General features: G+C 37.7%; 4 protein-coding genes across 6 annotated transcripts; 2 read left to right on the forward strand and 2 right to left on the reverse strand.

The window, feature by feature from the left end:
* The first annotated feature begins 6175 nt into the window (after nt 1–6175).
* On the forward strand, nt 6176–21095 carry LOC593790 (gamma-tubulin complex component 4). The gene is made up of 14 exons (XM_003723348.3): nt 6176–6349; nt 11081–11222; nt 11656–11768; nt 12227–12417; nt 12993–13185; nt 13860–14031; nt 14560–14684; nt 15230–15386; nt 16031–16144; nt 16762–16879; nt 17554–17731; nt 18266–18400; nt 19180–19293; nt 20059–21095. Exons 1-14 carry the CDS (start codon nt 6272–6274, stop codon nt 20200–20202), a joined length of 1974 nt encoding a protein of 657 aa, XP_003723396.1. The 5' UTR covers nt 6176–6271; the 3' UTR covers nt 20203–21095.
* A 3774-nt stretch (nt 21096–24869) lies between these two features.
* LOC593800 (TP53-binding protein 1) lies at nt 24870–50369 on the reverse strand. 3 transcript variants are annotated; one of them, XM_030976670.1, is made up of 26 exons: nt 50149–50369; nt 48662–48917; nt 47556–47778; nt 46797–47204; nt 45438–45550; nt 44023–44208; nt 43490–43574; nt 42115–43020; nt 41141–41319; nt 40104–40209; nt 39502–39649; nt 38402–39009; nt 37419–37825; nt 36671–36805; nt 34939–35986; nt 34121–34310; nt 33195–33322; nt 32648–32729; nt 31779–31879; nt 30888–31121; nt 30024–30302; nt 28969–29063; nt 28558–28680; nt 28104–28174; nt 26630–26778; nt 24870–25863 (listed from the first exon to the last, which is right to left on the reverse strand). In XM_030976670.1, exons 2-26 carry the CDS (start codon nt 48875–48877, stop codon nt 25673–25675), a joined length of 6411 nt encoding a protein of 2136 aa, XP_030832530.1. In that variant the 5' UTR covers nt 48878–48917; nt 50149–50369; the 3' UTR covers nt 24870–25672. The 3 variants fall into 3 exon arrangements, with proteins under 3 accessions (XP_030832530.1, XP_030832528.1, XP_030832529.1); XM_030976668.1 differs by having other exon boundaries at nt 34121–34313; XM_030976669.1 differs by lacking the exon at nt 50149–50369 and adding an exon at nt 50035–50123 and having other exon boundaries at nt 34121–34313.
* A 3552-nt stretch (nt 50370–53921) lies between these two features.
* On the reverse strand, nt 53922–83986 carry LOC593810 (MAM and LDL-receptor class A domain-containing protein 1). The gene is made up of 20 exons (XM_793272.5): nt 83726–83986; nt 74695–74877; nt 73986–74254; nt 73625–73712; nt 72484–72630; nt 70964–71229; nt 70316–70406; nt 68652–68816; nt 66459–66727; nt 65596–65686; nt 64779–64973; nt 63863–64137; nt 63223–63313; nt 61772–61975; nt 61011–61270; nt 59962–60023; nt 59024–59184; nt 57921–58198; nt 57225–57315; nt 53922–56102 (listed from the first exon to the last, which is right to left on the reverse strand). The coding sequence occupies exons 1-20, from the start codon at nt 83799–83801 to the stop codon at nt 55822–55824; spliced, it is 3543 nt and encodes a 1180-aa protein (XP_798365.4). The 5' UTR covers nt 83802–83986; the 3' UTR covers nt 53922–55821.
* Nucleotides 83987–89382: 5396 nt separating this feature from the next.
* On the forward strand, nt 89383–92853 carry LOC593817. The gene is made up of 3 exons (XM_795690.5): nt 89383–89555; nt 90502–90856; nt 91808–92853. Exons 2-3 carry the CDS (start codon nt 90556–90558, stop codon nt 91948–91950), a joined length of 444 nt encoding a protein of 147 aa, XP_800783.1. The 5' UTR covers nt 89383–89555; nt 90502–90555; the 3' UTR covers nt 91951–92853.
* Nucleotides 92854–144179: the final 51326 nt, after the last annotated feature.

The following is a 144179-nucleotide window of genomic DNA, read 5'->3' on the forward strand; positions in this document are numbered from 1 at the left end:
AAATCTGTTTGCGATAGCGCCCGCTATAAATCAAAAAGCAAACGTCAGCGCTATCGATATCAAGGAAAAGTAGGACTCGACGCTGAGCTTGTTTTACTTTCAATTTTGAACCTAGCTTTCCACCTTCACCACCCTTCATCATGACACGTAAGTCTGTGGATGGGATTTATTACCGTTTTATTTATCTACATTCATTTGCGGGGTTTAAGTATTTTTCCAAGGCAAAAAAGACATGGTTGCCTTTTCCGTTTCGTCGCACTGCCATCACTCCGCTGCGTCATCAATGCATTGGCATTGCCGTTAACATGATCACTGTTGTGAATTGTGGCTGCTGAGCAGTGCATGTTGAGTGTGTGGTCAATGGTGTGAGATGCTGAGAGAGAGAGTGCTGCATTGGCAAGCCAATGGTATTGCCGTTTCGCATTTCATTGTGTTGCAATTTGTATGCATACTTTTTAAATTGATGACTTGATGTTACGATTTTCACTTTAATTGTTTATCTCATTTTATTTTTTAATTGCGAAATCGCAATTTATTTTGTGACGTAGCAATTAGAAAACCACCATAACAAATTTAATGGGAAACGTTCTACGACTAGACCCCTAGTCTAGATCTACGTAGAAATTTTGGCGCTTGTTCAGAACTTTGACCATACTTTCGACCCGTTACTCCGGCATGGAGATATAACACACCAAAAAATCATCTAAATCTTCCATAATTGTTCAAAACAACGATCATGGACATGGTTATGATGGTTTAAGTTGTTATACTTCTTACCTGTTTTGTGTCAATTTTCTTATCTTTTTTGGAGTATTTTTCCTTAAAACAAAGCCATTATAATTAATGTACACTTCTGCAAACCGCCGCACAATACAAGTGCAGACCAAGTTACCGACGGTGGGTTTCGGGCGCGTGCCGGGTGCGTGCATGCGTGAAGACTGAAGTAAGGGAATGTAATTAGGATCTGAGAAGGAAGATAATAGTTGCCAATTCAAGCATATCGAAAACGTATTTTGGAATGGTCTTGATTACAGAGTGGTGTGATTAGTTATTATTGTGTTGGTTGGGGGGGGGGGATGGGGGTTCTTTTAAATTTTAGTCGGACGTATCATAGTCGAGAAAGAGTAGGGAAATGTAATTGGCATAGCCATGGGGGAAGGGGGGGGGGATGGGATCGCCTAAAACAGGCTCTGCAGTAAATACAGATAAAACTAAACTAAAATAATTTCAATTCCTTTTGCAAAACATTGAATCACATTTGTCACGCTCGGCCCAGGTGTTAAAAGGTACCCACAATATGATATAGTGCTACATTTGTTGCCGCTCGCCCATGAACAGGGTACTCGGAGTGTCAGTAGCGTTACAGCTTGATGAACTTTTGTGCTATTTAAGAAGCCACCATTTAAAAAACCTTTTTTTTTATGATTGTATTTTGTAGGAGGAAACCAGAGAGAGCTGGCCAGAGCCAGGAATGCCAAGAAGCAGGGGGGAAAGAATTCTGCTGACCATGGAGCTAACAAGGGCAAGTCACTAGATGATAGGAAACAAAGGTACATCAAATTATTATTGTTAATTTTTTAATACTACCAAGTTGGAGTTTGCAGTTGTGGAATAATTAAGGGTTCATGAAAAGTTAGCTTTAGTTTCATAGAATTATATTTTTGTCAATGACCTTGTCAAATACATGTATAATGAGTTAGTGTATTCATGTATTTTATTTATATCTGTTTATTTCAAGTGAAAATAAATGTGCATAAACATGAACTGTATTGAAGATGCATTTAATTGCTGAGAAAAATTATTAAAAAGTTCTAGATGAAATGATCGTTAGTGTACATACTAACATTGAATATATGTCTTCTCCTTCCTAATTTTCCTTTCTCATTTTCCTTTGTATAATTAAAGACAAAGTATCAATATATTTGTTTCACATTTCATTTTTGTTTGAGAAACATTTACACTTTGTGTAGTATTTCTTATGTCAATTTTGTCATTCACAACACTTAAGTACATTTTTAACATTTTAAAAATCATTGTTTAATCATGATAAAACACTTTTCATCTAATTTCTCTCTCAACCAGAGATGCTGATATAATGAGAATGAAACAGGAAAAGGCAGCAGCAGCAGCAGCAAAGAAGACAGAAGGGGCGGCTGGGTCTTCTAAAAAGTAATGTCAGCGATAGAATTTCAAGCATCTAAACGTTTGGAAGTGCCAGTAATGCTTCAGAACATATTGACCAAGAAGCAAGAGGCAAGAAGCAGAGGCACTAGGTCGGAGTAATATTTTTGTAATTATACATCAATCAACCTGCTCTGCATTATCAAATAAACTCAATGGTTGTGGATGAATAACTGAGCTACATGTGTATAATAGTAGCGTTCATAATGCAGACTCGGCTGTCTCATTATCTTTACTTATATGTAGATTTGTTAAAGGTATTTTAGCCTTCATTTTTTTTTTGTACATAAGACAAAATTTATCGATAGAACTTCCTTTGAGACCTAAAAATTGGGAGTGTTACTTTTGGATTCGATTTTGCCAAATCTCGTTTCCATTGATTACAGGAATTCTACTAACAATCTTTAGTCCGTAGAGGGTTGTAGAAGTCGTGTAACAGTGCTGTTAATTTCAGTTAAGTTCTGGTCATGCAGTCACATTGTGAAAGGAACTGTCTCCAAGAAATGGGAAAGGTTGATTATCTGGAAATAAGAAAGTCTCATTAAATACTCCACACAGAAATGGGTATATGGCACTACAGAAACATTTTGCATGAATTTTTGGTCCAAACACGCCCAACACTTCATCTAGTTCTCGTGATATATTTCAATTTGATGGCACTTGAAGAGGAATCCTTTTTTGATAGGAGACTTTTCTACTATGATATTCCTCCAAAATGATGTAAATAGCAGTAAAAGGCTCACAAATTATGTTTGCCCCTTAACCAGAACTCACCCTTCTCTTTAATGTTTCATTACTTGAGAAAAGTAGGAACCTTTTCCCATTTGTACAGCTTGTATCTTGCATATTATTATTCTAAGTTTACATGTAGATTCAATGAATCCTTAGTCCTTAGAATATTTCATTTGGCACTGAAAGTGAAACAGTGATCACAACACTTTCAAATTGTAGATAGTATAGAAAAATGAACCATAGTGAAATCAGTTCTTGTTGCATTAGGACAGTGTTACAGGCATTTTGGTATGTACATTAAAATGCTTATCATGATCTCTTGTAATAAGATTTGAAACATTTTGTATGTCCATTTTCCATTTTTTGGGGTGATTTAGCCTTTCGGTTGTACTTTTTATTTGGAGCATGTTGGATTTATTCTATTAAAAAAAGAGGCATTGTCGATGCTGGTTCTGAGGCATTAACAGGCAGTAAAAGCTTGTAAGGTATTCATCCCATTACTGTACCATGTAATGATGGGACATTTGAAAAGTCATAAGGCGAAACATCATATTGAATGTCTTTTAAGTAAAATTTGAAATCAGGAAAGTTTAGATGAAGATAGTAAATTTCTAGAATGAAAGAAAACATGCTTTATTCTGTTTTATTTCTTTCAAAAGAATATTCTACATACTACATATTGAATCACATTTACCCTTATGAAATGGATGGATTGCATGAATGTAGCAGGCAAAATATGTTCTTGATCAGTTATTATATACCTTGTACATATGGATAACCAGGCGCGTACACAGGGGGGGGGGGGGTTTGGGGGGTTAAACCCCCCCCCCCTTTGGTATTTTTTTGTGTGTAAACACCCCCTAAATTTCCCTAAAACCCCCCCTTTTGTTTTTGTTTTTTTTTATTTAAAAAAAAAAAAAAAAAAAAATTCCCATGGCTGACCTAAAAAAGATGACCTTACCCCCCCCCCCCAGCGGAGCAAAATGTCAAATTTTCAAATTTCGATACCAAAAAAAAAAAGTGTCCTCTTACCCCCCCCCCCCCCCCCCCCCCCCCCCGCTTATTCAGCGGTCGGCTGAGTCGTTGCGATTTTTTTTTGGGACCCCCCCCCAAAAAAAGTGACCTCTTCCCCCCCCCCCCCCGTTTATTCAGCGGCTGGCTGGGTCGTTGCGAAATTTTCGGCCCGATTTATAAATGTTAAAACCCCCCCCCCCCTTGAAAAAATCCTGCGTACGCGCCTGTGGATAACATATTCATTTATGCCCAGTAGCAGTTCTTACAGAGAAGATACTGTTCAAACTCTACTAGTCTACATAGGTTTGGAAATCATCTGAATTATAGAGTATCTAAGAGGAATACAAGTATTGACCCATCTACACCTGTTGTTATAAATGCACCTAAATTGTACCAAGGTTGGGCCATAAAATCCATAATCATTTTGCATTCTCTTACATGTTTTTATTCACATATGCTTTGATCACTGAATTATGTAAATTTCTATTGCTTTATTTTTTGCATTGTTAATACCAAGCTTATTCAACAATGCTTTCGCTTTTGTGTATGTTCAACCAATTCCACATATTTATGTTTTTTGCTACCATGTGGTAGTTGCATAATTCATTTGCAGACATGCAGCCATTATTGAGTTTATTCTGTAAAGATATTTTTTCAAAGCTTACCCTGTTTTTGAAAAAGTTATTCAGGTAATATTAAAAATCACCTAATAGTCTTTGGTAGCATATTGTACTTATCCATGAAATTTGTAGAAATACTATTAATAAGTTTATTCTGCAAATATGTTTTAACACAAATGATGTTTTTAGATTATTCTGGTGATATAATTACATGATCTTATTGATTTAGTATTACATTTTGCTGCCCTGTAAACTGTCTTATGATTCCCTCATAACCCTTGAAAGGTTGGCTATGATTAGTCTAGGCATACAACATCTATTGGTTCAAGATCGTGTCATGCATTTTGCTGGGGTATTAAAACTATTAATGTAATACATGTATGTTCATACAGTCATAAGATGATACCATCAGCATCATTTACATAGTTGGTTAATTCTCGCTACCCCAAATAGCGATTCTGCCGAGATCCGGGGAAAATCCTGAAAACGCGCATTGCATTATGGGATAGCTTTTCGACATTACAGCTTCCTGTGCAGGCGTTCGTGATCACAACCCTCTCTTTCACGGTAGAGTTTAACGGCCTTTTGTGCTAAAGTCACTAATTCTGCCCGAAGCTTTCCATTGCATATTATAATCTGTACAAATTACACTGATTGGCATCGATTTTAGCGTGCGTGAAAACTCTGCACAGCGAACACAGGCTAGCGCCAGTGGGATGGGACTCTATACCGGAAGTTGTAGTGACGACCCGAGAGAGTGAAAATTACCTCGTCTCGCGAATTTCGAGATATTCGTACCTATTTAGGGTAGCGAGAATTGAATTTTACTGAAAGTATCAATAATAAAATGTCATTTTCAAATAAATATTTTACATGATGTACAGCAATCTTCATCGTTTTATTTATTTTGTTAATTTTTCTTTATATTTGTGGAGGAGGGGGGGGGGGAGAATTCATTTACCTCTGTAACCTCTTTTCACAAACTGCAACATTCTACAAAGGGTATGTAACAAGCAAAACCACATAACCTAATGTATGGAGTTAAAATAGGGTGACTTTTATTTTACTGTCACTATGCATGTCATGATTTGAAAATAATAGGATGTCCAATCATGTCCTAATTAACAGAGAGAGAGAGAGAGAGAGAGAGAGAGAGTGGGAGAGGGAGGGAGGGAGAGAGATACAGACAGGGTCAGAGCGGGGAGAAAGGGAGGGAGAGAGACAGGGAAAGTTTGGAGAAATTGGAAATAAAGAAGGCAAAGAAAGGAAATGGAATAAGAGGAAGAGAACAAAATAAAAGGTTCAAGAGATAGGAAGATAAGAAGGAAGAGGGAAGAAAAGGAGGAGAGAGATATAAAGAGAAAGAGAAAATGAAAAGTGTATAATTAATTAATTCACTGTGTATGAGAGACTTCATAAGTGAATTATATTTTGGTTATCAAAATGGCAAAGCCATTACAGGAGGTGTACTTTCGATAGCTTTGAATTTCTACAATATTGCGTAAACAACTTAAATATAAGTTGATCGTTTTCCACGTTAGATTTAATTTTTGGCATCGAATGTCGATATCCTCCGTCCTCATACTTTTTTCTTTCAAGGTGTGTGTTTTCTAGAGTACCATAGACAAGAGAAATAAGCGCGACAGTTCAAAGAATCAAAACACTCTTCAAAAATATATCTCCGTGATTTTTCCTATGATATTGTTGTTCAGAATACAACCAAGATGTTGCATGAGTTACTGATGGCACTCAATGGATTTCCTGGAAGCATTTTCGTGGAACATGAACAAAACAGCATACGGGTAAACTAATTACGGTCCCATCCGTTCCGATTGACGTAGTGTACAGTACTCAGCTCAGTAGCTTAAAATTCAAGGATCCAATTGTCAATTCCCACTCCAGCAAAGCATAGAGAGTCAATGCTAATGCGTATTGACCTCTAGCACTGCATGCTTGCTGTGAGGCAGGTATTATTATACCCGTACACAAATACACACACCACACAATTTAGACTGCATAGGCCTACAGTCATGCCGATGCGGCTGTTTGACAGTCGGTAGATCTAGACTAGACCGAAAGCTTCAGTCTCTCTAATCGTTTGTTGTTCCACTGAGACTACGTCTGGCTCCACTAGACCTCCGATTATAGAGACTGAAGTCTGGGGACCTCTTTCTGTGAGGCACTGTACGGAACAAATGGTTCGGTTCGACCGGACCGCGATGAATGAGATATGCAACGAGATTTTCACTTTTTACATCCTCATAACTGCTGCAATTATAACACAAATTAAAAATAACATTTATATAGCTTATTTGACTTACGATAGCTTGCTCATTTAGATCCTAAATTAATGATTAATCCGAGAAAGTCTCGTCGTCAACATTATCCGTCTTGGTGTTAGTTGATGAATATTCATTTTTTCTTTTCGAACGTCCAATAGCTACCGTAGCTACGTACGAGTAAGCCCAGCTTGACCAACGAACTCCCACGAAACGAGTGCTCTGATTGGCCATTTGGCTATGTTTTGGTAGGTTGACCTGGAAATATTTTGGCCGCCGGGTCATATAGCCCTATGTTCCGAGTGCATGAACGTTCGGAGATACAAATTGGATAATTCATATAAGTAAGTCCGTAAATTATCCATTTAATATTGAGTTATCAAATTTTGATAACTGTAATTAGGACAAATGACATACCGACCTAATTTACATCTGATTTAGAAATCAGGAAATTAGATCTAAATAAAGAAAATCGGGGAGAAAATGTCGTGGACGAAAATATGTACATAGCCACCCCCACGGTACGAGATCTCTGGGTTGCCATCTGTATTGGGGAATGACAACAAATGTCAGTTTTATTAAAGAAATGACCCAAATCAGATGGTTATTGCTGTCTAGATCTAGACTTACAATTTGAATTTTTAAATTATTCTTTTTAACATCTGTAAGTTGAAAAAAAAGTATTTTACTGCTATTTAGGTGTCATCAATTGTCACTAAAGTACCGATTTTAAGTGAAATCAGTTGAGTTTTTGGTGTTTGAAATGTTGAGAATCAAAAGCACAGCTTTTACTACACAGGCAGGATAGTCATGCTCCTATGTGTGGGCAATTCCCACTTCCCAGGCGCTCGCGCGCGCCAAGTGCCATGCCAACAAGTGACCTCTATGATAATGTCACTCAAGTTTGTTGTGGTGTAGATCTATTGTTCATTTTGATTGAAATGGTCAGGTGGTTGATTTTGAATTTTCTTCTTTCCTTTTCTTCTTGCCAATGCAATCCTGCTTCCTTAGCTTTGACTTGCTTTTAGTTTTAGTCTTAGTTTTAAAATTGAAATTTGGTCTTTCAAAATTCAAATATTAAAATAATGTCCTTTTTTTCCTTCACTCAGGCTTTCTGCAATTTCTTATTTTTTCCCTTCAAAATCGATTAACGGAAAGTTCATACATTTAGTCGTAGAGTCTAGACTATCTATTCAGAGACGTCAAGTTCAAAGATCGGCAATGCGTGACATTTTCATGATTCGGCGCGTGATTGTGCGCTTGCGAGGGTATAACTCACGTATAAGGTATAGCGTTTTTACGAAATCTAGCGGTCGCGTTGTGTGTGAGAGCGTTTCCAGACCCTCGAAATGCGTGACACTTGGTAGCTCTGTCCATTCTTGGCATTGTATTCAACATTAGCAATATACACTGATCAGGTTCAGAGATATTTTTCACTTGTAGAGAATTTTTGAGAGAAATCTAATGTCAATGAACAAGACAAAGAAAACTAAGTCTAAATGCCAAATAGGACACAGACAGTTTTTTAGTTTACAACATCCATATCAGGGCTTGCCCTTAACTTTTTTTTGAGGTGGCCAGCAGGGCCACTTGGGTAGGAGATCTGGGTGGCCAAATGGATTTTCAGGTGGCCCCACTTTTATGCGTTATTAAATAATGCAAATGTTTAATAAAAAAATGCATAAATTATACGTGTTAAAAGCAGCATGAGCTGCATTTAATAATGAAAGGTGAGTGACTCTTTAGACTCTCATTCCAAATCCTCTCTCTTTCAGCGTGTTTCCACAGAAAACATCGACACGGTATTTTCCGTGTCATACCGTGTCATACCGTGTCATACCGGGTCAGTTTTCCTGTGGAAACACAAGCGTGTCGGGTCGAGTCGACCGAGATGCGGATTATCAGATCCACCTCTGGGAGGTGGATCTTGACGTGTCGACCCCCACGAACTCCCTGTAAAATCTCTGTGGAAACACACAGCGACAAACCGTGTCTGGCGGAGCATCACCACTGCAGCGTGATTGGTTGAAAAATACTCTGAAATACGCGTATACAATAATATGTTTATATACGCGCTGTACGTAACAATGGCAAATGTACGTCACAATAGAATAGCGTGGAATCCTGTGTAGATCTGAATCCACGATCGAGGTCAAAGGTTGAATCTTGACTTCCGATTGACACGGCATTTTCCTGACTTGGAACACGGAATCGGGGCGAATCGGAATGCTGCGCTCTGTGGAAACAGATTAGTTTAATACCGTGTCGCCGCGACACGGTATTTCAATCCGGAAAAGATAATCCGGGTTCCACTTTTTTTTCTGTGGAAACACGCTGTTTGTTTCTATACGTTCTGTCTCAACTTCACTTCAATGTTTTTACGCGTCAGTGGACAGGGATACCTCGCATACATACATGTTATGAACAGGACACAAGATCAGATTTTAGCAAATTATTTGCCATTTGTTTTCCATCAAAATTCATGGCCCAAGCCTTAGATTAAGCAGCCAGGAGCAAGGGGCAATTTATTTTTAAAAGTTGCCCCTTGCCCGCGGGGATTTACCAGAGCAAGGGGCAATTTCTTAAGAACCAGGGGCAATTTTCCAAAAACAGATGACAACTAATTGCACAACTTAAATAAGTGCAAAGTAGTTAATTTCATAATGTGAATAGGGTCTACGATCAATTTAATAACTTTTTAATCTTAACAAGATCAACAGGAAAGATTGATTAAGAACATCAACTTGCACATTAAACAGTAACTCCAGGAGTTAATTAAACAGTAGATCTAGATCTAGACTAAATCTATTTTAAACTGATGAGCAAATGAATAGACACACAAACCTTCCGCCACACTCTCGGCAGTAGGAGCAAATTTGAAGAAATTATCTTTTTAATTGTTGTATAACCAAAGAAATAAGAAGAAAACTGACCAAATATTTGTACTAAAAAGTTGCGTAACGTGTGTTCTCGTAACCAAAATCGTACCTCGCACACACACTCTCACCATACCACGAATGGTCCGTCGCCCGATCCTAGCGGGCTAGAGTTTGTCAACAAGACCAACGCAGCTTCGGAGAGTCGAAGCGCGCGCAATTTTACCGGGACTCGTGGGAAGCTGGCCGGCTAGCTTTCTGCCACAACAACGCTAGGTCAGCTGCTGGCAAAATGAGAGTAACTATGATCGAGAACATCGTAGGTGTTCTTAACTTATCAATAAGAGAATTATTAATTCTATTTGAGATGAAATAATAAACTAGATCTACAAACAAACCTCGACAGATCTCTAATGACTATTTGAATGCTTGTTTATTTCTCAATTTGACGATTTGTTTTCTTGATCCTTCGATACATTTGTACGTACACTGTGCGTGCGCCATCGCCACAGCATTTTAGCGATCGCATGATCTGAACGTACGTACCTAGTCTAGTGCGCTAGCCTATATAAGGGCGCATTTTCACGAAACACTTGCGCCTTATCAAGCACTAAATACGAAGCTAGTAGAGAGCTCGTGCGCGGAAAACTGTTCGCGATCCCGAATCACGAACAGTTTGCCGCGCGAGCTCTCTACTAGCTTCGTATTTAGTGATTTTATAAGGCGCAAGTGTTTCCGTGAAAATGCGCCCTTTACGAATCATTCGTGTATTTTGTCTGTTCTAATAATTTATGGGCGCATTTGCGCCTTGCCGTCTAGTTTTAGATGATTATGGGCGCAATTGGTGGTTTTATGAGCGCAAATTTGCGCCCTGCGCCCGCTTAATCGAAGGCTTGTCTAAAGGTTAAACAAGTTGTTGATAAATAATTTATATATTAATGTCCAAATATTTGGGTGGCCAGCCGGGCCATCTAGTCGGTGATTTCAGGTGGCCCGACAGCGTTTCAGGTGGCCATTGGCACCGGGCCACCGCTAAATTCAAGCCCTGCATATACATGTACAATGTAGAGACTAGAGTTGATGATCAGCTCTTACCCAAATCTTTTGAGAGCTGATGTTCAAAGTGCTACTGCTAGATCTAGTAAACAAAATGTCAGTACTTTTATTTAGTTTTAAATACCTATGAATATAATAACTTTGTATGCACAGTTGCAAAAAGAAAAGAAAAGAAAAGAAGAAGCCAAACTAACTGCCAAAGCTTTCATGTATTTTGTGATGAAAATAACTGGATGCATGAGACAAATGAAGTACTGTATCCTCAAAAGTGACACATCTACTGTCTAGATAATTTGTACTCTTTTGTCTTGTCTGTACTCAGGTTGTTCCAGATCTTCCCTTCATACATGTAAGTGAAGTTGGCGTGCTCAACAGAGTTTGTCGTCTTGGGGCCATCTATAAGACTCTACAAACATTCATCAGTAGATACAGTGGCAGTCCTCACTTGGGAGGTTACACAAAAGGTAGTGTAGTTATTAAAATAGGAAACTAAAGTAACAATCTTTGCACTGCCCATTAACAAAATATAACCAATAACAATTCAGTGATGAACACTTGCTACATGGAATAAAGGAACTTTTTTCTGATAAGTCAATCTTTCAGAAGAAGGTGGAGTAATGAATTCTCTGTACTATTGTCCTTGAGGTTTTAGACCTCTAGAGCAACAAGCAAACAAAAATAGCAAAACAACAACAACAACAATCAAACAGCAAACTGTAGAAAACCATTTGAATAAAAACGGTTACATTTGGTTAATAAATGTTTGTCATTAGGTTGTTTTGTTTAAAATAATGTTTTAACGTGGTAGTCTAGTCAAGTAAATTGTAAGATTAGCCTCGTGTAGCAGATGAATTTTTTAATACTTTGCCCTGTTTGTGTTAACCTCTTCCTCCCTAGAAACTAAGCCAGTGGATAGACTGTCTGATGGACTGTACCTCAGGACATTCTGTTCAGGTCTAGGCAAGGTCCTGGAACCCTACAGAAAAGCTTTATTAGACCTGGAACAAGATGTGAGTATTATACACCCTACATACTTATAACACCCTGTTATGCATTATCTCTGTTCCATCTCATATACCAGTACATGTTTGTAATTATTTTTTACATTTTTAATACTCTCTATTATTATTGAATAATCATTCATCTCTCTCTCTCTTTCTTTCTCTCTCCCTCCCTATGTATTAATATAGTTTGCATTTATAGGTGTTAATGTTTTTATTTTATCTGACCTCTACAAAACATGTGCTTTTTGACAAGTAGACAAGCCATGGGAGCCAGGGGACCCACACACCTTTGGTGTTAAGTCCTACCTGAGGAACATGGTAGTTGGGGATTCATGCCTTATCAAATGGCACAAGTGCATTGACTATTCAGAACTTGTGATCTCCTGAGCCATTGTGACTCATATTTTCCTTCAATGAATTAAAGTATGTACAAGTTTTGTGATTTGTTTTTTTTGTTACTTCAGATTTTATCAGATCCCAACCTGACCGTAGGCCATGTACAGCACACCTTGGAACCATTCCAGTCCCTCTTCCCAGCCCTTGTATCACTAGCCCAACAGATCCAGACCCAGGCTTACCATGGAGGCCAGATCCTGGATCTTCTTCAGAGGCACTGTGACTGTGGCCAGCCTGTCATTCAGCAAGCATTACAGAAGTAAGTCTTGACCTTAGTTTCAAAGTCATCATATTTGCTAGCATTTAGCTAACCACAATTTGTCCAGAGACAGAGTAGAAGAGAGAATGTTTACATATGAATATGTTATGTACATGTATATATGCCAGATGTCAGATTAGTAGATACAGTGGAGCCTTGTTTTAGAGATGTCTCCAGTAATGAAATTGTGTCATGACAAGGCAATTTTAATGGTCCTAATTCTTGCAGTTTATGATATAACAATCTTTCAACACAACAAGGTCATTTTCTTGGTCCAAAATTAGTTTGTTATTGTAGGGTTTCACTGTAGATGTAGTTTGGGTTGTATAATAAAATTTAATCATGCATAACAATGATCGTCATTTTAAAGTAATGAAAAGACTTTCATTTTTGAGGTGCTTTTTAAATTACATACCAGGTAGTCGTGAATAAATTGAATCATAAATTCCTTCATAGCAAAGATAATGCTGGCATGTAATCTTACTTTTTACTTTTGTTTGATGAATTACCATACTTATATTTTTAGAGTAATTGAATTGCAATCTTTTGTCTCTCAATCTTTCCTACCCACCCAGAATCCTGTTTGCTTGCCACTGTGTAATGTACCGTCAGGTAACAGCCTGGCTCCTCCATGGAATGTTGCTTGACCGTCATGCTGAGTTCTTCATCCACCAGACCACGGAGCCAGGCCAACTCTTGACCCCCAGTCCTGATGACGATGATCTTGGTCTAGGCGGGGTCACCAGTACACAACTTCAAGATATCATGGTAAGAAGAGATATCAATCCTAATGACTCGTGGATACAGTGTCAGCCATTTAAAAAAAAAAAAACTGAGAAATATCGGCCCAAAGAGGGAGAAAAAGAAGGAAAAAAAAGAAAATGAAAAAGAAAAAGATTCCGACCTTCCCATGTTTTGGCACCTAAAGGACAATACAATACAACATTTTGAATTTTTGTTAGGCCTTATGGCAGGACATGGATTGATTGGTGAGTTGGTTAACAGTGCCTTGCAAACAGAAGAAATGTATGATGACACATGCCTTTAAAGTGACCTACACTGCTCGGAAGAGTAACAAAATGCTTATATTCTTCAATATCATCTAATTCTGATGAACTCAAAAGGGAACATAAACACAATCAATGGGAATGCTTTATCATGTGGTAGCAGATTTGGGGCTGAATTTTGAAGTCTAATTAATAAACAAAAACAAGTAGGTGTCCAAGTTAGTGTGGATTGTTTAGATATTTTAGTTGCTTTACTCTTAATAAAAAATACACCTAATAATGATAAACTGCATGAAACATAACAGTTTGATTAGCATTTGGAAACAAAGTAGAATGGGAATACTATCGTGATAAGACGTGCACAAAAGTAATTCTTACTGCAGAAATTGAAGAAAAAAAATGCATTTATGTTTTACTGTGATTGTATTGTCATAGCAACTCTCTGAAGATGGAAGATCGTCAGAGACAGAACACAGTCACTTTGCCATCCATCCTGCCATGTTACCTAGCTACATCCCTGCGAGGGCAGCAGAGAAGATTCTCTTTGTCGGAGAGTCTGTTCAGATGTTTGAAAGCAAGAAACAAAGCACAGCCATGAAATACACAGGTAGGGCTACTTTTTGTACAGTTATACATTATCTTATTTATCTTGGCACCGAATCCACTTAAAACAAAATGCTCAAAGCATACTTGTGCAAAAGTTGAAATCCCCTAAATGTAACAGGATATTTTTTGGGGGTATATAAATTGTATGCATCAATATATAGTCACCAATTTGATATGAATTGTGCAAGCAGACTGCTTCAGCATTTTAAGAAACCAAAGCCAACTAGCCCACTCCTCAAAGCAAGCATGCAATACACTCTATAACCATCTACTAATGTACTGTATCTATATTTGATAAACATCAAAAGCCATAAAATGTTCAAGTTTCAAAGTCTTCTTTTATTTAAAGACTTTGGTATTGCATCACCCTGGAAATTTACTTTCAACATGGATGCTTAGAGAGCCTGACAAAAAAAAAATTAACTTCCATGGAAGCCTTTTCCTGTTATACCATGTATTTGTAGTTTTGACAAATCATGTGTGCCAAGGAACAAATTAACTCTGGACGTTTTTTTAAATGTACTTTTAGACTCTGTACTAGGTGAGAATGAAGCTGAGTTTGCAAGCAGACTTCATGATCTTCAGGAGAAGCCTATCTTCTCAGTCCAAGACTTTGAGGATGCTGTAGATGAGATCAGAGTCTGTGTGGCTGAGGTGAGATCAAGACCTTGGTCTAACATACTCAAACTTCCCCACTCTGGAACAACTTGTAGTCTTTTAGATTTTCTTGGTTTCTTCTTCTTCTTTTTCTTTATATTTTTCTTGGTCCTCTCTTTATGATATCATAAATGAGCCATTTGTCTTTTAGTTTCAACTGTTTATCTCTCTCTTGTTTGAAGGCCTTTTATTTTCGCCATAGCACCAAATTTGTATCTTTATCTCAAGAATATTTGTTGTCACAACTTATCCATTTTCACTAGAACTTTCACATTGTTTATTACTCACATTAATGTTCAGCATTCACAAATTTACAAATTAAAGATGATTCTAATATGCAATGTTAAAGAAGTCATGTAATGCATATTTTAGAATTTGATTAAAAAAAACTTGTGATCGATTTTGTAATTTGTTTAATGTAATTATATGCAAGTCTGAAAAGCTGCAGTTAATGATAAACTGTAAGAAGTAGAAGTGAAAGATATTTTAGAATTATTTTTCAATCTTAATTTGGATTTTGATTTTTCTCTCCTTCCAAACAGCATCTATGGAAACTAGTAGTAGAGGAGTTCAACCTAGTAGGCAAGCTGAACATGTTCAAAGATTTCTTTCTTCTTGGGAGGGGTGAGCTATTCCTTGCATTCATTGACCAGGCTCAGACTCTACTCAAGAACCCAGCTACAACCACTACAGAACACGGTAAAAATAATTCTTTTAGTTTTTAACTTATAATACTATCTGTTCCAATTTTATTTGAGAAATTGGTTACTTTTTTCTTCAGATTCTAGCAAACATCCTGGTCTACAGCAGGTTGCAGAATTACATATTTTTTAGAATAATTATGCTAGGAGGTCATGTAATATTTTATGATGAATGGTAGGGGGGAAACTTGAAGATCTTGTAGCTTAGGGTGATCAATGACAATGTATTAAATCTACAATAGAAATATGGTCTATTGAAAAGAGTGCTTTTCATGGAAATCATTTTCAATATCAATTCTGATTTTTATTTTTCATTAATAATGTTATACATGGTTACATGAAAGAGTAGCTACTGGTAGTTGATATAACATGTTATGCTAACTATTAGCAGTGAACTTGTATTACATATCAATGCTTCTTACCTGGAAAAAAAGGTAACCTTGTAAATAAAAATCGCAAGAAATGCCATCTTGAGAAGCAGGTAGCTATTCTGTACAGGATCCTTTACTTTAGCTTTCAATGAGAATCACTGTACAAGAGAAACAAAGAAAAATGTGGTCTTTATATACAGGTGGCCTTTCTGTACAGGTGGTTGCTAAAGCAGGTTTCACTGAATAATCAATCTTTTTTATATCTTGTCAGATGTAAATGTGGCCTTCCAGCAAGCGGCTCATAAGATCCTCTCCGACGATGACACCTCCCTCTCTAGGTTCAGAATAACCATCTCAGGAAAGATCAGTAAACCATCTTCCAAGAGTAAGTACTCAGACTCCTTCTGTGATTGCATATAGACCATTCAAGGGAAACACATCAAGTGTCTTGTAATAATCTTGATTAAAGCTATGGTCACAAAGGTTCGTACGAATCTCCGTTTTTCCATTGTCTTTCCGAATTTCCATTGTCTGAAAATCGTTTGTACGGCGTTCGTAGCAGTTCGTAATGGCATTTGTGACCGAGGCTTTAGATGGCCCTCAATTCAAAATACCGTCTCTAAGCGCTTTACATATATTATAGCCCCAGTCATTGGATTCATTTACGGACAATGTGCACCATCTCCACTCCCTGCTATTCCTACCACAACAAAAGCTTTTGTCATCCTACCAGGTACCCATATCTATCCTGGGTATGGAGTGGCCATTTATACTGTGGCCTAAATTTAAGTCTAACTCCCAGTATAAATGGTGTATTAGTATGAGTGTTCAAATTATGGGGACTCTTGAGAGGTCAATTTTTTCTCGATGCACGAGGTATGACTTAATTCTGAGTCACTCTTTGTTTATTTGTACATCTTTCATCGTACATCACACTGTGGTTATAAGTGTATCCAGCTAAAAAGTATAAATAGAATACCCAACTTGCTCTACCACATTCAGAGAGTGAAGGCATGAGACCAGGACGAGGTAGTGCAGAGAGTGGTTGGTCATGTCTTGGGATGACCTTTGCTGTCCAGTGGCCCCTCCACATTCTATTCACCCAGAGTGTATTAGAAAGGTAAGTTGGACCACGACTGTACTTGATTTTTAGAGTACTTGTATCAATCAATCAATGTGATTCTTTAAAAGACGTTTAGTTACTATATGAAACTCAGGATTATATCCTACGTACCTACATCATTGGAAATGCAGAACACAGAGACAGCAACCACACAAGCTCTCATCTGCCTCACCTTTTCATCTTATAACCCTTAAATGCAAAGAGTTACAGCTCATTGCAGTAACTCGTGGGGATCTCTTGATATGACTCCAGAAAACTCTCACAAGCTTGAGAGGACTCAGCAAAGAAGTATTGTTGTTAACTCGATGCTGGCTCGTAAAACACTCATTTTCAAGAGTTAAGCACGAGTTTGAGCTTGTGTGTAACTCACCAAAACTTGTCACTACAACTTGGCTAAGTGGAGAATTGCTTTAAGTGTCTACCCCTCTTATCTCAATATTCCTACTTTTAATCTTTAAACATTACAACAACAAAAATACATCCTATTTGCTTCATTTCTCATTATTATTGTCAGTAATTTGTCAATAAAAAGAAATTTCTGTTGAGTTTATTTTTCTGTCGCTGTTCATGATTTAATTAAATATTAGAATGATGCATCACTATTATCATTGCTCTGCATATCAAACTACTTGGAGATGTATTGTTTCCTCCCCCCTCCTGTATCCTTACAGGTACAACATGTTGTTCAGGTTCCTTCTCAATGTGAAACGGGTCCAGCTGGAGTTACAGCAGTGCTGGGCCGTTCAGATGCAGCATAAACATCAGAACTTCAAGCGTTGGGATGCAGCCCAATGGAGGCTTCGTTCACACATGGCCTTCCTCATAGACAACCTTCAATACTTCCTTCAGGTATGAAACTGGATTGTATATTCTTTTTAATATATGCTCTTTGTATCTTTTATATCTTTTATTTCTTTATATGCTCCACATGACACCCAAGATAGTAATGAGTAGGTTTTGGGTTAAAAGGACTTGTCATTTTGTGAAATTGGGAAATCCTAAAATGTAACCGTTATTGAAGGGAATCCTTCAAACATCTTTCATTGAGATGTAAAGATTTTATTGATTAAATACAGGTTTCAAAAAAATGTCGGGACAAAGTATTTATAAAGCAAATATACCATTTTTACCTGATTACATGTATATTATTGCCTAATTATAATTGAGAAATTTGTATTGTGATATTCCTGAAAGACTTCTTTTATAAGGATATTGCCACCAGAGAAACTTTGAAAACATTAAGCAGAATGGTTTCATCCATTAAACATGTAATATATTAAATAACACCCACAAAATAGATCACCATTAATCTGGTCTGTGTTTTAATGTACATGACTTTGTATACTAAGAACAGTGTTTTATATAATTCCTTTTGTTTGACAGGTTGATGTCTTAGAAACTCATTTCATCCAGCTCATACAGAAGATTGAAATCAAAAGAGACTTTGAGGCCGTGCGTTTGGCCCATGATCAGTTCCTGGTCTCGCTCATGGCCCAGTGCTTCCTCCTCTCAAAACCGGTAAGAAAATTATTCTCTGCCAAGTTTGTCACCATGCTTCTTTTGCTCTGAACTCTTTTATTTTACTGCCCTCATGACAACACAGCATAACTGACATTTTAGTGTTTCTGAGATATAGGAAGAAATATGCATTTCAATTTGCTATTAAAAATGTTTTATTGTTTGTATTCAGTGTTGACTTATCAAAATAGGTAATTACAGTATGTTTTAAACCCTAAATTTTAGTTTAACATGTGGAACTTGATGTTCTGAGTCACCCACACTAAATAACTGGATTTTGCAAGAAATGTCAGTTATGCCGTTTTGTCATGGAAGAGCAGTATAGTTCCGTTTACTCGTATGTTTACGTTTTATTGTATAATCATTATAAGTGAATCATCTCTTTGGAGTTAATCACCATCATGACCACCCATCTATTTCTTTCTTTCTAATCTATTTATTCTCACTTTGAATGGAATATTGAAACAGGGGGTGGTAGTTTGCGTGGACTTATGGAAGAGAAGACAAACATCTATTTTTTGATTTATTTGTATCGGGATATGGGACTACTGCAGGATGTGGACTGTGCCATATCATAATTGCATGGAGGAAAATAAAAGGATTGACACACTGTTTTTTAATTTTTTAAAATTTATTCCTTTTTATTTAAACAGGGTAACTCTCTCAGTATTAATACTGTTTGGTGTTGGCAGTTCAAATTGAATCAAGCGTACAAGGCTGTTTTTTTCGGTAGTCTCTTGCATGACCTGATATTAAGGACACTCTGCTTTGCATTACAGGTTCATCATTGTTTGACAGAGATCCTTGAGTTATGCTACTCCTTCTGTAGTCTCATGATGCAGACCTCGACTGTTACAGAGAGAGAACTTACACACATGGACAAACTAGCACAGGTAGAGACACCAGATAGTTGCCTTTCGATACGAATAAATAATTTGTATGTGTGTGCCTTTTAAGAAAGAAAAGGGTTTCATGGCGGTTCGTTTGAGTTATTGTAATGTAGTTTCTGCTGTTATATTGGCACATAAAATCGATAGGGACACATCTGGTATGCTACAAAATTTCAAGCATGTTTACTATCTTCATGATTGTGTAGGATAGTTGATAGTTACTTGTATGTACATGTAAATACAAGGTGGAGAGGAGGGAGATTTCATGATCCATTCAACACCTATTACAGCTGGGTTTTACTGTCTGTGTCTAGGACACTATGTTACTGTATATTACAGTACAATTTACAAATATCGACTGCTTTGAGGGGCAAGGTTAAAACTATTGCCCAATGTGAACTCAAAATTCTACTGTGTCCCGAGAAGAAGTCAAGGGGCATAGTGCACTTTCGAGACCACAGAAGAGCTATAGTTTGAAGCGCGACCCCAAAAAATAAGCAGTCGATATACTGCATCCTCAGTGTCAATTCTCAATATGAGACATTTTAACCAAATATACCTGTTAAAGTGTATCAAAGGAAATGTTCTCATCTAAGAGAATTGTGCGTGTCCCACTGAACTAATCCATTCTTAACTTCAAACACAACCACTATGCCCTTGCAATGTAAGCTGAAGTAGAACTATGCCATTTTTTTGCTATACTGGCCAGCAGTCATTAGCAAATTTTGTATTATTTTTATATTGTATTCCTGCATTTTCCCAATATAGGGTTTCAATCGCCAGTCATCGCTTCTCTTCAAGATTTTATCTGGGGTTCGTAACCATCATGCCAGCCCTCATCTTACCCAGCTTCTCCTGAGACTAGACTTCAACAAGTACTACAGCCAGGCAGAGGGTGCATTAGCAAGATAGCCAACAAAGCAGACAATGGGAAACTAGAGACAAGTTGACATGTGTCTTAGCTCCTCAGTGAATGACTTCTAGTATGTTACATTTATGGAGACTGAAATATTTTTCATACCACCTGGGATGTTATCTGTAGTTCAGTAGTCAATGGAAAATGTTCATGTCAAATTGTACATCTTCTAAACTTCAAAGGAAGGAGCATGGCATCAAGAGCCCGACAGAAAGATTTGTTTGTTTAAAGTTGAAATATAAAATGATTATTTATTTTGCAGCTAAGCTGAAATTTTAGTATTCCATACATTGCTTTAATTTGCAGGACTTTTGTGAATATTGTAAATACTCTTTTGAGATCAAAGCAGAGAGCATTTATTTGAGGTACTGTATGGCAAAATAATGAATTTAGAGGGTACTTTCAAATATGATTGCATGACACTTTCTCCGGCAACACTTGTTCAGTGGTTAGTTTGTAACATCTATCAAATTCAACCTTTAACCCATCACTAAACCCAACAAGAAAATGTACTCAATAGTATCTGAAGCTCTATCCCTACATTTTTGACAAACTTAATAGAGCCTGAAGCAAACGTTTGCTGAAGTAAAAATAGATTGTGAACCTTGAGTTTATGTATACCATGGCTCCGTCTTACAAAGACTTGATATCAGATCGCAACTATGTACATAAGAGATAGGAGACTGCAAACTTGCGATTGATTGGAGGACTGGATTGATTCAGATCAATCGTAACTCTTTGTAAGACGGGGCCCATGTCTTGTGTATTTGATAGTAAAGTTTCTCTATGAAATAGAGATGCGATCACTCCCTCATGTATACTTGTATACTTCCTGATCTTGAACAATATCATTCTTGTGATTTTTGTGAATAAAATATTATACTGTTTATATTTTTGATCCAGTATGGTATTTATTTGATAAAATTTTTCTGTTTGAAAAGTTAGTATCTGTAACAGCATGTGAAACTGATGATGTCATAGAATTGTTGTTTCACACATAAATTAATGAAATGAGACTGGCAATTCAAAGATATTTAAAATAAATCATTTTATTCTTTGCATGTAATTTCTTGTAAAATATACAATTAGAAGGAAAGAAATAGTGGAAGGCACTTGATACTAAAGCTTGGCACAAAATTACAGTAAAGAAAAGCTGCAAGTTGCACATATACTTTCGGAGTTGAAAGACATTATGTTAAAACAAAACTATCATTATGCAAACAATGTACAACAAAAATTAGGAATGGAACTACCTTAACATACCGGTAATCATTTTTCAAACTGATTTTAAACATCTTTGCATAATCTAATATATATACAACAAATTCATGAACTGAGTCCTTATATTAATGTATTCAATAATTGAAAGAAGGTGATTGTAAACAAGTTCATTCTTAAATGGGCTACTGATTTTAAAAAGCGTGCATAGACCAGAATGGGGCAGAAGGGGAAATTATTACAATTTCTTTCCTTCTTAGGTCATCAGGGAATTTGTTGAAGTGGTTGTTAATTACATTCATACACAGCACTAGCATATCAAGTTGGACAGGCATTAAAGAGAAGGTTGAGTTCTGGGGAGAGGTGAACAAAGATTTGTGAGCATTATTGTTATTATGCAAGTGTGGAAGAACATCAGAGAAAAAAAATGTTCCCTGAAAAGCATGGTTCTTCAAATGCCTCCATATTCTAAATATTACAAGTAACAGCTTAAAAATGAGGACCAATTTTTATGTACATGGTTGTGCAGTCCCATATACATCTTTCCATGTACAGTGCTTGTTATTTTACCAAGACTGGGCCAAATTTGTTATCGACTCCAGAACCTTGCAGTACACACCAATACTCATATGCTACATGCTCAACTTTTTCTGATCTATTCCACACCGTTTCTTTCACTGTGCGAGGCATTTTTCAGTGCCATAGTGCAGCTAACTATTTGTGACATGAATTCATTCCACTGAAAGATAAATGATTTAAAGGAACACATCCTCTATTCTACAATGGATTCTTCACTTACAATGTATCAACAGAGGATGGCAATCTTTCCCAGTACCACCTCAGGTGCTGTATAAATATACATTTCCTCAACATGTGAATTACGCATTCATAATAATAATATGTCTTGTTTACCCAGGGTAGCCTCATCAGTATTCATACTGTTCTCCCTGAGGGCCCTGCAATCATATTATTACCCCGGTCATCGGATTCAGGCTTACCCGCACACAATGTATGCACATTCTCCACTCCCTGGGGAGCATTCTAGCCAGTGCATAATTTTTACAAGCTCATGCTCATAAACAACCCATACCTCTCGCATCAAAGCTTTTCCTTCTTTTTTTGGTTACATTAATTTCTAATCTAAAAATCAGCTGCATTAGTGCTGCATGCAACCCTTACCAAAAATAGCAATCATTTTATGCACATCATTGAAACTTCTACCATTTTCCACGATTCTTTACAACAGTGAGCACAACCATTACCAGGAACATCAACATGTAAATCTAAGTTAATTACGATGCAGTTGTGTACATGTATTATACTTGAAATAATGAAGTAGATTTAAATAGGAATGTAACTGGATTTTAAAAAAAAATTAAAAAAATATTATTTTAATGAAAATTACTACTTTTTTATAATCTTTCATCAAATTTTGATTTTGAGTTTGATTTGTAAGTGAGGTGTAAACAAAATGCACCATAATTTCAGGTAAATCAGTCAGATATTGCTGCCATGATTTATGATACATCAGTAATTTGTATATGAAGCTGGCTGTCCTCAAACCTACTGGTAATACATTTATATTGTTCATTATTTAATGGCAAGATGATTTGACAAAAGTTAAAATGTTGCATATCCCTGAAAAACCTTTATCACAACTATGCATCTCAATATTTGTCTCCCAAGTTTTAAAAGAACAATAACATACAGAAAATAGAAATATGCACTGTGCACAAGACAATACAGTAGAACAGGCCTTCATCTCAAAGAATCAACTTTCCATGGTATCACAACAAGAAAGTATTATATTTTCATTACCAATTGATAGACACACAAAAACAGAGGCATTATATATTTTCTTCTATGGGAAGACATCTACTGACTTGCAGTGAAGAACTAGATGGAATTTTGACTGCGCGCAGTCGAAAATGATGCCTCCGCCATAGAGCAATTTAAACAAGTTTGGAGTTTAAATCTCCAGTGGTTCTTGAGATATCATGATAACAATCTCAATGTATGGAATTTCATAAGTTGACCTCTGTGACCCTTGACCTTTGACCTACGTGCTCCAAAATCTAATCAGATTGTCTTCCTATGGTGATACACACTATCATTAAGTTTGAAGTTTAAATCTCCAGTGGTTCTTGAGATATCATGATATGGTGATACATACTATAATTAAGTTTGAAGTGAAAATTCTCCAGTGGTTCTTGAGATATCGCGATAACGATCTCAATGTATGGAATTTCATAAGTTGACCTCTGTGACCCTTGACCTTTGACCTACGTGCTCCAAAATCTAATCAGATTGTCTTCCTATGGTGATACACACTATCATTAAGTTTGAAGTTTAAATCTCCAGTGGTTCTTGAGATATTATGATAACAATCTCAATGTATGGAATTTCATAAGTTGACCTCTGTGACCCTTGACCTTTGACCTACGTGCTCCAAAATCTAATCAGATCGTCTTCCTATGGTGATACATACTATCCTTAAGTTTGAAGTTTTTACATCTCCAGTGGTTCTTGAGATATCATGATAACAATCTCAATGTATGGAATTTCATAAGTTGACCTCTATGACCCTTGACCTTTGACCTACGTGCTCCAAAATGTAATCAGATTGTTTTCCTATAGTGATACACCCTATCACTAAGTTTGAAGTTTAAATCTCCAGTGGTTCTTGAGATATCATGATAACAATATCAATGTATGGAATTTCATAAGTTGACCTCTGTGACCCTTGACCTTTGACATACGTGCTCCAAAATCTAATCAGATCGTCTTCCTATGGTGATACATACTATCCTTAAGTTTGAAGTTTAAATCTCAAATGGTTCTTGAGATATCGCGCTAACAAACTCAATACAAGGAATTTCATAAGTTGACCTCTGTGACCTGTGACCTTTGACCTACGTACTCCAAAATCTAATCAGATCGTCTTCCTATGGTGATAAATACTATTCCCGAGTTTTAAGTTTAAATCTTAAATGGTTCTTGAGATATTGTGATAACGGTCAAACGGGACGGACGTACGGACGTACGGACGTACGGACGGACAACCCGAAAACATGATGCCTCCGGCACCACCTTCGGTGGCGGAGGCATAAAAATTGCAACTATATTCAACAATTTGGAGGTACTTTCTTTTGATACCAAAGTCCATTTCACTTCAATTCACAGTATTTTAGTTGTAAGAAAGTATTACATTTTCATTACCAATAGATAGACACACAAAAACAGACTATTTGTATCTGAAGTCACAGCTAGAAGTACTATTTACAATGGAATCCACATGAAACCCATGTATGTAAATAAATCTTCTACCTTAAGTCTTTATGGGGGGAGGGGGAGTAGGGTTCAGGAGCCCTTCTCACTCCCTCCGAGCCCCCTGGTTACCATAGCTGTAGGCCAAGACAATGTGCTAGTGCCTTTTGTTAAAGTATTCATGCTCAATTATCAAGTTTCTTTCTTGGATACAATATAAAGTCATGACTCCATTCACTTCACTGGTTGTTCACCAACAAGCATACATTTGCTCTCTCAGCAATCACGTAAGAATATGTGTACATCATCATCATCCATTTCCTAAAATTCAAACGTCTCGCTCGTGCTTCTTGCATTAGATTTCATCCCCATGATATATTACAGCAGAGTGCCCTTTTTACTCAAGGACAGCCGTATTTACATATACCTTAAACAGTAAAGCTATATAGGTAAGAAGACAAAAATTCCTTCGAAGAGAAGAGAGACATATGATGCTACAGAGGATATTGCAATTATTGGAAACAATGTTCTAAAATCCAATCCATACTTTTCAATTACAATTTTTCACTTTTCATCTGCAGCTCATATACATTTTTGTATCAAAATTTCAAAAGTTGATTTTGTTATATAGTCATAATAGAAACAATCAAATTCAATGTCAATAGTTAGTCCAAAGACTTTGCAATTATACACGATGACAGTCAGGAATTCCTCTTTGTTATTTTGAGAGAATATGGACCTGTATGAAATCATTTGTCATCCTGATTCCATCGCTAGGTTAAAGAGAGTGTAGCCTGACGACACTACATGTCTTTCCCGTGGCCCGACTCAGGCCCGACTACGGACAACGCGACTGCAGCAATCATGTGCGTGCAACATACGTGAAACCGAAGCGTGGGGAGAACTTTGTTTGTCATCCTGATTCCATTGCTAGGTTATAGCTAGACAGGGTTAATAAATATCACTGAAAATGATTGAAAATTACTTCAGTTTCTCTTTGTAATCCCAGATGAACTTATCATGAGAATCATATGGCATCCTGACACCATTGATGAGGGATTGCATCACCCATTCCACCGATACTACCGGTATGTCTAACTGCTGGGCTCGGTGGAGGATGTGACGAGGGCAAGATGGATCAGTCACCATCACGCTACAGTCAAAGGGAATACCTGTGTCCGACGTGGAATAAACAACAAAGGCATGTATTAGATATTTAGATTTTAAAAAAGAGTTACGGAAGGGTAAAGCAAGGCTTTGATAGTTATAAATTGCCCGGTTATTTGACTGGCATGACAAATCTCTATTATTTCATACACATTTCCTTTGGCAAATCCAATTTCTCATTATCAAAAAACAAAGAGTTATCAAGATGAACAGAAACTATCGTGAGAATGTGTATTTTGGTAAAGATATCATTTACAATTGTATAGATGTTCATAATGAAGTAAAAATTACAAAACAACACAAGACAACACAAGACAAGGTGCCAAAGTCTCAGGGCAGTTGTCCTAAACACAGAATTTCAGCTCGACAGAGATTAGACAAAAGACCATTTCATAAATTTATTCATGCAATGCTTGATTCCAATTTAAATCAAAATAATTTCCTACGTTAGGAAGTCACATTGCCTCAGATTCTGAAACAAAATCCTGGATTTAGCTCATGCTGCAATCATAAGATATTTATGATTGGAAATCGAAATCAAATTTTTCGTTTTCCTAACGGGTTTTATAACACTACAGTCCATTGGGGAAAACGAAAACCGGTCACTCAATTTTCTAAAACTTTTTTGAGGCACTTCATGATCATTTTGAAGCGCAATTTTTTAAGGCTTTAATATTACACCATATCACAGACACTGATAACACGTAGGGCCATGCATCTCAGATTTAACATTGTTAAATGATGCCTTTAAAGAATAAATACTTGACCCACCTCCCCTGTTAAGTTCATTGGTAGTTGGGAATCTAGCGACTATATGACAACCAGCCACCATGAGAATAGATCGCCAGGTGTTCTCTACTTGAATATGACTGGAGATGACCATTATCTTCAGACCAGATAGGATACGTCGGTTGGGTTTCCTAGATAAACAAAAAGAGAAAGGATCATCAGGTAAATTGTTCTGCAATATTTGAGGACAAGACTAAGATCATGAGACCAGATAACATGCAGTTAATTGGGTTTCCTGGATAAACAAGAATAATACAAAAGATCACTAGATGGATTCTACACATACTTCAAATAGACCAGTATACATTCAAGTTTTATTCTTACTTAAAAAAAAAAAAAGGTGACAACCTGAAAGCTTGCCCAAATAGCAACAAGTAATGAATGTAGACTGGATTCCAAATATTATAGTTCATTCATTATCCACAGGTTAATGGAATAACTCATCACTAGGTCTAGGTCCCCAGGAAAGAAACATCTATAGATATTAGTAAACCGGTCTATCGTATGGATATGACAGACATTGAGGGACCAGAAAGAAAAACAGCAATGATTTCCTGGAAACAAGAGATTGTGATATAGGCAAAATAAATTTCTCTTCGCCGACATGAGAACAGACTGAACCTGTTAAGAGTAACCTATCATGTCTGTGTATAGTTTCATTCTTTTAATTAAATGGAAGGTTAATTTTTATTGTATAATTGTTTTAAATGGGGGCACGCTCCAAGAGTCCTATCTCGCACCCCGGGGCAACGTGTCTGACACGGTCGGTTGTAGCAACTACTCCAATGATCAAAATACATTAATCTTGATCTAAGGAGACACGAACGAACGAGCATTACTGACTGCTGTATGAGTGGATTGGAGTCACTGTTTTAGATGTAGCTAGTTAATGTTCTTCTTTGCAACCGAATTTTTTTTTCATAACCCTTCCCCATTTTGAAGAGAATCTGAATTTGCAGACGAGGAAGGAGAAATCTACAGGCAGAAGTCTACCTTTCAGCTATACTCAGAACCTATAATTCAATTTGTATAAATCATAAATCAATCTATTGGTTGATGAATTATTTCATTAGGTTGCACTGATCAGTAAAATACAGTGAAAACTTTATATAAAGACTACCTATGGGAGTGAAAAAAGGGAGTCCTTATAGGCAGGTGGTGCTTAGAACAGGTTCTGTGAATACATACGTCTATGTAAATCACTACGCAAGGGAAACAAAATATGTGGTCCTCATAGACAGATGGTCTTTCTATACAGATGGTCACTGCAACAGGTTTGGCTGTAATTACGTTAATCTTATCCTTGTTCTTTCTCTATAAAGCATAGCGTGCATTGGAGAGGGATAATAAAAATTTTAAAAATCGGTTGAAAGAGCTGAGAATAATTATTATTAAACAGATATCTTCTTATATTTGGGACTTGAAGCCCATCTCATAGATTGGATAGAATTCTTACCATTCCATGATATTACCATTGACGGATTCACCTGCAGGTAACAGGTATGCTTTGTGGCTCTGAAGTTTACCCTGGAACAAAACAAATCACATTTAAAGAGAAAGTTGAGTTCTGGTAAATAAAGAAAATAAGTTCTCACAGAATCCAACGAAACTTACAGTGAATGTTCAAGATTACAAATAAATGACATGTGCCAAATAGTTTTGGTAGAAAATGTATAGTGGCTGAGTAATGAGCATATTAAGGTAAGGAAATCCGGGTAAGTAGGTCCGACACCATGTGCTTAACACAGGTCACTGTGTGCAAATGGGAGTTGTGGTTTTTACCAAAGATGATACCAAGTAATTTTTTCAGGCATTTGTTTTTATTTTATTTCACTGGTTCGAACAACCAATCTACTGCAGTATAAACAACCAAGAATAAATCATAGCATTTTATCACATCTATCTCTCACCGTTCGTGAGCAATCTCTGATCCATAGGTTAGAGACACAAGGAATGTTGAAAGCCAGGGCCAGGAAGTACTTTTTTGTTCGGCAGTAGGTATTGGCTACCAGGGATAGCTTGTACTGTGTCTTCTGTAGGAAGAGAAAAACATTCAAACAATATCAATACATTTTGATGCCTATAAAATCTCGAGAAGCCTAATATGACTGATGAAAGGACAAAACTACTGAAATGTCAAAATACTGACCTTGCATGATACTTGTAATTGGTCGACATTTGCATTAGACCCCTTTACCTCCCCCCCCCCAAAAAAAACAAACAAACAAACAAACAAAAAAACAAAAAAACAACCCACAACAACAAAAAACAATACTTTCATCATATACAGAAAATACTGATGATGGAGCTGGCTGTGTTACCTGTGATTTGTCAAAGTCTTTGAGGACCACTCCTCCTCCTGCTTCTATCTGTTTCCTGGCATGATCTTTGTCAAAGGGAGCTTCATCAGCATCATCTGACAAGTAGATGATAAGAAATCTTTAGTTTACAAAATGTTAGGTTGCAACCTTCATTTAAAAAAAAAAAACAACACTCACACATGTCACTTTGCCTTTCCCCTGACCCTACAATATTGATTGTCCCAAGCGCTATACACATTCTTTGTATTATTATTATTATTATTATTTATTACTCTACATCTACAAGATGAATATTTGACTAAGTTTAAAGGTAAAGACCAGTAATGGTCATGCGATTGCATTGTGAAAGAAACGTTGTGGAATCGATCAGAAAAGGTTGATCATCTAGCATCTAGCATCTGCAAGGTTCTGGAATCATCAAAATGATAAGAAATTTGGCCCATTCTTCGTAAAGTTACAAGCACTATACACAGAAAGATGTATATGGGACTACCCTATCTCTCTCACACGACCATGAGAGAAATAAATTTACCAAATATATGAATTAGTAGGCGGTTTCCCGGCAAATTTTTTATCATCATGTATTAGTCAAAACATTCTTTCACATGATTGGTAATGAGAGCTTCCATTTCATTTTTTGAAATTGGGGCGTTACCAATACTGGTCTTTACCTTTAACTATCAACTTTCACATTTATTCTTAAATTGTATACTAAAATGTGTTGTTATCGAGGAGGCAAACAGACTGACAAAAACATGTATGGTATATTAACACTCTGGAAAGACTAGGGCAGACACTAACCATAATCTTATGAACAAATATTGATGAACAGCATATCACCAATGATATGTAGTAAACGAAATATAGAATACTATCTTACAATGGATATGTTATAACTAAACTGTAGAGTAGTTTCAATAACTCTTTAATACATGGATAGGATTATGCAAGTTAGGCTGTGAACATGATTATAAAGTGGTAATCCAGCTGGTATCATAATAGCCATGGAGAAAAGAAGGAAAAGATTTGCATTATAGGACAGAAAAATGTCTTACCCTCCAGCTCACTCTCACTGGTACTTGTATCGACCTTTGCCCTCTTCTTGACCTCTCCCTGGGTCAGAAAGAAAGCCATGCCCTTGAACAATGTCTTGTTCTTTGGCAACGGTCCTAGCAACATCTCCATGGTCCTAGGGGTGGAGGGAGGGCCACCCCTGGTAGCTGGAAAGAGACCCCTTGCAGGGCTGCCTGGGGTTGATGACGTGGAAGGGGGCTGCTTACGAGGTGATCGTCGGATGCCAATCCCTTGCTTACCAAGATCAGGACTCGCTGTAACTGCAAGGGATATGAATTGGCAAAAATGTAAGAAAACAGGGGAAATGGACTTTGATAATGGTCACAATTTCGCATAAAACAAAATATTAAAATCATTTTAAGGTAATGGACAATTGAAATATGCAGCATCTCTTTTAACTTTTGTATAGATCATAATCCAATTTACAATTCTATCTTTATATCCCAGCAAAATTTGAGCTTTCAGACTTTCAGTGTATACAGGGTGAGTCTGAACGGACACTACACTCCTTATTTAACCGATTTCATATTGGAATCAGGTGGTTCAGGTACAAAGTCTATGGGAACAAGATAATTTAATAGTCAGGGGGGTTAAAATTAAAACCCAACTCATTGACAATGAGTTACAAGCAGAAGAACAATAAAAGTTAATGTCTGCAAAATCAAATGGAGGAGAGATTTGATTATTGATAGGGCATGGGTAAACAAAGGATGTTTAGATTGATGATGCTTACAGCACATACCTGTAGCTAGACAAGAAAACAAACAAAAAATTGGAAGAGGAGGAGGAGGAAAATAGCGAGGAGAACAGAATGACACAAGGATGGAAAAAGGGACACTAGTTACCAGTTGTGAGTAGCCTTTTAGCAAGCTGTTTTGCCTTCTTGCGAGGCGAGACATCACCACCCTCAGCGGGTTGCTTCTCAGCAGTAGCTTTCCTCTTTCCTCCCGACCTGGTAACAGCAGGAGAAGGGTCATGCCTAGGAGTTCGACCTAGTACCTTACTGGGGGTTCTCACTACTCCACCTCCATCAGGAGCCCGGAGTCTGCTCCTCTGACGAGTACCAGAAATCAAGTTTTCTGCATTTTTTTGGCAAAGTGACAAGCATGAGATTTAATTTTGAGCTCTTTCAGAAGAATAGGATTAGAGCATTCAGGTACATCCCCCCTCTACTTCGTGCTCTCTTCTCGTTGCTTCCTCTGTCACATCCCTTGTGTCTTTCTATCCCCTCTTCCCCTCTATCTGTTCATCTCTTTCCATCCATCTCTCTTTCTATCTCTCACTCTCTCTCTCTCTCTCTCTCTCTGTCTCTGTCTGTCTCTCTCTCTCCCTCTCTCTCAAACATAAACATCAGGATTTTGAAATAGGATTCTGCTTTGAAAGCATCTGATACAAAACCACAGAAGCCTGGTTTTGTCTATCTGGACAAAGCATGGTATTTTTGTTCTCATGAGTCTTCTTATACTGTTTGCATAATATAATAACAGATTAAAAGATAGTAGTTATCCTAAATCATCTTACGTAAAACATTGTACTCTGGTGTTCTAAAAGTTACCATCAAATTACAAATCATTACATTTATTAAACAGTAAGGATAATATCTGAAACTTGGCACAGAACCTCGTAGTTGCATAGCATATCCTTCATCATACATGTACTAAATATAATGTCTTTGAGACTGTTCTAACGGGCCCTTGCCATTGCAAACCATTTATGATAAAAGTTATTGGACTTACCAAGACTGATGTCCGAGATTCCTGTGCTGCTGCTGCTAGGGCAGGATGTGAGCAAGAGATTCGCCTGATCTTTAGACAAGATGACCTTCCGTCTGGGATATCTGAATGACATATATGTAAGGACATAAAGGACAGGTAAATGTATCTGATAGCATTTCGGTTAAAATGTAAAGGAGCCTGCAAGGATTTAAAAAAAAAGTTTTCAATTAAATTTAATTTATTCATAATCCAACAACTTAAAAACAATTATAACAGTCATAAATACACCAATTGGCATAATAATAGATAAAAAAGGATATCTTCAAAAATAAGAAAAGACACTGAACACATATTTCTTTTTTACACAAAAAAATTGTTTCTACATGTATGAACATGTATATCTTTGTTTCAATGAATCTGAAATAAACATGTTCTTGTAGATACAAAATACCGGAATATCACCAACAATGTATGTTTCATACCCTCATAGGCACTTATACCTACAAGGAATTTTGTAAATCTTAAGACAAAACTCTTCGGACTTATGGTGAAATCTTTTTACCTATCTGGGGTCTAGCTAGTCAAGGAGGCATGTTCCAGATTTCTCATGCATACATGCATACATGTCCAAGTTAGGAAGATCTTTTACAATGGAAATATGAATGTAGATTGGCCAGGGCCCTGTTTCATAAAACTTGTTATCAATAACAAATGCTAAATTTCATCACAAATTTGCTCTCAGCCAATCAAATGCCACGATTTCAGTAGCTTATAACAGTTATTGTAACTTGTTATTGAAAACAATGTTTATGATCCAGGGACTTGATGTGATCCTTTATTAACAAGACAGGGTTTCACATGTGACTACTTTTTGCTACGGGCTACCTTACCTTGTTGTTTGTCCATTGTCTGTCTCTACAAAATAGCCAGCATCCTTCGGATTGGAACCTCTAAAATAGCCAATCACAATGCCTGAAGACAAAGAAAACAGAAAAAACAAACATAATCCTACATGTGACTTTTATGTTACATACATGCCTATTAACAATAATTGTTTGTGTTGAATAGAAATATTTTTCCTTCACATTGTTGTATATAACATAACAAATTGAATTAAAATTAAAGTTACTCTATCCAGATTAACAGAAAAGAAGTGCTGATTTATACAATTTTTTTTTTAAATAGTGAATTGTGATTGTGAATTCTATTGAGAAAAATGAACTCTTCTATTTATTCAACAAATGGAAACATTGCCTTAATGGGACAACTATGACATGCATAGCCAAAGATTACTTTTCATTAGCCACATTCACAATGCATGAAAGTGAAATCATCTCCAACAGATAACAATAACATAAAACCTTGTTCCAGTTGTTAAACTTGTTCAAACAAAAACTGATGTATGCAATCAATGCATCTCTCCCTTTCTTTACAAACCTGGATAGTTGTATCCATCTTCGGCTGATTCGGCCATGACGCTCTGCCCCGTTGATAACCAATCCTTGATGATAACGTCCTTACTATTCACGCTTCGCATATCACCGTCATCAAAGGCAATCTTGAGTCTATGACCACACAATCAAAAAGGGTTTAATAGGAGCAATACTTGGATCAAACTATCAGAATGACATAACATTTGAAAATAAGATTTAGGAATTTTTAGCACGGTAATGCCTTCGAAAATAAGAAACCGCACTTGCAGCAGCAGCATAACTGGCAATACGCGGTAAATGTGGTACTAAAAAGCTAATAAAAATTCGCTGCTCGATCATGCAGCCATTCAACGCACAGAATACGTGAACTCTCAAATCGCGGCACATGATAAACAAGCTTAATTTGGCTTTAGCCGATGAAAAAAAAAAAATGGAATATTCTGGATTTTCAGGTCCTAGAAATCCAGAAAATCAGAATATTCTGGATTATTTGTAAGGGTTGGATCAAGTATTTGTATGAGACATTTAAACAGAATTATTAATAGATGCACTTTTCTCAACCAAGCACAAAGTCTTGCGAAACACATCTGAACAAAGATAGGTTTTTTCGATATAAATACCAACAGTGGCTTCTTGAACAATGCATGTGTCCATCATGCAGTTGCGCTCCTAGCAGTCTAATATCACAACCCTGATTATGTACTGCTCAAGTATATCACTTTATTAAGCCCTACTGCACTTATTATAGCTACTTGCGCCCTCTATGTAGCAACAATGCCTAACGGTGCCTGTTGGTCCCCCATGATCCCCTTTTTCTTATGTTAATTGAGAGCTGATTTGATGAGATAACCACCTGTCAGTGACCTTGCAGGGAGGTCTAATCCCCCCTGGCCAAACTAGCGCAGACAGGCTTTAAAGTGAATTACTCACCTGTTATTTTTCTCTTCTTTCTTGATGGTACCAGGGTAATAGAAGCCATCCATCCAACGAGTAAAGACTCTAACACCAGGTACCAGGAAAGCTTGAGCAGAATCTGTTGTGGTGCTTGAAGCACTCCCTGCACTCGGTTGTTGCATGGACTCCTGGGGAGGTTCGGAAAGGATTACATCCTGGTCTCCATCTTCTTCAAAAAAACAAGGAAAGAAAGATGTATGAGCACTTATTTTGCCCTTTGGAACAGCATCCCTCTTTCCATAAGGGAAATTACTTGTCTTGCCACCTTCAAAAGATCCCTCAAAACTTACCTTTTTTTCGAGTGATCTATGAGGTTTACTTCCTGTATTTGTATTTGTAAGTGCTATGGTACTTATTGTTTTTAGCGCTCCTAAATATCCGATATTATTATCATTACTTATCATTGGTTTACATCCATTGCAGACAAAAAATTGAACTTGGGTTCCTATGCCCTTGGTGGAGATGTTAGGATTTACCAAATGGACCAATGTACGGTTTAAAGTATGTCTTTAGTTGTCCTGCCTCTCCCGATCCCAGGTAGCCTGTTTACAATTATGTAGAGAAGGTAGATTTTGTTTAAACTGAATAAAATATTTAGAGACAACACGAAAAGGCAGTAAGAAAATAATGTTGTAAATATTTCTGATTCCGACACTTCATCGCTTTAAATCCTGGAAATGATTCAAAACATGTAACTTATTTCTAAGAAGTACATTTCTATATCTTTTTTTCCCCAATTTTTACAGTCTTTTTTCGGATGACCTGCCAATGATGCAATACATAATTATACTCACCATCTTGTACAATAATAGTATCTTCCAAGGACGACCTCGTAGGGGTTGTTATCTGTGTTTTGCTTCTCCTTTTGCCTCTTGTTGGTCTTGTCGATGATCCCTCTTGATTGCTGGTGGACGGCTCAGGATCATCCACTTTCTCTTCTAAACTCTCTCCTGTAGTGGTGGTAGTCTGTTTTCCCACATCTGCATCACTCTTCTCTACTGTCTCATCGCTGGAAATCCTTTCCATTTCAGTCCTTGGCTGCGCACAGGGTATTCCTTCCGACTCCTCTGACGATTGCTGCCCTTGTTCAACGTTCCAACCTTCACTAAGGTTAAGTTCAGGAGGTGGATCCATTCGGACATTCGATGGTTGCTCGTGAGTGCTTTGCTCAGCTTGTTCCGGAGTCCTTGAGACTCTTCTTCTACTAGGTGTTCTCTTCGGTTTGACAAATTGAGCATCCTTTCCATCAGGGACCATCCTAGCCTCTGCATCTGATGAACTTTTGCTGCCCTTGGAAGACATTCTTCTAGAAAGCATCAATGCAGAAGGACTTACATCCGAAGACCTAACCTGACCGGTCCTGCTAGTCTGTTCAGAGATGCCTGTTGGAGGCTCAGTCCCACCTGTAAAGGATCTACGTTGAGTGTCCATGGGGGACACTCTGGATGAATCCTGGTTCCTTGACACACCAGGTGAAGCCCTTGTCCCCCTTGAAGGAATCCGCTGTGGGACAACACCACCAGGAGACATTAGCTGCCTTCCAGATGAAGACTGTTCCTGTCCAGAAACATTAGGTGAGGTCTTCTCTGATCCTGGAAGGCTGATCGTCTTGTCCAGAGAACTGTTTCCTTCAGAGATACTTGAGAGACTGATACTCTTCTGGATCCCGGTGCTGAGGACACTGGAGCTCTTTTGGAGGCTCCCTGCAACGCTTGAAGACGTCCTGGAGCCCAAGGAGCTGATATCAGCCAAGGAACCAGAGGTTAGAGAACTTGTCTTGGAACGTGGAGATGGGGTCATGAAATCTTGCTCTAGCTTTTCAATGATTTCTTCATTTACTACCTGCAAAATTTGGAAAAGAAGAACATAATAATTCTATTTACTACAACCAAATTGTTATGACTTTCTGGATCTCAGCAGACCACACATGATTCATGTATTTACCAAATTCAAGAAGAAGCTACAAGTAGCAGTCAAATAATTTTCCGCAAATAATTTTAAAATGTTCTATTTTTTAGGAAATTTAGTATTTATGACAGTTTATCATTTCGTTTTTGAACATAACAATTTATATATATATATATATATATATACATATGTATTTGCTTATTTTTGATTCATTGTCAGAAAAATACTTATTGTATTTTATATTATTATTGTTATCGAAAAACTGTGTACTTATATGTATTTATATGAATGCAGAAGAAAATCAAATCAAATTAAAAAAGCAGCATCGGCTGAATAAAACAATGATTATCGAAGTCTGAAGTAAAAGAAAAATTACTGTGGCTTAAAATTCACAGCGATGTGTAAGTGATATGCTGAGTTCATGTCACACAATTACAATTTACACAAAAGAGGTAAAAATTTGAGAAGTTTGCTACAGAAACACTTGAATAATCTTCAACATTAAAAGTTTTTCAAAGCATATAATACAGAGGAAGAAAAGTTCTTATAACTTAAGAAACAGATGTTTAAAAATATTCCTTCTGCATAAAAAAGTGAGAATAGAAGCCAAACAAGTACCTGTTCAAGAACAGTAGTCTCTACTATTTCGCCCCACTCAATCACCTCCTTGATTCTCTGAGTGATGTTAACTTTCTTATAGCGAACAATCTTCCAAGGAGGAGGTTGTCTTGTAGGAGGTGAGTGGCCTGGAATCTGAAATCAAGAACAAGAAGCTAATTTGAACATGGCCTTTCTACTGGTACCAACCAAGATCTAGTAATAATAAAATAATGTTCTTGTACTTAAAGCGCATATCCCATTTTGACAACAGCCCTACAGTGTATGTGCTTTCAAAGAAGTTAAGATATGATTATCTTGCTTTAGCTCCAGCAGCCAAACTCAGTACTGGGTACCTGCCAGGTACCCATTTAAAACCTGGGTGGAGAGAGACAAATGTGGCCTTGTCTAAAGACATATGCACCAGGTAGGGATTAGAACCCTACATATCAACTTATATGAATCAGCTGCCAATTTGTGCCATAATATTTCAGTATTCTAAAGGGGAGCAACTATGTTTTTTTTGTTGAAGGAAGAAAGAAGTATTCTCAAATACACATGTCACAATAATTATAAAAATCTGAAAAGCAGTATTTTGTATGACAAGTTCCATACTATTATCAAATTTCAGTAAATCTAGTGAAAATCACTATCATCTCTGAAATCATGATGACCGTTTTCGATTAAGTTCTAAAATTTATTAGATATGGAAAAATGGCATCTTAAATATTAGAACAATCTGCACAATGTGAACAATTTGGTAACTTGCCTGTCTGAGTTCCAGGGAAGCTGGGCTAGCCTGTAATCTTCTCTCCGCAGCCACTGGCACGGGATCCTGTACTATCCTCTGTGTCATGGATGGCGATGCGACATAAGAAGGTTTCTCAGTCAAGACCTTAGCAGTTTGGCCTTTGTTCTGTTGTTTCTCTAGGACCTTCCCTCGCTTCTTGGGGACTTTACGAACAGTAGAACTTGCCTTCTTCCGTGGGGAGGTTCTGGTCCGATTTAACGCTGGGTTTTCCACATTGTCCCCTTCTTCTTCTGTAGTCTCTGGATCCTGGGGGCGCTTCCTCTTGGCACCTCGATTCTGACGACTGCCCTTGGGAGTTCTCTTAGTCTTCAAGGTTACTGCTGCACTGGTTGATGGCTGCTCAGTTGTAGGTTTGGTAGATGAAACTGGTGTCATGAGAGAAAAGAGAGAGGGAGGGGGAGGGAAAGAGAGAGTGAGAGGGGAGGGGAGGGAAAGAGAAAGAGAGAGAAAGAGAGAGATTGGGAAAACTCATAAGGCACGCGTGTCTGGACAATAAGCATAAGAAAATGCTTTTCTATTCATAACTGATGCCATAAAAATAAGCTTACACTTTATATGGTTGTCATAAAATATTGCATTTGCACATGAAATATGCATCAAATCAGTAAGACAAAAAACAATGTAGATAGCCTTCATTGTTTAATAACAAATCCAATGCCATGTGTTTTATTCAAATCCTTTAACAGTAGAAATTAAACTGGACTCTTTAAGAAAAGATTTCCATTTACAATCAAAGCTGCTTTAGTGACCACCTGTCTACAAAGACTGCCTTTTTTGTTTCCCTGGAAAATAGTTTCTCATTGAAACATGTACTAAAGGAACCTGTACATAAAGACAGCCTGCCTATAAAGACCACTTTTTTGTCTTCCTTGAGTGGTCTTTATAGACAGGTTTCACTGTACCATACTTTTTATAGAAAACAATGGAAACATCATGCTTACCTTCACTAAGATTTTTTGAGGGAAGTTTCTCTTTAGGCTCGGTGTCCTCTTTCCTAGCCCAGGTCTTCATCGGAGTAGGAGTCTTGTTTGACTGTGACTCTGTGAACTCGTAGGGATCTCTTCTCCTTTCCTGAGACACAAAGATCTGCTGCTGGCCCTTTGAGGGTATCTCTTCCACTTCTTCTATCCTCGCATCTTCTTTCTTTCCTTCTTCAATCTCTTCTTCTTCTGCCTCGATTTCCATCTCAACTTCAGCTTCTTGTTCATCAGTAGCTCCATATTGCTGCGTTTCTATTTGCCTGGTCTTTAAGATCTCTGATTCCTCTTCTGTCATCTCCTCCCAAACCTCTACATCAGGACATTCCGTCCTTGGGTCTTCGCCATGGTACTCTAGGGGAATCGTCGCAGAGTTGTCCTCTTCCACTGCAACATCCGGGGCTTCCCTCTCATCCCCATGCTCCGCCTCGATATCAATCTCTTTCCCTCTTTTTCCCTTACTGGCCTGGCTTGTGGTTCCTTGAGGCTGATCACCTTGTGGTAAACTCTGTTGATTCCTCTTCTTTCCAAGGATTAATTTGGTTTTTGGATTTGTCAATGAGAATGGATCCCTGCAAAACAAGCAGTCATTGACAGTAATGAATCAGTACATCTTGTAAAAGTCACCGGAGTTATAGTTCCCTGTATTATGTACTTGTATATTAATGATCCAGTATAAAAGGAAATTCTGTATTCATTAAACCGATATTCACAATACATTGATGACAAATATTCAATGGTGATAAAAACAGTTCAAAATGTGACTATAATTATTCTTTTTGCGATGAAAAAGATAACACTGAAATAATGAATAATAACTACTTCTCCAACAAACGTAACCAAACAATTCTTACTGCGCTTGAGAGACATGCATTTGCTTGCAAAATATCTAGGCTCCTGGTCCCTGTTTCATAAAACTTGTTATCGATAACAAGTGTCACATTTCTATAACAAAGTTGCTCTCAGCCAATCAAATGCAGCGATTTCAGTAGCTTATAACAGTTATTGCAACATGCTATTGATAACAAGTTTTATGAAACAGGGCCCTGGTTTGAATGCCTTACTTATCCTTGGTGGGGGCAGTCTGTTTCTTGGTTCTGGTGTTACTCTTAGCGGCTTTGGTTGCTTCTACCACTCTGCTAAAGACTGACTTTTGTCTCTTACTGGGGCTTTCCTTGGCTTCCTTCAGCAACTCACTGCAGTCAGTTGGATCTATTTAATAAATAAAAGCAAAGATGACAGCATTTTTTTCAGGATCACTCCATTAAGAGGTTTGATTTCTTCTAAAGGTAAAAAACAACATTCATGAGGTTTTTTTTATTTGGGGGGGGGGGGGGGGGTGATTGGTACACTTAAAGGGATAGGGTAACTTTGTCTCAGATTCTGAAACAAAATCCTGGATTTAGCTCATGCTGCAATGATAATTATGAACCTTTAGGTCAGTTAGGAACCCCATGACTTTTACAAGCCAATCGTCTGTCTGATTATCAAGATATTTATGATTTATGATTTATGATATTTATGATATATACAGTTTTCATAACACTACAGTCTATTGGGGAAAATATTACACCATATTACAGACACTGATAACACGTAGGGCCATGTATCTCAGATTTAACATTGTTAAACGATGCCTTTAACAGTTGATAAATGAACTACTTACTTCTTAGATTAAAAGCCGGAATCTCGCTGCTCTCAGAAGAGTCCATCTCAATGACTGCACTGACTACAAGTGCACTCGAAGACTTGCTAGTGGTCTTCGGTGTCTCCTGAAAATGAACAGTGAATTTATCATTGTAGCATAGTCACTCAGATTCGGCGCTGTACTTTGACTTCCAGTACACAAATACATTATAGAAAAATATTTGAATGCATTCAAATTTATGGATATTACTTCACTCAACCCAAATAAATTTCCTCACGTTGTGTATTAAAGGTAAAGACCAGTATTGGAAATGCCCCAATTTCAAAAAATGAAATGGAAGCTCTTATTACCAATCATGTGAAAGAATATGTTTTGACTAATACATGATGATACAATTTTTGCCGGGAAACCGCCTACTAATTGATCTATTTGGTAAATTAGTTTAGCTACATGGTCTGTCGCGCACGTGTGCGTAGTCCCATATACATCTTTCTGTGTACAGTGCTTGCAACTTTACGAAGACTGGGCCGAATTTCTTATTATTTTGATGATTCCAGAACCTTGCAGTTCACACCAATACTTATATGCTAGATGATCAACCTTTTTTGATCGATTCCACGTTTCTTTCACAATGCAATCGCATGACCAGAAATGGTCTTTACCTTTAAAGTGTGTCTATACACAGAATCTGCACTCCACAAATCACAATGCTGCTATGCTGGACAGCCATTAAAAATAATGAATATGAATTGGGTCATGGAAGTAATTATTGATTTTCACTCCTTTTTCAAAATTCAATGTTCAAGTACATGACTTTTTCAAAAAGAAAGATACAGATTTTTAAAATCCACATGGTAATTGTAGTCTACCAAAGGTAACACTGATCAATATTACATATCATCAGTGTTATTTTGTACCGACGAATCCCTACAGTTTTATATATGACGGATTTGTCCGTTCAAAATAAAGGCAACAATAAAACACAGAATAAGAAATAAAATATTATTGGATTAGAGACATTTGAGTTCAAATTTAATTCATGATCATCTTCCTACTTTGTCCGCTGTGGAGAGGACTTCTCTCTGGCTACTGCTCCCCTCTGTCTCATCTGCTATTGGAGTGCTGTGACGAGGTGTTCCGTCTGTCCTCCATTGACCTTTCTTACCGAGGTGAGGGGTCATGCTACTTAAAGGTCGCAACAGGGCCCCATCCTTGGGAACACTCAAGTGGAAACCTAGTGTGGTAAGGAGAACCAGCATAGAGTTTACTTGAAGAAGTTAATGTAAACCGTTTGTACTGTACCTTCGTTGCACATTACAAAGCTATAGTTAATGATACATATTAATGTTTAATATTGTATCAGTATTCTATATCATGTATATGTATTATGTATCATTGTAATTCTGGTGCTGTTGTCCTAGCTCTTAATTGGGTATAAGGACTATCTTTTACCTCATAGCTGCAAGGACAACATCACCATGACGCCAAGAAACATAGTATTGGGCACTTCAGAAATGTGTCTCATTATCATTATACTCTAGTTCAATTACAGTTATGTCCAAGATGCCTACATGTATGACAGGCACTTATTGCAAGTCAATAGCATGATCTCTATGCAAGTCAATGGCAAGATCTCTAGTCATAGCCTATTCATAAACTTTTTTTCTTTTTTACATTGTCCACTTAATCATACACTTTTCATGACAATTCACATATAATGCTTTTGAGCATTGATTTAGCAGAAAGTCTTTCTTATAATTTTTTACAAATAGTAACAATAGGATTGTTAGCACTGGTCCCATTCAGGTTGTTGTTCACTCATCAAGAAATATGAATAAAAATTGACTTCATAGGTAACAAAATTTAACAAAACGCACACAAATAACAGCATCAACAATGACTCGGGTACAGAGAGTGATTAAAAAATCTCAAGAAAATACTGAAAGCTTTGGGAAACTACAAATAAAACATACTGCTGAAGAAAACCATGATTGTAATGTTTTATACTGGGCCACTCTAAAGGACTAACCTGCTATGGGTGAAGGGTTGTCCGACTCTCCAAGCTGTCCCAATCCTAACCTTCCTTCATCAGGCAATTGTGCATCTCCTTCCAAGAAGACAGAATCCTCCATTCCTTCACCGAATTTCCCTCTTGATCCTTCTTTCATCGCTTTCTCTCCTCCATCAGGGTCAGAGTGTTTTTGTTTACCCCTCCCATCATCTTCCTTATTCTCGCCAAGTTTCTCTGATTCTGGTATCACCATGGAAACCTCATCATCATCCACATCCTCAGCTTGTGTAGAACGCCAAGGTGTACCTTGCCTGGAGACGTTTGTTGTCCCATCTCCTTTTAGCCGAGTCGTCTTCCGTTCATGTGCGTCTTCTTCTTCTACAGCCTTACTTTCAATTTGTGACAGATCCCTCTCCGACATGACGTCTTTAATACCAAGTTCCCTGTGACTGTGAGCAACGCTATACTGTGTCTGAGTTTGTGTTTGGGATGGAGAGAGTTGCAGATGCCAGTCTTGTGAAGGGTCGACACCCATTCCCGCTTCCGCATCATCCCTCTTATTACCCTCCTCCTCCTTCTCATAATCATCATCAATAATTTCTATGTCAGGTTCTGGCACTACATCTCCATGCCTTCGCACATTCACATTCAATCTTGTTCTATCATCACACTGTGTTTTCATTTCAGCAGATGTTTTCTCAAAATCCATTGCTTGACCTGTGGTATGAGGCTCCTCAGACTGTTCCTTGGTCACTGGATGCTTGGCGTCATATGCCGCATCTCCTGGTAAGCTAGCCTGCCCCTTTTGACTTGATCCTGAAGACTGCTTTGTGTCTCTTGAAACTGTTCTGACAACCGTGTCTCCTAACAAGGGAGCACTATGTGATCCTCTATCCTTTGATCCATTGCCAACTATTGATGCACCTGTCAAAGTCACAAGAAATAGAGATATCAAACAAGAACTTACTGTTTGAAGTTTGATTTCTATTTATGAGAGAGTCATGCAAGCTCTTACAGACGGACAATAGTAAAGTATAATTATAATCATGTGGAGGTTTAAGTAGTTTTTTTTCTCACCTTTTTACCTGTGCAAATAAAATTTTGAAACATATAGGAATAATAGTCTCAATCTTAACAAGATGTTTTGAAATCTGGTAATGACGAACATTCAAATCTCTCAGGATCTACCAAAACTTTTCGTGAATGTTACAATCTCACATAACAAATGAGACAAATAAAATGTATGATCGCCGAGTGACAAGTCAAGGATATTGAACTGTCAGAAAGAACAAGGCACTAGCGCATTGCCTTGGTTTCGAACCCGGGTCGCCGGATTACGAGACCATTGCTCTACCAACTGAGCTATCGCGCCTCCAAATCTACATTGACTTACTTGGTGGTCTTGAATTTGCTGACTGTCTTGAACTCTCATCTGTGGTTGAGCCCATCAGTGGTTGTTGCTGCTGTAGTGATAATGACTGCAAGACAAGCACAGAGAAACTATGTTTATTCACATAAGAATAGGAAAGAGCAGATATTTCTATAATACTGACTGGCTTTGAGTCATAGCTCGAGCATTATATTCTTGTATCACATAAAAACAAAGACATACAATATCATTATTATTATCTATATCAGGCCATCATATCAACATACACGTATTACAAAAGAAGAACTCATGAGACACTTTTGACAGTTATGGTCCCGTTTTCTTTCTTGGTCTTGTATATCTCATATCATGCAGAGTGTTTCTTTAAAATAAAATCGCCAGGATTTTAATATTTGGATGGTTTTTGCGACTTACTTTGTCTACTGCTTAATACATTGTTGACGTATATCACTATACAAACCCAGATATTATTACAGGTTAAATCTAGAATTTAGGGAGTATATACCAGAGAGATTTGCATGAAGAGAAACACTCACCTCCTCTAACTCTGCGCTTGACTTGTGAAGGTTCTCTGATAGTTCAGAAGAGGGATTGGTAGAGTCGATTGAAGTAGACATAGAACGTTTGGAGCCTGAATTGTCTTTAAGCCAACTATCCTGGGTGTTTACATCTTCTTCTTTTCTCTTCTGGAGTTGATTGAGCTCCTGCTGCCAGGCCGGGATCTGAGGAGGAAGAGAAGGAGAATGAAAAGGGTGTCAGAGATGATTTCTTCTCTTTTCTCTAGCAAATGCACCGAAATACAAATTAATTTAGTGATTTAAAGCAGGACTGCACTACTTGTAGGTACTTGCGCCCTTTATATATTAATTAATGCCTTCTCAGTGACTGCTGGTCCCCCATGATCCCCTTCTTCTTATGTCAATTGAGAGCTGATTTGATGAGATAACCACCTGTCAGTGACCACACTTGGTGGTCTAATCCCTCCTGGCCAAACTAGTACAAACGGGCTTTAACTATCGATCAATTCATTATTCCACATTGTAAATTGAAAAAAAACCTGAACGATTTGCACATACATTAAGCAAATATTCAAGTTTCTCACACAACTTTTTACACTCCTAAACTTATGTCCTTAGACATATCAGTACTTATCATACACCCAGAGCTGCCAACCTTGGGCGACCAAAAAAGGAATCATGATGGCAAAAAAAAGGAATCCATAAAAACGAAACTTACAACCACGCGCGACACACTTCCAATGCAGAAATGTTCATTCATCATGCTGTTTTTTCCATACAAGCAGGTAATTTTTTTGTGGTTATTTTGGTATTGTCGGCATTTCATTCTTTTTGAGAAATATTTTCCTCTTCAAGTAGGTTTTAAAATTAGTTTTCTATTGAATTTGTTAGGATTTGTGATAAAATCACCATTTCAGGGCAGATGTTTGACGTGCGGTATGTAAAAAAAAAAATATATGAAGAAAAAACGTAATACCGTAGTTTGAAGGAAAAAACGGAGTAATTCCGGCAAAAACGGAATGGTTGGTAGCTCTGTACACCTCTGTTATTCTAATGCATTTCCTAACTATATTGCATCCATTCTACATCTACTTTGTTTTTCAATAACTCCACATTATAACTCCTTAAATCTAGACATTTAAATGTAGGTCACTTTATAACTTTATCGTTTTCTCTCATGCTTATCGTACTCTCTTTACACTCCCTGTAACATACATACCCTATACTACACTTATTCTCCTCTAAATACAGTCAAAAATTTATTTTCAAATTCTCTTGATCAAATGCACCATAACTGAGGGTTGAATGAAAGTTGAGGGTAAATACTCCACCAGCAACAACGTACAATAACAAATGACCACCACAATCATGCTCATATTATCCTTTGCTGTGCGTAATGGTTTGATTGTAATAATTAACTAAGTATTCCTTACTCGATAGACATCTTCACTCTCGTCTGAAGTGTTGGTGGATTTACGTTTCAGAGGTGCCTCTGGAAGGGTAGCCCTTGGCATATCATCATTGTCACTCAATTCTATAAGCTCCTCTGAAAATAAAACGGTAAGAAATGATGATTATGATGTGCCCAATGGCCCCCAGCCTTTGAGGGTCGATGTCCAGAATGGACCATCTTGGGTAATCTTCGGTTGTAGTCTGACTTAACATACAGTCAAAGGCTGTTCAAGGGAAACATGAGATTTGGACTCTAAAGACAGGTGGTCTTTATGTACATGTTTCGTTAAAATAGGTTTCATTGAGAAACAGTATTCAAGGGGAACAAAATAGACAGGCGGTTGCTAAAGCAGGTTTGACTGTATAAGGATATTTCTGTGTTTTACACCTAATTCAATCAACAGAGTAGGGTTTACTACACAACTGAATAATGTGACTATTGATATTGATTTGAATACAAAATTAAAACCCCTATCTTTTCCCAGAGTGAAAATGTTTGTGCTACTGCAAATGTCTCTTCTTGGTTAAGGGTTGCCTTTAATTTTCATCTCACTTTTCCTTTTCTATTCCAAGCAAAGCATTACAGACAAATTTCTGCTTTTGAAGTACAAGATCTCTGCAACATTGGGTGGTCTTCCGATAGCGCGTACAAAGCTAAACCTGGCTTAACTTAGTCCACACTTTTATGGAGTGCCTGTTGCCAACTCATTTACAGTGTACAGATTATTTCAATTCTGCAATGATAAGTGTCCAAAAAATTGATTTTGCAATAAAATGGGAAGAAAAAGACAGTATGAACTGAATTTCAACAAAGTTTTTGGTAGATTATCTTTGTCATGAATATGGAAGGAGGAAGATGAAACCTAGCATTCCATAGAAGTGTAAACTAAAATTCTTGTTTAGTCTGGACTTAGTCCCGGCTTAACTTATGATAATACCACCCATGGACCCCTTGTGCAAGGCTAAATCATCTTCACAATACAAACATCCTATGGGTAGCATGGATATACATTAGCAATTCAATCTTCAAGAGATCAATGACCTACACAAAAAAAAGTAAAGAATATGTGCAGGGGTCAGTGCAACAAAGACACAACTCCATTTTGGCTATTTTGAGAAAAAGTGGTTTATGTGTCACTGAGCACTTGGGCTTTAGGAATTAAGTCAATGTTTCACTAGCCATTGACTTCAATGGGGTGTTGGGTGGAGTTAAGTCTTTGAGATTCCTGGAAAGCCCACATTTTTCTGAACATTTTGATATCAAATTCTCATTTTGGCAAAATATAGAGTTAGGTCTTTGTGTCACTGACCCCTCGATGTGTCATGCAGCATAACCCTACCGTTGCTGGTGTCTGGTCTTGTTGGAGTACTGGGGATGATGATTGGTGCAGGACCGTATGCTTCTGGTGACGGGTACACCACATTGATGGAGGCACTTGACCCCGACGTGCTGGTCTCATTGGCTAGGACAATGCCTGAGAATCGTAAGCTGCTCACAGTCTCTGATGGGGTGCCTATGATGTGAGAGGCATCCCTGGGGGTCGGTGTGGTATGGACATCTTCCGATGGGGTGCCTATGATATGAGAGGCATCCCTGGAGATTGGTGTAGTATTGACATCTTCTGATGGTGTGCCTATGATGTGAGAAGCATCCCTGGGGGTTGGTGTAGTATGCAATTCTTCTGATGGAGTTCTTTTGAGGTGAGAGTCATCCTTTGATGTTGATGGAGAATGAAAGTCCCCTGTCCCTGTGATATGCATAAAACAGGTATTGTTACATAATAAGCTCAAAAATGCTCAAATATCTTTAAGACTTATAATTTTAATGAAAACAAATCATAAATATCTTACATTTTAAGAACATAAAATAGGCTACCATAATAAACAAAAATTAGAATTTGTTTTTGCATTTTACATAAACGCTTTTCAACTCGGCAAGTGGCAAGGCCCGCACCGAGGCAAAGTCTTGCTCATTCCGTGCCGGCCTCTAGTTTGTTCTGATACACACATCAATATACATCCTGTCCATGGACTTCACTTGACTAAATATTAAAAATATAAAAGTTATCATATTTTCCTATAATACACAACAAGGTTACCTTGCTCATGTGGTGATTTATTTTCTTCATCAAACAGATCTTCCTGTGTTGAAGGCACTTCATTTTCTTCCTCCTCATCTTCTTCTTCTTCTTCAGATGAAGCCTCATCATTTTTTGATGTTTGGGCTTTGACTTCTATTTCCTCCACACTTGTCATCGGCCTGGTGCTCTCTTTTTTGTCATCTTCTTTGTCTCCACTTCTCTGGATGCCTCCACCAAATTCCTGTATTACAAGCAAACAGATATTCTTCAATATCAAAGCTACACTAGATAAAACATAGACAACTTTCAATTCAAGCATTTTATTTCTTTAATTGCGTGGTTCTGTTACCAGATGCAATTTTCTTGTCTTGTTGTTTCATTATATAATCATATTACAAAATAAATGATAATAATTAAAAAAATGTCTTTGTTCTGTCTATACTTTACAGCCATGAAACAATTGTCTTTGGATAACTTCTGAATCAACTCAGAATTACCTTTAAAATCATATTTTGCAAGCAGCACACAATGAGAGGTTCATTGAATTTCTGAACGGAGCATTCCTTGGTGCAACTGTATTAGTTTTGTTGATTCCTGAAGTGACAGGGGCATTCTCCAAGCATACTTATCCCTGTACCATCTACCAACATTCATTGCATGACTATATAAAAAGCTGTACAGCTACGATGGAAACGCCATTAATCTCAACAATAGCAACATGATACATAATTTGTTTTCTCGGCTGTACGTCGTATCACAAAAGATGTCTCACAAAAAGCAATAACATAACACATGCTTGAGCATCACTTTGAAAGAAAACTCAATAGAGAACTGGGGTTCCATTTTCGTCTGAACATTGTATTGTAGGAAAACTATATAACTTTGCAGGGCTTATCTTAAGAGCACTGATGATTGGCAAACTAGCTGTCAAAACACTTCAAAACAATTTTTTTTTCTCGACCACACTTCTTTGTTATCCAGTGTGTAAGCCTCTTTCACTATACATTAATTCTTTATAAGTTTCTTTGTATGAGTTTCATGTACATGTTCATTTCCCCCAGTCTGTCCAGGTTTACTAGTTGCTGGCTGCTTACAACAGGAACAGAAGACATAGCAACACTTACCATTTCCAGGACTGGTTCTGTGGGTTGATTCTTGGTCAGCTCCTCCAACTGCTTGAGCCTGCGTGCCCTGGCTTCTGTAACTGATTCTTCACCTCTTTCGGCTTCAGTGCCTTCTGCCTGGGAGTCCAACACAATAAAACAGGGCGTGCTACTAACCTCTGGAAGACCTCCGTCCAGCTGAGAAGGGTCAGAAGGGTCTTGGGATGGGAGGTCCATTAGTTCCAGTCTTTTATAGGTTTATGGGTGTTTTGTGCATCTACATTCATGAGAAAAAAGATCTATTTTAGTGATGCATGTTTAAGAAGTAGTCTAATGTATGGTACTGTTGAAGATGGAGTTGGGCAAGATCTAAGATGTGGGGACAACAAGCTAAGCATTTTGTTTCAAAAGGCTTCCTTCTATTAGTGTTTTAAGAGCTGTTTGAAATTTCTTTTCACAAAATTGAAAGGTCCATAAGCTTATCACATGTAGATCTACATGTAGGTAATCCAACTGCAATGTTGATTTTGCTGCTAACTAATGACTTAGGTAAAACCTCAGTGATAGCCTATATTTGGTGCTCAGTCAACTCAGAAGTTTGGTGTATTGTGTATTGTCATTATGAACTTGTAAGTTGTAGCTCGTGCACAGTTTTTCCGTTATAATCATTTTGCCTTCGGCGTAGACTAGAAGAGACGCAACCCGGCTGCAAGATTTTCTTCATGGATGTCGATCTTGACCCATAATTTCCTGAAAAGGGACCAGTAAACGGATTGAAGTAGTCAAGTTGGTAAGTGGAACTGAAGTAGTTAAGCATGTAGCTAATTTAGGAATACATCGGATATGCATCCGGTAAAATATCAAAATTAGGGATTAAGTTTGGCCAAGTTTTGTGTAACGTTTCTTTACACAAACGGGTGTACACTAAAGCGTATAGATTCTAGGGCTGTTCTGTCTCTAAAGAGAGAGCCGACCTACCCAAATCAGAGGCTAACGAACGAAAGAGACAGACAAATTCGGTCTAGTCACATACATGTACATACTACATGTTGATATCATGACAACTAGCCGCCCATTATGACTTTGATTCATCGCACCGTCAAGAATCAAACATCATAGCTTTCTTAAATTGTTTTTTGTGCTTCAACTATCACTAGACCTCTTCTGGCCTCACCTAGACCTTTAACCTAAGTTAGAGTCTACCTCAGTAGGCTACCTGTTTATCTCACTTTTCTGCCTCTAATAATACCACCTTCAGGGTGGACTTCCCATTTAATTAAAGTAGCCGTAGCCTGAGCCTGCAAGCAGCTGGACCTAGGGCTAGGGCTCTAGCTATCTAGGGCCTACATAGGTCTAGTACATGTATGAACTATGATCAGATGTTGTAGACCTACCATGTCTAAGTCATCTGCTTGAGCTTTGGCAGTAGATCTATTGCCTTGGCACTGACTGGCAAGGGCATCCCTGAAAATGAAACAAGCGCAATTTCGATTAAGAATTAAAATTACCGGGTATGATATGGAAAGAAGAAGAAGAATTAACTCCGCAGCCCAGCACTCGCCAATCACCTGTCAGTCTCAGTTATGTAGCTCGACAGGCTTTAATTAAATCCAAGTTCCAACTTGTACTTGCGACAGGATCCAGGATTGGTAATGTTATGTTGCATCTGGTTTCAATTTGACCGCGGTACTTTGCTTAGCGCTTCCGCTTGGCACTGGTGACGCTCGACTACCATACAAATCGACCCCGTACTGATTCGTTCACCGATAGCTCGGTCTCCTCGTTCAAATGTAATACCAGGGTCTAGAAAAATAAATAAAGAGGAAGAGACCGAGAAGAAAGAGATGAGAGAGAGAGAGAGAGAGAGAGAGAGAGAGAGAGAGAGAGAGAGAGAGAGAGAGAGAGAGAGAGAGAGAGAGAGAAAGGGGGGGGGGGGGGCTCGCCGGATAATAATAATAATATATATATATATATATATATATATATATATATGTATATATATATTTTTTTTTGGGGGGGGGGGGCAGAGTGGTCTGGAGTTAAATCATAGGCATCGATGAGTTCAATTAAAGTCCATCAGAACAATTGTAGATGAGGGACTAGACCACACTGCAAGGTCACTTATGGACTAGCTCTCAAATAAAATAAGAAAAAAAAGGATTACTGGGGACCAATGATCACCAATCATGCATTGTCTGTTACGGCTCAAGTAGTTATAAGTAGTGCAGTGGGCCTTTAAAGGCGATGCTCGAGCTTGGCTTTGATTGATTCTCAAGATAGATATACTGACCCTCAAGTACAAGGCCTAAGCCTACTGCAAACTGGCCGCCGGATTCAAAAAAACAAAAAAAAAAAATCAATTATGGCCAAATTCACAACCACGTCCGTGATCTCCTAAAACCCAAGAACGTCATCCTTCACTCCATGAAAATTCAGGCCCATTTAGTTTGCTGACAATTTTTGAGTTCGATGCATGCATGCAGAAAATGATCCCAAGTTACATTTTCCCGCTCCCTTCCCCCGAAAATATGAGGAATGAGATCTTTAAAAAAAAAAGTGGCATCAAACCCTGTTACTCTTTAAACACATATCGAATACAATTATTAAAATAAAAAGTTGACTTCTTTGATTGAGATATATTATACACATATAATAAAATACATTAGGCCTACTTAAAAAAAAAATCAGTTTGATGAGTATTGGACACCATGACTTACCGATACTTTTTTTTTACCGATATCTTATTAGGACGAGTTTTATAGATATGTATTAATCTCAGACATGCGTGAACTTGTCCTCGATCTGCCGTAATTTCCGGGGGTTCCCCTGTTCGGTTCTGCTGCACTGAGCTGTTCAACGTCGAGTGCCCAAATCAGCTGAGAAACATGATACAACCTTTTATTTCATTAATGCAACAACAACCTGCCTATAATTTATGTATACCTTGATATCTAACTTCTTTTCCCCCTCTAACAAACCAGTAGTAATTGTTATGTAATGTAAATGACCTTCTGCCCTTGCTTTATTTACAAATTGTATATTTCAACAAACTTATGATCATTCACACATTATTTATTTTGAGTTACCCGACAATCCTAAGAACATATATCTCGCCACGGACATATCCCTTAATTTAAAAAAAATATCGATTTGTTCAATGTCAATGATAAATTGCCATCACTGTATGAACTGCAAAGAATTTAAAAATAAGGGTAAGTAGGTGGTTAAAGCTTATCTGCCGTAGTTTACAGGAGGGATTAGACTGCCCTGCAAGGTCACTGGACAGGTGGTTATCTCATCAACTCGGCTCTCAGTTAACATAAGAAAAAGAGGATCATGGGGGACCAATGGTCACCGATTAGGCATTGTTTGTTACATAGAGGGCGCAAGTAGCTACAAGTAGTGCAGTGGGCCGGTTGGTTGGTCTACATCGTTTGGTTGACAAACTCTTGGTCTAATAATGACCACTAAGGCTAATTATTTGGTTTAATTTCATTTGGTCTATTCTCCAATAAGTCTTCTACCCAGTTAATTGTATATTGCTCATTTTTTCTAACATCCATAAGGTCTAATATAATTTGATCATTGATGATTATTATTATTTAATTATGCCCTGCCTATCATAAAAACTCAAAAGTATTTTTTCCACCTCGGTAAACAACCACTGAGGGACTACTATTATATAGGTGATACAATATACTTTATCTTTTACATTATACATGTTTTTAAGAAGTGTATATATTTTACCCATACGTGTTAAACCTCTCTCTTTCCACCATCCTAAAAGCCGTTTTTTAAGTATTTCTTTGAAATTCAAATATTCTTTTGTTTTAACATCTAAAAAACAACAACACGAAAACCCTATAGTTTAACTTGCTGAACCGTTTCCAAACAAGGGTATCTGGGGTCTATCATTATCCTATCCATCCACTAAAGTTTGTTTTTTCCGTTATTGACTTTAAGACCGCTAGCTCAGTTTCCCGAATTCGTCAAATAAAAGATATTGTAGCCTATTTAAAGAATTTGTATCTTTCCCAAACAGAGAAATATCGTTGGCATACAATATTTGTTTAATTTCATTTTTATCCAAATTGAACTCCCTTGATAGTATTACCTGGTCTTAATGCCAGCGCCAATATTTCGATAGCTAACAGAAACACATGGCGACAAAGAACCCCCTGTCTGACATCTCTTTTTTGTTTTGTTTAAAGGGATAGTTGAGTTCTTGTTTAAGACCGCAAATGACTTCAAAAAGCATGGTTGTTGCTCTTATTCTTATTTATGACATTTTTAGTGCCCTTTTATGAACTAAAATTGCTATGAAGGTAATAGACCCCGAAATGTGAAAAATTTAGATCAAATACGATCATACCAATTCAGCCCCACTAAAAAAAAAAAAAAATACGATGATCGTTAATTAATTAATTAATTAATATACAGGGGCCAGCTGGTTGTGCGTATAACCCAACACGAAAAAGTCAATATTGGCATTGCTGGAATCGGGCGCTATCTCGTTTTTTCAACAACTGGTTGCCCCACGAATATTAGAAATTGTTATATTTACGAATATTTCAGCCGTCTCTGAACTGATTTTGATCAAACAAAGACGATTTCGTCATTTAAATTGTATGTTCTTTCAAATTTGTCACTCAGTTTTTCATTATTATGAGCGGCTTCATTAAAAACTTTTTATTAAGCGCAATGCAAAATGTGACTCTTATTATCATAAAACAAAAAATGATGATAATAATATAACTACTACTGAAATGTACTACAAATACGGAATAATAACAACCAACAAATACATATTTATATAATGTATATATGTTATTTGTTATGACATATATTATGTGGGGTGAGGTAAATGGGTGTCTGCTTGAAAAGCACTGGGCGCTGATATTAAACGGCTGCCGGAGCTAAAGCTAGGGTAATAATGTCTAAAGCTCTTTGGAAGCGCCTATTATAATGTGTTATGTGCTACCGGACTATTATTATATACCTTACAATGTCATTAGAATGACATATGCAAGGAAAGTTGTTATGATGTCCGATTAATGTACCATTTAGGGTTTAGATGTCCTGTTATTGTTAATACAACATGTAGGGTTATATATGTCATATATTAAAATTCATATGTCACATATTAATATTAATATGCATAAATTTGTACGAAAAATTTATGTGGACAACTCCATGTATCATGTTGACTAAAAAGTAAACAAAAGATGCACCGATTCGCTTTCTCTGCACATGTCACATATCAAACTCAAACAAAACTTGGTTATAGAATGAAACATATTTTATGAGTCTCTGATAAAAAAGAATAGTACATGTTCAAAATAAAATGTAATATCATACAGGTATATATTTCCAAACAGCGTCGTGAATATATACTCAGATACATATGCTACTTATACCAGTTCAATATTACACTCTTATAATTTGATCAGATATATTTCAATATAACACTCTTCTTATAGCACACAATAGGTTATGAATAAGTACATGGATCTATTCAATATACTGAAACTACTGCTGTATCATGTTTTCTATCACTAAAATAACAACTACTGCTAATTGAAAATGGTTAAAACCTAAAGGTCTATTAACTATGTACTTTATACACTTTCAAAGTTTGACAACAAAAATGAAATCACTACACATGTAAAAACTGTCGACATATCATACTTTTATGAAGAGCACACATAAATGTAGCATTAATGATCACATATTCAAACGGTGCATTATGAAGAAGAAGAAGAAAAAATAAAGTCTTCTAAGAAAATGATGCATTTGTCAAAATTTGTTATTGAAAGAATGTCTTCTTCTTGCAGTTAAGTGCTGCTTCAAGGTGATGAAGATAATCGCACGGGTTGTGTGTGTATATGTGGAGTCTTCGACGACTACACTTTGAAAAGTGAAGCTTGAGCTCTGGTTTCTTCTTTTTTGTTTTTTCTTGTAGTTTATAGAATATCACAGACTTAATGAATATGAATGCTATTCAAATTCTATCATTTTAAACTGTGACGAGTAATACAAGTCATTAACTGAACAAATTTGGAACTTTCACATGCACATGTAGTCCCATATTGACATTGTGTACTGTGCCCTGACAATGCTTGGTGACTACAAAACCTCAAATAATACACCGATTCTTGTATATAACATGCTAAACCCTTCCCATTGGTTTTCAGGCAGTTTCTTTCAAAATTCAGTTGCTTGACTAAAATTCAACCCTCTCCTTAACTAAGTATCAAGTATGATATAGAATGATAATAGTTGGAAAGATAAGAGGATTAAAAAAGCACACATATATATGAAAGAAATACATATCATAGCAATCCGATTATCCGAGAAGTCAATATGATAACAACTAACAAACACTTAACTTCTACATACTAGGATATTGTTTCGTGACATACAAATAGATGTATACTCGAACTTGGTAGAATTAAAAAGAAAAAAAAAACAAAACTGTTGATGGGGTAGCATAAACCAAGCACACATCTTGAAAACAAAATCAGGGAGTAAAAAACAAAACAAACATACACGGGAATGAATAGAGAATGTATATGAATATGAAATATGGATATATACTTTTTTTTTCATACACGATACTATTCAAGAGTGAAAGCATGCAATCAGTATCGCCAGAATATTGAAAGCTTTCCGTAGATCCCATGGAACTTTAATAGCTAGAGATATTTAAAAACAATTCATTTAAGTATAACAATTACCTGCTAAATTAATTACAACCATAACAATCCCAATAGGTTTTGACTTACACCTAAGCCACACACCTATATTGCCTCCAAGCCACCCCATACTGACTCGATCCAGAGTCCAAACCTATATCAACTCTTGGCTTTTCCGGTTAATGTAATTGTTCAGTCCGTATAGGGTCGCCTCTGTACTCGGCTAATTTGTAAATTGACTTTTCCAAAATCATCTGAAAATATACTTCTACGATTCTTAATTTATCCTTAGACTCTAGGAGACAGCGCCTTGTTTCCCCTAGAAAAGGTGCGACATAAATCATCATTTTATTGTCGGTCTGTGACTGGGGTATAAAGTCTGCTGAGTTGTTTCTTTAAATGTCCGTAATTTCTACATGAATAGATCGATGTCAAACGAAACATGACAGACAAAAGGGAAATTTTGGAATGGGATTTCTGGACTTATCATGCGTTATTGTCAATATCGGGCTTCTCGTAGACTGGGTTAGCAATGCCAGGTTCACCGGGCATCGAGACAGGACTAATGTTGTCATTTTCCCGGTTCTTGTACTTGATGGCGAACGGTGTGTTGCCAAAGCCTGATCGTCGAATATAGAACCAGGCGACAACGAGCATGATGACGACGCCGACGATGACCAGAGTTAGGATGACACCGAGTGCGACGCTGGCTCTTGAACCACCACCACTGCGTTTCTGATTCTCTCGTGCAGCCGTTCTTGCCTTGACTGTGAGTGTAAGAACAAAATAAAATGTTTTTAAAAGTAATATTGCGATTAACAAATACATTTAAAGGGAGGCTTTACTTCTTTAGCAAGAAGGATTAGACCACCCAGTGAGCCATCGAGGTCACTGTGACAGGTGGCTATCTCATTAACTCAGCTCTCATTCAACATAAGAAAAAGAGGATCATGGGGGACCAACAGGCACCGATTTGGGAAGTTTTCTATATAGAGGGAGCAAGTAGCTACAAGTAGGACAGTGTGCCTTTAAAACAAAATCGTAATCAATCAATTAACCTTCCACTTGGCTATTGAATCGATAATTAGAGTAACAAGGGATATAAATTTAAAGGAAAATACCCCAGTGTAAAGCAAAAAATTCGGATAGACAAATAAATGTAAGTATGAAAGTATATATCAAACAATGTGCAAGAAGGTGCACTAATGTACATCGAAAATTTGAGATCACAATAAAGATCGGTTATGAGAAGTGATGTCAGGGATGGACTAATTCTCCATTTATTGTGTAGTAGAAGTTGCTAAACTTTGGAATATTCCTAGTAAGTTCTTACAAAGTACAAAGTACTACGAAATAGGAAATCATGAGTATGAGGACTAACAAAAATACAAAAGCCATTGTTAGCAGTTGCCATGAGAACGTCATGTCATAATGCTAATAGTGACTTTGGGACAAGAGCTCTGCATGGAGGAAAGATGCTCACTTAATATAAGATGCGACATTATTATCATGCAGCAACTATATACGACAGTCACTGTGAGGAGTTTTTGTGCAGTATATTCTAGACAACCTAATAAAGACTGTCATAAATACTCTTTGTACCATGAAACAATAAATTGTAGAGCATATAGAACGCACTTCCTCCGGCTGCAAATTACGCCCCTGATCTGATTACATTTAAAGTACAGAACACTCAAGCGATGCAGGCAGCGATAGTTTGATGGTCTACACGTCGACAATAATACCCACTTCCAGATATTTTGTGTGCAGTATCTTCAAGACAAGACAAAACAACCACTGTATTTTCACTGTCACGGCTGCCCTCTATGTTCAGATAACGAGGATCAACTTGGTTTTCGATAACATGACAAAGGAATCCAAACACTTACCCACGTCGCAACTTGCTTGCGAAATGGTGATGTTATCTAGAGCGATTAATCCATCAGTCTTGTTGTTACCAAAGTATGTGATCAATACGATCTGTTAAAAGAAGAAGCACAGAAGGATGGAAAATACGAAACACATAATAACCTTGTTATTTAATACTTATACATGAACATTTGGTTATTTGCTTATCAATTCAAAATACTTAAACGAAAAACGTTCATAGAATCAAAAAACTACATTAATTCGAAATGCAATTGAATCAGCTATGTGAGTTATGAGTGCAAAATACTTCAATAGCAGTTTGATTAAAGGCCATCTGGCTTTTCAAAGAAAGGGAAAACTTCATAATTCTGGTGATCATGGGAGTGAATTATTTCACTGACTGGCCTTAAGAGGAAAAGGCTATAGCCTACAAGGTTCGACCAATTTTGGTTAAATTAGGATCAACTATAGTGCATTGCATGAATGAAAGTAGGAGAGATATGAGACTTCCCACGCCAAATTACAGTGGAATCAACTCCAAAGTTGTGGTTTGAATTAATCATTTGGGAGTGGTTTCAATATTTTACATAACATGAATATACACTTCGTAATGAAGGTACTTTAAATGACTCCTATAAAATGGAGTGCATTTCAACTCCTAAATGAGTGGATGTCAATTCCCGGAAAGGAATCCACTCTTGTACATCAAGCAATACCTGAAATGTGTCTTCGGTTAAAAGACTAAGATCAAGTTTAAGGTCAAAGTGGGTCCATTTTGCCGCATTAGTTGTATTGACGGTCTGCAAATTCCTCCAGTTCGAGTTCTGGTATTCCACGGCCACTACGAGTTTCATTGCAGGGTCATTCTGGACGGTGACATCATAAGACAGACAGTGATCCATTGCCTTTGTCGGGATCCGTGGAGCGAAGAGAGAGGCTGTAGGGCCGGGAACTTTGGTATCACCCTTGATGAACAAGAATGAACCAACTTGGTCTGGAAAAAACAGAGGTAATGAAATTAACAGCACATTAACAACGGTAAGATGTCAACCTTACGATTATGTAGGCTAGGCCACACAAGCCCACATTCAGTAGACTCGACTGATTACTATTGACAGAATGTATGCTTTGAATTTGTTTCTGATACCCATTATAGGAACTTTTTTACCCAAACTCTTCAGTTTTTGTTCTCACCGGGGTAGTCCTTAAAAGGTCTCGTTATTCGTTCATAAAAAATAACTAGTTCCGACAGAGTTTTGAAAGTTAGTTCAATCAGTTCATTGAACCAACTATACTTTTGGATTAATTCTGGGTATGACTTCTTGTTGATTTTCAAAGAAAAAAAAAGAGAAGCTTGAAGTTTCGGATATTATATGATGGTATAAAATGTGCTTTAAAAAAACTTGTTCTATGCTTCTTCTTATATTCGCTTTTTTTTCTTTCTTTTTCTTTTTCTTCTTGTTCTTGTTCTTCTTCTTATTATCATGGTCGGGACGATATCTGACCGGGTTGATATCGAACACTTGATTATAGTGGCCCTCACCCGATGAGTTCCCAAGGGGTGAAGGTTCGGTGCCTCCTTTTCTTCTTCTTCATCTTTATCTTCTTCCTATCATTATTATAATCGTCATGACGATGTCTGACCGAAGTTTATAGTTATTGAAAACTTGATTATTATGGCGATTACCTGAGGAGTTGCCGAGGGGTAATGGTTCAGTGCCTCTTCTTCTTCATCTTCTTCTTGTTATTATCATTATCGTCAGGCCGATGTCTGACCGATTTTTATAATTACTGAGAACTAGATTATTATGGCACATACCTGAGGAGTTGCCGAGGGGTGAAGGTTCAGTGCCTCTGCTGTCATACCAAATCCATTCCAACAAGTCTGCATCGCCTTGTCTGTAGTAACAGGACTCGTAGTCTGCGTCAAATCCACACGTGCTTTCTGGTTCAAACCCACTGCATGGCGTGCGGAGAAACCTTGGAAATAGGAACAAGAACATAAAGAAGGTAAGGTAGGCTATTCTCTATGATCCGTTCTAGCATTAAAAACCCGTTTGCTACACATTTTTGCACGACATGGATTATTTTGATGACCGTTATACAGGAGGCATTTTCTTTCCAACATGGGAATACTTCAGCGACTGGTTGTTTTTACGTTCTATGTATCGTTCAAAAATGAATACGTAGTAAAAAGTGATAACATTCTTTTATTACAAGCCAACCTGATTTTATTTGGAGCGTTTTTCATTAAACATATTAGAAAAATATACATGTAATCATAAATAATACTAGTCATAATAATACTACTTCTAATAATAATAATAACAACAACATCAATAGTATATACAAATAAAGAAAATATTAATACTAACAAAATTAATACTTATCTACGAGTAAAAATTATGTTTCTTAGCGTTGTACTCTAATTACCCCGGCATTAGTGAGTTTAATACCCTAATACGGCGCTCTGGCATTCGAGGAAATTAATCCTACAGGGTACTCATTTACATCACCTGGGTGGAGAGTGCCAATGGATATTAATGCTGCGGTGGGACTCAAACCGCAAGCCATGTGATCCACAGTCTGGTGACGTATCCACTAGACCACGACACTACTATGATTTTAATCTTTGATTATATTTTCACTTTTTTGAAAAGACACTTTTGACTCACACTGACTGACGTATGATCCCGTCATCGATATTTTTCTTAAACAGTCATTACTGTTATGATAATGCTGGAGGAAGGGGCTTACCTGATGTCATCGATACCAATATCTCCTTGACTTCCTGTGCCAACCTTTGCTTCGAAAGTTATCTGAAAAGTTGAGGAAATATGACAAGACCAGCATGGTAATGATAAACAGGAGCATCATACAAGGTGAATTCACACACAGACAAATTTGTGAGATTCAGAAATCGATTTTTGAATCGCGATCAGATCTCACTTTTTTTTCTCTGTGTGAACCTAAAAATCCCACTAAAAAGTGAGATCCTGATTGCGATCCGAATCTCACTTAAAGTGCGATTATTTAACTTATTGTGATTATTGAAATAATCGCGATTATTTGGCAAAGTGTGAGAAAAAAAGATAAGTATGAACGTTGGCAACAAAGTGAGATTCGAATCCCGATCTAAATCTCATTAAAATTAATTTGTATGTATTAATAGGCCTGTTTAATAAATTACTAGCATTATTTTATACAAGATTTTACGCGCACAGGGTACTGACCAATATGATAAAGAGCAATATTACAACTTTATGCCCGTTTTATAAATTGCAGACGAGGAGTCATTTCAACCGTTTTTAATATTACTTCCGCTAATTACGCCGATGGAGACAATTAGTACACGTGTTAGTAATGCAACGCAAGGTTCAGATGTCCATTCATTGTTCATACGATGTCACTATTAATGTGTTTTTGACGCAACCCAACGTCAGCGAAAAAACAACTCGTGCGCACCGGGCTTTATGACGGCTGCACAGGAGGCGTGATTTCGCTAATGTTGGACTGTACTTGAGAGCGTTACAGTACTCAAAGTTTATGTAAAATTAAAAGAACTGCACACATCAAGTTAAACTACTGGCGAATACACTAAATGCCTTCAAAAGCTTCATTAGATAGGCAAGAACCCAATCAAAGGGATTTCTCATGTGTTATACTGGAACAGCATCCGCCAAGTCAGGACCCAATGCTTTATTATGAAGTAAACAAAACTTTTTATCTTGAATGACTGTTGAAGGAGGGTAATAAGTTTATTGAACAGATACCACATTGACTTGGATGATAATTCTACCATTTACTTTGTAATTATCTACGATGTCTTTGATGTCGACGTAAGCTGACTGCCAGCGATCTGCCATCTTTGATGTCTGGAAGATAGGCTTTTCTTCATAATGAGGAGCACTCCACAGCACTGTGAGTGAGCCAATATCGTCTCCAGTCATGTAGTAGTAAAACTGCAGGCATATGCGATCACCGGTAGAGGCAAGAGGACGGGATGTAAAGCGTGCTCTGTCACCTGGGCGCTGAGGTTGAGATGCCTCTGCTAACAGGTAATATCCTATACAGAGAGAGAAAGAGAGAGAGAGAGAGAGATACTCTCGTGTATTATTTTGCTGCCATTTTCACCATTCAAATCAATTCAGATCACGCATCAAGTTTGCACTGTTTTAGAGGCACCGGTAAAATTATGGAGTCTCTTCATGACAAACATGCCATAGTGCTATGCCAGTCACCTCAGAGAGTTCATTGTTTTTACCAGAGCCTATATCAGTGCAAGATATTGCGGATTACCATATGCATGGATAAAGCCACTTTGCACATTTTGGCAACATTTTGTCGGGTAAGCACAACACAGGCTTCAATGTTGTCTAATAACGGGCCGAAACAAACATTAGCAGACCGCTGCACCCTGACCCTGACGCATGCGACGGCGGAATTTTCCCGACTTTAAAATTCGCCGTGGACCAGTAGATAATAATGGCCAACTTTCAATGTTTTATGATATCTTTTAATATGAGATCGCAGTGGATTTCAGATCACACAATAATTGATGTAATACCTGATGAATTTCTAAAGGTGTGGTCAAAGGGTGGCCCCGTGTTGACGGTTGCTGTGTTGCCCACATTGCGTTGCCAAAAAAAAATATCAGAACGCTGCCACCAGCGAAACTTTGTTTCCAGCACCTGAACATAATTGCACATGCCGTCTCCTTGTCCGTCCTCAAAGTTACAGTCCGCGCTGATGGGCGGAGTCGTTGGCACGGCTGTAGGAGAATACCGCCAGGGTGAAAAGAATGATACGATCAGGGCGATTCCGAAAGGTAGCTTGATCTGAATTATATTAAAATTTACGAACTCTTTAGATAGCATTCATTGGTGTAATTCTCCCAATGATTGATAAAATCATTGTGGGGTGCACAACTACCCTTGTGATATCACAGCAATTAAAAAAGTATATACACTGAAGGTTGCCGAATCTAGATGAGGTCAGTACGGAATAGAGAATCTTTATACCTTCAGCTACGGTCACAAAGGTTCGTACGAACGATGCGTTCGTGTTCATATGAATCTCCCTGTTCGTAGATGGGGCATAGTTCCTACGTCCTTCTTACGGTACGAACGCCGTTTAATTTTTTTTTTTTTTTTTCGTAAGAATGCCTTGAGTTCTTCTTACGTCAGACTTACGGCCATCTAACAAGGTTTGTTCCCAAGTCATTCGTAAGAAGATATTGCGATTTTTTGGACATTTTGTCGGGTTGCAAAAAAGCGCAGCACAAATTGTACGTACACCTTACGAGCACCTTACAAAAGCCTTACGAACGCCAGGGGTCGTTCGTACGAAGGCCATACGAATCTCCGTTCGTAAGGCGTTCTTACGAACGCCATAAGAGCCTTCTATGAGCAACTTAAGGCGTTCTTACGATCATCGTAATAATTTTAAGGCTTCTAGAATTGTCTCTCGACCCTACGAAATGCACGAAGATCTTGCGTGGTTCTTACGATGTTCTTACAACGTTCGTCCGGCTGCCTTACGAAGAGAGGGTTTCGTACGAGGTTGAAAAAAAATCTTGGACAAGACCATACATTTACCAATCTTTGTGAACGTAGCTTAAGCCTCGGTCACAAATGCCTTTACGAACTGCTACGAACGCAGTACGAACGATTTTCAGACAATGGAAATTCGGGAAGACAATGGAAAAAGAGGGAGATTCGTACAAACGCATCGATCGTACGAACCTTTGTGACCGTAGCTTTATCTGACGGCGTTTTCATGTCTTTCGTAAGAAGATCTTTTTGTCGGGTTGCAAAAAAAGCGCTTATTTAATGTCATAAATTGTGCACGTACATCTTAAGCTATTCTCACAATGGTTCCATGATTGCAGATAAGTTGTAGTAGGAATAATAATGTCACAAGCGTCACATGTTTTGAGATTGGAAGAAGAGATGAAAAAGGATGAAGAGGGGACAAAGAAAAAGAAAGACAAATAAAACGCTGAGAACACTATCTTACGCCTCATGCACTTCTGGTTGAGTAGCTGAATATCATCAATGGCTGTTTCTGTGGTGGCCCACATAAACCCGATAATTCCTTCAAAGACGACCTAAAAAATAATCATGCAGAAAAAAAAATCAAATAAAAATCTTTTCCTGCAGGTAAATTATTATTTAGTTTTCATATTGCAAGAAAATGAAATCGCATGTAAAGTTAGGCCGATACAGCAAAAAATTCTTTGCTAGGGAGAGTTACCAGCTTGTTCGAAAAACTGAGAATAGGTATAATAAATAAAAAAAACTACAACAAATGCAAAATATTTCATATTTAAAGCAATTCAAACAAGATTGATGTATCATGATATTCATCCATCAATCTATACATCTACACTGCTATTGTGAATTCTATATGAAACAACCAACCTCGTAAAATACGCACAGAGCACAGTTTCACCGGGAATGGAGAGTGACGCCTTCCCCCGATTACTAAGTCAAATTTTGCAAAAACAGTGGAAGATATAAAAGCTACACATTCGGACACCTAAATTACATGTTCTAATGAGATGACTATTTACACATCGTGTTGTTTGAAGAAAGAAATCATGGAGGGTGAGCGCCGCTTCCCTACCATATTCGTCTCGTCGCTTATATGAACTTACATAGAAAGGATATGTTGAAGGTGGGATGTCAAGGAATGCTTGCGTCCATTTGGGTCCGTGGTCACCATAGAAAACAAGGTCGGGGTCAAAGTTCAATGTTTCACCATGATTTAAGATGTAAACGTTAAAGAAATCCGCGAATCTCCCATTCAGAATAAACCAGAATGACAGACAGCGTGGGTTGGACGACCCCTGGAGTAGCGGGGTCATTGTTCGAGCATTATCGTTGGTTAAATGATTCCACCATTCCATGACCTGAAGAAGCATAAAGTGACCTGTAAGTTGGATAAAAAGATTAAAAACAAAAATCTTACGCTATATAAGAAAACAGTTTAACTGGGTCAACAGAACCTCATAACAGAAACTTCATGTAGTTGGTAAAAGGTTGAACATAAATTGCTCACATAATACGAACACCATGAATATTCGACATTAGGGATAATTATAAAAAATAATTTTAATAACAGTAATAATAATAATTATAATTATAATAATAATGATAATAATAATAATGAATATATCTTCTTTATATACACATGGTAGCCATATTAGTATCAATACTTCTATTCCTGCGGACCCTGAGATTATAATTATCCAAGGTACCCATTTGCACCCGGCTGAGTGGAGAGTAGTAAATGTGGAAAAGTGCCGGGCTGGGGTTCCACTACACCACGACACCTCCACTTAAAGCTTATCAACACAAGTGTGGCTAGGAGGGATTAGACCACACAGCGAGGTCACTGACAGGTGGCTATCTCATCAACTCAGCTCTCAAATAACATACGAAATAGAGGATCATGGGGGACCAACAGGCACCGATTGGGGAAGTTTTCTATATAGAGGGAGCAAGTAGCTACAAGTAATGCATGTGAATCTAAAACCAGTGAAAACTTGGACCACAAGCACTTGTTTATACCTTGATTAGTGCCCAGAGTGTGGTCCTTGTGAACAGTTTCGAACCACCATCTCCAGGTGACAGTACCCTTATGGCGAACCCAGTCAAAGATATCATCATAGGCCTGAGTGAAGTTGCAGTAGTCCTGCTCAAAGGTGCACTGAAGGGCATTCCAAGGTCGAGGGGTAGTGGTTGCCGGAGGAAAATCGGTGGTAACTGCATGAAGAACATATTATTTAAGGTCTTTTTAACATCTTTGACACAGAAGGTCCCCGTGGATCCGCAGATGGTGGTATGGTTTTTATTAAGGCTTGTGTCAGCTACGCTTGAAAGGCAAACACATGGACCTAGATATTCTTTTAAAGCTTATTAGAAAACTTTCTCTTACAAAACACTTTATCCGTGTGAGATTTGACAGAATTGATACAGAGTAAATCACCCTCCTGACCAAATAGTTTAAACTCGTGATATATTCAGCACATTCACCATTGATTGCATGTACTAAAATATCAACATCAGATTGTATTCTACGAATGACTTCAAAATACATAAGGGAATTACATGAATGCTTAAAGTGTCAACCACTGTATCGAAATTGAGGAGTCCATGAGGGTGCTATATGGCTTTAAAGGTAGTTAGACGGGCTTTTCCTTATGTTTCATTCAGAAGAAGTGTACACAACTTAACAGCAAATTACTTTGATAATATCTACATTATATATAGTTCATTTCCTCGAATTGCATCGATTTTTGTTCATGATGTATATGCAGCTACATTCGTTCATAATACATTCAGCTCAGTTCTTTTTTTAAAATCTGTTTCCAAACAGTGCACTTACATGGCGGACAACTTCTACTTTGGTAGACTTTGATGTCATCTAGAGCTACATCATCTCGTCTGGATACCCCACGTTTTCCCTCGAATACCACCTATATTAACAATAATAATAATAATAATCAGTTTTTATATAAAGATATGAGTGCATAAGTGATCAACATCGATACCATCCTGGAAAGAACATACCGATGTAGGCCTCATATTAAAGATCAGTCAGAGATATTTAAAAAAACGGGAGATTCCCACTCCAACAAACATTACACCTCTTATTTCATTGGATTATCAAATTCCAGAACTGAATGTTTCAATTACATGTACTTCACGTCCCCCCCCCCTTTTTTTTTTTTTTTTTAAAACTTTTCTTTAAAAGAGGTAACGGCTGTTCCAAGTCTTAGGATCCATATATGACAAATAAGGTAGCAATCCTAGAAAAACCCGCTTTGAGAACTATCGATCAAGAAATGCAATTTGGAATCTCTAATGGGCATACTGGAGGTAGTCTGGTGGTTGAAACACTTGACTGGAATAGTGAGGGTCGTGTGTTTGAGCCTCCGTGTGGCACTAGTGTCCTTTGGCAAGACATTAATTTTATCTACCACTCCCCACCCAGGTGTTAAAAGGAATTATTTGAATGGTGTGAGCAGCAACATTGGTAGCCCATCTAGAAACGGGGTAATATTGGAATGCATTGAGCATCTTGCTTGTTGGGTCGCGTGATATTGAATTATCCAACATTATTATTGTTTTTATTATGATTATCATTATCTATCATTATCATCATATTTATTATTATCAACATCGTCATCGTCATCATCATCATCCTCATCATCATCATTATCATTATTATAAAACCAAAGGTGTCACCTTAAACGGTCGATTGAGCATATTGATGTTAACCGTTGCCCGATGCCAGTAGTCACCATGATCCCCAGTCTGGGTCCAGGTCGGCGTAGAGGGCAGTGGACCGTCCGATGCCATGATGTAAACATTCAGCTCCTCCACGTCTACTCCATACATGTGGTACCAAAACTCGAGACAAGATGGCCGCCTCTGAGCACCAACTTCCGGTGACGTCAGGCGCGCGTACGAGTTACGTGGCGTGGACCAGCTTGCCTCGATGTACATGAAGAATCCTGGTGAAATGAATTTTGAGATTGGAGTGATAAGTTTTGCTAGAAAACCATGGTGACTAAGTTTTCGAATTCCTTCCGAGAATGAAGGAATTATTTTACATTCACATATTTTTTACATATCTATGCACAAAACACAGACGTAAGTACAAGAAATGCAGGCTGTCTTTATATCTAAAAGAATGAGTATCCGGTACAGAACTTTCTGCACTGTTGACCATATTACTTGGATATTCATGTACTGACGCCCCTCACTGTTGGACGATGACATCGGATCCGTCCAGCAGCCATGCCTTGCGACCCTGCCGCATCCCAACGATTGGACGGAGGACACTGATCCCAACCCTGCGACGACTCTGCATCTGGGGCTATACCACCTCCGCCCCTGCCTGGACAGTCCCAACAACCACTGTCCAGAATGATACATGGTACGTGCTGTTCGCGTCTTTGTCGCTCGTCTGTGGATGTTGCCCTACCCTCTACCGTGGACACGCCATTACGGCCACATGTTGATGTAGCCCCTACCCCCTGATGTCGCCTTCCCTGCCCCTTTGACCCAGCAGGCCAGTGCTCCATCCATCGCCCATACCTCCACCCAGATTCTCCAGAGACTCATTGTATTTAAACTTCATTTTAATATCTTCGTTGTTCCAGAAGTTCTTACGATTTAATTTTAATTCTGAAGTCAGTTCCTTTTAAAGGTATTCTTCGATTCAGCTACTACTGTAATGGCTTCATTTCTAGCTCTCTTGAAAAATTCTCTGACATGTTAACTTACGGTGACTTCTGAAAGCGCTTCATTGCTTTATGTTTAGTGTGTATTATGTTCTTGAAAGCGGCATTCATCCACAGGGGTTTTGGGGTGGGATCGAGCTTCGACTTTACGCGAAAGCATCGTGAATACGTAATGAGTCTTAGCGCATTTTCTCACTCCTTAGTCTCTGTTGAAGAAAGCAAAGTATTCAATTTTGTTAAGTTTCCTGTAGACTTTCTGTCAGGACCAAACTAAATTCCATTACTAAGTCATCACTTGTGCCCGATATGTAACATGAGGTTCTACCATGTTTTCTTGATTTGTTATTATAAGGTCCGACACGTTTGACTTCTGAACATCTCTCACTCTAATAGGATGACTTAAGAGTTGTGATAAAAATTGATCCTGTAGAACTTCAGTAAACTCACTAGCAAAACAAGTGTCATGTCCTAGTGCAGAAGGAATCTCCCAATCAATATTTAGTAAGTTTGTGAAGTCTCCGATAGTAAAAAGCGTACTATATTACATCTTCTCAGTTTTCTCAATGAGGTTCAAAACGTCTTAAATATTTGATCGGCTGCTGTGCGAGCTTCTATAGATACATCCTAAAAACGTCTCTTCCGATCCATTCTGGAATTGTGTACTAAACATTTTCTTCATAGTCATCTCCACTGAAGACAAGTTCTTGCGAATGAAGATTTAGTTTACAATATATTGCTATAAGTACACCCCTTCGATTGATTCAATGAATCAGTTGACGCCGTGGTTTAACGACTCTAGTTGTTTCGTCGACACCGATCTTTCGCTAGTTCCTTGCATCTCTGGATACAAAACTCGTTTCTCTCTGATTTGGCAAAGCTGGGGCGCATAGACTGAATGTAATTGATTGGCGCAGTGTCACTGCCTCCCCTGCAGCCAGTATTCGTTTTTATAACTTGCGCCCGTTGTACATCCGTCTACTGCTGGCATGATTTTTGACGCACTGTAGGAGTGTGACAACATACGACAAGGTATGCAAAATAAACAGTGTAAACATTCATTAGACTACTGTCACATGCACTAATTAGCTTAACCTTGATATGATTTTTGTCACCGTAGATATATAACGCAATTCAAAATAACTTCTCGTATTCAACAATTACAGTCATGACTGGTCTGTCTACTGGCGCTTACCTAGCTCATTTCCGAGCGTGTGATCAGCCGAAGGTCCGGTAAACCTCCACCATGTACCGCGGTTAGCCCAGGTCCAATCAAATTGATCGTCCTTGTTCTGCTCGTAGTAACATATTTCGGCTTCCTCAAAGTCACAGTTCACACTGCTAAAATTCTTGATGTGATCTGGAAAAAAGGAAAGTGAACAAAGTTTCAGTAGGTGCACATGGATTTGGATGAATATAGCATTCTTTCGAGAAGTTCCTGAGATCTAACTACTTTGCATGCGATCGAGAAGACATATTTTTTTCTTCGGGAATTAATCTTTACAAATATGTACGAATGAGACCAATCTAGTTGCAATTACATTAAATGAACAGCTCTGATATCAACACACAGGGGCGGATCTAGCTTTTTGCTAAGGGGGGGGGGGGGGGTTTGACCAAAATAATGACGATGCAGAGCATCGTCCACGAGCCGCGTAGCGGCGAGCCGATTTTTTTTGGGGTGTTTATTTGAACCCCGTAAGTGATGTTTTCCTGGCATCTATTAACACAATGGAGACCATAAAAAGCAGTGCATGGTAACGTCTTTTTAAATCAAGTAACAGCTTAATACACAGTTATATCCAGCCTTTTTATCATGTGTTTGGTTAAGTTACCAGATGAGTTGAATATCTTCTCACAATATTTGCACTTGAAAGGGTTTCTCTCCAGCGTGCGTTCTTTTTTCTTTCTTTTTTCTTTCTTTTTTTTTTGTTTTTTTTTTTTTTTTTTTTGGGCCGCCCAAGGGGGGGGGGGGGGGTTGAACCCCCTAAACCCCCCCGTAGATCCGCGCCTGACACATTGTAAAAACCTTTATTTAAAGTAGCCACACAAAGAATCAAAAGTGTTTTGAATTGATGCAAAACCCATATCATTGTGAAGGGGAAGCCTTGCCGATCAAATACAACAACTCTTCTCTTCAAAATACTTTTGGGGCCCGCAGTATTCAACTCTAGAAAATGTTAGTTTTGAGATCCAGATTTTCTGCCTTCAGCGGTCCTTTGTAGAGCGTCAATATTTGTGACGTCACATACGGGACACGGCTGGCTACACGGTACTGAGCTGTTTGTCCAGTGTGTGACGTCACTATTCAGAGCTCGCTACGCTTGTGTGTTTGACTTACGTTCAGGGGCGTTCGGGGGTCTAAGGAGGGTTTTGAACAATTGCATTTTACGCCTTTCTATGATATCTATATGATTTCTCAGCAAATTGTTCGTGTTTTTCAAGAGAAAATCTTTCCATCCATATGTAATTTGTTCTAATTATTAGTTGTTAGTGAATTTTCTTCGTGTAGCTCCTTTAAGGCATCGTAATAAGATAGCAACTTCATCATGTTTAGGAAGAAAAGAAATATAAACATTTCTACAATCATTTAAAAGAAAATACTAGACATTGCTCGAAAATGAAAAATACCAATTTCACTCAAACTAAAATACGTTCAAAATGTCAAGCAGATCAAACATTATTTAGAAAGGAATGTATACACATAATCTCTAAAGTCTAAACAGATTAATGATACGGGGCAAAATTAATCGCATGTTACACAAAGAAGAGTACCTTCCAAATACTGACTAAAATTATTGTTTTGTATTTCTTTTTACAGGAGCGATTATCTGAATAATGAGAAGAATGAATACTAACGAAATCCTGGGCATTCGGTGAAGGTGATATTGACATCATCAATCGCTATATCTCCTTGATAGCTTTCGCCTCTCTCTGCTTCAAATACAACCTGTACATGAAAGACAAACAAATGGGGTCGCATTGTCAGAACAATGTTGAAATCACAATTCACGCAGCAATGAAGGAAAAAGCAAAGTCGTGATTGCGATTCCAGAGTTTTTCACGGGGGGGGGGGGGGGCACTTGTGTATAAATATTTCAGGATACATGGTGCAATCCTAAAAACTCCATCAAAAGTAACTTTTTGTCGGTAACTCATATTACTGGATGAGCACTGACGCAGAAACAATTTTAAATCCTCAGATAGAGAGTACACAGTATTTAACCCCTATTTGTGGCAATCTTCTCAACATGTAGTATATTTTCTTTTCTTAGTAAATGACGGTGGTCACTCAATTCGTCACACACTTAGTCGTGAAAAACGATGGATACTGTGACGGAGCAGTCCTGTTGTCTTTTCTCTTTCATGTTTTGAAGTTTTGCTTATTTTATATCCCATGGCAGCGAAAGTGACCAAAGGAGCAAAATATAGTGGCTGAAAAAAGAGGAGTTATTTTTTTGTCCTCATTAGCTAAATATGGATATAAGGGCATCATGAGCCTGCTACCTGATAATCGTAAGGCGTGCTGATCACGACTTCTGCAGCCCGCCATTTATCGCCTCGATTTCCCGACAGACTCCACACGGGATCACCGATGTCGTCCGACGTCGAGTTTTTGATGTGGACGTTGAGGTCGCCCATAATCCTTCCAAACATGTGATAGTAGAAAATCATGCAGGATGGTCGACCACCGTGACCCGCCATCATTGGCGAGATCATACGAGCAACATGGCCTTGTTGACGGTAGGATGTTTCGATGAACATATAATGCCCTATCGAATATATAACAAAATAGGTGAGGGTATATCGAGACATTTAATCTATCCTACATCGATTCTCTACACAGAAGTGTTAAATGAGTAGCCTACTCGGTAAGATGCGTAAGACATTGTGGTATGTTCAGCGTCCCGTGTTTAATAACATCTATAAAATCCATATAATAATAATAATGATAATAATGATAACAATAATAATAATAATAATAACAACAATAATATTAATAATAATAACCATAACAATAATAATATACTTGTATAAAGCGCAGACATTGTACAACTATAGTTCACTGAGCTGAAAGAGCTCCTGATATGCTTGAAAAGTTTTGCTTTTAGTTTTTATTGAAAAGTAATTGATGATGGTGATTTCCTTAGCTACAATGGCTAGTCATACCACATGTTGGGGCCTGCGCCTGCAAATGCTCGATCTCCCCATGGACTTAATACGGATGGACATTCAACGTGATTCTTTCTTTGATCCAATCATAGTCGCCGCCTTCTGATTATGTGCATCTTAATGAGAACATTCAGCTGTTTTAACAATAACGACTGCGTAAGCTTTTTCGGTCATTGACAAAGGAGCAGTTTCCCTCTCTTGGGTTTTGTTTGGATGGTGTGCTCTGTAAGAGTGTGTCTTAAATAAAAGCATCCTCAAGTGGGAGCAGCAAAGTTGAAAAGCAGACGATTTTAGTGATATGAAATGTATTATTACTGTTTCGCAAACTTTCGCACACACCTATGATCTTATAAAAACAATTAGAAGGCCATGATCTGTATCAGCCTTGTGCGTTGTAACTCTGGAATATCATGAGGAAATAGGGGGAAACGGGATTTTAAATCACAACCAAAAAATCCAAAAATAACCTCTATCTGTTAATATCAACATGTTTTTCAAAAAAAGTACATGTACAGTACACGGAACAACAATTTCCGATTATAAGCCAGAACTGCACATCTATTTTCCATGATTTAGGCTAGTAATTATCTTCTGCGCATGTAGATTAACATGTGTAAAATCACTATCTTGATTCTGTCCCGGCTTTTTGCCGGCGACCATGATGAGACCAAAGGGAAGGAACATGTACGGAATGTTATTGAGACGACATTGACGGAGACAATCACAATGAATTCGTTAAGAAAACGATGAATGTCCATCCGTAATAGGTCCATGATCTCCCAAATCGAATATCATTTTTGCTTTATGCCATGGGGTTTGCCGTGGGTACGCTACGGCCATACCCTTTAACCTACCACTTGCGTTCTTGAATGTGTTGTCGGTTCTTGGACCCGTACTAGAAGAAGAGGTAGAGCCAGCATGCCACCAGAAATCGAAATCATCGGTTGTATCCTGAGTAAATCCACATACTTGACTTGTCTCGAAATCACACGTGAGGTTGTCTGTGTAGGTAAGTTGCAGGATTGACATTAACTAGCATAAGTATTCATCACATGTATATTGACCTCATCAAAAGACCCAGTAGAAGCTTGTAGCAAATTTGATGAAGATCTTTTAAGATTATAATGCTGGTTAAAGTGGCATGTTCCCCGTATTCCAGAGGGCGTTCAAAATACGTACCCGCTGGCGGACGGTGCTAGCTGCCTATTGACACCAACAGAATACGGCTCTTACGCAGATGGCATGTTCCGAATGCCCGCACAATGCCGATTATCGCATACATGTGCCGAAGTAATACCAATCGCAGTTCGGTTCTAAGATTCGGCTGCTGTTTCCGCCCACTTTCGTGACGTCAGGATCGGCAGCGATCAGCTGGCTTGACGAAGGCAGGCCAGGCCGCGCGTACTTTGATTGACAGCTGTATGCAAATTAGAAGTCGATCTTCGGAACCAAGATGGCGATGACTAGAGCAGCGATAACTACAATGGCGGGAACGTGCCCCTTTAATTAAAAGATAATTATATTAACCAATTTCAAGTAATGTTTATAGGCACTCAACAGCATTTGAAATGATTACAAGAAATTATTGATGGTTGATATATGTATATAGATAATAACGAAATAAAAAGGGTCCAGTCATGTAAATATCTAGGTGTTTGACCAAAATTATTATGGAAAAATGAAGTTAAACATACTTAGACGAATCTTAGACCAAATGAAGCGCGGAACGATTCTCGACGAGCAAATGTTAGTGCACTTTTGTGATTAAGATACATTTACCGGTGACTATTCCCTTCTGAAAATCGTGAATACACGATTATTATAGTTCACAATATGATTCAATCATAAGGTATACATCCTAAACGATAATGTCGAGTACTGGTGGGGTACATCGGCAAAGAAATTATCTACGCAGGCGAGACAAAAAAAAAAAAAGGGGGGGGGGGGTTGGAGGAGGAGGGAGTAGTTTTTTCATATTGTGAATGACATACTTACCTAGAGGGCAGACTTTATCAAGAATCATTAGATCGTCAATAGCTACATCACCTCTGTAGCTCTCACCAACCTCACTCTCAAGAATGATCTGACAAAAAACAAAGACAAATTCTTAAATAACCGATTTCATACGATTGTAAACACTACAAGCCTTATCTGCACTAGTTTGGCCAGGAGGGATTAGACCACACAGCGAGGTCACTGACAGATGGCTATCTCATCAACTAAGTTCTCAATTAACATAAGAAATAGAGGATCATGGGGGACCAACAGGCACCGATTGGGGAAGTTTTCTATATAGAGGGAGCAAGTAGCTACAAGTAGGACAGTGGGGATTCAATAGTGTAATCCCTAATTTTACCTGATAATCTTCAGTCTGGGGTTGGATGGTGATCCCGGACTTCAACCACTTATCGTCCTGATGACCACTCCATTGCTTGAGCAGCGTCGGGTCATCCGTCCCGTTGGCGGTCTGGAGGAGTACCCGGAGCTTACCGATGTCCTCCCCGTTCATCTGGTAGTAAAACGCGAAACAGATGGGCGTGGTCGACGGCTGCATCATGGGAGAGACGAGTCGGGCCACGTGACCATGGGTCTGCGGAAGGGACGATTCGGTGTAAATGTAGTAACCTGGAAGGAGCAAGGAGCCGTATCAGTGTTTTGTTCATGATGATAGCAGACTGAGCTATGTTACCAAGGTAAAAATTATATTAACTAGTACTGTCTCTAGATCTCTTTCTACCAATGGAGATGGAAGCATGTTATAAAAGATTCTTGACATGTTTTGATCAATAACAATCATTTTCTTCATATTTCATGTGAATGAATAACCGTTCTCAAAAGTCGAACCATCGAATTTGAATACGAGTACGATTTTATCTTGACCGAAAGCCTCAGTCTCTGATATCGACGGTTGTTCCGCTGAGACTACGTCTGGCTCTACTGACCACCTCTATTTGTACGGGGAAGGTTGACAAATATCAGTTTTATTAAAGAATTCCCTATATACCAGACGGTTATTTCTGTCTGGAGCTGCATATACCCCACTAGATACTGATGTGTATACGTACCTTCTGTCGAACCATAGGTATGGTCGACACTTGGTCCTGTATTTTCTGTAGACGTGGTACCAGCCTGTCTGGTCCAGTCAAAGTCATCGAGGGTATCTTGCGTGAAGCCACAGAACGGATCCGTTTCATTCTCATAGTTACAAGAGAGAATCACCTGTGGGTCCAAGTCCGCTTGCCCATGACCTATGAATATATCATATAGAAGATCCATTATCAGTGAAAGAGAGTAATACTACTACTAATTCTACTACTACTACTAATTCTACTACTACTACTACTACTTCTACTACTACAACAACCACTACTACTACTTCTACTACTACAACAACCACTACTACTACTACTACTACTACTACTACTACAACTTCTACTACTACTACTTCTTCTACTTCTACTACTACAACAACCACTACTACTTCTACTTCTGCTACTACAACCACTACTACTACTACTACTACTGCTACTACTACTACTACTACTACAACTACTAGTACTACTCCCTGGGAGCCCTGCAATTATATTATTACCCCATATGTAGAATTCTTCCTTCACTGTGAATTTATGGTCAATATTTCTAGCGACATGTTTATAAAACTATGTAAGAACTCTTGCGGACTTGATGTTTGGCCTATCCATTATGAAGCATCCCATTTCCTTGTCTCTTCTTCAAATCATCAATTATTTTTTTTGAAATAACGTAAAGTTGGGCTCGTCATAGTAAATCCCTCCTTGAAAAAATACATACATCATAACGAAGATTGGACCCTGTTAATTAAACGTCATGTTAAAAAGTAACCATGTTTGAATCTTCAGCACAGAAAGGGGATAGAATACAGAGTACAGTGATTAATGCAAACAGTGCAAGAAAGGGGGAATTAGTGGGATTGATAGTGGACAGAATAAAGAGAAAGGGGAAGAGAACGCTAATCCAGATACCAGGAAGCATTATCTGGAGAGAATAAGAGGAAATGAAAGAGAGGTGGGGGAAAATATTGTGCGGGAGTGTATATGAACGAAAGAGAGAATGAAAGAGGGAGAAACATGGAGAGAGAGAGAGAGAGAGAGAAAGGGGTATGATTTTTATTCTATTCTATTCTCTTTCTGCATTTTCCCACGTACACTCGTACAATAACTGAATAACAAAGAACACGTAAACGTAAGCTATAATACAATACAAATATGCAAACAATCAGTGGCGGATCCAGGGGGGGGGCCCGGGGGGCCCGGGCCCCCCCCCCTTGAGAAAAAAATCATGTAAAATCACGTGATTTTTACGATTTTTGGGGGTTGGGCCCCCCCCCCCTGGCGCTCAAGGGGGGGGGTGCAAATTGAAATTTTTTTTGAGGATCAAAAAAAAAAAAAAAAGTGCTCACTACCCCCCCCCCCCCCCCCCCCCCCCACCCCCCCCCCACTGAGCGACTTTTCGGCCGGCGCGATTTTCAAATTTTCGGGAGCAAAAAAAAAAAAAAAAAAAAAAAAAAATGTGCTCACTACCCCCCCCCCCCCCCCACTGAGCGACTTTTCGGCCGGCGCGATTTTCAAATTTTCGGGAGCAAAAAAAAAAAAAAGTTGGGCCCCCTCCCCTAAGAAATCCTGGATCCGCGCCTGCAAACAATAATATCAAAATGTTAAAATGTGATTTACATATACAAATCATACGAACTTAATATTTCTATAAAATATTATTATAAATTTAAAGTTTTATCTGAACTATCTGTGGAAAAGTGCAAGAGACCGCAATCATAAGCGACACTTGACTAGGATGGCGGCCTCAAAAGAAAAATTGTGAAAAGTGAAATTTAAATGAAAATGTGTTCACGCGATATTTGTGTATGAATTTGTTAGTGTATTGTATGAGTGTATGACGGAGAAGATAAATATAGGTAGGCAAGTTATTATCATGATTATAGTCTTGAATTTTCCGTTATTTCCTATCTAGCTCTAAATAATAGTACACCGACTTGACAAGACAAGCTAGTGATCGAATGCAAATATGTTTTGGCTTTTGGCTTTGTTTTAACCGATGACGACGTGAATATAACAACAAGTAATTTTACTCACTATACATTAAAATTTGGAAATCCACACAAATGACATGAAATAACGAAATAAAATGTGAGATCGAAACTGGCCAAAATTGTTGGTATAAATCACGCATGTGGCAGTATCATGTATCTCGACCCCAGTTTGCACTCAATTTGTGTTTTCACTTTTATTGAATAGAAATGTGAGACTTGTTGAAAGTTTTCACTTATAAATTACAGCGTATCCACTAGACGACGGCACCTCTATACTTCGGTCCACCCCTCTTTCCTTCACCTTGCTGTTCTGCATTACTAGTAACACATTATAATGTTTGTATTTAATCTGGCTCAAAGGCATCAAAATGCTGCCTATCGTGGAGTTCAAGTTCTGGCTGAAAGTACTTTCTGCTTTTTATTTTTATGTAAGTTGATTTACCATGAGGATATTCCGAGCAAAATAAAATGAAATGACATCCTTCCCCATTGCCTAATGAATGAATGGACAGACGAATGGGCGATTGATTGGATGAACAAACACTTGAAAAGAAATCCCAAATAATTCCAGAAAATAATGAATAACTAGACGAATGAATGCAATAATGAAATAGTGATAACAAACACATGCTTTTACCTCGGGTACTACATACGAGTTGAACTACGTTTTTGAATAGGGTCAGGACGTCAGGTAATTGTGTTTTCAAACTTGCTCTTAGCCGTTTACTTAATTTCTGATTGACATTTTCACATTTTAATAAACACCAGGGGCCCGTTTCACAAAACTTATTATCTATAACAAATGCTAGATTTCTATGACAAATTTGCTCTTAGCCAATCAGATGCCATGATTTCAGTAGCTTGTAACAGTAGCTTGTAACTTGTTATTGATATCAAGTTTTGTGAAACACCCCCCTGTAATAGCACTGCCTTTTTGCATGGTTTAGCTCGACATTCCAACATCAATCTTCGTGGAAGAGCAGAAGATAGAGCTGAAATGTCGTATCACGACAATCACCCCCCCCCCCGGAACAATCACCGCCCGGAAATTACCCCCCCCCCCCCGAGGACAATTATCCCCACCCCTGAAAATACCCCTAGGACAATAACTCCCTGCACCCCCCCTCCCAGGACAACCAAGGATAACCACCCCGGGGACAATTACCCCCCCCCCCCCCCAAAAAAAAAAAAAAAAAAAAAAAAAAAAAAATCACCCCCCCCCCTTGTTCGTTATAAGGGAAGTCCAGCCTGATAATCAGTTGATTTTAATAAAAGCAGATTTTTTTCTTCAAGGGGTTATTATCCTCGGAGGGTAATTGTCCACTGGGGATAATTGTCCTAGGGGGTAATTTTCCAGGGGGGGGGGTGATTGTCCTCGAGGGGTGATTGTCCCCGGGGGCATGATTTTCCGGGGGTGATTGCCCAGGGGGTTATTGTCCTAGAACCATTAAATGTATGTAACATAGCCTTACATAGGACACATAAATGCAACAGGAATACAACACATGCCCCTTTTCCTCGTATTCATTATGGAGGCCTACTAGGAAGTTACCCGATTCAGAGATTGTAAAAGCTAAGCAAATCATGTCTTCTAAAGAACTCGCTAATTTCGGAATTTGCTTTTTATAGTCAATGCCAACCAGTACGAATAGACAATAATTGTTCATAAGCGTGTACTCCATAGGGTGGAGCCGAGGAGCATGGTTCTGCCCATCGATATGCCTTCAATACGTGCATTGATTGGTTCACATACACACACGCGCACACCCCCACATACGCAAACAAACACACACGCACGCGCGCACACTCATACTAAAACTTAATATATAGATAAATAAATAAATACAATGAATACATAAGTGAGTCAAAAAAAATATACTAAATAAATAATTGAATACATAAACAAGTTAAGATAGACCCATCGAAATATTTGAATAAATAAATAGATAAGTCGGCCTGTCCGGATAACCGTCTCAAGTAAGTTTCACTGTCGTAATTCGAAATTGATCGTACTAAGGTCATTTAAAAAAAAAAATCATGTTTAGCGTCCCCGCCCGCCTACTTTTTTGGGGCCGACTCCTATTTTTTTTTTTTAATGAATAGATATACCTTGAAATACAAAGAGCAAGCAGTATCAATTTCCTAGGAGTACAGATAGATGATAAGCTAACTTGGGTTTATCACATCAACTCCATTCGTGGAAAGATTAGCATGTCTATAGGTATGTTGAGTAAGCTAAGTTATTTTCTACCGCTCAAAACCCTTTTCACTTTATACAATGCCATTGTCCTGCCTTATTTCGATTATTGTAGTCTTGTAAGGGGAGGGGCCAGCTCGTGTCATTTAAACAGAGTACATACTTTACAAAAGAAAGCTATTCGTCTATGCTCAAACTTCCATTATCTTGCCCATACCCCGCCTTTGTTTAAGAAACTGAATATACTAAATTTCTCTGATAATATAACGATTAAAACAGGAGTCTTTATGTACCGTTATTCGAATTTTTTGTTACCACCCGTGTTTGATAATTACTTTATTACAGTTGACAAGAAACATAATGTTAACACAAGACAAAAAAAAAAAAAATTCTTGCCATATGCACGTTTAAAGTTACGAAAGGTGAATTCTATTCAACAAAAAGGGGGGAAATTATGGAATAATATTGACAACTCAATCAAACATGTAACCACTCTTAGTTCTTTCAAGTCCAAATTTAAGTTGCGTCTTCTTACCACATATATACTTCCTATGATACATACAATTACCATATAAATTATATCGTTCTGTATTATTATTGTGTTTTAGTTTGTAATGTCCTGTGTACGTCTTGCATTTTGTTTTATTGTGAATTTTAATGTTTTGTATTTTCCACATTTGTCATTTATGTTATGGGTCCACCCACTTCTCTCAAACCATAGGCTTTATCGGGTGTAAATGATCCAGCAGAATTCTCAATGTATATATATATTGTATGTGATTTTTTATGAAATAATAAATTGAAATTTAAATTTAAATTGAAAATATATGAAAAACATACTGCTGAAATGATCAATTTCTGATTAGAAAAAAAAATGCTGGCCACCATTTTAAAAACTAGCCGACTGTCAGGGAAAATGTACCGAGAGCGGCCATTTGGGGGAAAAAAAGGCCCTCTTCTTCCTATTTTTCAAAAAGGCAGGGCGCTAAATAAGTTTTTTTTTAATGGCCGAACGAGATGGCCAACGATTTCCTCAATAAATCAAAATGAGGAACTTTGTCATAGCTGTGTGCCTACTTGAATGGATGATTGATTGCGAAGTAAATGTACTCCTATTTCTTTTTGAGGATTTCAAAACACGTCAGAAAAGTAAAAGTGTGAGCTGGCACTGTTAATGGTATTCATCTTTAAACAAATTTGTCGACTATAAAAATGCCAACATCATCATGACCGCAAAGCGGGCATAAGCGTGTCCCAAAGTGTTTCCAATCAAAACGTGATAGAGATGAACTGCTATTTTTAATCAGCCTCATTACAATCTATCAATTAATAAATATAATATGTTTCACTAAATCACACTGAATTATCTATGAATAGTGACAAAGTTCTGACAAAACAATCAAACAAACGGATGAACAATCACTGAAACAAAAACCAAAATAAACAACAGAGCAGAAATAGTGAAAAGTCATTTTATAGCCTTTAATAAACAAGAACTACTCCGCGTTGTCCGACATCTGGTAATTTCCCGTATCCGTTGCCTTTCTCCTCTCCGCCCCCTCGCTCTCTCGCTCTCTCTCTCTCTCTCTCTCTCTCTCTCTTCATATAAATATATATATATATATGTATATATGCCTGTATACCGTATATATATTATCCCCTCTCTTTTCCCTCCTCTCTTCCATCGGCGAACTCCCGAGGGTAGCATAGATGACCTGAACCCAACAAATTTAGTTTTATTTCCTCCTCCAAGCGGGTCATGAAGAGAGCCCGCGTGCCACTCGGTGCCAATTCATTTTTTTTCCTGGGATGGAAATAAATGTACATGTAAAAACTCCACTGAACTTGCATTAACTCTTCCACATCAACAGTAAATTGCATACATGCCATTGCTGTCGTTTCGTTCTCACTGCCAATCGATGCATGCTGGATTTACACATCGGGGATAACGTTTGTGTATCTGAACTAATATTGACTCATTGAAACAGTGTGTGATTGAAATAATATAAAAGTGCTAATGATACTACTTTTACTACTACGACTACTAGTACTACTACTACTACTACTACTACTACTACTACTACTGCTACTACTTTTACTTAGACAACTGATATCACCCCAAACAACAACAATAAAAAACACAAAAAATACATAACAAACATCATAGCTCTTCTTACGGTCAATGCAAGTATTACATTATTACCCCAGCATTGACAGGTACATGGGCCAAGAGTAACGGAGCGGGTATCGGACCTATGCCCATGACCTTTCAGATGAGAGTATAGAGCCTTCTATTCACCAATATAAAACATTGCTCCCAGGATTGACAAGATACGAGAGACGAAGAGAGCGATGTTTATACAAAATCAAAAAAAAAAAAAAAAATGACAACTTCATTTCGGGTGCAACCACATAGAGTCTGATGATATTCTTTAATCTACTTTTTAGAGCTCCAGATAAAAGAATTTGAGAATTCTGATTCAGGTATTCGGCTCTCGTATTTTTTTTTCAAGCGTAACGACTGGCAAACTTTCGCAAACTAGGAACTTGGAAAGCCGCCAGAGGTGAACACAATGTCATGTGGCAATCCTAACAGGCTCACACCAGGATCATGTTTAAGTGCTATTGTGCTCATAGAGTTCCAACCCTTTCAAGCTGGGAGAAGAGAAACATTTTGTTTGTAGTGAAACAAATGAGTGAGTTGATCGACAACACACCTGACGTCACGAATGACGTCAAATGATTACAAAAACAAAATCGTCACTTCCTATGGTTTCATCGACTTTCTTCAATTTGTAACTCCCCGTTTTCTGCTTCCTTTCGATAATGCGGTTATAATATTTACTCCGACTTTGTGAAACAACGCAGAAAGACATCATGGAATATAAGGGGGCGGTGTCCTAGTAATATCAATCTAAAAGTCATTTCGTTTCAAATCAATCCGGTTGCCTGGTAGTAAAGTGATAACCCCCCTATGGCCATTGCAAGGGCGTCGCTGGGACATTTGAAAGAGGAGGGGGGGGGGGGGAGTGTTCGTTACCTTCCAACTATATTCTGCTGATGGACAAGAAGAAGAAAAAGAGGAATGAAGGAGAAGAAGAAGGGGAAGATAAAGAAGGCGGAAGGCGCAGGGGAGGAGAAGAAGAAACAGAAGAATGAGGTAATAACTAATAAGGGAGAAGGAGGAGAAAGAAAAAGAAGAAGAAGTAAAAAAAAAAAAAAAGAAGTAAATTGTTGACAAGATGCGGGGGAGGGGGGTAGAGCCATACCATACCCTTTTTGACATCCGCTATTAATTCTAAACTTACGGCTTGAACAAGTTTTCTGTAATCATATCATATCGTGGTAATACGAGAGTTAATAACACTTGGAGCAAAAATAATTCTAGCCCTTGCTTATTCGTTACTATATTTGCTCTAATTAGTCGACAAATTTTGTTTCAAGATGAATACCATTACCAGTGCCAGCTCACACGCTTACTTTTCGGACTTGTTTCGAAATCATCTTTTTCGCATAAAAAAGAAATGGGAGTAAATTTACATCACAATCAATCATCCACACAAGTACTAAGCACACAGCTTACAAAGTTCCTCATTTTGATTTATTGAGGGAATCGTTATGCCATCTCGTTATCAAGCACTACGATCATTCACGTTTAATTCACACGATACATCAAAATATTTGAACATGATGGAGAATAGTCGACAAGTCGGGGCGGGTGCTCAGGGTTTCTACTAAATAATGTAAAAAAAGAAACATGCTCAGATAACGAGGATTATCATTATTTCTGACGCTCTATATCTCGTTTTTGTATCATTTTTACTTCCGAAACATCTGAAGTTTTATGAGAGCAGAAGATGTCTCTGGAGAGAGCTTAGACGCCCTGTTGTAGACTTTTACTTTAAAACCCCACTGTACTACGTGTAGCTACGTGCGCCCGCTATATAGCAAACAAAGCCTAATCGGTGACCGTTTGTCCCCATTTTCTCATGTAAATTGAGAGCTGATTTGATGAGATTACCACCTGTCAGTGACCATGCAGGGAGGTCTAATCCCTCCTGGCCAAACTAGTTCAGAGAGGCTTTAAACATGTCGGATTTTTTGGGGGGTGGTTTTTCTTTGGGGGGGGGGGGCAAGAAAAACATCAAAGATAAATCACGGCTTTTGAGGTTGAACTCACACTTTTCACGTCATTTATAAAAATTTCGTTCATCTCCAACAACCGACTTGTCCGACCTTGTTTCTTGATGAGTGAAGCCAACCGAAGATCGGTCAGATAGGTCAGGGTCTTGACTCTAGGGAGCTAGTCTAGGGTCCATAGAAACGTGTGCAACGTCTCTCTCAGCTTAGAAGTGGGGATCACATATAACCCAAATATCGACCGTGCGGTCCTGGATATAGTTCAATTCAATTTTCAATTCAGAACTTTATTTCTCAGCTTCACAAGACAGAGGTCCATATTAAAAACATATGTAGATATATAGGGAAAAGAGCTGAGTATAAACATGATTGAGTATAATAACAACAAATCTTACAAAGAGTATAACAAACTAAACTATACTATACGTACATACAATCTAAAAATAAGTTATCCAACTATAGCTATACCAGGGAGGTGAGACTTGCCCTGGCTATACGAACCTCCACAGCAGATACGATTGCATATACACATGTTTTTCTAGTAATTCCAACCATTAAAGTTGACATAATTTTGGACATGACGTATGACAAAATAAATGTATTGTTATGTGAGAGTATTATGACACGTATATAACGAACATGAACAAAATATTTTACAACTAACTGTACGTCTTACCTCCCGACACCAACAGAAGAAAGAGCAAATAGCTGAGCGTACATGCAGCAGCACAAACACGACAATATAGAACCATGATGAAAGCACAATATAATCTATAAACTAAAGGAATATATGATTCCACAGCGAGCCTAAAAAAGCACGAAGGAAAGAACGTTTAGAACTCTGAATCTGACTAGAAAGGGTTTCATAATACCCTCCTACCAACTCCCGTACAACCTGTCGACTGGTATAGAGGTGCATGCATGGGCTCGAGGCACGAACTGGTACATGTATACGCCCCCTGCAATTTGACATTGGTGACCGCGGATGAGGATGGAGAGTTATTTGCGTCGCAGACGTCCCCCAGCAGAGGCTAAGTTAATCCTCCTATTAGCTTGTCCTCTGTGTTTAGCCTCAAATCGAGGGGTCTTGACTGACGACACATAACCCGTGGTCCCGATTGCATTGCGCGCAGCGAAAATACTGAATTACCATGATAGTTCTACCAGGGAAATTTACCTGGTTCTACGAAATGGCGGATATAATTACGAAAAGGATCAGTAAATGTATGCGCCATTTTGTATAGAGCTATCATTCAGTATTTTCGCTCCAGCATTGCACCAATCAAAAGATTATATGAAACTAAGAATGACTTCGAAATATGATTCTATATTGATATGTCAAATTTATGTCAAATTTATTCAGAAAAAACAAATTAGATAGAGAAATCTTTCTCATTCAAGCTATCGACTCCATCAAGCCTCGAACTATTTACCCGATGCATCCATCCTAGGACCAACTCTATCCATTCCAAGGACCAACTCAGATTTATATTTCCGGGATATTTCCCAGTGTTGCTTACAAATGGTGGCTCTTTGCGGTCATCTGAAGAGCCATAGTTCCAAATAATCGATGCAGCTTTGTGTAGTAACAGGTATACGCTATTTCCAAAACCACGATAAAAAGGTGGTAGCCAAGGGGGCAGGAGGTACAATGCCCAAATATCATATGAACAAACTGTACCCCTTGAGAAATAAAATCGTTTTCGTTTTCAAAGCTTGGCCTTTATATGTATAATAAGCGTGCCCTTTTCAAACTAAAATTCTAGCTCCTTTTAACAACCTTGGAATGTTCAAATACAACTGCTAAAACACGCAGTTTCTTGCCTACCATCCTATAAACCTCATCATTTATCTGTAACCCCTAGTTCCTAGGGAATCATTTGCTCTTTGTTCAGGAATATAAAATGTATGTGCCCCCTTAGGAGGTAGTGAGGTTTTTTTGGTGCTCAACGAGGGGGGGGGGGGGGTGGGGGACAGTGCCCACTTTTGTTTTAACTCAACATCCGTCCCCCCTTTTCTTTTTTTTTGCCACGGAAGGGGCCCGTTTTTTTTTTTAAAACAAGAAAAGAGGTAAAAATTAACGTGTTTTCATCTGTGTTTTTGCCAGGGAAGAGGGCCCAGCCGCCCAGGGCCCCTGGTTCTGCCAATAAAGGGGGGGGGGGGGGGTAAGTAGAACGATGCGGATAACGTATCATGACGTGCATGACCGACCGACTGGCGCATATTTTTTTTAACACAACTGTTTAGCCATTTTCGCGAAAAAATTCCAAGAAGTGCTCTGGTAGTCGTCAGCGCACTATATATGTGCAACTGCAAGCAAAGATGATAGAAAGGGAAAACAAGGATAGTGGAGAGGATATGGAGAAGAATAAACAAGGAAATACATAAGGAAAGAGAAGAGCTAGGATAAGTCAAAGGAAGAACATAGAAATACATAATTGAAGAGCCAAGAGGATCATCATCTAGACTAAGGAAAAACAAGGAAATATATACATAAAGAAGGAGAAAGGGATCATCTATCAGATTAAAACAAAGAGATAGATTGAAGGAGAAACAACGAAATACATAAAACAAAAGAGAAGAGGTTAGAATAAAGGAGAACAAAAGAAATATATAATAAAGGAGGACTGGGGGATAGATTGAAGGAAAAACAAAGAAATATATAACGAAGGAGAAAAAGGATAGATTGAAGAAAAAAGAGAAATTCATGACAAAAGAGAAGAGGATAGATTGAAGGAGAACACAGAAATACACAATTAAAGAGAAGATAGGATAGATTTAACCCGAAACAAATAACGAGTATGTGTACAGCTCCAGCAATCCAACAAAACTGCCAAGGGTAATGCTAGACTCTGTTTCTATAGTCGTTTGCACAGTATATTTGACTAAAGTGGCTAAACAGTTGTGCCTTCACACGCTACCTAACTCTCCGCCCAGTAGATACCATGTATAAGCGCTCCGTGACAGTAGCTGGTAGCGTATTTTGTTGTTGATGTTATATATTTTGTCTAGTAGTAAGGCCGGAGAGAAGGAACCGCCCGAGCTACACTACAGATCTAAACCTAAGAAGGCCAATTTCACATACGAAACATGCCAATATTAATGTCTCCGACGGTTTATTCTTTGAAATTTGCAGACAATAAAACGAAGAAAAGAAACACCAACGTCCTCTCATTATGACGAGGGTGTATTATTCAAAATTATCTTATTGAAAGGGGTGGAAGTAAGGAAAGTTGCAGGGGATCGAGAACACACTGGCAACAACATTGGCACATGAACAGCAGATAATTTCCCTTGGGAGTTCAAAGATCAAAGATGTCAATGCAATCTTCAAAATAAACGTATGATTCGAATTGCCAGACGTGATTTTCTTAAAGAGATGCTAAAAAGGGTTCTATTCTCCAATACCCACACATAAACAAAAATTGAGGGGGGGGGGGGGTAACCATAAAAGCCCCCGTCTGCGTACGCGCCTGGTACCAGATCAACTGATGAAATCCATATTCCCAAACACCATAATCGTATTTTTCAAAATAATATTCGTTTTACCGGCCCTAAGCTTTGCAACGATTTACCTCTCTGTTAAGCTTCTCTGGGAAGCTTAAACAATGTAACATTTTAAATTAAAGTGCATAAGTACTAGCCCTCTACCCGATTAGGTAGACGAGTGTGTATGTATATTGTCTAAGGGGATGTGTTTTATGGATGTGTAAGTATATATATGTTGTATGCATGTGTATAATTATGTAAACATACATGCATAATAATAATAATAATAATATTGGATATTTTATATAGCGCACATATTATCCACCCTGCAGGGTGCTCAAAGCGCTCCAATATTACCCTGGCTCTGCTAGGCTACCGATATCGGTGCTCACAGCATTCAAGGAATTCCTTCGTACCGGTTCCCATTTACATCACCTGGGTGGAGTGTGGCAAATGTAGATCAATGTATAGGCTTATGTTGTATAAATGCATGCACTTGTAAAGAAGTATATATATATATATATATATATATATATATATATATATGCAGTCAAATATTTCAACATTATACCCTTTACCTATATCTTGCCATTATGTTGCTTATGCATGCGATACGATACACTCCATTGCTACCATGTTGCAGTCCTCTTCTTTTCCTCTCTTCTTTTCTCTTTCCCCAAGCTCCCTATCCTCGATCCTCTCCTCCTTGCCTATCCCTTACTTCCTTTCTTCTATTTATAATGTATATTATGTATTTGTGTATTCGGGCGTACCCATTACAAGCTCTGCTTATCGGGTTTCGCGCATTCTTCCTTGTAAAAACAAGTTCTTTAATTATATTATGTTCCTACGTATAAATCGCATTGTTTGAACAGATGTCAAATATGTTGTCAAATTGAATGGAAGAAAATAAATGTTCATGTGAATTGAATTTGAATTGAATTGAATCGATTTGAATTGTATATAACAACGACTTGCATTGTAGGTCCATAACCATCACAATAAACACGAAATGATGGCAACCCTATCAAGGCAGAGGATGACATGAAAACGCGTTATTAAGTAAGATATGCTACGGTGTCATGACATCATTTCTGCACTAGTAACGAAATAGAAATTTAAAAAAAACGGAGGTGTTTTGACGAACACTGTATGTTATCAACAAGAGAGGGTGACATTTATGAATATAATTCACGATTCTCGAGTCAAGACTTGATGTGTCCCGATATATACAATAAAACATAAATTGTGCTTTCCATTTGTGTTATTAATGTTGAGCTATTATGACATGGTATCATGTGCCGAGAGATATTAGGGTGTTGAAACCGTGCCAAACCCTTAGCAGACGCTTCTAACCAAATGTATGGGCCTATATTGTAGAAAAATTATTACAAATTTGAATATAATTCTGAGTCATATACAGTTATAAATGAAAACATGTTCGGTATTCGTGGTGCTCCATGATGTTAATTTTACATTAATGTCCAAATCATTAATGATCTGATTAAAAATTCATAGTCATCACCATCAGTTACAGGAAGTAGGCTAGTTATATACTTTCAAACATGCATCATAATTATAAGCGGTAATTAATTTTCTTAATTTGATCGAAACATGTAGGCGGTCGTATTTTCTCACCGAAATCGGCTACCACAAACGCTCAGTTGGTTTTGCGTACTGTTATTCTTGAAGTAAAAGAGAACAAAAATCTCAAGAGCAAAAACTCAGCTTGAGGGTCAATAATTAATAATCACTTTTTACCCTTATTCATTTTTCCTGTATTCGTTCATATAATTATGCATAGTGCATATCACATTATGATATAAGATCTGTATTTACAAATTGCTTAGAAATTTGTATAATAGTGCCTTAGCAAAGTCAAACGCAGTAGCTGTATTCGAATATGTAACTGTCCAAAACCTTTTAAATACCAATTTCCATTCATTTATACAATCAAAACTTTTTCTACCATTAGATAACAGCCAACAAAGTTATCAAGTGAGTAGGCCTATATCCATACCGATCCATGAATGTATAAAGCGCCAATATCTAGTTGCCTAATCAAAGGCGCTGATGAGACTGAAAAACTACCAAAATATATCATGTTCATGATTCTAACTGGGAAAGATAAAAAGCGATGACTAATTGTAAGCAATCTTACATATAAAATTATTAATATGAACACATTATCTTTTTTTCTAATTTAGAAGAATGTGTCATATTGTGTATGGTTTTGTTTTGATGGAATAAGAGGCGCGGGCGCTAGGAGCATGCAATGGGCAGGGGGCGATTAAAAATAGGCACATAGAGAAAGAGAGAGAGAGAGAGAGAGAGAGAGAGAATGTGAGGGGGTTATACAATTTATACAATTTATGAAGCTATAAAAGGGATAAAGAGGCGACAGTTCAAAAGCAAAATAGGGACAAGAAACATGTAAAGATCGAGCACTGAATATTGATAAATTTGAGTCGGCCCCGAATATTAAAATATATTCCAATACATGTCGTCCCTTTTAACTTTCGAAGCCTATTGAAGGACGCTGATTATCCATTACTGGTCTACTTGCTCTAATAAAAACACTCTGTCAACAATTAAATCACGTTGATGAAACAGATGTAGCCATGTAGTTACCATGTTCAAATTTTCTGATAGAATCTCTCGGGTTTAAATTCATAAAACACACTACACGTGGGAAGCACAATACTATTCCCAAACTTCATTTCACAAATGGTTGTTCAAACCCCCAAACGCTCAAAGGTCCCTTTTATGGTGATTCAGTCACCCGTGGAGGGCATTCACTCCGTTTTTCTATTCAGGAATACCCTTTCGTGCAACACACTACTTGTTTACATGGTGTTCGGTTTTGAGAGTTCAACGTGTACAGTATATTGTGCAGGTGTTTTAACTACACATTTACTGAGTATTGCAATCTACTGAGTTGGCCTTAATCCTTGGAAATACATAATATACATTGGTGTAAATGGTAAAGCAGAATCCTGTGGAAAAGTGAGAAAGAGGTAAGCTATTTCATGAACTCATCTCGTACTGCAAGCTGCATAACATATACACTCTCTTCATCATACTCCCTGATAATACTGAGTTATCAAACGCTGTGGAGATATACAGTGATTGCACTATAATCGCATACGGTGAGCGCACTATAATCGCACACAGTGAGCCAATAATTGTATATACCGTAAAGTTCGTAGTACGTGAGAATTATTATTGCGATTATAACAAGCAGAGGATGTGAGCAAAGCCTGAAATATTAGAACTTATTAGAACCTGCTATTAGATTAGCAGTATACAATGTATATACAATTATCCTGAATATTGCTTTTAATTGTTTCACATCAAAAGCTTATACGATAGATGACAGCTTCAGTCTCTGATATAAACGCCGGTATCAAGGGTTGTTCCGCTTAGACTATACATGTCTGGCTCCACTGACCGCCTATAGTATGCTATAGGCGGAAGGTTGACAAATGTCAGTTTTATTGAAGAATTGCCCACACCAGACAGATATTTCTGTCTATGCAGGGAGGTCTTATTATAAATCAGAATTGTACACATGTAAACTTAACTATCTTGACTGTTGAATTTGCGGCACTTGACAGCCTTCCCAGGGTGGAAATGCCTGACTATAAACAGGGAGATATGTGACCTTAAAAGTCACACCCCCTGCTATAATGATGCAGGGAGAGTTCCACATGTATGCGATTCTGACACCTAAGCATCCTATCAAATTTCGTTTCGCTCAATAATGGAGTAAAATGGGGTTACCTCATTCAAAATAAAAACATAGGCCTATATTTAAATACAATCCTTAATTTCAATACCTTCCCGTTTGTTATTGCCCATACAAAAAGGACGCAAGATATCGGTTTGTAATACGAACCTTCAAGATATAAAAACCTACACCTACCCTCTTGTCTATGCCTTATATTTTCTTCTAAATTGCAGTTCATATTCGAACATCTCGTCATCATTATCATCAGTCACCCTCTCGATCGCAACATGGCCAAAAGAACTAGACTCAGCGCCGACGTCACTCTCCGAATGGCAAACCAGTTCGAAGCCACCAACGACAGTAAAAATGACACAATACGATCTTTTGGTGACACCCTTAATCTCGACAAGCTTATCATAAAAAAGGCGACGACCCTCGGCAAGAAGTCATCAAATCTTGAAGGTGCAACGCAACATCTCCTTAACGAGTGGGTAAACGAACACGGGAGCGATGACGAAGCGGCTAAGAGGCTCAAGACGATCCTGACAAAGAACGGGTATTCAAAGATGGCTGACGTCATCAAAGAAGGTTGGTATATGAGAGGGATGCCATCAAGGAATATTATGTTCTTATTTTAAGAGTCAAGAAGAAAGCGGTCAAAAGGTCGCATGCTCAACAAGTACACCCCTGCCAGTTAGAGAGCTTTAACATTCTATTGAATGTACATGTAGGCATCAAACATAAGACATGGAAGGAACTCTGATATATATACAATCAATATATGTCACCTCTTTTAAAGCATGTTTTGAAGTTCCTGCTTTCACTTACAACTTGTTCAGTTAAAAATGATTTTGTTGTTGTTGTTGTTGTAATGGAATTTGAAGTTATTCATGATGCTAATAGGGAAATAGATATTGGAATGAGAAGCAGATTGGATTTCTTGAAAATATATCTTCATGTATTTATTCTGTAAATCATGATAGAAATATAACCAGAGGCGGATACAAAGGGAAAGATGTACACAGCGGTCTATACACATTTCAAACATCTTAAAATCTTTCAACAACAACAAAATATATTTATATTTCAAACATTTTAGTACATAAAAAGCCACACTACAATCCCTAGTTAGGAAATCATAGAGGGTGGGCTGGCGAGCAAAAGTCGAACCCCCTTCCCCGTGGAAAAAAATTCAAGGCTATAGGGGACTGAATCAATAGGTTTGCACAGCTGAAAGAACGTAGATGGATAAAACTAAAAGACGGAATGCTATGGGGGTTTGAAATCCTCAGATCGCTTGTAGCGACAGTAGCGTTACACATCTTCTAATAAGTGTGCATGCAATTACAATCAATAGAATTAGATATTATTAAATGAGGAAACATTATTTCATTTTTGAAAAGCGACTTTAATTAAGACATTATAAATTTAGCTATATTAATAATTTACAAGAAGAATCCTGTTTCTGTCATTCTAAACTATAAGTTATTCCTCTAACAATATTATCTGATCTTTGATTCCTTTTGTCTTCTCTTGCAGAATCGACCAAAAAGTCATCAAAACATAGCTGCCAAGATCCCCAGCAGCCAGCCTCTACAACAGACAGAATCATCACATTGGTCACAACAGTAGTAGTCGCTGTCCTAGCCATCACCTATATCCATTACAGAGACTTCTCTTAGAGACACTCATACTCGATTCTAGCGCTGAAGTGAACCTTTTTGGTACTTAGTCGAAAGGAGTATATTCGGTGTGGATCAGAACTGCAGGATGGCGCTATAACATACGAACACATCTAGGAGATGTATCGTTTTGTAAAGAATGGATAAATTTTTGCTTGCAAGAACTCAAAGCAGTGATAGTTACAAAGATGGATGAATATAAGGTTGATCTTTAACACTCGATTATACGAGCCTGTTCGACTGAAAACGTGCTTGAAGCAGTGGCTGAAGATGTTGGATGGAGAGTAATTGAATGAATTGATGTATTCCATGGATATATGTATATTCAACTAGAGACAGTTTGGTGAAAGTCGTTTCATTGCTAACTGAGTTAATTAATCCAAATGGAATCTTGTTCTCCAAATGACATGCTCGATGTCGAAGTTTTTGTGTAGTTCTAGGTGCTAGGCTGTTTTCAAAATCTTGTTGTATTAATAATCAAATATTAATAAAAATTAAGAAAAACCAGGCAGGTATTTATGTCATTACAATAGTAAAAGGAATCATGAAGTATAAATAAGATGTTTTTGTAATGTTATTGATATTATTCCCGTTTTGAAGAACTTATCTGTACCCGGTTATTCTATGATTTAAACCAGCCGCTGGGTTGCAATCTGAGTAGCTCAAAATTAAGTTGAATTTCACAACATAGTTTAGACTTATGTCGAATTTAGTCCCTTTGTTAAAACGTGACTTAGTTTCAGCATTTGGTATAACCGAATTAGTAGAATAGAGACCATTATGTTTAAGAGAATATGACGTATGATCTTGAATCCATAATAAAATATCAAATTGACTGAAATACTGCAACACGAGCCGCAGAATGAATTGAATAAATGAACAAATACTAATGGGAATTTCAAATCAGCTTAATGCCTACCGATGTCTCAACCTAACTAAGGATATTGAGAGGAAAACAAATTCAAGAAATTGTGGAGTAAATGTGACATACATGTAGTATGTGCTTTGTAAGTCATAATAATCACGAATCCCTATAGCACTTTAACAATTAGGTGGGCCTGGTGAGGTAACTCTTCGCGGTCGACCGCTCAGGTATCAATTTCTGTAACTAGGTAAAATCCTGTAGCGCTAACTGCAGTTCAGTTTTCTTCTTTGTCTCCTTCTTCCCCTTCTGCTTCTTCTTCTCCTTCATTTCCTCTTTTATTTCATTCTTCTTCGTCTTCTTTATTTTCTCCTACTTCTTTCTCTTCTTCTTTTTCTTTTCTTCTTCTTCTCCTTGTCTTTCTTTTTCTCCTTCTTCATTTCCTTTTTTCATTTCTTTCTTTATTTCCTTCTTCATTTGCTTTTTTCATTTCTTTCTTTCTTTCCTTCTTCTTCCTCTTCTTTTTACCGTTCTTCCTAATTTCAACCTACTTTTTCTTTTCTTTTAGATTACAAAAATAAATAAATATTGTATCAAACAAGTACCACAGACCTGATGTTGCTGAAATTACATTTTTGTTGAATGACTACCGATTCAACTTCAAATGATAAAATGCAATATTAAAGGCTTACATGTATGTCTTCTAATAAAATGGATAAACAAACAAACCTATTTTGTGTTGCTTGTTGCCTGTTATCCTGTAGAAAAACTGCAATGGTGAGTCAAAACACGCATGCGCCAAGCGACAGGGCGATTATACATATATATATATATATACCATAACATTTTCATACTTGCCTATTACATGTATCAACATTGTAGTCTTTCGCTTTTGAATCTTGTTGTGATTTGGATGTGAAATTGGTGGTGATAGGTGGTTATTGCTAAAACAAACATTGTATTGTTATGTGTATGTAACTCCAGACCAGTGAGGCCTGGATCTTACCCCGTGCTCTTAACCTGTTTAACCGTAATGGGTTTCCAAACTTAATTTGGTCAATTTAAATTATGAATGTTGCCAGTGTGCAATTTTTCTTATTAGTACAGACCCGCTAATGCAGAAAATAATTATATTGATATAAATTTCTTAATACGAACTCTTTATAATATATTTTATTTCAAAAGCAGTTTGTCGTATTCTTCTCAAATCTTTATTCTATCCGTTACTTCAATTTCTGCAAAAGTAACTCATCAAGAGACAGGAATTCGGTTGCGAACGAAAATTGTTCTTATACTCTATAATGCCCACCAACAGTTCTAGTTAAAGTAATACCGAATACCGATAATGTAATTTTTTATATACACTAAAGAACAAGTGTGGAATACATATTTAGGCCATACCAAATACCTATAATGCAATTTATTATAATCTGTCAAGGATAACTGTTGAATATATACGATGTGTCGTACATAGACACATGATTTATTCATACAGTTTCTCTAATTCACGTGGGACATTGAACAAATTGTAAACATCTTGAATGTATCTTATCGTTAAATTGGTGAATTATTGTGTAAATCCATTTGTATAATTCGCATCCCTTTGCGCAGGCGCGGATCCAGGACTTCTGAGGGGGGGGGGGGGGGGGGAGGGGCAAATTTGAAATTATGCGAGCCAAATATTGGTACGTAATGGTGACACTGGCAGTGGCAAAAAACTTTTTTTTTTTGTTAGGGGGGGGGGGGGGGGTAGACAAAAAAAAAAATCCCCATCACCCCACTCTTACATGCAGGCCCCGCTGAACGTTTCTCGGCGGGGGTCAAGGGGTGGAGTCCCCGGAAGCACAGGGGGTATTGGCATTTAATTACTGTCAGATAAAGCATATTTTGATACCTAATTAATTTGTGACATTAGCAGGACACAAATTGGTGTAGGGTCAGAGGCGGCCCTCCCGGGGGGCAGGGGGGCAAAGTGCCCCTTTTTACATAGGAAAAGTGCCCCTTTTATTTTGTAAGAAGTGCCCCTTTTACATAGGAAAGGCGCCTCTTTTACTTTGACAAGTGCCCCTATTACTTAGTAAAAGTGCCCCTTCCACCTCTGATGAGTGTCCTTTTTATTTTTGACACGTGCCCCTTTTTCTTCGACATGTTCCCATTTTCCTTTGCAATAAGTGTCCATTTTCCATTCTCATAAATCTTGAAATTATCTTGAATAAGTGCCCTTTTTAATCTCTAGTAAGTGCCTCTTTTCAGGTACGGGAAGTGCCCCCTTCAAATCTGATAATTGCCCTTGCTCCTTTTACTTTGACAACTTCCCTTTTTTTCCTTTGTAAGAAGTGCCCCTTCTCCTTTTAATAACTACCCCTTTTTTAAACTCGGATGAGCACACCTTTCATTTAAACATGTGCCCCTCTTATTTTCTAATAAGTGCCCCTTTTCCTTATGATAAGTGCCCCATTAAAAAGAGAGAGCTCCTTCCCCTTCTCATAACTACCCCTTTCCCTTTCTAATAAGTGCCCCTTTTCCTTATGATAAGTGCCCCCATTAAAAAGAAAGAGCGCCTTCCCCTTCTCATAACTGCCCCTTTAAAAATCTGAACGGTGCCCCCTTTTCATTCAACAAATGCACATTTTCCTTTGTTATAAGTGCCCCTTTTACATTTTCATAAGTGCCCCTTTTCATATTTGGTCAGTGCCCCTTTTCAACTCTGATAATTCCCCTTTTAATAATAATACGTGCCCCTTTTCCTTTCTAATAAGGGACCTATCCCCTTTTCACCTATTATAAATGCCCCTATCAAAATCTGATGGGTGCCCCTTTTCCGTCAACAAATGCCTATTTCCCATTTTCGTAAACGCCTCTTTTTCATCACTGGTGAGTGCCTTTTTTCATGTGAAAAAATGCCTCATTTTCACCTCTTATAATTATCCTTTTTACTTTGACACATGCTCCTTTTCTTTTCTAATAAGTGTCTTATCCCTTTCGATAATTTTCCCCTTTTCATGTAATCATTAAATGTGCCCCTTATTTAAAGCGACTAAGAGCAATTTCCCCCAAAGTTCGCTCGCTGCGCTCGCTCGCATTTAAAGATGATATAATTATATTACTTATCAAAGGCCTTTTCAGTCTTCCGTTATGAGAATGTGCTTATAACCCCATCACGATTGGCTTTTTTCCTCTTTATAAGATGTAATTTTTCACACTGCGACCTCACAGATCTTTAAATTTTTTCTCGCTCGCTTCGCTCGCTCGTAAATGCATATTCAGACATCACATCCTACTGTAAAGTATGATGCTTAAGTGATATCTTGTATGATGTATGAAGAGAAAAAAATATTGAAATCATCCCTGAAAATGTAATCACAATGTAGGGGTATATACCAATGTCTAAAAAATTGTATATTTCGCTTTGAAATTTCCCAATGTAGGTGCCCCTTTTTTCCAGAAAGTGCCTTTTTGTTGGTGCCCCCCCCCACTTTGGAAGTCGCTCGGCCGCCCCTGTGTAGGGTCTAGGGGGCGGAGCCCCCTGGAAGCTCAGGGGTTTTGGGCAATAAATTACGGTCAGATTGGCATATTTTGATACCTTATTTGTGACACTGGCAGGTCACGAATTGACGTGGGGTCAAGGGAGCGAAGCCCCCAGAAGCTCAGGGGTTTAGGGCAATACATTACGGTCAGATGAGCATATTTTGATACCTTATTTTTGACACTGGCAGGACACAAATTGGTGTTGGGTCCAGGGGGCCAAGCCCCCGAAGCTCAGGGGTTATATACATTAAAGTATCGTCAGATGAGCATATTTTTATACGTTATTTGTAACACTGGCAGGTCATGAATTTTCCTGGGGTTCAGAGGGCGGAGCCCCCGGAAGCTCACGGGTTTTGAGCAATAAATTACGGTCAGATGAGCATATTTTGATACCTTATTTGTGACAGTGGCAGGACACAAATTGGTGTTTGGTCAAGGGGCGGAACCCCCAGAAGCTTATGCCTAGTTCACACCGACGCCGAATGTCGCGCTTTAAATCGGCGATCAATTCGGCGTCATTTTTTCAAAAAATCTCACGATCTCCTGAGACATGTTATGCTAAGTTCACACCGACGCCGAATTGATGGCGCATTAAATCGGCGAGCAAAGCGGCGGCAAAGCGTAACAAAGCTTAATTAAAGCGTAAAGACCGGAATAGAGCGTGAGAAAGCTTTGAGCAATTCGGGACATTCGGCAAGAGCGCCAAAAATTTAAACTCTGTTAAGCTTTCCTACGCTTTGAGCAAAACTTTGATAAGCTTTGTGACGCTTTGATAAGCTTTAATACGCTCTCCCCGCTTTACGCAATTCGTGACAGATCGCCTCAAATTTTTAAACAGTTTAAAAAAAATTGGCGCTCTTGCCGAATGTCCCGAATTGCTCAAAGCTTTCTCACGCTCTATTACGGTCGTTACGCTTTAATTAAGCTTTGTTACGCTTTGCCGCCGCTTTGCTCGCCGATTTAATGCGCCATCAATTCGGCGTCGGTGTGAACTTAGCATTAGGGGTCTTGGGCAATACTTTACGGTCAGATGAGCATATTTTGATACCTTATTTGTGACACCGGCAGGACACAAATCGGTGTTGGGTCCAGGGGGTGGAGTCCCCAGAAGCTCTGGTGTTTTATACATTAAATTATCGTCAGATGAGCATATTTCTATACCTTATTTGTGACACTGTCAGGTCACGAATTGGCGTGAGGTCCAGGAGGCGGAGGCTCAGGGGTGTTAGGCAATAGATTACGGTCAAATGAGCATCCAGGGGCCCGCCTTAGGGCAATGTTTGGGTTCAGGAGGCAGAGCCCCGGAAGCTCAGGGTTTTAGTCATTTAATTACGTCAGATGAGCATAATTATACCTTATTTGTGACACTGCACCCACAACAAAAAGTGAGTCACCCTTACTCAAATTGATGAGTTACTGGTTTGTCCGTACAGCGAAACACTTGAAGGATCATGTGAGTCACTATGACTCGATACAAATGAGTCTTATTTATCTAAGAGACTCATTTGTATCGAGTCGTAGTGACTCACATGATCCTTCAAGTGTTTCGCTGTACGGACAAACCAGTGACTCATCAATTTGAGTAAGGGTGACTCACTTTTTGTTGTGGGTGCATCATGACATAGACCCCCCTACTCCCTAGGCCTATCACACACATACCATACCATGCCAGAGTCACTGTCCACATTTGCAATGGAAAATATATCCTAAAATATCACATTTTAGCGATGTAATCGGTGGTCCCGCTACCCGAATCTGAAAAATCTACTTTGTACGCACTAAATTAAGCCTTAACTTGAGATTTATTTGTCACCCATACTGTCACGAAACAATCTTGAATTAATTCGTTTTACATCAAATAACAAGGATCTAGGAGTTTCGTTGTATAAAACAATGATGCAAGATCATGCATGTTTTCATTCGACACGGCTTCGTGCGATACAGTAGAATCTATACACTATGAACATGACTGACAATGAGAGCGGACAAAATATACAGTTCCTCAGGTAGACAAAGGAACATCCCTTCACAGCTATTATGTAAAAAGGTGAATATGCATGTGACACCTGTTCTACACATTTTTACAGCAGTAAGGGATGTTCCTTTGTCTACCTGAGGAACTGTATATTTTGTCCGCTCTCATTGTCAGTCATGTTCATAGTGATAGTTAAGTTACACACAGCCTCATCAACTCGAGTGCGGATATCGTAAAATGAACGCATGCATCATTTGTATAATAATCAGAAGATTCAGTCCACGAATCCAGTCATAAAAATCATCGTTTAAAACCATATGAATAATTATGCGTACCAATTTTTCACTAGCTGCAGTCAAAACTCTTCTGAATCCAAGATATAAGATGGCGACGTCGCGTCGTCGATCGGGAATTCAAATATGGCTCGAGAATGCGCATTTTGGATGACGTCACGAAAGCATGCGCGCGCATGCATACAGCCTCACTTTCAAGTTGACTCACTTTTTTCTTCTAAAATGCTCTTATGTCGATCTTGACTCATTTTTTACGACCCTGTGAGTCAGTCGAAGCATTTTGCAAATGCGTCAGCTCATGATTGACACACTGGTGAAATATAAATGAGACAATAGAGACTCATTCGTTGTTACTAATGAGTCAATTTACACCTGACTCACGAAAATTATGCTTAAATGTGTCAAATGACTCACTTTTTGTTGTGGGTGTGGCAGGTCACTAATTGGCCAGGGGTCTAGGGGGCGGATCCCCAAGAAGCTCAGGGGTTTTAGGCATTTTTTAACGGTCAGACAAGCATGCAGGGGCCACCTTAGGGCTCTTGGTGGGGTCCTGGGGGCAGAGCCACCGGAAGTCAAGGGGTTTTAAGCATTTAATTACGGTCAGATGAGCAAATTTTGATACCTTATGTGTGGCACTTGTAGGTCACTAATTGGTGTGGGTTCCAGGGGGCGGAGCTCCCAGGAGCTCAGGGGTTTTAAACATTAAATTACCGTAAGATGAGCATCCAGGTGCCTGACTTCGGGCCCTAGGTGAAAACCAGGGGGCAGAGGGGTTCTAAGGCATTTAATCACGGTCAGATGAGCACATTTTTATCTATTTTTTTTTTGGTTTTTTTTTTGGCCCCGGAAATTTGAAAATTACGTCGTCAGATATTTCGTTCAGTGGCTTTGGGGAAAGGTGGGGGGGGGGGGGGGGAACACTTTTTTTGTGTGCTTTACTTAGCACACACACAACAAAATTATTTCCCCTTTTTTTTTCCTTCTTTTTTTTGCCAGGGGGGGGGGCCGCGCCCCCGGCCCCCCTGGATCCGCCACTGCTTCTTCGTCCTTCTCGTCTCTTTGAATTTCGTCACATTTTTAGATGCTATGTCAGCTTGGCTTGTGATACCTTCAAACATATTTGGGATTTCTTAAAGATCATTCATAAGTACCAATTCTCAACTCCGTTAACTGCCCACTATTATTTTAACACGTTCCCCTTTTCCTCTCTAATAAGTGCCCTTTTTCCTTCTGATAAATGTCCATTTTTCTTTTTTAATAATGAGCCAATCTTTTTCTTTCACACAAGTTCCCCTTCAACTCTATAATTGCCTCTTTTCAAATCTGTGAGGTGTCCCTTATTTTTTGACAAGTGCCTTTTTTTTCTTTCTATACACTCTTTTCATTCTTAAAAGTGTCCCTTTTCAACGACTGCCCTTATTCAGATTTGAGAGGTACCCCCTTTGGTCTTTTGGCATAAGGCGTGACAGAAGTATGGTTGTCTAAACACCTTCCTGTAATGCCTCAGCAATTTACTCATCAACCTGGATTTTCCTTGGTAATTATATGACTGTGCTGCCAATTTGCGGAGTGATTGCGGAGCGCCAGGAGTGTCAAGTTTGACAGACATGAGCGCTATAAAAGAACCCACTATTATTATTATTATTATTATTATTATTATTATTATTATTATTAATGTTTTATTCTTGCCTCATTACCTCTGCGCTATGTTGTTATCGGTGACTCAGAAATAATGTCAGAACCATCTGTGTCTTGGATTTGCCTCGTATATGCTGCCAATTTGCGAAGTAGTGAGAAGTTTATACAAATTCGGGGTGAGTAAAATCCATACAGAAATTCATGAAGAATAAAATTATTGTAAAAATGTATGGATCGACATATATGTTTTTGAACAGTTGATGTAAATTAAATTTTGCAAAGTTTTATCATCATACGAGTCATTTATTGTCCATTCAATATATTGTGTTGAATGATGCATAGCCCCGGAAGTTAAATAAGCTTCTTGCTTATTTTTGCAGTTTAACATCATTCTGCATCTGGGTAAGGCTTTAGTTTACTCAGCTTATAAAAAAGTTAAAATACGCATTTGAGTAATCGAGACAAATATTGAATTTATGATAGGCGCTTTCCCCAGAAGGAACACAAAGAATTTTTGGTTATTTTTTTTTTATACATTTTGGTCTTTACAATAATGCATATTCAAGTAGAAAGCTTGTGATTATTATGGCATGCCAAAACAAAATCACAAGTATTCAAGTTATCACTATGCGCCGTGTGTGATATATGTTATTCGCATACATAGCATACCGTCTGCTGAAAGCTAGAAGGGTGATAACTGTTTGTAAAAAGTATATGACTTATGCCCATCTGGTTTAAAGTTTAAAATGTGATTAAATCCACGATCATTTGAGCCATACACTACTCTGTGCCATGCAAAGCTGTAGCAAAATCGGCAATTTAATTGTGTAGATCCGCCCAAGTTCGATTCACAAGCAACAATTAGTGTTATATTCAAAAGCCAAATTGGAACCAGTTATAAGACTTTGGACCCATTTCGAAAATTGAATACTTTTACAATAAATATTTGTTTGTGTTTTCATTAGCAGACGTGTACGACAATATAATAATGAGCGTCACAAATTTATTAACAGTAGGGTTCATTAAAAACACCGCTTAAACTTAAAGGGATAGTTGAGGTTTGTTGCAGAAGGTGCTACACAAAATCATTTTTATGTGAAATAATGAAAAAATAAGTGTCAAATTTGAAAGAATATACAATTTAAATGACAAAATAATCTTTTGTAAATACATGTATAACCATTTCTATTATATTTTTGGTACCCCACAAATATTCGGTAATTTTTGAACGAGCCGTTATTCCAGCCAATGCCAATATTGGCTTTTTCTTGGCTTTTTCGTGTTGGTTATAATACGCATTATTAATTAATTAACAGTCACCGTATTTCTTTGAAAGTGGAGCTGAATTGGTATGATCGTATTCAATCTAAATCCATACATATTGGGGTCTAACATTACCTTCATAGCAATTTTAGGTTCTAAAAGGGCACTAGAAATAAGAATAAGAGCAATAATCATGCACTGTTTGAAGGCATACGCGGTCTTAAACAAGAACTCAACTATCCCTAACGAGGTGTTGTGGCGTGCGCCTGTAATCCAGCTATCAATTGAACTTACAAACTGATTCAGCCGAGGACGCAGGTTCGAAACGAAACTGAGTCACGGCTTTCGGATGGTGCAGTTAAAGGTCGGTCCCCAGACTTAAGAAATCAACAAGCCACACATATCTTAGCCTTAAATAAATTGTTCATACCGATTGAGAAATTGCCATGGTTTGGTTTTTTCGTAAAGTTGTCTATACAAATACTCGGAGCCGTTCAGAGGGGTTTAAAAACAAAACAGATTAATACAGATTGCGTTGTGTTTTGCGTCTATACAATTTTTCTTGTGTTGAGGTCTTTTATGACACTCACAAAACATTCTCGTTTATAGTTGAGACTGACGTCATTTTATGTTTATGTCAGTGCATAAAACGGTATGTTTCAAGTCAACATCGTTACAAAAATTCATGGCACGACCATTAATGTTTGATATCACTGTCTACATTTTATACTTGTATTGGATTTTCTTACAATTTTCGTCAGTCAACTCCAAATACCGTGAGTACATCATATTTATTGATACATTAAAGATCATTGGTTTTAAAAGAAAATCTTATTAGTTCAATATATCATAGTGACATACGTCAAAATACAGCCATCTCCTTATACAAAAAAGGCCTAACTTATTTTCGCTGTAAAACCCCAATAGATCCAATTCCTTCATAAAAGATAATTTCTTTTGCATAAGATTTTGAATTGAACTGAATCGTTGTCAACTTTTTATCTCTAATACGTCAGTCACACCGCCAAACCGAATCCAAACCAAATCCCCACCGACTCCAAACCGACCGACTCTTCGCCATTCGGGGTAACGTAATAGCTTAGTTCGTACTCCATTTCATTCATTGAGCAGTCTAAAAGTGTTTTCATCTACTGCCCAATTGGTTTAATACTCATTTAGTCCAATTCTCAGTTTGTCTTTCGTGTGACTGCTTGGTCTATAAGGCCTTTTCTTTTAGTCCAAAATACATTTGGTCTACTAAACAGCACTTTCAATTGTTAAAGATGGAGATTGATAATGTTGGAAAAAATGATTTTACAATGCTCGTAATCTTAAGCAGCAAAGTTTGTATCTATGTAAATCAATTGACTAGTTGGGGGTATTAACGCACACTGATGAAAACTATTGCTATTCGCTTTTTGTTTGATACCGGGCATGTGATCTCTTAGATTTAGCAGCGTTTATTCTAGATCGAACGGAAAACCTCGTGAATTGCACATCGAGCGGTCAAGACTGGTCGGTTTCGCGGTTCTCGATTGCATTCTTGACCGTAGTCTTGGATGCATCATGGATGCCTTCTTAAAGTGGATTGAGGAGCATCTCGTCTTGGAGGCATCCTGTAGCTTCCGCCGAGATCGTGGCTCCCAAAGTGGATCTTCATCTTGGCCGCTACATCGATGACGAGAGCGTCTATATGCTCTCCAGCGGTCTGCGTAACTCCGTAGATACGAAGACATCGACGACGGGAACGCTGATCCTGCCTTTCCGGGGCGGACTCCAGGTCTTTGATCTGCAATTTCGGGTTGTTAGAGTCCGCTCGTTCGTTCGTTCGTGTCTCCTTAGATCAAGATTAATGTAATCTTGATCTTCGGAGTAGTTGCTACAACCGGCCGTGTCAGACACGTTGCCCCGGGGTGCGAGATAGGACTCTTGTAGCGTCCCCCCGCTGATAATCGGTCAATCATATCATGTTATCCTCTGTAGTCAATGTGGTCTGATCGATGATCACATCTTTCCTAACAGAGATAGTAATTACATATTTCTATTGTGGCCTCTCTATAGCCAACTTCATTCCAGGAATCCTCGGTCTAATGTGTTGGTGGCATCTGTGAGTCTCTTGTAGACATACTGCTACACAGTCGTTCTCATTGCAGAGCTTTCCAATGATGAAAGCCCCTCAGTGTTGATGGACATCACTGTTATCACTGCCAGCTGCCTACGACACTGTTAACCACCGTATACTTCTCGACAAGCTCTATACCATGACAAAGGACTTCCATCTGACTAAAGTTATCCAAATGCTCATGGAAAATAGACGCTTCAACGTTGAGTTCAATCGAAAGCGTAGCACATGGAGGAAACAAAGGAATGGTCTACCTCAGGGCAGTGTTCTTGCTCCAGTGCTTTTTAATGTCTACACCAATGACCAGCCAGTTTACGCAGGAACAATAAGCTTTATCTTCGCTGATGACCTTGGTATAGCAGCCCAGAGTTCTGACATAGACAGGATAGAAGCCACTTCTTCATCAGCTCTAGACAACCTGACGGACTACTACAACAACAACAAGAAATTGAAGGCTAACCCTGCCAAGACCCATGTTAACTTGTTTCATCTCCGTAATCACAAAGCTGAGAGGAAGCTGTCCCTGAAATGGAACGGTTTCTCCTTGAAATACTGCGATCACCCAGTCTACCTTGGAATCACTCTTGACCGAACCCCGCTCCCCCCCCCCCCCACTCCGGGGTCGGAATGACCGCATGCGTGTTACCAAAATGTCCGGTAAAGGGGTACTTTTCACGCACCAAAGTCCGGCTCGTACATACACAAAATTGACTTTACACACCAGACTTAGGGGGCGTTTTCAAGAGGAGGGAACACGCATATGCGTACCCTAAATAACACTGAATCGGGGGGGGGGGGGGACCGAACCCTTTCATACAAACAGCATGTTCAAAAGGTGAAGGGTAAAGTCGGGACAAGGAACAACCTACTACGCAAACTGGCAAACACGTCTTGGGGTGCCAATTCCTCCATGCTGAGGTCAACTGCTCTTGCGTGGTGCTACTCTGTAGCAGAATATGCCTGCCTGGTATGGGAAAGATCATTCCATGTAAAGAAAGTTGATGTAGCACTCAGCGACAGCTGCAGATGCATCGCTGGCTGCCTCAAGCCCACGCATGTGGACAGCTTGCACATCCTGGCCGGTATTGCTCCATCCGATGTCCGCAGAACAGTTGCAAGTACATGCAGGACCGAACGCAGCAGACAAGTTGAGGACACCCACCATCCCCTTTACTCTCACAAACCGGCCCCTATTCGCCTGAAGTCAAGGAAGAGCTTACTTAATACAGTCCAGTCACTGTCACAACCTCCTCAATCAACCAGAGTGGCTTCGAGGGAAGAAAAACGTTGTGAAAACCATCACCATGAAAAGCTACCAATCCCGACCAAGGAACAGCTGCCACCTGGCCACATATGTGACTGGAAGACGTGGAAGTCACTCGATAGGCTTCGCACAGGGGTGGGGCGATGCAAATACAATATGCATAGATGGGAATACACAGATGACACAGACACTGATTGTGAGTGTGGAACATCCGTGAAATCTATGTCACATCTATTAAGATACCCACTCCTAGATGACCAGTTAATGCTGCTTGGAAGACCTAGTGGCACCAAATGAGAAGACTCTCCAGTGTGCAAGAGCATGGAAGAATATTTGAGCTCAGATGATGGACACGAAAGAAGAAGAAGAATATCATCTCTCCTGCTTATTTCTTGATGGAAAGCATCATTAAAGGAGATTCTAACCCCAAAGAATAAGTGTAGGTATACTGAAAAACGAGATAAATTCCTGCCTTTTGATGTACAATAAATCTTACGACGGTGTACAAGAGATAATTATATAAATGAAGATATCTTGGCATGATGTAATGCCTTTTAGCATGACATAGGCGCAGCCATTTCCCTCGAAGCATTTCCCTAAATTTGACAGTCATGGGGGTGGTGTTTCACAAGGACTAAGATTGACTTTAAGTTGGACTTAACTATGGCATGCCGTTTGGGGGGGGCGCTCATTTCATACCGTCTTTGCTGACAATTTTCAATTTAGTTCGTGAGTACTTTTTACATTATGCTTTGTATCATATATTAAATAGTGCTTGATTTTTTATAAAATATGATATTCTTTTTCTTAAAATATGTAAGTGTTCTTCACTCGACTAACATATTACATTAACCTATAAGTACTTTCTAATCGATTTCACAGTACACTGATGTTAATAATAAACGTATAAGATAGACAAAATGTTGAAATAATTTTTGTTATGTACCCCCATTCACTTAATAGCAAGCAATGGCGGGATTAATGGACGACGACATTCTAAATGACGAGCTATTTAGAAAAATAGCCTCAGAAATTAACGGCATCACCCCAGAACAGCTAAGCGATTATCTGTGGTCCGAAGTTTCGCAGGGTTTCAACGCTCGAAATTTGAGTTCTGACCAACTCGAGCCGTACGTGACACTTCTTCGTCAATTTGTCAGAAGATATGGCAAAGACATAAAGAGCGCGCTGAAACTGCATTTTATATTCCTGGAGAGAGACATGGAGCCGTGTGCTAAAATCATCGGAAAAGGTATATGACGTCCTATCATTTCTACTTACAAATCTATTTTTAGGCTTTCAAAAAAATAAACAACCTTATTCCTTGATTTCTTTACCAATGCTCTCTAAAGAATGAGTTGATCGGTTTATTATAATGTTCAATTTTACTACAGTCATATTACATTTTCGCAGGCCTTAAAATGTGTGGGTGTATGTCAAAATTCCTATATACAGTTATGAACTGGAAAGTAAAGCGAGCAATTATCCTGTTATTTAAATTGTTACAAATAATAATGACACCTTAGTAATGTGATGGCAATCAAGGGAAAACAGCTTTCCTGAAATTTTGAAGTTGAGAGAGTTTGATAAGAGAATTCATGGTGAGAGAATAGACTCAGGAGGGACATTTACCAATTGCATACTTTCTTTTGATATTTAATTCCTCTAGATTTAAGGAAGACGAATATTGATTTCCTTGACCATGTTGATGTAGCCAGTTAACCTACTGCCCACTGGAATTTCGTGGCTCATGGATACGTCTTGGAATGAGAGAGTTTTGTAATCACCGGGTTAACGAACCTTGACATGACACGAAACTAACAAATCACCACATGATAATTCATGTTCTTTATACTTCCTTATTTTATGTCTGTATTTTTTTTATGGCAATATGTTTCGATTCAAAAGACTTTTAACCTATATATCATTAATTTTCTTCTTTTATAATTAGCAAATATACATTTATGCTCAATTATTTCAAATTTTCTGTGTTTAAAAGGACAGCTGAGATCTCGTGAGGCAAAACATTAAGGAGGCTAGAAAATACTGAGGATTACATTTTGTTGTTTCTTTTTAGAACTGAAGAAATATGGGATTATCGTTCCTGGCCGCGCTGATAAACTTATTGACCGGCCTTCTAACCTACCCTCTCCTCCTCATGACACACCATAGGTATGATATAATCAAATAACATCTTCCGCTTCTATCCGTCTCTCTCCCTCTCTTGAGACATCAAATTTGAAAACCTGTTATAGTAACAAAATATTTGCAATACGGCTGAAAAACCAAAGGCAAATCATATCTCGAAAAATTGCATACGATTGTACTTCCTTTTGCCCCTCCTTCCTTTGCTTTGTAAACATAAAATACCGTATACAGCCATGATTCTTTGAGATTAATTTTCTTTATTACCAAAAATGATGATGATGATACTTCTACTACCACTACTGCTACTGCTACATTGTACTAGTACTACTACTAATAATATTAATAATGATTACTGCATGTGGTTTTGTAATGAAACGAATAAAGAAAACGACAAAACAAAATGAAACCTTAATATGCCTCGATTCCTTGACCGTTGTTCTCTAAAGAATGAATTGATAGGTTGATTATAATGTTCAGTTCTACCACAGTCATATTATAATGTTATTCTTTAGATATCTGTTTTTCGATAATAAACAGGCCTAAAAAGTTTGTCAAATATTCCTGTATATTGTTATGAACTGGAAGGCAAAGCGAGCAACAATCCGGTCATTTAAATTGTCAAAAACCATATTGACATCTAAGTAATGTGATTTCAATCAAGGGAAAACAGTTTTCCTGAAATTTTGAAGTTGAGAGGGTTTGATAATAGAATTCATGGTGAGAGGATAGACTCATGAGCAGGTGCGTACACAGGGGGGGGGGGGGGGGTTTGGGGGGTTAAACCCCCCCTTCGGTATTTTACTGTGTGTAAACCCCCCTTTATGTTCCCATGGCTGACCTAAAAAAGCTGACCTTACCCCCCCCCCCAACGGAGCAAAATGTCAACTTTTCAAATTTCGAGACCCCCCCCAAAAAAAAAAAGAAAAAAAAAAGTGTCCTCTTACTTATCTCTTGTCAGAATATGCATTTGTGATAAACAATTTCCAAATGGAAATAGCCAATCAGTCGATTTTAGTCAACAAACATTGTTTTATAGCTAAATTGATATATTGACCTTGATAGGGAGCTATACAACATAAAGAATTTATTATTTACAATTTCATAACTTTAGACTCGATTTCAACCGGGACAAAGATCACTGAACATTGTAGGATCGCATATGCTTCCAATATGTTAATTTGAACCAAATTCATGACCCCATACCAAAACTTTGTATTACCTTTAACCATGTTGGCTTTTTAATGTATGAACTCCTATTAAGAAGATATCGTTCTCACGTCAATGCCAATGCTATCATTATGGTAGAGGTGTACTTTTGAATATCATTAAGGACATCTATCCCGTTATTGCATACAGTCTCATGGTTCCATGATTATGTCGGAGTAGAGGACTTATTTTCATACACTGAGAACTACAATTCCCTTTCAAAAAATGTTATTGATGTCAAATCAGGGCAATGAAACTAAGAAAAAACGACTACAGATTAAAAGGCATCACTTTGTATTAAATTATCAATTGGGAAAATTGAATTAATACAAAATCTGCACTAACTTTGGTGATTATGGTAGCCTATTCGGACTAATGGTCTAGACAGAGCAATTTGGCGTCATCCATAATGTGGAACTCCCCGTGAAAAATAAACATCTGCTCCGATGAGCAAACACTACACAAAAGAGCATCGATCAATAATAAAAAAAACAATAACACGATTCTACTCCATGCTCTGTTGTGTTCCACTGCACTGTTATCTGCAGTATTTATCAAGAACAAAAAAATTTCCAATACAAATAGAAACTGATGTTATTCTATACATGTAGTTGTCGCTTCGCGGGTCATATTACATTATCACGTGCATGGTACGTTTTATTGTCTAAATATTAATACACACTGATGTGATTTCATACCGTCTTCGCTGACATTTTTCAACATTTTGCTCGTGAGTACTTTTCATATCATGCTTTATATTAGATAGCGCTTGATTTTAAAAACAAAAGACATCCTTTTTCCTAAATGTAAGTGTACTACGGTTATTGATACCCCTATTGTGTATAACGATGTTATCTTTCCATTCAACGAACACACTACATCATTTCTGAGTACTCTCTCATCGATTGCAAAGTACAGTGTTGTTCTATAATTATACACATATTCAGATGGTAAAATTCTTGCGAGAGATTGTTTTTTCAAATATTTGTTTGTTTATCCCATCTGCTTAATAGGAAGCAATGCCTGGATTAAAGGACAGCGACGTTCTAAATGACGAGCTATTTATACAAATAGCTTCAGAAATTAAAGGCGTCACCCCAGAACAGCTAAGCGATTATCTGGGCTTCAAAGGTTTGCAGGGTTACAACGCTAAAATTGTGAGTTCTGCCCAAATGAATCCTACGTCGCCGTACGTGAAACTTCTTCGTCAATTTGTTAGCAATCCTGATTATGGCAAAGATATAGAGAGCGCGCTGAAACTGAGACTTGTTTTTCTGGAGAAAGACATGGTCCCTTGTGCTGAAATCATCGAAAAAGGTATATGACGTCCTAGCATTTCTACTTTAAAATACAATTTTGTTTTTCAAGAAAAAAAATACAACTTTATTCCTTGATTCCTTTACCACTGCTCTCTAAAGAATGAATGAATGGGTTTAGTGTATTGTTCTTTTAAGACTTGAAGTAACAAGATATTTCCTCGCTTTGCCTTCCTGTTCGTACCTGTACGTAGGAATATTTGACATACACCCACGCTTTTAAAGGCCTGTGTATTATCAAAAAACAGAGATCTAAAGAATAAAAATATAATATGACTGTTACAGTCATATCATATTTGTATTCTTTAGAGTAGCTCAACTGGCTGATGATATGACAATTTTTGTATAAGACGTTAAATCTGGAAGAAAGGTAATAAATGTGATTACAAATTTTGAAAGGGTATCGGGAATACATTTAAATACGAATAAAACTAAAGCTCTATGGTTGGGCAAAACCTCTCCTTCAGAGACAATAACGAATATAAGTTGGTGTGATACTTTTGTCAAATCTCTGGGTATATACTTCAGTAAGAATAAATCTTTGAGTATGAATATGAATTGGTCTCAAGAAAGATTCATTAAAATACAAAAGCTTTTAAATTAATGGAAACGGAGGAACTTGACATTTAAAGGGAAACTACTTATCTTAAAAAGCCTTGTTATTTCAAAATTGATTCATACAGCTTAAGTTTTATCGTGCCCTATGGAATGGATAAAAGCGTATGAAAAGTTATTTAATAATTTTGTATGGGGTGATAGAGCAAAAGTGAAAAGGGAAAACATGATAAATACTCTTCAAAATGGAGGCATGAATATGGTTGACATGTGTACACAATTTAAAGAACTCCAAGAAAAGAAAGGGAAATGGATTTTTTTTTTGAGTATTGAATTGAAAAACTGGGAGGGATTGATAGCATTATGAATTGTAAATGTTTACCAAAATATGTGACTTCTTATAGAGGAAAAATACCTGATTTCTATTGTGATTTACTTTGTACATGGTTTACTGTAAAGTAAGTAAATTATGTAAAAGATATACAACACACCTATGGAAGTGTTACAAAAGAAAAGATTTTGTTAAAAATTGTGATATCAAATTTAAAGGAAAAGCATTGTTGTATAAAAATTGGATAAATTCGGGAATATCATTTTTAGGGGATATAGTTATAGGAAATAGATTTTTGACAGTCAAAGAATTGAAAGATAAACTTATCTATAATGATGGTAGATGGTTGAGTGAATATGCCAAAGTAAGAACCGCAATACAACAAAGACGGAGGCGAATCATAAAATATGGCGAACAAGTTCATGATTTTAACGATTACAAACGTAAATTAATGATATACTCTAATTTGAATTTGAATAGTTTTGAATTATTAATACACTATTTCTGTGAAAAAATATATACGGAACTCAAAAAGTTAATCCAAAAACCATTTAGGGCGGTAGACTGCTGGAACAAAACATTACAGACAAATTTGTCTATTAAGTGGGATTCTTATGGTGATTTAAATTGAAATATGCTCGTGATAATTATTTGATACAATTGAACTTTAAATTTATGTATAATATTTTACCAACACCTGTTAATTTATTCAAATGGAAAATCAAAGAAAACAGTTTGTATTATTACTGTAAAAATCCTGGTACTATTATACATGTATTTTTTGAATGCGACATATTTACCCATTTTGGAACGTTATTGAAATATTATTATGTAACTTCTTCTGTAAAATTTTTAAATTCTCACCCATTTGTGTTGTATATGGTTTTCAGGACGCAAAGGAAAATGTTACAGATATTGATTTAATACTTCATTATGCTTTATTTGCAATTTATAAAGCGAGTGTTGGAAATCAATTTAATAAAAAGGTAGTAACGAGAACAATAAGCAAATATTTTTTGTTTATGTTGAAATACAAAATAGAAGTAGAGAAAAATAAAACTAAGACAGCAGATTTGAATATTACTAAGTGGAAGAAAACAATTACTGATTTACAATCTGCTATCAAGTAAATAGAGATAAATAATTTGATTTGATCTCATTTAAACATGTGATTAAGTGCTTTGTTATAAATATTTATGTACTACGATGTTATCTGTGCTTTTATCTGAATAAAGATTTATTTTAAAAGAAAATGTTCTTTATATTTCCTTACTGTTTGTAAAAATCAATTTATGGCAGTATGTTTCAATTCAAAAGACCATTAGTTCATTAGATCATTAATTTTCTTCTTTTACGATCAACAGATATACACTTCTGGGGGGTGTTTCACAAAGATCCTAAGTAGAACTTAACACTAAGTTGGACTTAAAAAATATGGACAGCCATTGGAGCCTTAAAATGAAATATATTCAAAAGCAAACATTCAAGTAATTTAGACTTTGTTTTTATAAATTCCACATCAAGAACATGTAATCTCCTTGATGATAAAAAATATCAATGATTTGAATCAACATTTTATGCCTTTCAAGATTACTTTTACAAAATATTTTCAAAGATGCTAACGGCTTTCCATAATTTTTAAGTCCAACTTAGAGATAAGTTCAACTTAGAATCTTTGTGAAACACCCCCAGATCAGCTATTTCACATTTTCTGTGTTTCAAAGGACAGTTGAGATCTCGTGAGGCGAGACATTACGGAGACTATAAAATACTGAAGATTACATTTTTGTTTCTTTCTTTCTAGCACTAAGGAATTATGGGAGAAACTTTCCTAGCCACGATGATACACTTATCGACCTGCCTTCTAACATACGCTCTCCTCCACATCACACACCAGGTATGATTATAATCAAATAAAATCTTTGGCTTTTGTCCGTCTCCCCATTTCGTTCTCTCTTAAAAATATATCTTGTTAAAAAACTATTTGAAAACCTGTTATAGTACCAAAATGTTAGCAATACAGCTGGAACACCGAGGGCAACTATTCACTCCTCGGCCAACTTTCAAACGATTATAGGTCGTTTTGCCACTGTTTGCCTTTGCTTTGTTAACATAAAATGCTTTTTACGGCCATGATTTTATGAGATTAATCAATCAATATCAACTGCATCTCACAAAGTTCTTTATCGGTTAAAGAATTTCACCCTCACAAAAAAATTATTAGATTATAATATCAAGGTAGCTAAAATAATTAAGATTATGTTTGTTGTTTCTTTCTAGAATTGGAGAAGGCTGGGATTGTTAATCCTATCCACGCTGACACACCTACTTCCCAGGATGTTAACCAACCCTCTCTTCCTCATGACAAACCAGGTATGATATCCCCAAATAACATCTTTGGCTCTCTTCCTCGCAAAAAATACACCTTCAGACATCAAATTTGAAAACCTGTTATAGAACCAAAATGTTAGCAATACGGCTGGAAAACCGAGGGTAATTTACGTCTTGGAAAATAAAAAGTGAGATAAAATCATGTATTATTTATCATGTATTGCGGAAGGTGGGAATGTAAACCACTAAATAAGAAATAATTGGAAGTTCCATAACAAAAATTATCACAAGAAAAGAGTAATTAAATAGCAGTTCGGTCATCTCTATCTTTTCTACGTCGTCTGTTTTATAGGGTCTGAGACGCCGATGGACACCCATGGACACGGCCCCCAGCCTCCTGATCGCCCCGTAGAGAAGGAGACACCATCTAATAGCGACACGAACCCTTCATACCTGATCGTCATAGCAGGCATTGTTGCCATATTTTCCATCGTCTATATCTTTGTAAAAAGACGTTAAAAGGCACAAATCTTCCTTCAGAATAACGAACCTTCCAATGAAGGAACCTTCGTCATGTTCATTGAGGGAAACTTCAGAATAATGAACCATAAGGGGGAAAAACCCCGACGTATAAACATTATTACAATGCAGTGCACTGTGCAGCATAGTAGAAGAACAAAAATTCTGTTAATTCAGAGTGACTCGTACCGCTGCCAGCAAGGGAGATTCGATCTATCAAAGGTTCCACATCAAAAAGCATTATCGTTCCACTCCTTCAGCTTTGACTTTGACGTTCGGATAATAGGGACTTTTAGATTTGCACGTCGACAACTTTGACTGCAACGTGTGACGTCATTTTAAGCATGCGTTACGTCGTCTCAGTCGGCGAGCGAGAATACGTCAACCTTGATTTTCCTAAATCTAGTACATACATACATACATATTGATATTTATATAGCGCCTTTACATGCTCAAGGTACTAGTATGCCGTGTGTGCATAAAATATACAGTTCCTCAGGTAGACAAAGGAACATCCCTTCCCTGCTATTATGTAAAAATGTGTAGAACAGGTGTCACATGCATATTCACCTGTTCTACACATTTTTACATAATAGCAGTGAAGGGACGTTCTTTTGTTGAGGGTAGAATGAGGAACTGTATATTTTGTCCTCTTTCTTTGTCCGTGATGTTCATAGTGTTACTTCCTGCATGCATGTATATCGTCGAGTGCAATCTAAAAGATTTCAAATTGTAGTCAACATGGGCAGTTAAGTACGTTGACACGCATGATCAGTCGGCGTTCGTCGTGTTCTCGTCCACTCAATCTAAAAGTCCCTAATTATGATCCGGTAAACCTCCGCTTTGAAAAAAAAACACAACAACAATAAACATACAAACGAACATACCCATCCACTAAGCTCTGTTTTATAAGCATAACATATCAAATATTAAGTATAATCCCTTTTTTACTCAGGGAAGTCTCATCAGCATAAATCTAGTCTGTCCTGCTTGTTCTGTAATAATTATTACCCCAATATTCTTAAGATACCTGGTCGAGGAGGGTAAAACCATGGTCCATGGTAAAACACCCCGTCCAAGGATGTGACCACCGAGTAAGCTAGGGCCTTGTGTATGAGAATCGGGAGTTTTCACCAATATACCACTTGTGCTCCGTTGATTCCGCAACTTTACAATATACAACCAAACTTATTTCTACACACTTGTGCAATATTTCGCCCATGTTGAGTAAACAAGGGAACAGGTATATTTGTTGGGTTAATTAATAATAAAATAGCTACACTTATATTGTTCACGTAACCTTCCCAGAAGATGCTCAAGGCACCTAAATACTCTTTTCACACTGGTTTTGCTTAACCCCGTACTTTGCTTAGCCCCGTACTATCCTTAACCCCGGACTATTTTTTTTGGCTTTTCACACTCGCTGTTTGTAGTCCCGTACTAGCGCCTATTCCGGAATAAGAAAAGTCACGCTGTTCTCACTGCATTTCGTTAACCCCGGATATCGTGCATGTTATGATTGGACATACTTCGCATCTGGCCAGCTGCGATACGCTCCATTGCGTAGTACCGGACTATTTTTCGTTTCTGTTCTCATTCATTTGCTTAGCACCGCAATTGCGGGGTTAGCAGGAGTTAGCACCACAATTGCGGAGTTAGCCCTGCTATTTTGCAGGGTTAGTTAACCCCGTACTATAGGTGGGGTTAGCCAACTTTAGCCCACTTTGGTAAAAACCAGTCTGAACAGAAAGTGGAATAGGCTTAACCCCGTACTATAGGTGGGGCTAAGACCCCCCTTAACCCCACCTATAGTACGGGGTTAAGCAAAATATTGCCAGTGTGAAAAGAGTAAAAGTGTACTAATATTATTCAAGGCAAAATGCATATATTGCTATCAGATACCCTCTTTCTTCACCTGGGTGGAGAGTGACAAACGTAGATTTATGTCTTTCCAAAGGACTGGAACAACGAACCACGTGATCCACAGTCATGTGACGTAACCAAGGAATTGTTTGGTAATGTACACTGTCGCTCATATAGTTGGAATATTTTTTTAAACCCCAATTTATGAAATTATTTTGACAATGATTTATTCCTCATAGATCCAGATAATATTATACATTCTCAGATTTTATTGAATAATAATATGCCAGTGTTTGTTTTGCGTGACTGCTAAAGCATGTGTATGCTACTATGCTTATTAACTAGGGGATCCTGGGGCCTCACAGTTACGAGGCCATTGCTTTGCCACTGAACCATGACTGTATACAGCGGGGGCTAGGGTAGGGGGCAGTTCCCACAAATAAAAAAACACAAAGAAGTGCAAAAACTTATCAATAATTCATTGAATTTTTCCCCCGGTCCCCAACATAAACAAATCCTCTGCACGGCCATGCATTATGGCTTTAGGCATGAGCACACAGAAGATTTGTTTCTATCTTTGAATATTGTCTAATGTTTTCTTTGTTGAGAGTATAATATTGATTAACATCAGTGATGCTCAACTGATACAATGCAATACACATTAAACTTCATCAATTGGAGAAATGGATGGTATTAAACATATATTTTGATAAAAAAACAGACAAAATAAAAACATCACATGAATTGTCAAAGATGAGAGGATAAAAAGTATGAGGTGGTCACGGAGTCATGAAAGAAAATTGGAAAGATGTGGCAAAAGCTCTTGCGAGTGTGTTTCTGACGGCTTGGACTGTGTGGGCGTGTGAGTGGATGGTGATCAGAAAGGGGTGGAGATGATGTGCTTGTGTGTGTATTGTGTGTGTACAGAGAGAAAGAGAGACAACATGGGTAATGGTCATAATTATATAGCGAATGATAATAATTAGGGTGATACAGAAAAATAAATAGAGGGAGAGACTAGAGAGAGAGAGAGAGAGAGAGAGAGGGTGAATTCCGACCGGGGGGGGGGGGGGGGGGGGGGGGGTTCAGTTCATGATATGTGATATGATTTGTATTTATTCAGACACTGTGAAATATGTCTCTGGAAAATGGCAGCTAGGCAGAGGGAAATAAATGTTTAGGTAAAAACATGAGAATTTTTCAATATACCATATGCCAGACACTAACTTTATTAGTGATCTATGTGATCATCGTAGCGTAAAGAGGCGCCATGAGATTATGTTGTCTACGGCCTGGGGAATCCCCGAAATGCTTGCGTGATTTGCAATACCTATATTTTTGAAAAGGCATTATAAACCGCTTAAAAGCAATCGTTTCAAAGCAGATATTCCTCCAGTAAATAAAGAATATCATGAGCAATAACAGTGATAAGATAAGTCCCCGTGCTCATGAAATTTGGCACAACCTTAACTATGGTGACTTTTTAATGTATGAACTCCTATTAAGAAGACATCGTCCTCACGCCACTGCCAATGCTATCATTCTGATAGGGGTATACTATTGATTATCATTAATGATATCTATCCTGCTATCACATACAACCTTATGATTATAGATACACACATTTAAATGATTATGTGTGAGTAGAGAACAAATCTTCATACAGTGAGAACCACAATCCCCCTCAAAAAATATCTGCACTTACTTCGCTAATTATGATAGCCTTTTCGGATTAATACTATAGTGTTCAGTTTAGACGGAGCAATTTGGCGTCATCCAGAATGTGGAATTCCCCATGACCACAGCACTTATCAAGAGAAGAAAAAAAAATTCCCATTAAGAATAGGAACCGACGTCATTCTATACGTGCTGTTGTGGTGTGGATTCGCGGCTCAAGGTACATAATCAAGTGGCACGTTTTATTATCTGCATAAATACAAGCATTTCAAGTCCTGGATGCATTTAACGTTCTCATTCGCTTTTTGTGTGATTTCATACCGTGTTTGCTGACAATTTTTAACACCTAGTTCGTGAGTACTTTTCATATCATGCTTTATATCATATATTAGATAGCGCTTGATTTTTAAAACAAATGATATTCTTTTCCTTAAATGTCAGTGTACTAGGGTTATTGACATTCCCTTTGGGTGTAACGATGATATATTTCCATTCAACGAACACACTACATCAACTTTGAGTACTTCCTCATCGATTGATCAGTACAGTGTTGTGTTATAATTATACACATATTCAGATGGAAAATTCCTGCTAGATATTTTTGTTTACCCCATCCGCTTAATAGGAAGCAATAGTTCAGTGGCTTTTGGGAAGGGGGGGGGGAGGAACACTTTTTTGTGTGCTTATTTAGCACCAAAAAAAAAATCTTTCCCCTTTTTTTCCTTCTTTTTTGGCAAGGGAGGGGGGGGGGGGCCGGGCCCCTCGACCCCCTGGATCCGCCACTGCTTCTTCGTCTTTCTCGTCTCTCTGAATTTCGTAACAATTTTAGATGCTATGTCAGCTTGGCTTGTGATACTTTCGAAATAAAATCTGAATGGATAATTATTAGTGAATAACTTATCGCTGGTAAACATATTTGGGATTTCTATTTTATCTTGAAACATTGTTATGATTATGTTACTTTTTTTTGGGGGGGGGAGGGGATCTAAGGGACTTAAAGCTAAAGGGGAAGGTGAAGGGGGGTTAGCTTGAATGGATTTCGATGTGTGCGCTCGTGTGTGAGGGAGGGTGTGTGATTGTGTGTTTGTAAGGAAATAGAGAGGAGAGAAAGAGAAAAGGAGGGAAATATGTATGCTAATCTGTAAGTGTGTGCGTGAAAAAGCAAGACCAATGGAAGTTTAAGGAAACCCCACCCCAAGAAATAACTTTAGTTATTCTAAGAGATTTATTTTAGTCTTGCCCATCAAAGCTTACGATGTTTGATTTTCACTTGATTTTGGACCATATCCGAAACACCTACCCCCTGGATATCCATCCTCCGGATAACCACCCCCAGTCAACTACCCCTAGGACTACTACCCCCTAGGACAAATAACCAATATTCTCTCTTCAAACCATTTCATTTCTAAGCCTATATCTTTATTTTTACAAAACGAAATACCAAGTGACTTAACATAAACATCTTCCCATAACATATTTCCAATAGTATTTGTTGGATTGCTGGTTCCCAACCAGAGGGCTTTTGTCTTGTTTTCATTTAATTGAATTCCAGAAAACTTTTCAATTTTGTAATAATCTTTATAGCTGTGTTACCTGACTTTACTGTACGAACAAATAATGCCATGTCATCTGCTAACTGTAATATTTTAAATGTTTTCTAATTACAACCAACACTCAAGCATTTGCAAGAGCTTCAATGCTAAGGATAAATATTAATGCAGATAAGGGACAACCCTGTCTTATACCTCTTATAAGTCAAACATACATGTTACTTTGCACTTCAACTACAAATTCAATTTGTTTTGGCACTTCTAATAAACTAGTTGAAACGGCAAGGTCTAAAGCCATTGAACTTTGATTTACGTAGAGTGGTCTATACAACTACTTGGCGCCGTTCAAACAAAAACAAAACAAAATATTAAGCGAGCACACCCGCCAAAAAGCGTATCGACTAACGGGGGGTTACAACAGATTGCATTGTGTTTTGTGTCCTTATAATATTTCTGGTGCTGAGGTCTTCTATCACATTCACACAAACATCCCCGTCTATAGTCAAGACTGACGTCACAGTGTCAGTGCATAAAGCGGTATGTAATAAGTCTACTTCGTTACAAAAATACATTGCACGACCATAGATGTTTGATATTAATGTCTATATTACTTGTATTGGATTTAACGCAGTATTTTCTCTCAACTTTCGTTTGTCAACTCCAAATACAGTGAGTACACTTATAAATCATGTTTATTAATACATTACAGATCATTTGTTTTGAAAGAAAATCTTATTATTTCGATGTTATACTCGAAACCACATATCATAGTGACATACGTCAAAATACATCAATTTTTGATATAAAAAAGACCTAACTTGTTTTCGCCGTTAAACCCCAATAGACCCAATTCCTTTATAAATGAAATTTTTTCGCGCAAGATTTTCTCAAAACTTTAGATCAACCAATATTGTTGTCAGCCTTTTACAAATTCTAAACAAAGAAACACCTAAATACCTCTAATACCTCAATTACACCGACCGACTCTTCGCCATTCGGGGTAATCTAATAGGAGCTTAGGTCTTTCACCGTTTCATCTATTGGGCGGTCTTCATTTTATATACTGTCCAATTAGTCTAATACTCATTTAGTCCAGTTTTCAGTTTGTCTAATGACTGATTGATCTATAAGGCCTCTTCTTTTAGTCCAATATACATTAGGTGTCCTCAATAGCTTAAAGATGGAGATTGATAATGTTGGAAGAAAACAAATGTTTTTACAATGCTCGGAATCTTATGCAAAGTCTGCTTCTAACTAGTTGGTGGTATTAACGCACACTGATGAAAAACTATTAAAACAATTCTGTATGGCCATGCATTATGGTTCAAGGCATGGCAACACACATGAGTTTTGTTTCTGTTGGGGATCGGGGCAAAATGCAATGCAATTTTCTGCCCTTTTATATGACACCTCAATCAGGAAAAAAAATGAGCAAGGAATAACAATATTCTGTTTTGTTTTAAGTGATGCTTGCATTTCCATAATTTGATTAAACGAATTCGTTTTCACTGGCTGCCTGCCGTATCAACAAACGGAATTGACAAAAGACTCAACTCCGTCTCGTTGACGATCAGACATAGACGAAAGACTTCATGCATGACGTTACTGAATTGATAATTACGTTAAATGATGAATTAAACAAAAATACACACTGGATTAAAGCAAATAAGCTCTCATAGAATTTCCAGAAGACAAATCTGTTGTTTTCAGTAATATTTTACCTTGCCTTACTAGTGACATAAACTTTGATAATTTACAAATTTTAGAAGTGTCGTCTACGCAATTCCTAGGCCTTATTATTTTTATTATTATTTATCATTTATATACTGCGCTTTTTCCAGAGCGGCCCAAAGCACTTACAACAAGAAGAATCCTACACAAAATGAAAACGAAAACTTACAGAATCCCCAAAATCTGGATTACAAAAGAAAATTGTTTTAAGTCCCTTTTTTAATTAAGAGACAGATGGTGATAGCCTGATTATTAAAGGTAGCCTATTCCAATATTTAGATGCAATTATAGTGAAGGTCCTTTCTCCAGCTAGGTTCCGTGTGATGCTGTATGTAAGACGGAGTGGGTCACTGGAGGCTCGTAGATTCCTGCGAGGGATGTATAGGGTCAAACAATCACGTAGGTATTGAGGTGCTGTTTCTTAAGGGATTTATAGGCTAAAAATAGTAATTTAAACACTATACGATGCTTTACAGGAAGCCAGCGCAACGAGTTAAGGAGTGGTTTATGGGAGTGAGATCTCGTAACCTGATAAATAAGCCGGGCTGCCCAATGTTGAAGCCGTTGCACACGATCTAATTGAGTAACAGGGATATTGGAAAGAAGGTAATTGTAGTAATCTAAACGAGACATAATTAGAAAACGGATAGCGTCGTAACAGGCGGATTGATTAATGTATCTTCTAATTCGAGAAATGTTCCTTAAATGAAAGGTTACAGTAGTATATATTTGAGAGATAAAATCTGACATTGACATGTCTGTATCCAAGAGAAAACCTAGATTCTTAACAGTGACAGCTTATGAATATATCATCAACTTTTAACTTAAGATATAGTAGATTGCGTAAACTGTGAGGAGAGGCTACTACAATTATGTCTTCGAGTCATTATTATTGGCAAATACATATCTTGGACGATTCATATTGACAATTTAAGAAAATATAATCTCTGACATTTATACTTGTATGTTCATTGTACTATATTTTGCACTTAATGTCTTAAAATTGTTGAAGATGTATAAAAATAAACAAATAAAATTGAAACTTGTAAAAAAAAATGCTAAAAGATAAACTTGAGTTCTGGTAAAATAAAGAAAATAAATTATCAAAAGAATCAAACGAAACTTTCACTGAATGTTCAAGATTACAAATATATGTCATTTGTCAAACAATTTTCGTAGAAAATGTATACTGGCTGAGTAATGAGCAAAGAAAGATTTATAAGGAAATCAATGGAATTCGGGGCCCGACACCATGTGTAGTCCCATATATCTTTCTTTGTACAGTGCTTGTTACTTTACCAAGACTGGGCCAAATTTATTATGATTTTGATGACTCCAGAACCTTGCAGTACACACCAATACTTACATGCTACATGATCATTTTTTTCTGACCAGAACTCAACCTTATCTTTAAGGCCTATTTTCGTGATCAAATCGTAAATACGGGCTCACCGAAGGGCTCATTGTCTTGCTTGAATATGATGTAGTTAACATTATCAATACCGCTTGTCTTATTGATCTCATTATTAAGAAGTACGTATAAACTACCTAATTTCGAAATTCCTGCTTTCCGAAAGTTTTTTAATAGTGCTAAAATCACAGCTTGAAAACACCTCTATGGTAAACGTGACAGGCTTTATAAAGCAGTCCCACGAGTAGCTTTTTGTATTTAAAAAAAAAAACTCTTTCCACACATATTTGTGTTGTTTCGCGGTTGAGAGTACAGTTTAAAATGGCACGTTTTGTTTTTTGCATAAATACACACACCACAAAAAATCCAAACTGCGTCCTAGATACGTTTTAAAGGGCCCATGACATAAAAATACAAGTGTATTCCTGTTGGTGTGAAGTCCTGCATACATCTCATATTTTGATAAGTAAACTTCTGAATTTATTTCATAGATTTTTTAATATTTTTTGAAATATTTTGTTTTTCATACTTGCTATTAAAGCTTCACCCCCAAAACGTCCAGATCTCATTCCCCTTGTGACATCATCTGTCAGTCATCAATGAGCTTACTTGAGAAAGTGGTATGTATCTTTGCCGAAGTAGACTACCTGTTAAAATACGTAATACAATAGCAACATACAAGTTGCTATGTCAGACATGCCGTAGCATCACCAGGAAGACAAAGGCAATGATGATGTATTGTACATATGCATGGAAGCATACAACTCTATTATGAACGTGTGCTAAGCTGGGGGAAATTACATACCATTGTCTATTCTAGAGTATTAGTTTAGTCTGAAATGTCTGACATAGCAACTTATATGTTGCTTCAGATCATCACACTGTCCATCTTATGCCAAGGTACAGACAAAAGATTAAACGTGAAAAGCCAAGGAAAAGGGAGATAAAAGTGTGGGACAATGAATCGAGTGAAATGCTACAAGCCGCATTTGATATCACTGATTGGGACGTATTTCGTGACGAATGTGATGACATACACGAATTAACGGATACAATAAATAGTTATGTCACTTTCTGTGAAGGCTTACACATTCAATCTAAAGAAATCAAAATCTACCCTAATGGCAAGCCCTGGTTTAATGGAAAGATAAAAGCAACCATCAAGGAAAAGAAGAACGAGTTTAAGAATGGAAATCATGATCGGGTGAAAGAACTGACTAGAGAAATAAAAAGACAAGTCAGTGAAGCAAAGCGAAAATATGGAGAAAAGCTGGAAAGGTGCTTCAAGACAAATAATCCAAGGAATGCATGGAAATGCTTAGAAGCAATGACAGACTATTCCAACAAAAAGCATGGAAACACTTTCGAGCACGAAGAGAATGCGAAAGAAAAGGCAAATGAACTTAACTCATTCTTCTGCCGCTTCGAAAACCAAGATCGTCAAGAAGAGCTCAACGAACAACTAACAGCGTTGCGTAACAGAGTAGACGACCGCGAGCCTTTTGTGATCCATGAATCAGATGTTCGCAAACGTTTCAAGCTCATTAACCCCCGAAAGGCATCGGGGCCTGACGGTGTGAATGGACGAGTTCTGAAGACCTGCTCGTCCCAACTCGCCGTCCCATACGCTATGATATTCCAGACGTCGATCTCCGAAAGAGTAGTACCTGCCTGCTGGAAAGCTTCCGTAGTTACGCCAGTACCCAAGAACAATCGCCCCAGCGCGAATGGGGATTTTCGCCCTATCGCACTGACATCGGTTGTTATGAAAAGCCTGGAAAGACCAGTACTTGAAAAGCTGACAAGCTCAGTTCTTCCGCTACTAGATCCAAACCAGTTTGCATATAAAGCGAAGCGTTCCGTTACCGATGCAGTTCTTACCTTGACAAACACGCTGTACGAACATTTAGATAAGGCAAGGTGTTATGCCAGAGCAACTTTCATAGACTTCTCGTCGGCATTTAACACTATAGAACCCCTCATCCTACTACAGAAACTTCAACAACTATAAGTTTAGCCATCTCTTATATTGTGGCTGCAAGACTTCCTACATGAAAGGACACAGAAGGTCAAGGTCAACGGTGTTCTCTCTGACGAACTTATCACAACAATTGGTACCCCACAAGGGTGTGTCCTCTCTGCGACCCTATTTACCCTGTACACCAATGACTGTATATCTAATTCTCCATCTGTTCACATACTTAAATATGCAGATGATACAGTAATAGTAGGATTGATTGAAACTGAAAATGAACTTGATTACAGAGCTACCATTTCCATGTTCGAAAATTGGTGTAGGGAGAACTATTTACTGCTGAACTCAAAGAAAACAAAAGAAATTGTTTTTGACTTTAGGCAAAAGAAAGCTTTTGAACCCATTGATAGACCTGTATACTTTAATGATGATACCATTGAGAATGTTGACAGTTATAGATACCTAGGTACAGAAATCGACAATAAGCTGTCTTGGGAAGAGAAGTCAAAGCGCACACTAACAAAATGCAACCAGCGCTTATATTTTCTTAGAAAGTTAAAGTACTTTCATGTGAACGACAGAATTCTGTTTCTCTTTTACCAGTCGATAATTCAGAGTACTATTACATTTGATTCCATTATCTGGTTTAACAATGCAAGGCAAAGTGACAAACAAAAGCTGAGAAGGGTTGTAAAACAAGCCAGCAAAATAATGAACCATACTGTTGACCTAGATGAAGTCTGTAAGGAAAGAGTAGTATCTAAGGCCCTATCCATTATGTCTGATCTTACCCACCCCTTAATGACCAGAGTACATACACCTGAGAAGCGGACGAAGATTGAGATCTGTTAAAGCAAGAACTAGTCGCCGCATTAACTCATTCATTCCACTTTCCATAAGAGTAGTTAATGAAACCCAGTAAAGAATAGAGAATGTGAAAACCATGCAAAATACCCTCATTGACATGTTACACGAATATATATATTGTTGTAGTATACTTACTTTACTGTTGTACCCCTACTGTTATACCATATCAAGAAATAATTTTTAACACAAAATACCTACTTCATATTAGAGCATATAAGAATTTTAAAAAATGGAGGGTATGTAAGAAGAAAGAGAGAAGAAGAAGAAGAAGAAGAAAGAGTATTTAAATGTATATTCATCATGACCATGTATATTATATCAAATGTATACTAAAACAGGGCCCTATGAATGTCAATTATATGTTGTTCCTATGTTCTTATGTTGAAGCAAGATTGTTCATGTGCATATAAACAATTATCCTTTATGGACACAATAAAGAAATGAAATGAAATGAAATATTGTTTGTGGTATTGTAACAGGTGGTCAACTTTGGCAAAGTTACATGCCACTTTCTCAAGTAAGCTCATTGGTGAATGACAGATGATGTCAAAAAATATTTGAAATTCTATGAAACAAATTCATAATTCATACGTTTACATATCAAAATATGAGATGTATGCAGGACTGCGCACCAGCAGGAATACACTTGTATTTAGAAGTCATGGGCCCTTTAAGTTCTCATTTGATTCTTGTGTGATTTAATACCATCATTGCTAACAATGTATAAACTTAGTTCGTGACTACTTTTCATATCAGGCATTACATCATATATTAAATAGTGCTTGAATTTTATAACAAAGGATATTCTTTCCTTAAATGTAAGTGTACTACGATTATCGATATCGCCGTTGTGTTTAACGATGTTATCTTTCCATTCTTCATCCGCTTAACACACTACATTAACCTCTGAGTACTTTCTAATCGATTACAAAGTACAGTGTTGTTAATAATACACATAATTATTAAGATTGACAAACATTGAGATTTTTTGTTTGTTTCACCTTCCAATTAATAGCAAGCAATGGTTGGATTGGAGGACAATGACGTTCTAAATGACGATCTATTTAAAGAGATAGCCTCAAAAATTGACGACGGTGTCACCCCAGTGCAGCTAAGCGTTTATCTGGGGTTCGAAGAATCGCAAGGTAACAACGCTCAAGATTTGAGTCCTGTCTCGCACAAGTCGCCGTACGAGATACTTCTTGGTATATTTGTTAGAGACAATGGCAAAGGTTCAGAGAGTGCTAAGAAACTGCGACTTATTTTCTTGGAGAAAGAAATGGAACCTTGTGCTAAAGTCATCGCTAAAGGTATATGAAGTGACGGTCCTATCATTTCTATTAACAAATATATTTTAGGATTTCAAAAAAATATACAACCTTGTTCCTTGATTCCTTTACCATTGCTCTCTAAAGATTGAATTAATAGGTTTATTAATATTGTTCATTTTTAAGATCCCTGATAATACATAGGCCTTAAAAAGCGTGGGTGTATGTAAAATATTCCTATATACAGTTATGAACTAAAGGCAAAGCGAGTAATAATCTTGTGATTTATATTCTTAAAATTCTATTGACAACTAAATAATGTGATTTTAATATTAAAAAGGAAAACATCTTTCCTAAAATGTAGAAATTGAGAGGATGTTAAGAGAATTGATGTCTAATGAATAGCCTCGCAATAGACATTTACTAATTGTATGATTTATTTTGTTATCTAATTTCTCTAGAGTTAAGGAGGATGAATATTGACCTCCCTTACCATGCATGTTGATGCAGCCAGTCAACCTAATGCCAACTGGAATTTCGTGGTTCATGTATTACGTCTATGGGAATGAGAGAGTTTGGGAGTCCCCGGGTCAATGCAACCTTGAAATGACATGAAATTAACAAATCACCACATAATAATGCATGTTCTATATGCTTATTATTACTTATTTTATGTCTGTATTTTTTATTTTATGGCAGTATGTTTCTATTCAGAAGGCTTTAACCCTATATCATTAATGATCTTCTTTTACGATTAGCAAATTTCATTTCTGGTCAGTTATTTCACATTTTCTGTGTTTGAAAGAACAGTTGAGACCTCGTGAGGCGAAACATTAAGGAGGCTAGAAAATACTGAAGATAATATTTTGTCATTTCTTTCTAGCACTAAGGAACTATGGGATTATCGTCTCTAGCCGCGCAGATACATCGAGTGGCCTGCCTTCTAACCCACCCTCTCCTATTCATCACACACCAGGTATGATATAATCAAATAACATCTTCGGATTTTGTCCGTCTTCACTGCCTCTTTTCACTCTCTCTCTCTGATAATTTTTTGGTTGAAAACCTGTTATAGTACCAAAATGTTAGCAATACAGCGCGATAGCTCAATCGGTAGAGCAGTGGTCTCGTAATCCGGTGACCCGGGTTCGAACCAAGGCGATGCGCCAGTGCCCTTTGGTAAGGCATTAATCTTCATTACCAGGTCCCTCGGAAAGGACCTAAAGTCGTTGGCCGTCTGGTTGCTTACATACAAGCATTTATGCTTTATTATCAGTCAGGTAAAATAACCACCACCACCATTCATTCATTCAAAAACCGAGGAAAATTATTCACGCCTCGGCAATCTGTTAAACGGTTATAGTTCCTTATAGTTGCTTTGTAAACATAGAACGCTTTTTACAGCAAGGATTCTTTGACATTCATCAATTGAAATGAAAAGCATTTTACAAATTCCTTTATCGTTTTAAGAATTCTACCCTTACAACAAATTATTAGATTAAAGTATCAAGGTTGCTAAAAAATAATTAAGATTATATTTGTTGTTTCTTTCTAGAATTGGAGAAGACTGGGACTGTTATTCCTAGCCCCGCTGACACACCTACTTCCCAGGATGTTAACCAACCCTCTCTTCCTCATGACAAGCCAGGTATGATATCACCAAACAACATATTTGTGGCTCCCTCTCTATAGAACATAGCTATTCCACAAGACAAAAAGAAGGTGGACAATTACGTCTTCCAAAATTAAATAGAAACCAGGTCAATTTTCATTGTCTTTTGTGGGCAGTGAATTTTGGGATAGATTACCGGTTGATGTCAGATTGACAAGGTCTAGAAATAAGTTTCGAAATTATGTTACAAGTCATTTGTTGAACAAGTCATGAATGAAATATCAAGTGTACACAATTCTTAACTCATATTTTACATTATTAGTTTGTATATTGTAAGACGTTGTTGAGTACTGATTCTTGTTTTTTTTAAGTATCGATTGTAAAAGTAAATTCATTATTTTTGTTTTGTTACGTTCTCTAAACTGATTTGTACCAAAATTCTTTGTTTAGCTGTTTAAGGGGTTAGGCTCGACTAGCACATGTGCTATTATCTGGCCCCTTTTACCAACCAATAGTTTCTCTTCCTGTATATGTAAATTATTTTATGAAATGTATGAAATGTATTGCTGTTGGTAAATAAATCAAATCAAATAAAATCAAATCAAATATACCTTGAGACATCAAGTTTTAAAACCTGTTATGGAACCATAATGTTAGCAATACGGCTGAAAAACCGAAGGTAATTTACGTCTCGGAAAATAAAATGTAAGATAAAATCATGTATTATCTATCATTGTATTGCAGAAAGTGGGAATGTAGACCACTAAATAAGAAATCATTGGAAGTTCCCTTAAAATTATTGTAAGAAAAATAATAACTGAACAGCAGTTCGGTCATCTCTATCTTTTCTACACCGTCTGTTTATAGGGTCTGGGAAGCCGGTGGTACCTACGCCAAGCGACCTTCAGTCTCGTGATCGCCTAGCAGAGCGTCAACAGCAGCCATCATCTTATAGCCTCGACATGATCTTCAAAGTAGTCTTTATTGCCATAATTGCCATACTTGCCAAATTCGTCTATGACTTTCTTAGACGTCTCCTGGGTGGAGAGTAGCAAATCTAGATGTATGTCTTGGTAAAGCACATTAGTTATGCGGAGAGACTCGAACAACGCACCATGTGATCCACACGTTGTCCACGCACCTCCACTTTATCCAACAAACAAGTATGTTTTTTTTAAATCTCTTTTTGGAGTGCACAATCAACCATGCATTGACAATACCTTTTAGATAGTTTCACCCACGTTGCAATTAAATTATTGCCTGAAAAGTACTCGACATCATGGCTTCAAATAATACCAGCAACAAATATTGGAAATAACGATAATTGAACAAATTGTAAAGAAGATCTTTAATGAATATCAGAACGATTATCATCCTGTTTAGGGGCAGCGTGATAGCTGTATCATCTTACTCTTTTCTTGACTTTCTCCATTTCTGTTGTATGATACATTATGTTCTTTTATGCAATCTAAAATCTTCAGATACTCTCTGTTATGTATTTAAGACAATGTATATATTTTTATATTGGAATATGGTCAGCAGATACGGCATTTGTATACCATTTACTAAATCCCTGTGAAGTAAGATTGAAGATATACGGAGACGGGCTCCTCGAACAAACAAACAAACAAACAAACATGTCAACAAAATGACTTACGAAAAACGGGTCCGGATTCTTAATTGACAGTCTCTCGAGTCAAGTAGAATTATTTGTTTGATCGGATGTGTTACCAAGGATTTGTTTGGTATTGTATAATGTGGCACTATGATGTGAATGCTCGCCATGCCGGTAATGCAAGGTTCGTTCACCTCCGGGCGCGTGCTCAGCGAATGCATTGTTCTGCGAGTCTGTGCGCTCGGGGGTGGTCGAGATCTCCCTATCGGCATGACTTGCTCAACTACATGTTTAATATATATGATGCCATTTTTTGAGTTGTAATTTTTGTTTTAAATAATTCATTACAAATTATTAGGTTGGTAGGGTATAATAATGATCCTCTGTTCTCTTGATGTAAATAGGCCCATATTGCTTTTTTTACTCTTATTTTTTTTTTTATCCCATTATACATAAAACGAGAAATGAGAATTCTTTTTCCCTCTTCCCTTTTCACCGGTATTAGACCTAAAATGTGACACTAAGTAAACCTGTTGTTCATATTTTATTAACACAATGATTTTATGGTGCTGTACATTCATTTTGCGCATGATAATTAATGGAATATGAAGTAATGTTTTTTTAATAATTTGTTTTTAAATATATGTTTTATCCCTATCTTTCTCTCGCCTTGTTCCATTCTATGTGACACTGTAAGACTCTATCTACTTTAATCTCCTCCTTTTCTTTTTTTCTCCCTTTTTTATTTTCTCTCCCAAATCGAAAGTGTTGTGTTGATAGGAAATTCGGTTGCAATATAAGGTTGTAATTTTTATATTGAATATTTTTGTAAAACTTACTTATTATTTAAAACCACTGGAACTAGGACAGAAGGCTTCTTGCCACAGTTATTAGGCAAACAATTTCTGCCCCTTGCGTTCCAGTGGGTGTATTATTTTATATCTTTACGTTCCCGATTGTCTGTTTCTGATCTATCATGTATTTTATTTATTGAAATGATGATGATACAACTAATACCACTACTCCTACTACTAATGCTTCTTCTACTACATCTTCTTCAAGTACTACTTCTTCTTCTACTACTAATGCTTCTTCTTCTACTACTGCTACTACTACTACTACTACTACTACTACTTATGATAATAATATCAATATATAATTGCTTGTGATTTTGTAAGGAAACGATTAAAGAAACATAATGAAGTGATCCACTGCATTGTGTCTTTAATAATCTCTGTTTTCTTTTTTGAGAGTATAATATTGATTAACATCAGTGATGCTCAACTGATACAATGCAATGCATGTTAACACATTAAACATCATCAAAGGAGAGATGGATGGTAATAAACATGTATTTGGATAAAAAGACTGACAAAATAAAAACATCATAATTATGAATTGTCAAAAGATGAGAGAATAAAAAGTATGAGGTGGTCACGGAGTCATGAAAGAAAACGGGAAAGATGTGGCAAAGGCTTGCGAGTGTGTGTCTGACGGATTGGATGTGGTGGGCGTGTGTGTGTATGGTGATCAAGAAGAGGGTGGAGATGATGAGTTTGTGTGTGACTGAACTGAGAGAAAGAGAGACAACATGGATGATGGTGATAATTTGTAGCTAATGATAATGATTACGGTGAACAGATACAGAAAAAGAAAGAGAGGGAGTGAGAGAGAGAGAGAGAGAGAGAGAAATCCGGCGGGGGGGGGGGGGGGATCAGATCATGCTATGTTATATCATTAGTACTTATTCAGAAAATATTAAATATGTCTCTCGAAAATGGCAGCTGGGCGGAGGGAAATAAATGATTAGGTAAAAACATAAGAAATATTCAATACCATATGCTAGACACTCATTTTACAGTGATCAATGATCATCGTAGCGTAAAGAGGCGCCACAAAATGATGTTTTCTACGGATTGGGGAATCCCCGGAATGCGTGCGTGATTGGCAATGTCTATATTTTTAACAACAATTATTATGGAGCACCTCAAAGCAATCGTTCCAAAGCAGATATTCCTTCTGTGAATTCAGAATATGGTGAACAATACAGTGATGAGATAAATTCCAGTGCCAATGAAATTTGGCACAAACTTTACTATGTATATTTTGTAATGTATGAACTCCTTTTAAGAAGACATCGTTCTCACGGCAATGCCAATGCTATATTTCTGATAGGGGTATACTATTGAATAACAATCATGGTATCTAGCCAGTTATCGCATACAGTCGTATGGTTCACAGGGGCGGATCTAGCTTTTTGCTAAGGGGGGGGGGGTTTGACCAAAATAATGACGATGCAGAGCATCGTCCACGAGCCGCGTAGCGGCGAGCCGATTTTTTTTGGGGTGTTTATTTGAACCCCGTAAGTGATGTTTTCCTGGCATCTATTAACACAATGGAGACCATAAAAAGCAGTGCATGATAACGTCTTTTTAAATCAAGTAACAGCTTAAAACACAGTTATATCCAGCCTTTTTATCATGTGTTTGGTTAAGTTACCAGATGAGTTGAATATCTTCTCACAATATTTGCACTTGAAAGGGTTTCTCTCCAGCGTGCGTTCTTTTTTCTTTCTTTTTTTTTTTCTTTCTTTTTTTTCTTTTTTTTTTTTTTTTTTTTTGGGCCGCCCAAGGGGGGGTTTGAACCCCCTAAACCCCCCCGTAGATCCGCGCCTGGTTCAATGATTATGTGTGAGTAGAGGACAAATCGCCAAACACTGATAACCACAATACCCTTTACAAAACTATTATTGTGAAATCAGGGCAATGAAAACTAAAAAAAAGCGACTACAGATTACAATGCATCACTTTGTATTAGTTTATCAATTGAAAACAATTATTAAAATATCTACACTAAATTCACTGACTATGATAGCCTATTTGAAATACTAGTCTTGAGTCTAAACAAGCATTTTGGCGTCATCCAAAATGTGGAATTCCCCGTGACAACAGGACATCTGCTGCGATGAGCAAACATTACAAAAAAAGAGCATAGATCGATTTTTTTTTTAAACAATAACAAGATTCTGCCCATGCTCTTTTGTGTTCCATCGCACTGTTATTTGCAAAATTACTTATCAAGAAAAAAAATCCCCATTAAAAATAGAATCTGACGTTATTCTATACATGTCTTTGTTGGTTCGCGGTTCACGTTTCATTATCAAGTAGCACATTTTATTACCTGCATAAATACAGACATTATTTTCATAAGTAGGTCCTGGTTGCGTTTTACGTTCTCATTCGTTTCTCGTGTGATTTCATACTGTATTTGCTGACAATTTTCAACACCTAGTTCGTGAGTACTTTTGACATCATGCTTTGTATCATATATACATTAAATAGTGCTTGATTTTTGTTTATTACTGTAACAAAGGATATTCTTTTCCTGAAATGTAAGTGTACTACTGCTATTAATATCCCCGGCGTGTTTAACGATGTTAGCTTTCCCTTCGTCATTCAACGAACAAGCGTTTGGTGGGCAACTTAGTGAGAATTAGTTAAAAGTCGTACCGTTTTCTTTTGTAATGTATATATAATCATTTTCAATTATTTGAACTGGTTCCTGAATAAACAAGACTATACTAATTGAGATATTGCAAGATAAAGTGGTTATATAACATAACTCAATTTTTGGAAGGTACGACTGAACGATATACATACTAATTTGGCCAAGTATAACATGATCTGTCCAATTTAGCCTTTCGTCGATTATGACGCCAAGGAAGTTTATGCTATGAACCTTTTCAATTTCAATATTGTATATTGTAATTGCTGTTTTAATAGTGTAAGGTATTTTGGCTGAACGAAATATCATATGTCTGTTTTATTCATATTAATTTGCAACCTATTGGCCTTCAGCCAATCCGAAGCATGTAAAACTTACAATCGGGAGCGCCAGGAGTGTCAAATCTGACAGACATGAGCGCTATACAAGAACCCATTATTATTATTATTATTATTATTATTATTACGTAAAAAAATATATCATCTCGTTTAAACCTGGGGGATGATTGTCAAACACATTCTGCACGCACGTATTTTCGAATTCAGAGTCGTTTAATTATAGTCCAACGAATTCAAAAGCAAAGGGAAAATCAATCAATGAATTCTAAATATTTCATTCATTCGAATCGTTCACAAATTAATTGTCTATGGGATTTCTTGAACGTCATTTTTAATCGTGTTATAACTTGCTGGCAAGTTTAAATTACGTTTAAAATCTGAAAAGGAAAACTGTTGATTCTATTATCAATACTTCGTTATTAACCGTAAAACGGGAACTGTGCTAACGGTAAATAGGGACCATTTTATCTGCACTATCTATTTGGCGCCATAAAGAACGCGCACTGTGTAAAGGTTGGGCAATATTTTTTCCAACACTTTGCCCAACGTTGTGCCAATAGTCAACCCAACCATCCTTTTGGCAATATTGTGCCCAGTGGTTTTGGTAAACGTAAATACCCTACTTCACACGTGCATAATTGTTTCGTATATTGACCAAAACATAGGCAAAGATATGACCCTTCAACTGCCCGACTACGGTAGCCCACTTGTTGGGAAAATCTTGACCAAGCTGTTGGTCAAAATACGAAACAATTATGCACGTGTGAAGTAGGGTACCTACGTTTACCAATAGCACTGGGCAAAATATTGCCCAATAGATGGTTGGGTTGACTATTGGCACAACGTTGGGCAAAGTGTTGGAAAAATATTGCCCAACTTTTTCACAGTGCGGGGTTTCCCACATGATTGTTCTGTATTAAGCTATTATTGGTGATAGCAACCACATCAAAACAGCCACTCATGCATGGTTTACAACAATGTGTATTATGTTCGTGTTGAAATTTTTGGCTATATTATACTATACAGTGTGAGTCAAAAAAAAGTTAACACCTAGAAAATTGCTAATTATTTTATAAATCATCTATGAACAGTAAATTATTATACATGTTATGAAAGATTATTTTATCCTAAATCATTTATGTGTGGTATGTGTTCACGCTTGGATGAATAGGAGGCATTGTTTGCGAGAGTGCAAAAATTGACTTGCGCCAAAGTTGCATATGTGATGTTTAAATAAAACAATTGGGATTTCAGTATCAATTCGGTCATTGCAGATCTACAAAATGATACCAAATGATTTGGGATGAAACGCTCTTTCATAAGATGTATAATCATTTATTGTTCATAGATAATTTTAAAAATAATTAGCAATTTTCCTAAGTGTAAACTTTTTTTTGACTCACACGGTAGTGTAAAATCCCCTTTTCACAAGTGTTGAAAAAAAAAACATCTGTAATGGCACACTGATATCAAGGTTGGTTATTATTGGGTCAAAGTACATTGGATATTAGTATAAATACAAGTCAATAAGCAATAACTCCAGATGCCATGCAGAGTCCAGATAGCAAATCGCATAATTGTTTAGCTTTGCTGACATTTTCAACACTCTTTTCAAATTATTTGTGAGTATGTAATGTCTTTGTTTATAGATTATTAATTTATATGGTAGGCAGGGGTCATGTCAAATACATGTAGCCAGTAAAGTTTTTATCAATTATTGTTGATATGAGCCCAGACAAGACAGAAAGTAGCGTGCAAATTAATGTTTCATATACACGTTTGTATTGTCCTCGGTTTGAGAATGTTGTGTGATTGCTGGGAGTGTTGAACGGCGAACCGTATGCCAATTTAGTTTCTTTCATCATAGTTATGTTTGGAAGTATTACGTCAGGTTTGCCCGAATTGTTCTTTCTACTCTCTTAAAAAAAAAGAGTGAATTTTCACTCTATTTTCACTTTCTTGGGAGTGACGTCCGTGATCACTTGTTTAGGAGTGAAAATCGATTGATTTTAGAGTGCTCTCTAAGAAGAAAAGAGTGAATGTTCACTCTATTTTCACTACATTTTCACTCTCCAGAGGAGTGACGTCCGTGATCACTCGATTTTTTTAGAGAGTATGCAACCAATTTGCTTGTCGGTGCGAATGCTTAATATTGCCCTCAAGACTAACAGCACTCGAAACCGACAGCTCTATAGATCGACGGCCCCGCAAAAGCATGGCAACGTTTAAATGCTTCTAACGTAGTAAACAAAGTAAAACAAAAGTTTCATAGAGATTATAAAATGGTATTGTTGTTGTATCTAGAAGTGGTTTAAGCTCTTGACTTGATATTCAAAAGGTGTGGGTTCGATCCCCGACACGGCTCTAATGTCCTTTGGCAAGGTATTAAGCCTTATTTGCCACTCAATATCCAGGAGAGCAATGGGACCCGGTAGGAGGACAAAAGCATTTGTGTTGATTAGTAATTGAAAATGCCCTCACGCCGACCTTTTTGTAGGAATACTCTCCCGGGAGTGAAGATGGTGCAAATTGTGTGTGAATGAATCCGATGACTGGGGTAATAATATTATGTGAAGTGCTTAAAACTGTATACCGTGTTAAGCGCTATATAAATCCAGATTATTATTATATGAACTGATGATGTTAGGGGCAAAGTGCAATTCTGATATGATATTTAAAATGTACTGATAACGCATTATACTAGGAACCTGGAAGCAATTTCTGCCCCAGGCATGGTATGTGTGCGATGTAGTGCGCGTATATGGAGCGCCAAAGGTGCCAATATCAACAGTCACAAAAACAAACAAAGATGCATACAAACAAACAAAGAAGCATACAAACAAACAAAGGACAGAGCAAAATAGACAAAGTACCCAGAAGAAAGGACCAATTAACAAAGAATAAATCAAAGGTCAGAGCAAAATAGACAAAGTACAGGTCAGAAGAAACAGAGGGCGTTTTGGTTTACGGTAAGCAAATAGACATCAGGCACGAAAACGAGAAAGGACAAACTCAAAAGGACATCAGCTCAGCTAGGAACTGACCCTCAAAGGACAACAGAGGGCGTTTTGGTTTACGGTAAGCAAATAGACATCAAGAACGAAAACGAGAAAGGACAAACTCAAAAGGACATCAGCTCAGCTAGGAACTGACCCTCAAAGGACAACAGAGGGCGTTTTGGTTTACGGTAAGCAAATAGACATCAAGAACGAAAACGAGAAAGGACAAACTCAAAAGGACATCAGCTCAGCTAGGAACTGACCCTCAAAGGACAACAGAGGGCGTTTTGGTTTACGGTAAGCAAATAGACATCAAGCACGAAAATGAGAAAGGACAAACTCAAAAGGACATCAGCTCAGCTAGGAACTGACCCTCAAAGGACAACAGAGGGCGTCCTCGAGGTTTTTTCTTTTTAATCTAGGGCCTACTCCAATATAATACGCTGTAGGTCAATACAACAAATATGGGCTTTCATCGAAAGGGTGCGGTGCGGTGCGGCGCGGTGTGGTGTGCTCAACGCACCCATTCGATAAAAGAGGGGGGCCTTTTCTCGAAAGGGTGCGTTGAGAGCGGAGTACCATTTTAACACACCCTTTCGATGAAAGCGGGGGGGGGGGGGGCTTTTCTCGAAAGGGTGCGTCGACTAGTCTTTCGCATCAGTCGTTTAAAATGAAGATCTCGGACAGAAGGTAATAGTTGCCAATTTATATCGAAAATGTATTAAATGAAATGGAATGGTCTTGATTACAGAGTGGTCTCTTTGATGGGGGAGACAGAGAGAAGGAAAAAAGGGAAAGGGAAGATAAAAGGAAAGAAATAAGAGGAAGAAGAAGAAGAAAAGAGGGAAACGGGGGCGAAAGGCTCTTGCCTCCCCCCCCCCCCCGCCAAAAAATAAATAAGAGAGAAAGAGAGAAGGGAAAGGGAAAGGGAAAGAGAATAAAAAAGGAAAGGAAGAAGAATATGAAGAAAAGAGGGGCTCTTGCCTCCTCCTCCTCCCCCCGCCAAAAGATAAGTAAGAGAGAGAAGGGAAAGGGAAAGGGAAAGAGAAGATAAAAGGAAAGAAAGAAGAGGAAAAAGAAGGAAACGGAGGCGAAGGGCTCTTGCCTCCTAGCCCTTCTTCCCCTCCCCCCCCCCCCCCCCCCGCCAAAAAAATAAATAAGAGAGAGAGAGAAGGGAAAGGGAAAGAGAAGATAAAAGGAAAGAAAGAAGAGGAAGAAGAAGAAAAGAGGGTAACGGGGGCAAAGGGCTCTTGCCTCCTTTCTTTCCTATTCTCCCGCTTTTTCGTTTTTCTCTTTCTTTTCTTTCTTCTCTTTTCTTTCCTTTCTTTTCTTTTTTTCTTTTCTTTTTCTTTTTTTCTTTTCTTTCCCTTTTACTCTCTTTTTCCCCCTCCCCCTTTTCTCTTTTTCCCGACGGCAGCGCAATTTTACCGACAATATCCTGACAGGTGGGGGGGGGGGGGGTGTCGCACCCCCACACCCCCTTTGGAGACGCCCCTGCCTTCGCCACTGTTGGCGACCACAAGGCTATCAATACAAATTAAGACATATTAATGAAGATTCTTTTTTAATGTTGCAGAGAGATAAGTATTTTCTCTATGAACTTGTTTAATGGAAAATAAATAATATTAAAAACATGAATACTATAGCGGTATAATGATGAGAGAGATGATTTAAGTCATACTTTTTTTCAATGTGATTGGAGTGGACTTGAGGGTGGGGGGGGGGGGGGGGGGTCCTCCTAAGATCTCGGCCGTTTCACAGCCGATCGCCGCGAAAATGCATATTTATGGTAATTTATGCAAACAAGGTCAGAGAATTCACATTTTTACCCATAAATCATATATAATTCATATTCGAGCGTTCTTTTTCACTTCATATATTCGTTAGAATAATAATACGACAACAAAGTTGGAAGAGCCAGTTTATCCCTATGTTATCTCTTGTTTTGATTATTTGTATTTATGTATTATATTATTTTGTTATTTCATTTCATTTCTAACCACAATTCAACTATTTTTACCCAAAATCAAACAAATTTACTTGAAACAAGACCAAATAACCAATGTTTTCTCTTTTTTTAAAAGAATAAATGGTATTTCCATATGTTTGGTACATAAATCACAAAAATGAGCGATTTTAGATTTTTTTGACATGCAAAAACAAAAGGTCACGTGACTCCGCAATTATACGTCCGATTTTCAACAAAAAAATGTTTCAAAAGATGCGTAAGACTCGAAAGAAAAAAGTCATGAAAGAAAAACTGCCGCGGTTCCGGAGTAGTCGCGAAATTACTAGAGAGCACTAATCTTTTTTGGGGCCCTCAAAAATTTGAAAAATCGTACCCCCCCCCCCCCTTGAACGCCAGGGGGGGGGGGTATCTCCCAAAAACGGTAAAAATTAACGTGTTTTTTTTACACGTTTTTTTCACAGGGCGGAGCCCTCAGAAGCTCAGGGGTATTAAACATCAAAATTAACGTCGGATGAGCATAATTTTATACCTTATTTGTGACAGTGGCAGGACACAATTTGGTGTTGGGTCCAGGGGCGGAGCCCCCAGAAGCTCAGGAGTTTTGTCCATTAAATAATTATTATTTTATACCTTATTTGTGACACAGGGGTCACGAATTGGCGTGGGGTCCAGGGGGTGGAGCAACTAGAAGCTCAGGGGTTTTGGGCAATAAATAACGGTCAGATGAGCATATTTTTATATCTATTTGTGACACTGGAAGGACACAAATTGGTGTTGGATCCAAGGGGCGGAGCCCCAAGAAGGTGAGGGGTTTTATACATCAAATTATCGTCAGATGAGCATATTTATATATCTATTTGTGACACTGGCAGAACACAAATTCTTCTTCCTCTTCCTCTTCTTTCTTTCCTTTTATCTTCTCTTTCCCTCTCCTTCTCCAACATAAGATGCAAGACGGATATATATCGACTCACCTTCTTTCCAAGAACCATACGGGCCTGGAATTTACTTTCCCCCCCCCCCCCAGCATCTTTGCCTGCGACGCAGTCGAAACCTTCAAAGCCGGACTCTTATGGGAAGCCATCCAAGGGGGTAATATAATCATAGTCCCTCCCCACAACTGCAATATGATGGGACTTAATTCTGAAATGTTCTAGAAGCAACAAACACTCTCTCTCGAACGATAACGTTCTTATTGGTCATCTTTATATCCCTCTTGAGGATCAGGACCAGGATCAGAACAGATTCTCTCTCTCTCTCTTATTTATTTTTTGGCGGGGGGGGGGGGGGGGAAGGGAGGAGGCAAGAGCACTTCGCCCCTGTTTCCCTCTTTTCTTATTCTTTTTCCTCTTCTTTCTTTCCTTTTATCTTCCCTTTCCCTTTTTTCCTTCTCTCTGTCTCCCCCATCAAAGAGACCACTCTGTAATCAAGACCATTCCATTTCATTTAATACATTTTCGATATACTTAAATTGGCAACTATTACCTTCTGTCCGAGATCCTCATTTTAAACGACTGATGCGAAAGACTAGTCGACGCACCCTTTCGAGAAAAGCCCCCCCCCCCCGCTTTCATCGAAAGGGTGTGTTAAAATGGTACTCCGCTCTCAACGCACCCTTTCGAGAAAAGGCCCCCCTCTTTTATCGAATGGGTGCGTTGAGCACACCACACCGCGCCGCACCGCACCGCACCCTTTCGATGAAAGCCCATATTTGTTGTATTGACCTACAGCGTATTATATTGGAGTAGGCCCTAGATTAAAAAGAAAAAAACCTCGAGGACGCCCTCTGTTGTCCTTTGAGGTCAGTTCCTAGCTGAGCTGATGTCCTTTTGAGTTTGTCCTTTCTCGTTTTCGTGCTTGATGTCTATTTGCTTACCGTAAACCAAAACGCCCTCTGTTGTCCTTTGAGGGTCAGTTCCTAGCTGAGCTGATGTCCTTTTGAGTTTGTCCTTTCTCGTTTTCGTGCTTGATGTCTATTTGCTTACCGTAAACCAAAACGCCCTCTGTTGTCCTTTGAGGGTCAGTTCCTAGCTGATGTCCTTTTGAGTTTGTCCTTTCTCGTTTTCGTGCCTGATGTCTATTTGCTTACCGTAAACCAAAACGCCCTTTGTTTCTTCTGACCTGTACTTTGTCTATTTTGCTCTGACCTTTGATTTATTCTTTGTTAATTGGTCCTTTCTTCTGGGTACTTTGTCTATTTTGCTCTGTCCTTTGTTTGTTTGTATGCTTCTTTGTTTGTTTGTATGCATCTTTGTTTGTTTTTGTGACTGTTGATATTGGCACCTTTGGCGCTCCATACGCGTATGGGTGCTCTGGGTGCGATGTAGTGTGCGTATGGGTTCCAAATGTAATGGACAAGGCTACTGAATTCGTAAGGTTGATTTCGTAAAGGCCACATATTTCACGAAAGGTACCCCTTTTCCTTTGTAAGAACTGCCCCTTCCCCTTCTAATATTAGTGCACTTGTTCCTTTTGATACGTGCACCCACCCCTTTTCTTTCCTTATAAGACCCCCTTCACTTTCTCATAAATGTCCCTTCTCACCTCTAATAAATGCCCCTATTAAAATCTGATAAGTGCCCCTTTTCCCTTGCAATAATTGTCCCTTTACCATTCTCATATTATAAAGTAATCTACATGCGCCTCTGTCTTTGTTATTCTTGTAAACAAACAAAAACACGTGAAATTTGAAATATGATAATAAAACGAAATGAAACTCAAACTGAATAATTTTTTTACCACAACAACAACAAAACACCTTTTGTAAATAATACGATGATTTTTTGAAATGATATCATGAGATACAAGAAGATTAAAAAAGTGAAACCCTTATTCTTATCTAGCCAGGATCAATAATTATAATTTGCACATCGCACGCACTCCTTTAATTTACTTAGTTATAAGTAGATTTCGTCTTATATTTTGTCCTCGTAACACAATTAGTACATTAAATCTTCACATGCTTAATTTACGTGCATCTTTTAGTATAATTCTACTTTCATTGGACGAATGTCTTTCCTGTTTAGAAACTGAAACAGAACCAGATGGGACTCTTACATTAAATATTAATTTAATGATTAGGAGGAAATACCATCAATATCCGATTTGAAAGTAACTTTGAACAGGAAATTAGGGAGCACAACAGAAGATAGATAGGGCCTGAAACTAAAATAGAATTTAGTGGTTAACATTTGTAATTATTACAATTGTAATCTTCAGTAATTGACAAGCCTTTTGAGGGAAAGCTGCTGTTAGACTCAGGCGCTCTGTTGGCATTGTTACATTGCGAGAGCCATATCATCACACGGATCCCGGCTAAGCTTTCATATGAAAATAGCATCGTCTTCAATATCTTTCTTGATTTTTTCTACTCTGATGACCATAGGCTGATACTGAAGCTCTCCATAACACCTTTGTAAGTACTCAAATGATTGTTTCATATTATATTACCATCTCACTGTATTGTTAAATAGATGACAGTTACAAAGCCTAGGTGACCTTGACTTATAAATTTACTAATAAATGCGATTCAGCAAGCTGCACTGACATATCTTTACCGAATATAAATGTGTAACGTGTGTACAGAGAGGGAAAGAGACAACATAGATGATGGTGGAAATGATATGATTAGTATTGATTCAGACAATAATAATAATAATATTAATAATACTACATGTACTAATAATAATGAAAAAGTGCTTATAAAGCGCTTACCACCGAAGTCTCTAAGTGATAAATGTTAATATGTCTTTGGAAATGGCAGCTGGGCAGGGGAAATAAATGGTTAGGAAAAACATGAGAAATATTCAATAAACCTTATTATATAAACTTTATTAGTGATCAATGTGTTCATCGTAGCGTAAAGAGGCGCCATAAGATCACGTTGTCTACGGCTTGGGGAATCCCCGGAATGCTTGCGTGATTTGCAATACCTATATTATTTTGTGAAAAGGCATTACAAACCGCTTTAAAGCAATCGTTCCAAAGCAGATATTCCTCCAGTAGATTAAGAATATCATGAGCAATTACAGTGATGAAATAACTCCCTGTGCAAATGAAATTTGGCACACTTATTTGGTACACTTTGTTTGTCTATTTGTTAATGCAAGAACTCCCAATCAGAAGACATCGTGCTCGCGTTAATTCCAAAGCTATCATTCTGATGGAGGTATACTATTGATTATCATTAATGATATCTATCCTTTTATCGCATACAGTCTAATGATTCAATGATTATATGTGAGTAGTAGACAAATCGTCATACACTAACAACAATCCCCGTCAAAAAAATCTAATTGATTGTTTTTTAACCAAAAAAAAGGCTCTACTCGAAGCTCTTTTGTTATGTTCCATTGCACTGTTATCTGGAGTATTTATCAAGAAAAACAATTCCCATAAAAAAAAAGAAACAGATCTTATACAATTTTCTTGTAGTTGTGATTTCTCGGGTCATGTTACATTATCAAATGACACGTTTTATTACCTGCATAAATACATACATTTCGTATTTCCCGGATGCGTTTTACGTTCTCAATCATGCTTGTGTGATTTCATACCGTATTTGCTGACAATCGTCAACATTTAGTTCGTGAGTACTTTGCATGACATGCTTTGTATCATTTATTAGATAGCGCTTGATTGCTAAAACGAAGGATATTCTTTTCCTTAACTGTAAGTGAACTACGGTTATTGATATATCCCATTTGGCCCGAATTCACAAAGGAGGTTTGTCGACAACCCTCCTTTGTGAATTCGGGCCTTTGTGTTTAAAGGCATCGTTTAACAATGTTCAATGTTGTTCAGCCGAGGACGCAGGTTAGAAACTGAGTCACGTCTTTGGGATGATGACGTTTAAAGGTTGTTCCCCAGACGTAAATAATCATATCTGATTGATACACGTCTGTAAAAACCCAATACACACACGTTAAATCTGAGATCCATTGCCCTACATTGTATCAGTGTCTGTGATATGGTGTAATATTGAAGCCCTAACAAAAAAAAGCTCTTTAAAATGATCATGAAGTGCCTCACAAAAGTAATAATATTTGAGTGACCGGTTTTACCATACTCCGTTAGGAAAACGGAAAATGAAATTTCGATTTCCAATCGTGAATATCTTGATATTCAGACAGGCGATCGGCTTGTAAAAGTCATGAGGTTCCTGACTGACCTAACGGTTTATAATTATGATTGCAGCACGAGCTAAATCCAGGTTTTGTTTTCAGATTCTGAGGCAATGTATAACCGAGTCACTTAACAATGATATTTTCCATTCAATCAACACACTACATCAACTTTGAGTACTTCCTCATTGATTGCACTATAGTGTTGTTCTAAAATTATACACATATTCAGATAGAAATATTCTTGCTAGAGATTTCCCATTTTTATTTTGTTTACCCCATTCGCTTAATAGGTAGCAATGGCGGGAGTCATGGATGAAAACATTCTAAATGACGGTATATTGATACAGATATCCTCAAGAATTAACGGCATCACCCCAGCACAGCTAAGCGTTTATCTGGGGTTCAGTGCTACGCAGGGTAACAACGCTCAAATTTTGAGTTTTGTCCAACTCAATCCTCAGTCGGCGTACGAGAGCTTACTTCATCAATTTGTTAACAAGCATGGCACAGGTAGAACGAGCGCGCTGAAACTGCGGCTTATATTCCGGGAGAATGACATGGGCCTTTGTGCTGAAATCATTGAAGAAGGTATATGAAGTCCTATCATTTCTAATTTAAAAAAAAATAGTTTAGGTTTTCTCGAAAAAATACAACCTTAAAGTATTCCGTGACTGCTTTACCATTGCTCTCTAAAGAATCAATTGAAAGGTTTATTACATTTTACAAATCTTCTACAGTGATATTATTAGACTTTTATCTTTCGATTTCAGTTTTTCGATAATACACAGGCCTTAAAAAGCGTGGATGTATAATAAATATTTGAACTGGAAGGCAAAGCGAGCAATAATCCTGCCATTTAGGACTATACTTAAAAAAGGGAAAACAACTTTCCTGAAATGTTGAAGTTGAGAGAGTTTAATAAGAGAATGCATTTCGAGAGGATAGTCTCAGGAAAGACATTTAATAATTGTATTATTTCTTTTGATATTTATTTCCTCTAGAGTTAAGGAAGAGGAATATTGATTTCCCTGACCATGTTGATGCAGCTAATTAACCTACCGCCCACCGGAATTTCGTAGCTCACGGATTACGTCTTGGAATGAGAGAGTTTTTGTAGTCACCGGGTTAACGAACCTTGACATGACACGAAACTAACAAATCACCCTATGATGATTACTGTTCTTTGTATACTTCCTTGTTTCATGTCTCCTTGAAAATATCATTATCATGATAATGTGGCAGTACGTGTAGGTGTCAATTCAAAATTTAGTTTGTTCTATATGATTAGCAAATATACATTTTTGCCCGGTTATTTCACATCTTCTGTATTCAAAAGGAAAACTGAGATATCTTGAGGTGATAATTTAAGGTTG

The sequence above is a fragment of the Strongylocentrotus purpuratus genome, unplaced genomic scaffold (genome assembly GCF_000002235.5).
Source record: "Strongylocentrotus purpuratus isolate Spur 01 unplaced genomic scaffold, Spur_5.0 spur5_scaffold_9, whole genome shotgun sequence".
Lineage (NCBI taxonomy): Eukaryota > Metazoa > Echinodermata > Echinoidea > Camarodonta > Strongylocentrotidae > Strongylocentrotus > Strongylocentrotus purpuratus.

Excerpts from the sequence above, each read along its gene's own strand:
- LOC593790 (XM_003723348.3), top strand. The coding sequence starts at position 6,272 with ATGTTGCATGAGTTACTGATGGCACTCAATGGATTTCCTGGAAGCATT. Across the intron at positions 12,418-12,992 it reads ATTCAGCAAGCATTACAGAA|AATCCTGTTTGCTTGCCACT; the intron begins GTAAGTCTTGAC and ends CTACCCACCCAG. Across the intron at positions 16,145-16,761 it reads CAGTAAACCATCTTCCAAGA|AGAGTGAAGGCATGAGACCA; the intron begins GTAAGTACTCAG and ends TACCACATTCAG.
- LOC593800 (XM_030976668.1), bottom strand. The coding sequence starts at position 48,877 with ATGGACCTCCCATCCCAAGACCCTTCTGACCCTTCTCAGCTGGACGGA. Across the intron at positions 47,779-48,661 it reads CAGAACCAGTCCTGGAAATG|GAATTTGGTGGAGGCATCCA; the intron begins GTAAGTGTTGCT and ends CTTGTAATACAG. Across the intron at positions 33,323-34,120 it reads AAAGAAGAGAAAAATAACAG|ACTCAAGATTGCCTTTGATG; the intron begins GTGAGTAATTCA and ends GTGTGGTCATAG.
- LOC593810 (XM_793272.5), bottom strand. The coding sequence starts at position 83,801 with ATGGTTCTATATTGTCGTGTTTGTGCTGCTGCATGTACGCTCAGCTAT. Across the intron at positions 71,230-72,483 it reads CACATTCAAGAACGCAAGTG|GGCATTATATGTTCATCGAA; the intron begins GTAGGTTAAAGG and ends TATATTCGATAG. Across the intron at positions 68,817-70,315 it reads CACCGAATGCCCAGGATTTC|ATCACATCAAGAATTTTAGC; the intron begins GTTAGTATTCAT and ends CCTTTTTTCCAG.
- LOC593817 (XM_795690.5), top strand. The coding sequence starts at position 90,556 with ATGGCCAAAAGAACTAGACTCAGCGCCGACGTCACTCTCCGAATGGCA. Across the intron at positions 90,857-91,807 it reads GGCTGACGTCATCAAAGAAG|AATCGACCAAAAAGTCATCA; the intron begins GTTGGTATATGA and ends CTTCTCTTGCAG.